General features: G+C 37.6%; 1 protein-coding gene across 1 annotated transcript; it reads right to left on the bottom strand.

Moving 5' to 3' along the window:
* Positions 1 to 59,698: 59,698 nt before the first annotated feature.
* On the bottom strand, positions 59,699 to 135,805 carry si:ch1073-15f19.2 (basal cell adhesion molecule). Its single transcript, XM_028799869.2, has 14 exons — positions 135,692 to 135,805; positions 111,819 to 112,166; positions 106,603 to 106,724; positions 106,152 to 106,365; positions 95,668 to 95,732; positions 92,073 to 92,160; positions 89,493 to 89,663; positions 86,312 to 86,436; positions 85,790 to 85,934; positions 84,462 to 84,577; positions 82,121 to 82,262; positions 65,875 to 66,216; positions 60,780 to 60,882; positions 59,699 to 59,984 (listed from the first exon to the last, which is right to left on the bottom strand). Exons 1-14 carry the CDS (start codon positions 135,747 to 135,749, stop codon positions 59,873 to 59,875), a joined length of 2,151 nt encoding a protein of 716 aa, XP_028655702.2. The 5' UTR covers positions 135,750 to 135,805; the 3' UTR covers positions 59,699 to 59,872.
* Positions 135,806 to 144,179: the final 8,374 nt, after the last annotated feature.

Genomic DNA, 144,179 nt, shown 5'->3' with positions numbered 1-144,179 from the left:
TTTACCTCCGTTTTGATTTTTAATCCTAATGCATCCAGTTTATTTCTAATAGCCTCATTGTATCCATTATTGCCAATCACTAAGATTTCGGTTTTCTCTTTATTTAATTTGAGAAAGTTACTATTCATCCATTCTGAGATACAGGTTAGACATTGTGTTAGTGAATCAAGAGATTCGGGGTCATCGGGTGCTATTGATAAATACAGCTGTGTGTCATCAGCATAGCTGTGGTAGCTCACGTTATGTCCCCAGATAATCTGACCTAATGGAAGCATGTAGATTGAGAAGAGCAGCGGACCCAGGATAGAGCCTTGTGGAACACCATATAGGATATCATGTGTCTTTGAATTATAATTACCACAACTAACAAAGAATTTTGAAGGAAATGAAGGAAGGAAAGCTCAACAAAATGCATCTTATATGAATCTAATTGTGTGCTTTATGCCGTATGTGTATTTCACACATAATCTAAATAATCAATACAGGTTTTTCAGATGCTTCAGTTTAATGTAGGGCCTGGGGGATATTTTGATTATGTAAATTACAATGCATTGATGCATTACCTCACTTCTTTTTTTCCACTTCCAACACTGACCAGCAGCATCCAAATTTTTGGATTGAAAATAAATATTTACTTTGTGTTTAGTTATTATAAGTCTTTTTTTGGAATCAGGACTTTGTGTGTTATTTCAAATAAACATTTGGTCCATATGTTGACATTTGTACTGATATTTTTGATTATCTGGGTTAGAGGGGGTAGGAGCATGCACTGAGACTATTGCTTATTTTTGGCTATGTTCTTTTCTTTCATCTTAATGTCCATTCCTGGAAAATGTTTTGTGGCTTACAGATTTTCCCCACTGACAGTACAAAAGAGACACTAAAGGCCATTGAAGATCACTCTGCCTGGGTGACCCTGTGGCATTAGAATGTTGCCTTAGAACATGGTAGTAGGTGAAGATATGAGAAGATGGGGATGCACCTTATCTTGTTGACATAGACAAAGATGTATGTTTTCATTGGCTGCACATTTGCTTTAGTAGTGTGTTATTCTAATGTAATTTTAGTTTTTTTATATGCTTCTGAAATCATCTCCTTTGTAACAATAAGAGTAAACTTCCTCTTGGCTTCTTTTTTGTCAGCTCATACTGATTTTGCCTAACCAAATACCTTTATTGGGCTTCTGAATTTACTTGGGGTTGAAGGAAGGGTCAGAAATTTGGGATGAGTACCTGGAAGAAACAGAGGCTTTGCTATTTGTGTTGTCATATCAATAAGATCCAGAGCTTTGGCAGGTTAACTAAAACTTTACCTTTGAATCACCTTACACCCTAATTAAAAAGATTTCCAGACAGTGAACAGGGGTGTGGTTTTGGAGTGATCTCTGCAAAATGTTTGTATTATGAAATCTCCATACAGCAACTAGATGTGTGCATATTAATTTCTAATTTTTGTAATGTACACATCTTATTTACAACCTAAGAAAATCATGCATATTGTGTGATATAAAATAGTTAATAGAAATCACAAAATAACATTCCAAAAGAAATGCCATGCTGAACAGTGCAATAGAAATATGAATGCATCATTCTACTGGAATTGTTAATTTCGGTTTTGGATTTGCACAGAGGAGTAGTCTACATGAGATGCATTTACATTGTTCTGGCTTTTGTTTTAGGTAATATGAGAGACTTTTTGAGTATTTGTTTCAGTTTAAATGACAGAAGTTATTAAAGATTTAAAGAAGATCATGGCAAAAACATGGCAGCACTGTATGAAAAATAGTGTATCTTATCTTGTAAAGCAAAGGTAAGGTTTACAAGATTACATCTTATTGATGTAATTAGCCTCAAGTTGACAAAGGTTAAAAGGCCAATGAAATGATTCCTGTCTGAATCCATGGCAATGTTCATGAATAATGAACATAAATAATGAGTTATGATTATTCTAACAAACAGGATGGAACTTTAGTTTGAAACTAAATGTTGAAATAATTATTACATGACTCTGATTAAAATCTTAATTGGTTAGAAAAATACAAATATGTTATCTTTAGCTATATTCCTATATCATTGCTCATTGATATCATATATACCTATAGTCATTGATTTAGTGAACATATATGTGTACCACTATAACAATATTTTAGTTGATAATATTAGATGCCATATGGGTTGCAGAATAAGGTTCTTTTTGAAATTAGAATATCGCAGAGAGAAACCAGAAAGAAATTGCAATAATTTCTAGTTACACTGGGTGGAGGGGTTTATTTAAAATTATTTTGTTTATTGGACAAATATTGTAAGTAATAGTATAATGGTGTTTACAGATTTCACCAGCAGTATTAGCTGGCATGCCATTATTCAAATGAGTGGCTTCAGCACCAGCAGGAAAGTCTATTGTAAAAGGTGCTATATAGCGCCCGACCCGGCACAGACTCAGGCAGAGGCACGTACTTAAATAAATACTTTTTTATTTCTCTTCAGCCGTGGGATACGCCTTCCCCGTGTCCCTCAGGCCCAACACAGTCCCAAATACACTCCCAATTAGCACAACAAACCACACTTCTTCTTCTCTCACCACTCCACCACAAGCTTCGTCCTCCTTCCTCCCAACTCTGGTTCCCTGAGTGGTGGTGGCTGGCCCTTTTTATATCCCACCCGGAAGCGGTCCAGGTGCTTGGCCACCTGGTCCTAATTGCCCTTCCGGGTGGGGCTGAAGGTATGACCAGCCTGGCTGCTGACTCCACGCAGCTCCCCCTGGCGGCCATCCGAGCCCCCAACCAGGCTGTGGAGGACTCCATCTCCCATGGAGCCATGCGCCGGGTTGGGGAATCATTGGCTGCCAGGGAGCCTGCCACCAAGCGTCCCGGGGGAGTTTTTGAACAGTCCATGGCTGCTCCCCCGGAACAGATGTAGCAGAGGCGTCCCTGCCGGGCATGGGACCCGGCTGTCCTTTACAGTGCCCCTCTCTCAGATGAGGCTTCTGGGGCTCATCGGCCTGCCCCGCGAGGGCTGGTCCTCTCCAGGACAGGGAGTCGGCATTCTTAGCTCCGCGGCTGTGTCCTGTAAAAACACAATAAACAGGTCTGGGGGTGTTGCCCCGACGTCCCTGCCACTCGGACGTCCTCTCTGGACAACACCTCCAGAAGTGACCACCGCGGCCGCAGTTAAAGCACACCCGACCCCCTCCAGTCCAACCCCTGCGGGACCGGAAGCAGGCAGGAAACCCTTGCCCCTTCGCCCGCTCTGAGGAGGGCACGTCTCGTCTCCGCCCCTCTACAGCGTAGCCCTCCTGCGCCGTCAAGTCAACGGGCTTACGCTGTGCTCTGTTAGGAGTTCCCATTTCCTTCCGGATCCTCCTTTTCCTCTGGGGTGCACTGACGGTCTGAGTCCCCTTATGGGAAGAAGGGAGACCCCGTGCCGTCTGCACCCCTTTAGACGGCCGTAAGACAGGCGCGGGCAGTCGGGGCAGAGTTGTTTGCAGCTGATATTCACCAGCTGCCTCCCCGCACACTCTTCTGCCACGCCGTCTGTCATCACAGCAACGTCTTGTGTAGTGGGCGGAGCGATCTGGCAAGCAGTACTGAGCACCACTGCAGCCGCTGCGCTCCGCCCCCCCAATTTCTCTGCGGCCCAGGGTCCACTCACCTGCACCGCTGTGTCCTGCAGGCTGGAGGCCGACGCCCCCCGTCTCTCGAGCCATTCCACAACGGCTGCCATCGGGGTGCCGATCCTCTTTTCCAAATCGACCTTCGTCTCCTGCAGGACCTGAAACAGCTTAAGCAGGGACTGCAGGGGAAGAAGCACATGTTGCAACTCCCGTGCAGCCCAAAACACATTAATTTCTTCGGTCGGCGGTGGACTTGGACTCCCCTCATCCCCTTCTGCCAACCGCGAGCCATCACGGCCCTGCGGATTCTCCGCAGGCCCGTTTGGGTAACCAGGAGGCTCGGGGAGAAGGTCCGTCGTCCCCGCCTGCGACCTTTCCTCGGCGGGCAACTGACACACACCCTCCCCCCCCTTCACCTATTTCCGAAAGGAGCTCCTGCTCCTTGAGCGGTGACACCACGCTGGGAAGCATATCCGGGCTCTCCGCCTTCACTGGCTTACTCGGGCCGAAGAGAAGACACACCCCAGCCTCGCTCTCTCCTGAGCTCCCTTCGCCATCACGCCACAGACAAACCTCCTCAGGCCAGCAACGGGTGGTTTGCCCCTCGGCGCTTTGGAGGTAGGCTGACGCGAACGCGGAAAACCCTTCACGCGGCCCATCCCCTTTGGGCTCGTCACCTACCTCCAGCTGCAACCCGTGAAGCTGGGAGGCGTCTGGCTTCTGTGTCCTCCTGGCTTTCTTTCTCCCCATTGCGCGGTGTTTTGCGGCTCCTGCCGCTGGTGGGCTTTTCAGTGCACTGAGCTGCGTGGCTTCCCCAGCTGCAGCAGCTCGTTCCCGGCAGCACCTCTTGTTGCTGTCACGTCCGTGAGCCGCCCCTGAAATACAAAGTCCGACACTGGACCGCTAACGGCCCACGACACTGTATTCCCCTGCGGGGTTCGGGGCACGCCGCCCCTGCGGCACGTGGGTGAGCTCGCCTGCTGTGCCGGGCCTTCCACAGACAATTTCTTGAATGCAGGTCCGCACCTTGTGCCAGGTGCAGCATCCTGCCGACTACGGCAGTTGTAAAAGGCACTATATAGCGCCCAACCCGGCACAGACTCAGGCAGAGGCACGTACTTAAATAAATACTTTTTTATTTCTCTTCAGCCGTGGAGCACGCCTTCCCCGTGTCCCACAGGCCCAACACAGTCCCAAATACACTCCCAATTAGCACAACAAACCACACTTCTTCTTCTCTCACCACTCCACCACAAGCTTCGTCCTCCTTCCTCCCAACTCTGGTTCCCTGAGTGGTGGTGGCTGGCCCTTTTTATATCCCACCCGGAAGCGGTCCAGGTGCTTGGCCACCTGGTCCTAATTGCCCTTCCGGGTGGGGCTGAAGGTATGACCAGCCTGGTTGCTGACTCCACGCAGCTCCCCCTGGCGGCCATCCGAGCCCCCAACCAGGCTGTGGAGGACTCCATCTCCCATGGAGCCATGCGCCGGGTTGGGGAATCATTGGCTGCCAGGGAGCCTGCCACCAAGCGTCCCGGGGGAGGTATTGAACAGTCCATGGCTGCTCCCCCGGAACAGATGTAGCAGAGGCGTCCCTGCCGGGCATGGGACCCGGCTGTCCTTTACACTATACAGTATATAAATGACAAATATACTAAAGCCACAATGAATTCCAAGTAATGAAGTAACAACAAAAAACCTTTCTAAGGACAGCAGGCAACCTAAAGAGTAAGAATTCATTGGCTCAGTGCTGAAAATCAACATTATAGCAGTATAATCTTTCAAAAAGGTGAGAAAAAGAGACAGCTACAACACTCTTACATATTTCTACCTGTCACAATGGTCACCATCTGAGCGCTGTCTTGTTTTTCTGAAACATGCCACTTAAACATAGCTGGACAGCCAAAATCTGAACTAAAGACAAAAAAAATGCCCATAATCCCATTATAACAGAGACTTTTTTTTGATTATTTTAATGTGGCATCTTCACATATCTTGTTAAACCAGCATTAAAAGTCCAGCAAAGTATTTTTTCTCTTATGTTTTATTTTTTTGATTCCCCATCTCCTGTTTTGAATTTTTTTTTTTAGTTTTTTTTGAGCTAGTGTCAATCTGCAGATTAAAGACTTTTTTATTTGGGCGGGGAGGCATATGTTTCTTGCAAAATATAATTGGCATATTGCTGCAGCTAATATACTGAGGCATTTGTTAAGGGAATAAGCATGAGAAAATGATGACAAGAGTTGCTGTAGAATTTCAGGGCAGCCCAGTTCATGCCTGTGGCTTTCTTATAGTCAATTGTTTACCAGTGACATACACTGAATTATGGTTACTCAAGGGAAAATAAAAAATGCTGTGTTGGAGGTGAAGTAGGATTACTATGATAACAAAACCCACAAAAAATCAGATATCTTAGGTTGGGTCATTATGATTATTCTACATGAATATAATCTTTTGTTCTGGAGATGGAAACCAAAGTATTACAAAGTGCATGCATTTATTAAATATGGTTGGATTACAGTCTTATGGAATGGAAGCTTGATAGATTCTAAAAGACATTTAAATGATGATTTGTTGGTGGTAGATGAACTTTGTCCTTGCCTGAACACTCACCAGCCACACTTTCTTAATCAGTTTTTCCCATTGCCAACTCTGAAATTTTTAGTTAATTGCAGAGGAGAACCTCCTCACAAAGTACTTGACATTTGTGTTAGAGGTACAGACACAGGAAGCTACAGGAAAAAGCAGCCTACAGCTGACACATCTGTAAGTGTATGTGTGAGACTGAGAGGTGTCTTCTGGCTATGCTACTGCTGGGGTTTCTGTGAGTGGATAGAGAGACTGCTGTGAGATTGTTCATGTATGACCTGTGGTTCAAAATAAGAAGAAAGCAGAGCTGGTGGGAAGCTACACATGCTGTGTGAGCTTTTCCTCATTCTGAGCTATTAGAATTGGACAAACAGTACAGGCAGAGATACAGTATGTAAGTGTATTAACACAATAGATTCTATGTGTGTATGATGAAAAAAAGATGGCTTGAAGTATCTGAATCTGAAAAAACAGTTTACGTTGTTTAACTTCCCACCTTAAAATGAGATAGAAATTGTATGCTGTTGTGAGCCCTGAAATGCCATTTTTAAGTATGTTATCAGTACATTGAGATATTCTTGGACTTAAATAACTTGCAACGTGCATAAAGTGTGCAGTATCAGGAAAACTGTGGCTGAGTTCATTGTAAAAATACTCCTTATGAATTAAGTATGTAGTCAGGTACTAACAATCCTAACCGGGATAGAGACATTATGGAACTTGATGGTTAATTGTTCACAACAGAAATGATGATTTGGTTGATCAAGAATGCTCTGGGTTATTTGAATAAGCTGTTGCTTCCTATGTTGGGCGGAGCTGCATGACAATTCTAATGCGTGGGAAGGATCTGATATAAGAGCAGTTGTATGAGTTAGAAGTTACTGCTCCAGGGCATGCTGGGTGCAGGGCTGAAGTCAGTGAGAGAAACGCAGAATGAAAATGAAACAATGAAAGTTGATTGATGTTTCTTGATATGATGAAGTGAGAAGTTGCAAATACAAGACTGATGAGCAGCCGATAACTAAGCTTCTTAAAATGGGGGAAGATTTGAAAACGAAACAGAATCATGTTTCATGGGATGATCTAATAGCCCCTCCTGCTCCAGAGGAGGAGTCAAGGACTCAACATCAAAACGTGAAGTGTGACACACCACAGCCTTTAGATGAGAAAGACATGTCTTTTACAAGGATGAATGTTAGTCAGAAGACTGTCTCCTACAGGTAGTTCTCTGTTTTCTTGGAAAAGAGAGGAAACCATGAAAAATTATGGCAGTTATTGACACCCAAGCTTATGTGAGTTTAATTTAAAGGAGTTCAGAAACGTTTGCAGAACCATTTACAAATTTAAACAGATATAGGGGACAGGCATACCTCATAAAGCTACCACACTGCAGTTAGTAATAGGAAGAGGATCTCCTTTTAAATCTACACTGCATTCTGAAATACCAGAAAAGATTTTAAAGTGGGCAGTGACATGGAATTCTTTCAAAATTCTAGCCCTTGGCATAGCTATTAACTTGAACTACAGTTTGCAAGATGCACGCCTTATCAGTTGGAACCTTCAATACCAATTAAATTGGATGCTCATAGATATCAGACACTTCCATTACCTGGCTGATCCTTCGGGATTTGGCAGGTGGGTTGTAAGTAATAGCAGTAATCGCACTGGTAGTAAACCAGTTGTTAAGGTGAACACAGCTAGTGTCAGGATTTCCACTCATCATAGGGGCATCATTGAAAGTTTCAGTCCTGACATCAGACTCTGGCACATTTTGCACTTCTGTTTGTATTCTCTTGTGAAACTTGAAATGTTTTTTTGCCGAGGCATCATTCATGTTTCCCTCCAACAACACTTATTCCAACAGTAATTCTAGTGATGGACAATTCGTGAATGCTTCGTTCTATTTGACTAATTCTACTCTTTTCAGTGAATTATACAAATTGATTCAATGGAGTTCTACAGGAGTACAAACAACTTCAGTAAGTTACTAAATGATAGTCTACTATTAATGTCATCTGTTTTGAATATCTGAGTTTGGCAACATTTTAAGTCACTTTCCTCACACAGCCTCGTAGCTCAAGACAAGGCGGAGGACTTGCAGTAATTGGTGAGTTAAATATCAAAAGAATCCCAATTAATTGTCCATTGTCTTTCGAGTGTCTGGCTCTTAAATTAATAACGGAATCAGGTCCTGTCTTACTCATTGTTCTTTATCGTCCTCCAAAATACAATGCATCCTTCTTATGTGATCTGACTGAACAATTAACCCACTTAAGTTCCTTTTCCCAGAGAGTCATTCTTCTTGGTGATTTCAACATCCATACCGACATCCCCACATCGAAAATGAGAATTGAATTCCTTATCCTTACTGGACTGTTTTGACTTGACACAACATGTTGATTTTCCTACCCACTCCATATTATTATCCATATATTGTATCTGATCTGCACATGTGGACTATCTGTTGCCAACACTCACAGCACTGATTTGGGACTCTCCGACCATAAAGCAGTACTTTTCACTGTGTCATTACCTCTCCCTCCTCTTACCTGTAAATGACAAATTTCTTACAGAAACCTTAAAATATCTGTCCCTGTATCCTTTCTGGATCCATTTCTGATTTTTTACTGTCTTCACCTATTCCATCCACACTAGATAGTCTTGTTGACCACTATAACACAGCCCTTCATTCTGCATTAGATAAAACAGCTCCTTTAAAACATAAGGAGGTTTCCTTTAAGCGTTCAGCTCCTTGGTATAATTCAGAATTGCGATCTATGAAAGCATCTGGCTGACGCTTTGACGGAAGATTCACGTAAGTCTGGCCTCACCGTGCACATCCAGGCTTTCTCTGACTACCAAAGAACTTACAGAGAAGCACTAACTGCTGCCAAGAACACCCATTATGGCAGAATAATAGAAAGTGGCCACGATAACCCAAGGGTTTTGTTCTCTGTAGTTAATAAACTGCTCCAACCCGTATTCGGCCTAACTACCTCTTCTACTGAAGTCTGTGAGAAATTCCTTCACTTTTTCCGTAACAAAATTAAAGATCTAAATAATTCAACTAACATGAATACATCATCTGTTTATATCTTTCCCTGTTTTCCCACTCCATCCAGCTTCTTCTCTAAGTTTTCACCAGTCACATCTGCTTTTGTTAATGACCTGCTTTGTAAAATGAGGCCAACTACTTGTGCACTGGACCCCATCCCCACCACACTAGTTAAATCCTGCCTTAATGCCATAATCCCGACTATTACAACAATAATAAACTCATCCCTTGACACTGGCTTTGTGCCGCTTACTTTTAAAATCGCTTCTGTAACCCCAATGTTAAAAAAGACTGGTCTTGATGCTGATAATCTTAACAATTTTTGGCCTATTTCCCACTTACCTTTTCTGTCAAAAGTTCTTGAGCGTGTTGTAGCTTCCCAACTCACCAACTACTTAACTTCTAATAATCTGATGGAACCCTTTTAGTCTGGTTTCAGAGAACAGCACAGCTGTGAAACTGCTCTGCTATGGGTAACCAATGATTTGCTTATGGCAGCAGACACTGGACAAACCAGTATATTAATTATGTTAGACCTCAGAGCAGCATTTGACACTAAGGTCAGACATGACATTCTACTGTCCAGAAAGGAAAACATGCTGGGTATCTCTGGCACTGCCCTCCAGTGGTTCAAGTCCTATCTGACTGATAGGCAAGAGTTTGTTAGCCTTGGCAACAAAAGGTCTAGCACAGCACCAGTCACACAAGGAGCTCCTCAGGGCTCTGTCCTCGGTCCTCTGCTTTTCTGTATTTATATGCTTCCCCTTGGTCATATTATTCGTAGCTTTGGACTGGGTTATCATTTTTATGCAGATGTGAAAGATAAATTAACTGCTTGTAAGTTACTAAGGGTTAATAGCTGACAAAGCCATTTTGCTATAAGGTTTCCTTCTTTAGGGTCTATCTGATCAGTGAAAAAAATAAGAACAGATGGGCCATTAGTGTACTAAAACAAAATGCTTAAGTAAATGATATTATGTTTATTTTTAAGAAATAAGGGGAAGGGGACGGAAGAAGAAATTATAAAAATCCAATAGAAAAAAAATGTAACTGCTCTTCTGTCTTGCAATGTAGAATCCACGTACTCATCTGTGACTGAATAAAAATGTAACTGAACTTGTCCTGTCTTCCTTGGGAGAGTTTTTTTACTTCCACACAGATGATACTCAACTCTATTTCAATATTAAAAGTGGAACTTCATCAGAGCTTTCTCAGCTCACAACTTGCCTCAGTGAAATTCAAACCTGGATGGAGCAGAACTCTTTAAAATTAAATTGCAACAAAACTGAACTCCTGCAAATTGGTACTAAAGTGCAACTTAATAAAATGAACTCCTTCCCAGTCCATCTTGGCGGTGTTCTCATCAGACCTGCCTCTACTTCAAATAATATTGGTGTCATTTTTGATTCCTCCCTTTCTTATTCTGCCCACATAAATCACATTAAGAAACTTTCTTACTTTCACCTCCATAACATATCCCGTGTTCGCTCCTTCCTCTCCTTTTCTAACGCTGAGAAACTTGTCCCTGCTTTTATCACATCCCGCATCGATTACTGTAATTCCCTACAGGCAGGTGCCCCTTCTAATCTTATATCACAGCTCCAGTTTATTCAAAACTCAGCTGCAAGAGTCCTTACATGGATTACACCCATCCTGCTTGCATTCGCTTGAATATTAAAATTCTACTAATAACCTACAAAGCCTTAAACGACCTTGCGACAAATCAGTGACCTTCTCCATCACTATGTGCCTGTCTATCCACTAAGGTCCTCTGATTCTGGTAATCTTGTTGTACCCCACACTAATCTACACTCCATGGGTGACAGGGCCTTCAGCTATATAACGCCCAGACTCTGGAATGACCTACCGAAATGAATGAGATCAGCTGACTCCATGAATTTTTTTCAAAAACAACTCAAAACTCATCTTTTCAAGAAGGCTTTTACCTGACTTTATTACCCCTCTCTCAGTTTACCTCTATGTCAAGTTGCTCATGTAACCTGTGTGTGTGTGCTAGAACTTCAATTAGGTTGTCTATTAGGCTTTTTTTCTCTGAATTTACTATCTTACTCTATTTATTTATCTGGTTTATTACAATGCTATATACTTTATACCCTGCCGTTCTTTCTTAAACTCTGTGAAGTGCCTTGAGCATGGGAAAAGCACTATATAAATAAAATGTATTATTATTTTTATTAAAATCGCTGTCTTTACATGTGTTTTCAAATACTTTTGAAGAGTTAAATGAACTTTTCTAGTGACAAAGTTAACACTGAAGATTTTGCTGTATAAGTTTATAATCATCTGATATTTTAATCAAGGGAGATGTGTATTAAAATGCATGTATGCTGTATAGGTTAATTTTTGTTTGAAGAAAAAAAAATGTAAAATAACTAAACTATGGGGTGGTCCAGTGAGGAAAGTGGGTGGGCCTAGGTCCACTTGGGCCCAATACTGTTACCACACCTGATTCAAAGACATCATTTAGAATTTTTTAGCAGCTACAGAGCAGCGACTATTTTCAGCTGACTGACAACATGCTTGAAGCATACAAAACCATGAAGGGGGACATTTCACTAAAGATTCATTTTCCACATTCATGCTTGGAGTTCTTCTCTGCTAATCTTTGTACAGTCAGTGATGAACACGGTGAAAGGTTTTACTGGGACATTACAGCAATGGAATACGGTATCAGGGCAAGTGGTATCCATCAATGCTTATGGACTGTTATTGGACACTAAAAAGCAAAAATCAGCAGCAAAATGTTTTTAGCTCACCTGAACTAATGCAATGTGTCAGTATGATTCCATTAGGTCAGATTATCTCAGGGCACAACGTGAGCTACCACAGCTATGCTGATGACACACAGCTGTATTTATCAATAGCTCCTGATGAATCTGATTCTCTTGATTCACTAACACAATGTCTAACTTGTATCTCAGAATGGATGAATAGTAACTTTCTCAAGTTAAATAAAGAGAAAACTGAAATCTTATTGATTGGCAATAATGGATACAATGAGGCTATTAGAAATAAACTGGATACATTAGGATTAAAAGTCAAGACAGAGGTAAAAAGCTTAGGGGTAACTGTTGACTGTAATCTAAATTTTATTAATCAGATCACTAGGACAGCATTTTTTCAATTAAGAAACACAGCAAAAGTTAGACCTCTTATATCACTGAAAGATGCTGAGAAATTAGTTCACGCTTTTGTTTTCAGTCGACTAGATTACTGTAACGCACTCCTCTCAGGACTACCCAAAAAGACATAAATCGTTTGCAACTAGTGCAGAATGCAGCTGCTAGAATCCTAACCAGGGAAAGAAAATCCGAGCACATTTCTCCAGTTTTGATGTCGCTACACTGGTTACCTGTGTCATTCAGGATTGACTTTAAAATTCTGCTTATGGTTTATAAAGCCTTAAATAATCTTGCCCCATCTTATATATCAGAATGTCTGACATCTTATATTCCAAATCGTAACCTCAGATCCTCAAATGAGTGTCTCCTTAGAATTCCAAGAGCAAAACTTAAAAGAAGTGGTGAGGCGGCCTTCTGCTGTTATGCACCTAAAATCTGGAATAGCCTGCCAATAGGAATTTGCCAGGCTAATACAGTGGAGCACTTTAAAAAACTGCTGAAAACACATTATTTTAACATGGCCTTCTCATAACTTCACTGTAATTTAAATCCTGATACTCTGTATATCCAGTTCATTATAATAACTATTCATGGTGGCTCTAAAATCTGTACTTACCCCTACTCTCTTTTCTGTTTCCTTTTCCGGTATCCTTTTGGTGGTGGCTTGTGCCACCACCATCTACTCAAAGCACCGTGATGTTCCAACAATGATGGATGGATTAAAAGCCAGAAGTCAGTATGACCATCAGCATCAAGTGACTCCGTGAGAACCCTAACTCCAAAGAGGACTATTTCATTTATGTTAGGTAGAATGCCCAGAGGGGACTGGGCGGTCTCGTGGCCTGGAACCCCTGCAGATTTTATTTTTTTCTGCAGCCGTCTGGAGTTTTTTTTTGTTTTAACTGTCCACCCTGGCCATCAGACCTTACTCCTTTTCTATGTTAACTAATGTTGTCTTATTTTAATTTCTTATTTTGTCTTTTATTTTTCTTTTCTTCATTATATAAAGCACGTTGAGCTACTTTTTGTATGAAAATGTGCTATATAAATAAATGTTGTTGTTGTTGTGTATGATTATTCAATAAAAGTAAGTTTCATGTTTATCCAAATTCCTAAATTATATTTGTTTTGAGCTTGAAGCTGCCTATCATAATTACCAAAACTATTTCAGTAAGCAAAACCTTTGAAAAAAGTTGTTGTCTTCCAGGCGCAAGAAATAGTCCTGGGCAGGAAAACCAACACAGATGTATGATTGATTGGCAAGAGTCATTCTGAGATACCTGAGTTTGACACCAGAAATGTATCTGAAATAAATAGCTACTGCCCCTATAAACTGGTCAAATGAAATGATCAAATCAATGAGAGAATGAATCCGCTAACAATACATATTAAACATGACATGATGAGTTAACTTATCATATCAATTCTCAAGCAAAAACAACAACCATGTCATTAAAACACAATTCAAACAAAGCTTCAAAAAATCTTACTTGCAGTGCTGCTGAACTCTTTGCATAATCAATACCACTATATTTTTCCTAGCTCATAATTGTTACAGTGCTCTCTATCCTACACTATTTGAAGAATTACATGAACCAAATGTTAAGAATAATTCCAAATGTAAATTACCTCCCTAAAGCTTTACAGAAGAGTGTATTTCGCAATACTATAGGATTGCCTTAACTACCACAAATCATTTTAAATATTTCCATCTGTTTGCATTCTTGCTGCAGGACATAGATAGTTTTAACTCAGTTTGTTAATGAAGTCTTAATATCAGTTGCATAAAATGATACAATTGCTCTGCTTCATGATTTGAATGCCTTGCTGTTTTTGACTAACCACAGTGGTGCGTAAATTCATGACAATCATATTGTGCTGTGAGGCCCTGTTCTAATGTGGTTTGTATACCTTTACACTATTGCATATCATTCTATATCTACCAGTATTTCATGAAATAGGCTACCTAGATTCCTTTGTTTTATGTTATACGTATATGTATACATATACTGTATGTACAGGGCATCTCCAAGCAATGAACACAGTAATTCTAACTCAGAAAGTGTCCAAGTTCGTATTCCTATATTTCAGAAAAATGTCTGTGTGCTCAACGGATGAGGTCAGTATTTGATATCAGGTCCTCCTCATGAAATTACAGTACTCCCAGAGCTTGCATACGTGGCCACATCTGTACAATCTGCCACATAACGGTACTGATCAGGCTTCTTAGAAGAGCACAAGGATGAAAAAGTAGAATACAGCCTTAAATCAGATTGTTTTAAACATAGAAAAATTAACTAAAGTATAAAGAGAATTTCTGCCTGTGGCATTAGTTTTCCATAGTCATTCTGGAAGTTCCTGATAGTCTCTGGATGATAACTTGAGGTCAAATGAACTCAAAACAAAGGATAATGAAAATGAAATAAAAAACCATAGAATTATTTTTTGTATCTTTAAAATTACTTTGTGAAATAAAACCATGCAAAGCAGGTCAACAGCAGAGCATCTTTGTCACAGGACCTTGATGAACATGCATGGGCCTGGCACATTTCAAATATCAAATATACACATGAAACTATTTTAATGCACACTTAATATGAATATCTCATGCTCCCTGTAGAAATTTCAGGAATGACCAGCAGGCTGAAATGAGTAAAACATGTAGTGAAGTATTAAAGGGCAGTGGTAAACCAAATATCCATCCATCCATTATCCAACCCGCTCTATCCTAACTACAGGGTCACAGGGGTCTGCTGGAGCCAATCCCAGCGCACAAGGCAGGGCGCCAGCCCACCGCAGGGTGCACGCACACACACACACACCAAGCACACACTGCATGGCTTTGGACTGTGGGAGGAAACCGGAGTACCCAGAGGAAACCTACACAGACACAGGGAGAACATGCAAACTCCACACAGGGAGGACCCAGGAAGCGAACCCCGGGTCTCCTAACTGCGAGGCAGCAGCACTACTCACTGCGCTACCATGCCGAAACCAAATATTCAAAATGGAAATTATTGAAAAAAAGTGACTAACCTGAGTTTTGTGGATTTGTTATCTTTTCAGATTAGTTACAATATTTTTGTGAATGTAAAAAAAATAAAACCACCAGTGCCTGCATTATTTCAAAGCCAATATCTAGATTTGGATTTACTTGTTTTATACTGTAGTTTTGTACAGCAGGAGAGATTAAATGTTAAAAAGAAACTACAAGGACATCTTTTTTTAATATTAAACACTGCATTTACAGCAGCTTTAGGGGAATCAGCTCATGATTGAAATGTCAAAGATGAAAGTAGTTTTTAAACAATTAGAGCTGCCACCTCACAAATACAGCATTTTGAGTTCCTATTCCTGCCCAGATATTGTCTGTGTGGGTTTTCCATACACATCCCCAAAGGCATGTATGTTAGGATAACTGGTGACTCCAAAGTGATTCTGTAGGTTTGTGTGTCAGTGAGCCAATCGATGGACTGCTTTCCTGCCTCTCACCTAGTACCACCAGGGTAGGCTGTGTCTCTTGTGACCCTGAATTAGATTAAGCTGGTTTAACAATGTTGTTAGAAGAACAAAATATAACTTAAATGAAGACTAGATGAGTGCATTTTTTTGTTTACCAGAAAACAGATGATAGCATTGAAGAATCACTGATCCAGCATCCTGAGTTCAAACTGTGAAACTACAGTATGTGTTGTCCTTTTTGGAGTTTACATAATTTCCCTGTTATGTGGGCTTTCCTCCAACAACCTCAAAGACATACAGGTTAGGCTTGTTAGGATCCTAACCTGCATTAATCAAGTATGAGAATTTAATTTTATTATAAAAGACTCCTATGTTTCTGGTGTACATGAAAAATGGTATATTTCTTAGCACAGTGATAAAAGAAATGCATTTGTAAAATTCACAATGGATTTCTTTAATAATTATCAAATTATACATGTTCTGCATCTGCCTAACAGACCAGCTGATAACAAACAGAATTTTGATGGAACCTTAAATGTACATCATGTTCAGTGAATGCAATAAATAAATTGATGCATGCAGAATTACTACAGAAAAGTGAATTATTATATTGAATGAAGATATATATGACAAATATTTATAAGATAAATGTTTTATATACTTCACTACATTAGACAACTGAAAATAGATCACAGTTTACTTGTGGAAAAAAATCAGACTAACTTTTGCCTTGGTCACATCAAAAGCCCTACCTGTTGCTGCAAATGAGATCCTAAAATAATGTGATTCATGAAAAACTTTCAGTTTAATTTTCAATTTAAGCAGCTTTTGATGATATTGATTAAATAGCAAGGATGGACAAATGTTTGTTATACATGAATATTCAAACAAAATGTTTAACTTCCACGGCATTAACCCCAAGCATCTGTTATGCTCAGAATTCTATGTAGAAATGGTTAAGCCAAAGTGTCTCTCGGGGATAGCTGTTATGATCCGATGTACAGTGTTAAACCCAAATAACTCCTAAGTAAAGTATTCTGCTGCCATCTAGTGGATAAAACACCATCATGCTGCAAAAAAACAAAACATGATTATTTGTATACATTTTGCCACTCAACCAAAATCACAATAATGTAAAAACAAAAAGCTGTCAAGCTACATTTACAACAAACTGAAAATAAACCATTAATTGAATCATGCAACAGTGAGAACAATGTGAATTGGTCATCAGACATTGGAATGTGTAGTGAAACTGATGCATTGTATGACTGAACCGCAATGATATGCCTGGTGATTTCAGATGCATGAAGATTCTCAGTGGAGCAAGTAGGTACATGACAAACCGGCAAAATGATTATGATCAAGTGGAAGGACAAGAAAGGTATCAGCAATCCTAAGCAATGTTCATTATGCAGCAACTGTCAATGTTCTTGTCAGGGAAAATGTGGAAGTCACTAAGCCTTGTGCTGTGGTAGCCTGCAATAACACAGTGGGTTGGATCCATCGTGTGGATTGGGCACTAACATTCTTCCTTCTCATGCACAAGCAACAGAAAAAACATATAAGAAAAGTGTGTAAAAAAACACACTCCTACTCTCCTGACTGAAGCATCAGGCTGTGCATTAGTGACTGTTTCATAATATGTCACACGAACGATGTGTATTAAATCTGTATCAATACAGCAGTATTATTGTATTTAGATAGATAGATAGATAGATAGATACTATGTTGACATTTTAGTGTTCACAAGTTTTTGTTACAAAAAATAGCATTTTCTCTTTTTGAAAAAAATGTAGCATTCTTGGCTTATTTTTGTAGGAATAAAACTAACGCTTAGGAGGTTAATAAAAATATGACAGAATTGAGGATGTGATGCTACCAATCAAAATGTGTTGAAGTATGTTGGAAGAAAGTCCAAAATACAGCTAGGTCAGATTTAATGGTATGTCAGTGTTAAATTCTGAGATAAAGTCAATAAACAGGACTCTGGAATAATTTTTATTAACCAGATGTGCCAGGATGGCAAGAAGTACAAGGGATATACTGTAGCATCCTCTTTCTGTGGTGATATAGTATAGATGATCATGACTGTCTTGAATATTCAGTTGAATTGTTCCAATGCCAGTCTCTCAAAGCACTTCATCACAACTGATGTAAGTGCTATCAGCCTGTAGCCATTCAGACATTCTGTTTTTGCTTTCTTAGGCACATAGATAATTGTTGTCTTTTTGAAGGAGGCTGGCACTAACGATTCTCTTAGCTATTATTAGAAGGAGTTTCAGACATTACAGAATGGGTTTGGGGCTTCATAACTGATAGCTGCAGTCTTCTGGCCTAGCAGGCGCAAAACATAGGGTGCTGACAAAATTGTAAGAAATGTTCCATAATCTAGCAAAAGCCCCAAAAGAGGAAGGATGAATTTTAATCGCCAGTTTTGCACAAAATGGCAAACAAAGAATCTTTATAAATAAAGGAGTTATTCACAAAACTAGAAAAAAAGAAGGAAAAGCTCAAAAGAGCAAAAATAGGTAAAAATAATTACATAAAGGTCAGACATATAGTAAAAAAAGTCCCAATATACAATCCATAGTCCTAATCCTTAAAACAGAAGCAAGAAAAAACAGAGTAAACAAAAAATAATGTAATCCTCACAGAATCCTAACACAATGATTTCCTGATCTCATTTTACTCTGCTTTGGTCCTAAACAGCCAGAGAGAAGATGCAGTAGTGGTGATATAAGGGTGACCTTGCCTTCGCGGGCTTCACCCATAAAACATAAGGGATGCAGGCACATTTGAAAAGACAACACATAATAATAGACATAATTGAAAACACATAAAATATATGACACATAAAAACAAAAATGTCGACAAATAAAAATAATAAAATGCATAAACTTAGACTAACTAATACATAACATCTTGCTGCTAGTTTTTAAATCTTTACATGGGCTTGCTCCTGCCTATTTATCTGAACTGTGTGTTTCACATCAGCCATCTAGAGTGCTTAGATCTTCTGGTCAGCTGTCTCTGGTTGTCCCTTGTACCAAGTGTAAAACCAAGGGGGACAGGGCTGTTGCAGCTTCTGTGCCTCGCCTGTGGAACTCTTTACCTCATCACATAAAGGAGTCGTCTACAATTGAATTGATCAAAACAAGATTAAAGACTCATTTCTATTCACTTGCATTCCATGAACTTCAGTAATACTGATGGTTTCCTCTTTGTGATTATATAACATTACTTCTATTTTTTATGTACTGTATATAACATTCTTCTATTTAATATGTATTTTATTTTATGTTCATATATTTTATTTTTTTGTTTTTCTTTTATTCTATTATTGTAAAGCACTTTGGCCACAGCATTACTATGTTGTTTTAAATGTGCTATATAAATAAATTGACACTGACATTGACATAACATTAATGAATTATATTAAGAATCTCAGTGAAGGTGCCAGGTAATTGGTCACTATAGGTTTTTAAATCATGCCCTAAAATTATGTCCAGACTGGAAGCCGTAATGACTTTAGCTCATTTAAAAATCCTCCTTATGTCATGTACAGAAACAAAAAGCATCAATCATGTGGCCCTGTTGGCATTTGAATGGCAGGCTACTTATTATCACCATCAAAACAAGCTTTGAAAATATTTAGAAAAGAAAATGCAGATGAGAATTGAAATATGTATGAAATTATGTGGGAAGGCAGTGAGATAATAAGTCCCTTTCACACATGTGGTCCAGGAAATTGAGTTAACCATTCCAAAAATTGTACTAAATGATCAATCAACATATTCATTTGTTACCATCCATCACTGTGAACAGCATCAGCACATCAGAAATGAGGACACTGTGGTGCTTGGTGTGCTTCATTCAGCTATATTTTGGCTCTATTCACATATACAAGAAAGTTTTGAAGACTATGACCTGGGAAATTGCTGAGTAAGCTTTGTTGGAGTACATTTCTGGGAATGCTTGCATGGATGAGAGAGGCGGTTATCTCAAAGTAAATAGCTCAACAGCAGTCATTCATCCAAATAATATAATGGAAGGTGACACCGTCATGTCTATGTGACTCTTTGAGGGTGGAAAAACCATTCTTTTCTTCTCCTACCAAAACCGATGACTAGGGCATTAGTGCTATAGCTTTGCCCCTTTACAATTATTAATTGGCACTTTCTTTTTTTCCAGACTGTTGAAGGAAGCCACCAGTCCTACTGCAAAAAAATTCATTAATGCATTATGAAGCCCATTTTCACAAAGACTTGATCACATAGCTTTATCAAATGTTGTGTATTTCTTTATCTTTTAAAGGTTACTTGAATCTTTTAATATAAATAAGTTAGTAAAGCACAATTTAAAGAAACCATAGACAGCGTCTGGTGTGGCCAGCTACCGCATTGCATGCATAAGGAAAGAGACCTGCATACATGTTCATTTTTATATATCAAACATTAAATCGATAAACTTTTTAATCAGATAATTTTAGAGAACCTGTGCTTAATTAATAGTGGCTGTAAACTTAGAATGTTTCCATTTCCTACCAGACTAGAACAGGAAGCAGCACTATCAGGCTTTTCTCAGCGTTTTTTGTTCACCTTCTTACATGCACACTATTATGTTTAATAATGGTACTGAGAATATAATACCTGTTTCATAGAACACTAGTGAAACAATCTACACATGTTGCACTCCATTTTTGTGGTTTATCTCTGATTCTTGCAAAATCTATTTATGCAAAACATTTGGGTTTATTTATAGCTGCTCTTCTTTCTTGAGTACCTTATACTTTTTCCACTCAGTGGAGTTGAGTTTTCTTCAGCCACAAGAACCAGAAAAAGGAAGTGATGTGAAAAGATATGATTAGTGTGAAATGTAAGAAAGTTACTTGGGGTGCAGCCTAGTTTCATCAGACATGGCTGAAAACATCATCTGTATGTGCAAATTAAACACATTGAAGCATGAAAATTCATCTAGCACAGAATATAATACAACACAACTAAAGAAGAATCTTTCACTTACTAGATATTTATACTCTGTAAGACGATCACTGACAGAACATAAGAAGGGACTGGTCAATCAGTGCAATTGCTCCTGGTCAAGAGTTTGTTCTCTCACCAAGCTATAAATTTATTTTTGCACAGTTTGTTTTTGATCAGCCAACCAAGCCATTTTTGGAGTCTTGTTCCAAAATTGGTTGATGGTTTTGCAGTAAAAAATATTTTTACATTTTTTGAAACCAGAATGCAGGTTAGCTCAGTTATTATCAGGAGTTAAAAAAAGACTAAGGTGGCTATGTGGAGTTTGCACATCCTCCCCATGACAATATAGGTTTTCATTCCATGTCTTAAACACATGGATTTTGAAGTAAATGGAGATTCTAAATTAGTCTCAGATGAGTGAGTGTGCCTCTGTGAGTGGGTACATTCTGTGATGGCCTGCCTAACTGTTGTAATTCCCTGGCTTTCCAAAAATGTATAACTAGGTTACATAGATTTGACAGTTGGATGGATGAAAATTCTGATTTTGTCTTTGCCATTACAGGGTCAAAGAGAGAAAAATCTTACCTGAACATTAAAGCAGGAACCAAACCTGGATGGGATACTCGGCCATTATAAGACACATGGACACTCATTCATAGTGGGTGTAACTTAGGGTTGTCTATTAATTTAACAAGCATATCTTTATGATATGGGAGGAAGAGCAGAGTACTTAAGGAATAATCTGCTCAGGCATTTCACAGGTTGGGTTTCAAATTTTGGACTCTGGAGCCGTGAGGCAGCTAATCACTTCACCACTGTGCCACTTTTACACTATTGTTTAATTTATCTTTACATGTATAAGAAGATCCATGCCTTTTTAAATGCTTTATAATGGAGTAAGCTATGAAAATCAATTCACACAGTACTTATGCCACATGTGCTATATGTTAGCCTGTTGTATCCTTTCAAAAAACTACTAAAAATGTGTTTCCTGCTCTATTTGTTGGTCACGTCGAGTCTGAGGTTTTACTTCATGTGAGAATTTCTTTGATCTTCACTTTTTTTTTTGTTAAGGAACTAATCATGTAATGGGATGTCATTAAAGTGTGTAAAGGCAGGCATCCCAAAACGTTTGGCAATATAGTGTATGTTTCCTGTCCCTTTGCTATATGGAAACAAATTATTTCATATGAGCAGCTGAGGTCAGTGCATATTTTGGTGAGGATGAAAAAATCAATTAAGCTCACTGTTCAAGACAGCCATTTCCTCCATAGCACTATGAATTGCATAGCTAAGTTTCCATGTATAGAGACAATATTTCAAGTGTAACCTAAAGTCCATTATCAGTCGTATTGTATACATGACAATAATCACTCTATAAACCCTTAAATAGTCATTGGCAGCCCCACAAGAGCTAAGAAAAGGTAGCCCTTATAATTAATGATGCAACACATGGTCCAACTTATTGCACTGAAATTTGGCCATTTTCAGAGTACGTCAAGTAACTATAATACTTAATTGTGGTGAGAACAGTGTGCAGCTTTCGCATAAACTTATACAGTGCGCTCCATAATGTTTGGAACAGAGACATGTTTTTCCTTGATTTACCCCTCTGCTCCAGAGTTTAAAATTACAAATCAAACAATTCACACATTAAATTAATTTATTTATTTGCATTCATTTTGGTCACACCATGTGGAAATGACAACACTTTTTCTGCATGGACCCCCTCATTAAGTCCCAAAACATTATGGAGGTAGGGGGCACTATAAGTTAACATGGCTTAGGTGATGCTGGTTGTGTTTGGTTGAAGTGGTGGTTATTTTGCCATTTACCCAGGCTACAATGCTTAAACTAAAGCTCCCAAAGTCAACACATCAGAACATAGCATCTCCCATGTGGCTTCCATGTACCATACACAGCACATATGCAAGAAGAGAGGTTGGCAACAGAGTGATGCACAAAACCTCTAACAAGACAGTACAATTATTCTTTTTACCTGTTTCTGACAATGTGTTGGAAAATGTAAAATCAGATATCAAAAAAGAATTTCCCATTATTTTATGTTGGAAAAAAACGATGCATTCCCAGACAAGCAGAAAACCCTCACCAAATTTCCCTAAATATGACTGAAACTCTCTTAGGCACCTATGTAATCATTAACTTGGGATTTCTTTCATGCTGTAAAGCAGTCAAATTATCAGTTATCTAACTAAGAAACTATTAGGAGGTCATCAATGGGAGTGTTTCTCCAAATTAGCCTACGTTCATGATAGGAGAGACAGAAAGAGACGCCGGGTCTTTCATATGGAGAGAAGGCTTACCTCCTAGGCAGACTAGCACAGTGGACTTGTTTCACAGCAAAATGTACTTCTGAAATTTATACTTAAAGAAATGGGACTACCTTTTCAGTTGCTTTAGCTTTTCTTCATTTCTTTTTCCAGAATACACATGATCCCAAAAATACTACTAAGGCACCACAGGAGTTTTTTAAAGCTTAAAAAATGGAATATTCTTGAATTACCAAACCAGTCACTTGATAAATGCAGCCACTGCACACTGCACTTCATATCAGAACAAAACAAATAAAGTGACAAGAATAGAAAGGCAAGGCTCAGAGCATGTGGGCACTATGGTCCGTGGCACATGCAGGAGTCACTTAGAGAAAGAGGGAGAGAAGTAGAGCTGTTGAGCATCATAAGGCTAAGCAGCCATAGTGCAGAACCATTTTCAAACTTATTTTCAGAGGCACTTTTGGTGAAATGTGGCTTGCAACAATAAAAAAAGAAAAACAAAATCCAAAAGCCATTATATACAGAAAGTTGCATAAAAAGTGATAACTGCATTTTTTTTTTACTGAAATATGATTTATGATGATAAAATAACCACACTTGCAAAGCAATGATATACAAGCTCATGATAAATAAATTGTAGAAACTATCTTTTGCCTTTACATACATTTATAAACACTGTCTTGTTTCAGGCAGCTGTCATGGAATCATGGAAGTGTGTTGTTTCATTGTGAGACAGACAAGCCAGTAGTGATTAGAGAGGGTATTAGAGGGTAAATGACACCAATAAATGCATGTTAGTTTAATCTCATTTTCTATTTTGGTCTTCTATTAACACAAGTTTGTCTTTATGCTGAGGTCAGTGCCATGTTTTTAGTGTCTTAAGTGAATGTTCTTCTTTCTAAATGTTTCCTATAATTGCACAATTCTTTCTAAGGAGACCCAGCATGAATATTAACCTTTTAATTAGCACCCATAATTCATACCAGGACTTATTGTTGTAATCCAGGTGTATTTCAGTAAAACAAACAGAGATCTTTACTTGTGATCTCCAAAGTAATGATGTTTAGAGGACAGCTTTAATTCATTTTGCAAGGTTCTTTTAAACAGAGAAGTAGTAAAAATGATTGAGAGGTTCGTTACAAATTCAAAATGCCTTATTAGGCTGGCTTGAATGAAAACATCCAACCAGAACTTTGTGTGTGCATTTCTTATATTTAGTCTTGCTTGTGGTAAGAATTTTTGCTTGGCAGAAATTGCATTAACCTGTGATGAAATTCTTACTTACAACCAGGGTTACGGCCTGAGAAATAGCAAACATGGTCATTTGAATATTGTAGATCAGCCAGTCAGAACACAAGTCGTTAGACTCTGAGGGGAAACCTACACAAGCACAAAATGAACCAGCCAACTAAATACATCCCAAGTCAGATATAAACTCAGAGCATTATGTTGTGACGAAATATCTCAGAAATTAAATTGATATGATTTTTCCATTTTATACATCAGAAAAAGAAAGTGAGCAACAGGCTTTACATGCCAGCCTTTCTTGTGGTTTAGGAATGAGCTCAATTTTTTACGCCATGGTGCACTGAAGCCTATTTAAAAGAAAACACACAATGTATTATATAATGCACAATTAAATTACTTGGGTGAAACCAAAAAATATTTGCCATCATTCTTAAAAATGCCATAAAATGCTGTCTAATTAACTAAATAGTATAAAAAGCAGATACCTTGTGTCTTTTTTATAGTTGCCTTCTTCGTCTTTTCTCCATGAATGAAACCTTTGACCACAGATGTCACAGGATGTATTTGGTCTTTTCATCTCACAGAGTTTCATATGGTCAGCATTTATTTTTAAATATAGCTCTTTTTTTTCCACGTACATGACCACAGGACCACAAAATTAGGTTTGGTTTTAAGAAGTGAATAGTCCAATTGAATTTATGATAAAGGTCCCTGCTAATCAACATGTAACACAACACCACTCTTTCCATGATTAGTGAGTATAACTACCTTACCTTGAAATGTCTGCCTTCCTTACCTGAAAAACAACACATCATTGAAATATATATCTGCCTAGGGCACATTTGATATTAAGCAACTCTGTATATTGTGCTTATCAGAGAAAACCATGAGTTTAGACAGTAAACAAATAAAAAGAAAAAACGCAATATGACAGTCAGGGAATGTAATACTTCTGTGAGATGATTACAGATAATAATAGTAATTATGTATTTTTTTCATAAATGAACTTCATCCAATTAGTTATATAAATTACTTTAAAACAAATATGGAGCTTAAAATGCTTTGTTTGCTCTGAGGTTTTCTGGGATTTTTGCAGTTTGAGTTGTCATCTTCTGCCTCAATTTTAACTAATTAAGATGCACATCCCAGATTTACACTCACATATTTTCTTAAGTAATAACTATGGATTAATCACAATACTTTATTTTAGCCCCCTTTTTAAGAAGACCTCCATTCTTATGTTTTCTGCTTTATCTAGACATCTGCACCCTATGACAGTGGAAACAAATGGATGAAGGCCAATGTTCGCTTTTATTTAACTATATGTGCTGCATAATGTCTGGATGGACAATAATAAACGTCAGTTGCATTGTGTGCCCAGTAAATTTCTCCATTTCTTTACTTCTCGCTAACTGATTTAACATGGAAGCAGGCATCTTTCCCCCATTATGGCATACACTAGAAAGTGTAGAAATTTGTAAACTTTTCTCTGTAGTTTTTTTCCAAGTCTTTTCAATTTGTCTTTACAAACATTATTGTACTGTAGAATGAGAACTAGACAGGTGAGAAAAGCACAAAAGTGTGGCTAGGAAGGAACCATCTATGTGTGGTGTACCAGGCACACTCACACCCACACCCAAACTAGCAAAGGCCTGACAAATTCTGGCCTATTAACCCGGGAACATGGGGATAAAGCATAGACACAGCATAGGCAACAACCATGTATAGGATTCAAACCCAGGATAATGGCAGTTGTAATAACTAATGCATAACAGAACAGAATTATACACCCATACTGTATATTTACAAAGCACTACACTATTGAGGAATCCATGTAGATTTCTAGTTGGAATGAGTGAATGCCACACAGAAAAAAAAATATATATCCAGTTGTGTGAATTAAAATACCCTGAAATATCCAGAGATGAACAACTAGTGACTATGTGTCAGACAGGGTGCAGCAGAGGTCATTGTGTAGGTGTCATTTGAAGCTTTGGTGTATTTAAAAGTGTTGATCTTGGAGATGATTAAATGCATCACATGGGAATCATTCAGGGTAAGGGGGAAATACATCCATCCTCCTATCCATCTACCTATTTTCCTAACGTACATATCCAGTCAAAAGCGTCACAACCTTTCAAAATCTGATCCAGCAGCATCTATGGCACAGCAGGCACCAACACTAAAGGACACACACACATTCAGTCAAAAGGTCCTACAAAGGTTCTATTAAGAGGGATGTGAAAGGAAACTGTGGAAAACACTGAGAGAATGTGTAAATTGCACAGTAAGCTGCAAAACAAAAGAAAAAAATACTGAAGAAAAATTGGTCAGAACCTATTACGGCATCATCTGGTGTAAGGCAGGATGAAACTCTGAATGGCATCAGTCCATAATATCTCACACACATAGTCCTATTTAGAGTCTCCAATCAAGATAAATTGAGAGACTTGGAGGAAAACTGAACCCCTTGGCTACACAAACATAGGGAGAACCAGTTAACTCTACTCCAGATCAGCCTGGGCTGGAATTTGGTCCCAGGAGCCTGGAGCTGTGGTGCAACAGCATTAACCATTGTGCCACTACGCTGTTCAACTTTGAATTAGCTTAATTTTTTCCACAGAGTACTTCTATTTGCTCACTACTATAGTACTGTAGTACTTTGTACATCTACAAATGCAGCATAGTGGAAAAAACAAAACAAGTAATACTGTGGTTAAATTTTGCAAACAATGGCTTTCTCTGCAGTTCAAAAATGGAAAGTCTTAATTGTTTGTTTCTTTCCTCCCCAGATTCAAGATAGTTATTTCAGATAAAGACCTAGAAGACCTCCCCACTTTACATGTAGCAGTCTGATGATCTGGGAGAAGATGGGGAAGACTCCTCGGTGAGTGAAGCAGAAATAAAACCTCAACAAACACCCACACATCTTCAAACTTAGGACTTCTCTCATTTTCATCTGCCATTCAATTTATAAGGTCCCAATTGTTTTTCCATACAGTTTTCCATGTTCTTTTAAGATTTTACTTACCGCGACATATATAATCCTATGCTTATTTTTAAATATATTTTAGCAATTAATTAATTCTTTTACAACATGGTTAAAAGATTATCTCTTTGAAATGCATGCCAAAAGTTTCAGGAAGTAGCATAACAGTGCAGCATCTATGGAAGGGAGGGTTTTACTGCTGTGCTTATACAGTAAACTATAATCAGAGATATGCACAGGATAAAAGAGAAGAAAGCCAGTCAATGACGTTATTTTCCTTATGTAAAACCCCTTCTTTATGTTTGACACGCAACCACAATACTTCAAAGGGAATAAAATGTTTTAATACTATCATGCAGAAGATAGAAGTTTCTTTTCTCTAAGATAAGTTATGAAACAGCATCTCTCCTGAAACATGATTTTTGTAATTTGCATTTGTTTTTGAATATTCATTTAAATGAGCCTTACCATACTGAGCAGACTAAAGACACATGCAGTACATAATGTTCAGGTACCCAGTGTCACATACAGTATGTGTGTCCGTGGATCACCCTCCTGATTGAACTTGGGTAAGCAATCCCATTATTATTTTTAATAAAATAAAATTTTTAATTTTAAAACTGATAATTTTTCATTTGTTATTGATAATTCCTCTATTTCCCCTTCCCCACAGGTTAAGAGTCTGGGTCTCAACCTTGATAGTACTCTATCTTTTCAGACCCACATAAATAATATTTCCCAGTCTGCATATTTCCACCTGCGTAACATTAATCATATTCGCCCCTCCCTCACTCCCCACATCACTGCTATCCTTGTTCATAGCCTTGTCACTTCTCATCTGGATTATTGCAATTTCCTTTTCTTTGGTCTTTCTCTCAAATCTCTTTATAAACTTCAACTGGTCCAGAATTCAGCTGCCCACATCATTACTTGAACCCCCTCTATTCACCATATCACTCCCATCATGCAGGAGCTTCATTTGCTCCCTGTTAAGTACCGCATTGATTTCAACATTCTCCTGTTAACATTTAAGGGTATCCACAACCTTGCCCCTCTATATCTGTCCGACCTCCTCCACATTGCCATTCTCTCCCACACCCTTAGATCCTCTTCTTCCATCCTCTTGCCTGTTCCCTCTTCCATCTTACCACCATGTGGAGCAGAGCATTCAGTTGCTCTACTCCCCAGCTTTGGAACTCATTACCATCTGAGCTTAGAAATATTGAATCATTCTCACTTTTCAAATCTAAACTTAAAACTTATCTGTTTAAGACTGCTTTTTCTCTTTGATTACATTTGCTCTGTCTGATTTTAATTTTTGTATTTTTAGTTTTTTATAATGTGTATTTTATCTATTGTTTGGTGTCTTAGAGTGTTTAGAAAGGCGCCTACGAATAAATAAAATTTATTAATATGATTGTTATTATTATTAAATGAGATGACCCTGCTGGCATCCCTACATTGTTCAATTCCAGCTGTCTTACCTTGCACGACCACACCAGAAAAGAAAAACTAACACAGCAGAAGAAATAAGCAGCCTATGTTGCTTTATGATTTGCATTGCATTTTTTTAAATTGTACTTTTGTTATTATTCCAATTGCTTGAAAATGTTTGTTTGTATTGTACATTGTTCAAATGCCATTATATAAAACATAAGTTGATGGAATAATTAATTATGCAGATTTACCCTTCATGTTGACAGCTGAAATAGTTTAAACAATTAAACAACCGCCTATCTGCATCCCTGAATGGATCCACAAAGTGTAATGCATCAGTTTGTATGCATTAGACAGTAACAGTTTATTTCCAATATTCAACCTTAACATTTTATTTTCATACCCTGTCTGCATATTTGTGAAGTTTGGGTAGTCACTTGAAAGCCATAATAGACTGCAGGAAAACCAGAGGATCCCCCCTCCCCACTCCATAATCAAACCATCTACCCCTTGGCCTCAGGTAGCAGTACTGATTTCTCCTTACTTACCCGCCATCTTATCTTCTGTTTTGTGTAGGTGTTCATCTCTTACATCAGTCTAGTCCACTTAGTATACAAGACAGAAACACGTCGCCTAGCAAGACCTATTTAGACCTGTATTTCTGCTATTCCCCTGTACACCTATCACAACAAAATGAAAAATTGAATTCATGATATTCAAATATTTTCCCCTTTATCATTGCAAGCTGAACTTTTCTTGCATAACATTATAACTTTTTGATGGGCATCACCTGCTTGGGAAATTAATGGAGTGTCTTTTTTAAATTAATTTGTAATTGCAAATCCACTCTATCTCTATTGAGTCACGTTTTATAGAAGAGAGTCTGTGATATCTTCAATAACTCCTATGCTAGCTGGGTCAGGCTCTAGCTGGGTTAGAAAATGACATGACATGACTAAGGGACACATGTGGGCCTTCAGATAAAATGCCTTTAATTTTAAAACAAACCTATCTTCCAACTGCTGCCCTGCATGTAAACGACAAACTAAACAATCTAAAAATAACTAAATACAGAAAATGTCTGTTGTTAGTCTTACACTTGCTTGCCCCCTAGTGATGACCCTTTACCATTGCTCCTTCATGTCACTTCAGACTCTTAAAAAAGAAACTTTCACAAACATTCTAAATCAGACATGTGGTTAAAGAAGAGTAGGAACCTTTGAAATGGGTGCATATCCTTTTAAAAAAATAGTGAACATTAGATAGAGCTCAGTAAAGCCAGTTGTGTAGAAATGGAAATAACTGTATGGTGTATTTATAATATTTAAACATATTCAATGTGTCCAGTGCTGTTGGGACCACCCTCTGGTTTTATATTCTGGTGGAAGAGATGGTCCCAGCAGTGGATTGCTGAGAGCTCTGTAGACAGCATCAAGTGAGTAGTATTCTGATTTACTTGTTAGTAGATTCCATGTTGCAGGAGTGAGATTCAATTGTCTTGTAGTTCATTAGACTGAGGATAAACCAGGGTTGTAGAAGAACACAGATATGAGAAAAAATACAGAAAGTATTTAACAAAAATAGTGCAAAATCACACACTCATTTGTTAATGAGTGCAGTGAATTTTCAACTAAACTACACAATTGATAGATATGTTCTTTATTTATCCCCAAAGGCAATGTAGAACTTTACACAAGCCTAAGAGATAGAAAGCTAAATATATACATAATTATCTTAAATAAAAAGAAACTTGTCCCACAAAAGAAAAGAGAGAGAGCTCCTGTAAAATGACTAAATAAAGATACACTCAAGAAAAGCAAAATAACTTCAAATACTTTTCCCCCTTCTTAAATGCTTCCTAGAAAAATAAATCTAAAAATAAAATTTAATAGTCTCTGACCATTTTTAAAACATTTTCCCAAAGTTGTCTCCAGAAAAGACAACTTTTAGACATCAAACTTAAACTTAAAACAAATCCACTGTCTTGCAGCTCACCAGCTCACCACAACTAACTGTTCCATCTCCATTCTTAGGATAAATCGGGTGTCTCTTCTCTAGCACAGCACCACCTTCTCTCAAAAGAGTTAATCAGGTGGCTGCTTCATCTGGCTAGCTTGCTTTGCCCATTCCATACTCCAACCTCCCCTTCACTGGTCAATTGGAGGTCTCCACAACTCCCAGTGCTGCAGTACCTTTGAAGTTTAATGCAAGTCAGAAGACCACCACGTACAGTCTGATGAACTGCACAGCACTCCACTCACTCAAGCTATTCAGAAGTACACTGCTCCATAGACTGCAAAGCACCTATGGAGGAAGACGATGAAGATACACCCTAATGTTTGTTGCGCTATTATAAACATAAATGGGATTTCTGCCAAATCCCAGTGAATTTCCCATCAGTCCCCATCAATGGGAGTGCGCAACCACAATGCTCGCGACACTGCATACCACGAGGGGGCACACTCCTATATTAGGAGATTCAACCACGTGCACATGCTGCATGCCTACACACTCGTATAGTTCTCACCTCCAGGCACCTTCCTGAACCTCGTACTGGGATCCTTTCCTGTGCTCTGAGCCCACAGCTCACTCAGAGCTTCTCTTTTCCTCTCTCTGCCAACAACTTACAATCTCTTTCTCCCTTCAGCTATGCTTGTTCCTCTGCATGTATTTAGCAACTCTGTGGCAACAGCCTCCACTATAAGTGTGCACAAGAGAAGCTTGGCAGTAGTCTGAACTACCACTCGTCTGTGAGCACAAATTGCCTGTGTAGGTGCTCTGGCATCTCTTGTAGGTGTCCTATCCTGTGCTGCTTTAAATAACAATGTAAGTTAAAAGAAACTGCTTAATCGAACTGCTTTTGAATTATCCCATGGGATAATTAAAGCTTTTCTAATCTAATTTAATCTTAATAGAGGCAAGTAACTTTATAAACTGCTTCTTAAATATCTAAAATGAATGCCTTGTCAAATCGGTAAATTATTGTGTTTGTTTTTTAAACTCAGATTCTTTGGTTAGTTGATTGGTCTTGTTTGCCTTGGGTTGCCTTTTCGGGCATACCTTTATTTTGGGATGTTTACTTTTACCTGTGGTTGACATTTCTTGGCCATTTTCTTTGCTCCTTTTGTGTAAACAAATAAATTCCTCACCTGCAAATATTTTCTATGTGCCTTGTCATTCAAGTGAGAGTTTTTTTCCAGTTAATACACTCCTTTTTGAGTATTTAGAATATTTAAAGTATTTTTAAACTTTTAAAGTCAGTGACCCATTTTGGGCCTGGGGTCTGGCCTATTTTTGGGAGTCAGTTTCAGTGATTTCCTGCTCTGGCCTTTTTGTTTTTGAAGCCTTAATACCCTTTTTGACATTTTGTGTCACTGATTCATAACAGAGGCTATTGTGAGTACTATAGTGATCTGGAACAGGTTCCAGAAGTCCCTAGCCACAATTAAATATGACTCAGTAAGTACATTCAAAAAGAAAATTCATTAAGGTGAGCATCTAGTAAGAGGCATCCTCTAAAATACAAACGTCCCTGGCTTTAATTCCTTTGTCTTATTTTTGTTTGCTGTGTTTTTTTTTTTTCTTCATGTTATTAAATATGTTTTTGCTTCCTTTCTTTTTATAATATTTTAATTAATATTTTCTTGTGGAGTGCACATAAGCATTATTCATTTTGTTAATTATGTTATTTAATGTCCTTGTTTTTATATGTTGGGTCCCCCTGCTGCTGCACATGCTGCTGCCTCAGGCCTAGATACTGTATAGGCCTTGGAAAATTTAGACAAGTGGTAAGACATTTGGTCCTCCTTGTTTTGTTCAGCTCCCCTTTTGGATTTCCTATTTTGGAAGTTTGGAAGTTTTAATTGTATATTTGATTTTTGCATATTCTGCTCTTGTTTTTATATTTTATTATTGGTTTTCAAATTTTAATTTTATTTTCTTTTGCATTGCCTCTTATGATGTAACATTGTGTACTTCAACTTTTACTTTTTTATTAATGTAATTCTTTGTATTATCCTTTTCCTTTTTCCTTTTGATTTTTCAAAAATATGCATTAACAGAGAAGTGTTACAATATAATGCATGTAAACTGAGAGTAAAATTAAAGCTACAAAAAATAATCCAATCAGAAACACTATTAATCCCATAGGTCACAGAATGTAGTAAGACATGCTAATCTTAAACTATACTAAAACCCATTATTAACCAGAGCAGAGGGCTAATTACTAATTAAAAAGACAAAATCTGTTGTATTACACATATTCATATTGAAAAATATGAGTTTAGCTTTGAATTGATCCTTGCAAAGAGAATTTGATATTTTTTTAGATAATGTAGAATACTAGTTATATTACTTGTCGTTAGAATGAATATAAAAATATTTAATATTTTATATCTCTTGCCTTACGTATACCCTCAGCATTTCTCCTACGACATTACAGTATTCTGTATCCTCATTTGTTTCCACATCTGTTGCCCTGTGTATCCCCTCTCAATTATGTCCCTGTAAAGTCTGCTTCTCAAACACTGTCATTTTAAGGTTCCTTGCTGGTCTCCTGTCCACTTTTTGGCCTCCATTACCCACTGAGAAAATGTTACTCATATTCTTGTGAATACTTCCAGTCTTTGAAAGCGACTCTCAGCATTTCTCTTATGACTTACCTTGGTATCATTCGGTGCCTCAACCTGTCTTGCTCTCTCGATCAGGATTGACTGAGCAACCAAAGCAAAACTGATGTAGATTGCCCAGAGGGAACGGACATGCATACATACACACACACATGCATGCACGCACTCACAGTAGTATTTATTATATAGTTGATGATTTCCCATTGAGTTAAAAAGGATGGATTAGAATTGTTCCAATTGGTCAAGATTAGCTGATGACTTTCAGTATAGTATAGAAAATCACAGTAAATTTATTGCTGGACAGTCCAATCCCATAAGACGTAGCTCCAAACACTGCTATAAATGGGACTGGGATGCTATCTGACAAATGCAAAAATATCTTTGTTCAAAAAGATTTTAATTTAGAACATCTGCAGAACATTTGCTCTAAATGGCATGGTTTACAATTAGGGTCTGATCCCAGATATATGATACATATACATAATTTTAATCTGGAGAGGTATGTCTGGTGCACCTTTTCAGACTAAATACATTGTGTTTTACACAAATTGATAGAAAATGCATGTTATGAATTATTGAAGTCGACTCCTTACTTTATATATTCATTGAGAAGTTGTTTTTTCCAGCCTTTCTTAGGGTCACCTAGCAGTGAATGCCGTGACATTAGCTGATATGTCTGGAAATGCTTCCAATATTCTTCTCATTGTTAATCAAAATAATTTTAATTATCAATATTGATGGAGGATTAGGGTGTTACACAAACTTTTTACAAAGTTTCTAACTTGTATAGAAATAGAAAAATATTAATTTTGAAAGACTTCCACATTTACAACATTGTTGATCAAACTGCGCAAACATTATTAATATATAGATCATTGAAGGTCGAGATACCAGATGATTTCCATTAATTGAATAGTGTGTAACTAAGGAAGAGGTCAAATGCAAACTTCTCCCATAATGGAGTAGCAGACATCAGTGTCACTTTTTTAAAGTGTTTCCTAAATTTCTTCCATATCTTGAATGAGTAAAGCACAATCTGATTATGTAAATTGGTAATTATTCTTGACCACAGAGCAGAGTACACAAGCAGGTATTCTTACAAGATTTGTTTTCCAGATCCAACCAGGCAGGTGTGTTTTTAACACTTATTTACACTTCCTTTTTATGTATTTGCTGAGCTAACACCTTATTAACATTTTCTACATGCTCATAATAAAGAGTGATGTGATGTAAAAATCAATTTCTCAGTTTCTCCTTTAGGTAGGTAGAACATTAAATTTGGTATATAGTGACAATCCTTTTATTTAATATCCAATTCGGTAAGTCTGTATATAGTTTATTAACCTTAGAAATCTTGATAATTAATGCCACTGTTTGTCTTTTTTCTAATTTATTATTATGGAACACATATGAAATAATTTGTGTCAAAAAATGTCATTTTTTATCTCCAACCCAGTGTTCGGGCTGACAATGTGTCAGTACAACTAAATGATTTGAGTTCCAAGGTATGAGGAATGTAGTCAAGGATAATAATAACATCATAATAGCTTCACAATCATGATATATATTTGCCACATGAAATTGCATTTTAAAATTAAACATCCATATTTTTATAAATTAAAAAAAAATACTTTTCTGCATTTTATAATGGAGCATATGGATACCAGGGCCCCATTGTGAAAAAAGTCTTAAAACTTACCAAATGCATCAATTTTTCAAGGCAAACATGGTACTGAGTATTGATCCATGTCTTGAAATTACACACAAATTGCAAAACAGTTCATATATGTTATTTTTGAAAGAGAGAAAAAAGCAATAAATGTTTGTGATACCTATCCATTTTAAAAACAGACTTCACTTCGCTGCTCATCTTCCTCTGCAGCACCCTTCAGGACCAGTGTACATGAATTGTCTTCAGTAGGACATTTCAAAGTACTGTTATTGACATTGAATGTTCAGGCCCAGGTGTGAATTGCTGTCTCGTTTGTATAGACAATTACCCAATAACAACTGAAAAAAGTCACATAATCGCTTATATTGTTACACTTTACAAAAGCTAACAAAAGATACTGGCTGCTGATGCTGGAGAGATAATGCACACATGTGCTTAGGTGAGAGGATACTGAGTACGTGTATAGCAGGGGTACTCAAAGTTTTTGAATGCTGGTCCACATTCAGTTCGCCACCAACCATCGGGGTCCGCTATAGCCAGGTTTACCGTGTAGGACTGTAGGTGTAGGGCTGTAGGTGTAGGTCTGTAGGAGGCTAGTAATAGATTCAACGCAAATGATAAAATTTTTACAGAAGACCAAGACATGCACAAAACATGGAAAATAATTCAAAATAGTCACATGACTAGTTGCAATTAACACACCAGTTGGTACGTCAATGATTGTCACCCAGTGTGAAGTGTGAAACTGTTGTTTCGATTTCATAATGGCAGCATAGTTCGGTGAGTAACCAGTCAGTGCAATTCTTATTGCATTCCTGAGGTTCTGGTCGGTAAATGCACTTCGATGTTTCGTCTTGATAGTGTTCATAGTGGAGAACGCACACTCACAAGAATATGTTGAACCAAACATAGTGAGCACGGAAATCGACAGTTTCTTTGCAGCAGGATACTAAGAATCTGGAACAAACTTTGACCAAAAAATTGTTATGCCGACTTCGTTCAATTTAGCTTTCAAAACGTGAGAAGCTTGCAAATCAGCTGCTTCCATTTGCAACAGTGACGGGGTTGAGTCCATTCACCGTCAGGCTGGACAATGAAAGGATCAGCAACAAACAAAAACACAGGCTTCAGTTTTCTGAAATCCTTAAAACGTTCATCAAACTCGACCTTCAAATGATGTAGAAATGTGGAAATCAACTGAAAACATGCCTGTTGATCAGCTGTCATGCAGCTCTTCAGGTTTGGGAAATGCAGAATCTTGCCACCTTCCAAGTCATTGATGAAAATGCTCAGTTTTGTTTCAAAGGCACAACATTTTTCTTGCAGTTCGACAATGGTTTTGTCTGCACCCTGAAGTGACAAATTCAGTGTATTTATATGTCCCATAATATCAACAAGAAATGCCAGCAGTGCGACCTTGTCACTGTCTTGAATAAATGTTAAAAATTCTGCAGCTTCTTTGTATTCAAGGACTGCAGGAAGTCAGCTACATCTTCACGGAGATTCCAGAACCTTTCCAACACACGGCCCTTGCTTAACCATCTGACGTCATTGTGAAGCAGCAAATCTCCAAATTCTGCAGACATCTCTTCAAGAAAAGAACGAAACAGACGATGCTGCAGAGACGAATTACATCGTAAAAAATCACTAATTTCACAAGAGTAGACATCACTTCCGCCAGTTCGTCACAAAGTTTTGAACAGAGGGCAGACTGATGAATGATGCAGTGATAAGCAACAAGGTTGGGCTGAAGTGCCTTCATATGAGTGACAAGTCCTCTATCTTTACCAGTCATTGCTGGTGCCCTGTCTGTTGTAAGGGAAACCATTTTTGTTACATCCAATCCAGCTGCGTGCATAAACTGCGATAATGCTGAAAACACGTCCTCACCGCGGGTCTGTTTTGCTAGCGGTAGTAATGTCAGAAACTCTTCAACAAAATTATGGCCATCAAAAAATCTTGTGAACATACAGAGTTGAGACATGTCAGTTTTATCAGTGGATCCATCGCATGCGAGAGCAAACAATTTAGCCTGTTTAAGATCTGATATTAACTGACCACCGACCACATGTGAATTTCCCATTGGGATTAATGAAGTATCTATCTATCTATCTATCTATCTATCTATCTATCTATCTATCTATCTATCTATCTATCTATCTATCTATCTATCTATCTATCTATCTATCTATCTATCTATCTATCTATCTATCTATCTATCTATCTATCTATCTATCTATCTATCTATCTATCTATCTATCTATCTATCTATCTATCTATCTATCTATCTATCTATTGTCAGAAAGGTCATCTGCACGACGACTAGCAGTACTGTCTGATAATGGTATCTGCTGAATCAGTTCAACACACTTTTTGTCGCTAAACAGAACCGAAGAAGCAGACATCATGCATTCTTTAACAACCTCTACATCAGTAAATGCTTTCTTATGTCTGCCAAGAACCCAAACAATGCGTAGCGAAGCTTCTGTAACATTTGATTGTGTGGTGGTCGCTTTTGTCATCAGCGATGAACTCGCTACCAACGACGACTTAAGAGCGTCGATCTTATGCGAACGGAGCTCTGACTTTGGTGGATAGTTCGCATTGTAAAAAAGACCAAAAAATGCCAGATGACCAAACGCAAATTTTATATGCCAAACAGTTTTCAAAAATGCCAGATTTCAGTTTTTTGGCATAAAAAATACCAGTTGGCAACCCTGCTACAGAGTAAATAATAAAACAACAATAATTTTGGTGCTTTTATATTCGGACTTTTGACTTACGCAGAAGACAGTCGCGGTCCGCCAAAAACGTCTTGGCGGTCCGGATTGTGGACCGCGGTCCGCCGTTTGAGTACCCCTAGTGTATAGCATGAAATCAAGTGACAAGAACTGAACAGATGTTATAAGCATCCATACATCCATCTTTTCCAGAGCAGGACTGCAGGGCAACTGGAGCCTATCCCAGCAAGCATTAGGTCTCAAAGCAAGAACAACCCCTGGATATGGCACCAGTTCATCGCAGGGTAAACACACACATGTACACTAGCACGAATTTAGCAACACCAGTTCACTTACGTTTAATCAGGTTGAAGTTTAGTAAGTTAAATACAAATGTTTTAGTAGAGACAAATGTGGTAATCCAGAGGTTTCATTACTGCCCCAAAGCACTGGGACTACTTGGAGTTTGCATGCTGTCCCTGTGTATTTATGGATTAACTGATATCAGTGAGCGTCAGTGAGTTTATTCACTCAAAAACATTGTCCTCTATTCTTTGATGACCATATACTCAGTAAGAACAACACATCATTCATCAAAAAATTACATACTTGGTGAGACTTCAATCTGCTCTCACACTCTGTCTTTCATTTCCTGAAAATGTTTTATACCATGCACAAGGCACACCACAGAATGTGTGACGTGCAGACAGGTGGCTGTTTCACAAATCCAAGTTTGTTTGTTTTTTGTTAAACACAAAACAGTGTGTAGTGTGATCAATTCCATTCCATTTATTGTTACTTGTACAAAGTACAATGAAACTCATATATGCTGTTTTCATTATGCTCCCACTTGATAGGAATCTTGCTCTTTAGGCGATGTAAAATAACAAGACAGAATGTAATAGGCGAAAAGTAGGCGCCGTTTAGGAAAAATAATTATATGATATAAGTGTGCCTCTGTCTGTTAATATTGATACAAGCCTTGGCAGAACATAACCAATGAAGAAACAGAATCACAGAAACAAAAGTAGGATAATAACTATAATATATAATTGGGGGACTGACATATAGTCTACCCACAGTTCCCCACACTGTGCAGAGAAGTGAGCAAGAAATGCATCTTTACCTCAAGTAAACAGCTCCAAGAATCTGTGATAAAATTATTATTTTGTTTATTTTTGTTTTCACAAGCACACCTAACAAATGTAGAAGACAGATTTTCTTAAACCAAAACCTTTGCTACTTCAATGTGGATGTATTTGGCATATTTTAAGGCTTTTTTTCACAATAGGACCCTGGTATAAATTTCCTATATAAAATGCAAGAGCAATTTTTGGAAGCCTGTTTTTTATTCCTCTTGCTAATAAACTTTGAAATTAATATTAGTTTTGTTCTTTAGGTCAAGGTTTTTCTGTAGCCCACTTGTCCCATTTTGAGATTTACAAACTTTGGGCATTTATGAAAGTGAAAGCCACAAGCCTGATTTTCAGTTTCAGGGCTAGGCCTGTTTTAAGTTTTTAGTTGAAATTACTGCTTTTTTGGGGGATTCTGGTCTTTTTGGGCCCCAAACAATACCCAGCACCTTCAAGCATCCCAAATTGTCTCAAGGACATGTCTAAAAAAGAAATTCTAGTTTGAGTTGGTTTTGAGTTTTTACCCTTTTGACATTTTGTTTTGTGTTACAGCCAGAGTATTTTCACTGGCTTGCACTGATGTGCTGTTTCTGTTAATTCTAAATTATTATTTTTCATGTTTTAATATTATTTTTATGAGTTTTGTATACTATTTGTTTTATGAAACTTCCCAAAGAAAAAGCACAAAAACTCCCAAAATGTCTACTAGAGTGGGGTATTACTGTCATATCCTGTTTAGTAATAAAGGCAAATACTGGATCTTTATAAAAAATATTTATTCTTAACAAAGATGCTCTGTAATAACATGAAGCTCCATGTAGCACAAAAAGTTAAAAAGGAGTTGCCAGCAGAAGCAATCCAAGGCAAACAAAGTCCCAAAATGAAAACCAAAAAGAATACTCAACAAACAGAGATAAGGTTATAAAATCCAGTAAATCACAGATCCAAGAAACCCACCACTCCCAAGCACAATCAAATTACCTGCAAGAGACCGTGAGCTGTCCTAAGGGCAGCCCTTTGCAGTACATTGGAAAGGTGGCCCCACCTCTTGGGAACCAAGGACAAAACACAAGATACATAACAAAGTCATAACACAAACACACAAAACATAAAGAATAATTCAATTCATAAACAAATGCAATAGTAACACACAGAAATAAATTAAAATGTACAACAAAGACATAAAGGAAGAATTTAAACCCTGCCAAAGGAAGAACCCCACCTGAAATAAAACAATTTGTTATTTATGTCCTGTTCCTGTTCCTTTAATTATGCTGACAGCCCCTGTAATTTGTGAGTGGATCCCCTGAAGGCCACCCCGACACGACTGCTGCCAGATCCTCTTGCATTATAGTGCAGTCAGGATGAGAGAACCAGAAGTGGATCATTGCGTTTGTTTTGGAGTTTATTGTGAATTTTTAGCTACTGATTTTTTTTCTGGCCTTCTGCAGTTGTTCTAATAGTCACTTGAAGGTACCCTGACATGCCAGCCTTGGGATTTGCAGAAATATTCTTGACCCTGGAAATAATTTTGGGGATGGCCATGACGTTAACCCTAGAAGAAGAGTCAAGGCTGCTTTCTGTCAGAAGCATCACTTTTAACTGATTTACTTGTCAGTAGCTAAATGAGAGTTTCTATTTAATTTTACAATAATATTATACCTCTAAGAAGTTTTCTTTAACCAGTTAACTAAAATGCGGGAGACAAGCTGCTGGAACTTTTTTCAACATTGTTATTTAGTTGCCAGTTACTTGCTTACTCTGCACTGTCAAGTCAAATAATTAAAGTAATATGAATCATAGCAGCAGCAATTATAAAATTGGTTGCAGCAAAAATTTGAAGCTACTTGAATGAACTGAGCTGAACTAAAAGATAAAATTTTAAAGGCATGTTGAAAAATAGGCCATATGCACCCTCTAGTGGAGAAAAAATATAGTTAGTTTGTAAGAAGTAACACCATTATTATTACTCTGTTGTCAGTATAGTCTTTTCATAGGTTGCTTGTACACCATATAAAATGTGTTGATTAAAGAACATTCAAAAGATAGTTTTCTTGGGAATTTTTTACAACTTTTCTGGCACAAAAAAGTAAAATTCAAAATATTCTTGTATTCAGCCTAACAACTACATGAATTAATCTTATAACATCATTACAACAAAAACAAACAGCAAAAAATAAAAGCCTAGTGGGTTTCCTAACCCACTCAAATCTCTCAAATAAAGGCCAAGATTCCTTTTATTTGCAAACCTATCCATATTCCCTCTTCTCTGCTGGAAAACATTTGATTCTATTGACTTTCTAAATTTAAATATAATCTAAGTCTCAATAATACATATAGATTGCTCAAGTGGCACAAGCCAAAATGTATACTGTCACTGCACTACTTTATTGAAAATATTGTTTAAATTTGATCAGTAAAGATAAATATTAGCTATAAGTTGGCATAGAAGTGCAGTGGTAGTGCTGCTGCCTCACAGCAACTAGACCAGGTTCCAGTTTAAGTTGCATGTTTAAGTTTAAGTTTAAATTCCAGGTCCAGTTTAAGTTGCATGTGCTCCCCATGTCTGCATTGATTGCCTTTCACAGTCTAAAGTCATGCAGGTTAGCTGGGCTGTACATACTAAATTGGCCCCTGATGTGTGTGTGTGTGTGCGTGTGTGTGTGTGCGTGCGTGTGTGCGTGTGTGTGTGTATTCACGCTGTGATGGGTTGGCACTCATTCCAGGGATCCTTCCTGCCTTGCATCCAATGCTTGCTGGAACAGGCTCCAGTTTCTCCATGACCTAGTTTAGGATTAGCAAATTTTGAAAATGGATGGATGGTGAGGAGAAACGTTATAAGTCATTCATGAAGGAATCCAAAAAATTTAACAGAGCCATACATACATGATCAGTAGATGGCACTTAAGAGCTGTCCTCACACTTTGAATGAACACCAAGGGAGCTCAGAAAAATTAAAAATGATGATTAAAAAAAAGAAATACATAAGGATAAGTAAATAGAGAAAGAGTCAAAGTAGTACAAATAAAAACAGAAAAAATAGAGACTCCCTGGACCTACTTACTCATGATAATTGGTCCCTTCCTATAAGGTGGGAAGACTGGTCCACTTGCTCACAAGGAAATCCATATCATCCAGGCCTGTCTTACACCTGCCAGTTGAAACCTTGCCTCTAACAATGCTCTTAGTGTTCAAGCTGATTGGCACTATGACCAGAAGATGGACATCCTGAATCATTTCTAGCATTAGGAATGTCTTGCTGAATTCAAGTGGGCCTCCTGTTTTACCTGTAGTCCTGAACTCCAGCCCTCCTGAAGCTTGATGAACAGGTTTTGGCTTGAGTCTCATCCCTGACTCCACTCTTTTAATGTTTATTTCAATTTTCCTTTCTTTTCCCCATAATTGTTTAACTGATTTTGGTTACTGTGGAGTCTTGAGGGGCTTCAAACTTGTCCTAGATCCCCATGGGCTGCTGCCCCATGAGGACGATTTAAGTGACCTGTGCTTCACTCTTCTTGGCACTGGTTTGTACTTGCAGATTGACATCTTGTCTCTCTTGAAAACAGTAGGTTTTTTTTTTGGCAAATATTTATTATTGTGCTATTTTGAATTTTTGTTTTGGGATTTAGATTTTGGCTCAGTTCTTAGTCAGTTTGCTTGTCTTCATAGTTTTGCTTTTGTTTTGTTTTCATTGTTAATTTAACTTCAATCAAATTAAAATTCAATTATTTCAGTTATTGGTTCCTCAGATTAAAGATTAGATTAAATGTTTTGTTTCTATAACTCAGGAGGTTGTAATTTCAGTTTTTTATTTGTTTACCACGAAATTCATGTGGATTTATGAAAGTTATATGCGTACTTTGAGTTATTTAAATACAAATTAATTATTTTTAGTAATTTATCTAAATTAATTCAGATCTAATAGTTTGTTAAGTGTGTTTTTCCAGTTTTGGCCTTTACACTGGGACATAATCATAACTGTAGCAGTTAGCTACAGGAAACCTAACATACTGTACAAGCTGCTGCCATCTATCTGCATGGTGAACTCCTAATTTTTTTCTTAACGTTCCCCACTGTCCTTCCATTATTCAATCATCCCACAAACAGCTATATCCAGCAATCCTTTCATTATATAAAGACCTCTCCTTAGCTACCAACTCTGACACACTGTAATTAGCGACCATTATACAAAAACTTTTTATAGTCAATATTTGCTGCTGGAAACTACTGCAATTCTGATCCTGACCCTATTTATCTTTGCAAAATATGTAAATCATTTTGGTTTAGAATAAAAAAAAACAAGTCCAGTTAAATATAGTCTGTGATTTTACTTACTAAAAGTACGAAAAAAATATGTACATAATTCTGAAATTAAATAATCAGATTAGAGAAAATCAAAGAAACATCACCTATTTAGTAAAATGTCACAGATGATGAGGAACTTATTATGAAGCAGCCTTTAAAATGAAAACACTTGAATTAAATGTTTCTGTAGTTTCTTTTTCCGGTTTTCTGTGGTGGCGATCTGCGCCACCACCACCTAATCAAAGCACCGTGATGTCCCTACATTGATGGATTAAAGACCAGAAGTCCACGTGACCGTCATCATCAAGTCCTTCCATGAGAACCCTGAATTCACTGAGGACTGATTGAGGTCATTTCTGTTAGTTAGAATGCCTAGAGGGGGCTGGGTGGTCTTGTGGCCTGGAACCCCTGCAGATTTTATTTTTTTCTCCAGCCATCTGGAATTTTTTTTTTTCTTCATCATGTAAAGCACTTTGAGCTACATTATTTGTATGAAAATGTGCTATATAAATAAATGTTGTTGTTGTTGTAGTAGTAATCCATACACCATACACTGCAATTTTTAGCTGAAGTCCATAGCCTAATATGCATTTAATCAGGAATAGCATGTTAGTAATAGCAATGCCTCAAGAAGCACAGATGTGAACATTAAAGGTTAATTCCTAATTAACAGACTGCTTTATTACAGTTGATTAAAGCGTGAACATCTTTAATTAGAATACGCAGACTTATTTTCAAAATCCTTCCAACAATCATAGGAAATTAGTATTTCCTTATCTTCTTATAATTAAATGCAATAAAGTGTGTGTGTAAAATGTAATTAAGCATATTAGGCCCTGTAGGTCATAGTTTAAAAAGATTTTAAAAATGTATTTAATGTTTAAGGGCACAAAACTGACTTTCAGGCTTCTTAGGAGTGAAAGGAATTTTACAGGAAAAGTTTGAAAGCTTTACACCTTCTTTGTCCTTCCTAAGAAAAGAAGGAATATTCACACCCTTCATTCACTAAATGGATGCAATAGAAAAGGGCTCTAGCCACCTTTGCCCTAGCTGGCTATCACATTATGTACCTTAACTCAAAATTTGTTGGTGTGTGGAGAAAGGTATGTTGCCTTAAGATATAATACATGGCAAAAAGCAGAAGTTGCCCCAAGGTTACAGGGTTGCAGAACCCAAAACAGTGCTTGCATGCAAATGTAGATACCTTATTCTGCATGATCAGATTCATGGTTCATTCAAGTCCGGTTAATGGCTTAGAGTTCAACACAGCTTGCCCTCCCACAAGAAAAGAATTTAACAATATGAAGTTTGTCATCCCACAATAAGTAGCATAGTATTGGCAGTTTACTTTTCTCTGAGACAGGTTAAGAGTATTTGTAACTCTTTCTCACTGTTGTAAACATCAATAAATTCAATAAGAACGGTCTTAATGAAAGGGTGACCATTAATATTTCCTCTAAGCAGAGGCTTGATGCACGCAGATCTTTTATATGTAAGCAATAAGTTTTTAAAACCAAGAGTTTTTGAGCGCCAGTATTAGCAATGTCCATTTTAACAAAATATTCTGGCATGCACCATTCCGCTTTAGACCCTAAACACTATTTTTTCAGTGTATTACTTGAAATTTCTTCAGCTTTGCGATTAGACAGAGTTGAAGTGACAATGAAACAACAACACCAGAAGTGACAAAGAAACAACAGCACAGACTTTCATTTTGCAGAATGTTTTTTTAAACTCAATTAAATCAGTTTACTGTTTAAGTTTATTTCAATTTTGTTTAATTTTTGATAGTTTAATTTTGTTTTAAAGTCCTGTCTTTTTGTTCAGCTTAGAGGGAACATTGGTGACCAAGAGGGAAAACACTACAGCGTGACTAAATTTAAAAAACATGATTTGATTGAAATAAAAAAATGTCTTGAACAATTTCCTAAACGTGTCTCATGATGGCATTATTTGTCAGAGGTAAACATCTGCTTGGTGAATAACAACCACTGTCTTTCACTGGAAGACCCTCTGACTCTAGTCAGCCTTCTAGCACTGAGGCAGGGGATGATTTCAACCTAAGTTCCCTTTTCAGGAATTTAAAGGTATTGCTATCATTTTGTCATATATATATTATGATATGCTTACAGTTGATTTTTTTTTCCATTCTTCTGGGTTATTTTAATGAACTTTTTCAGGCGCAGGTTAGATTTTGGAACATCTAGATTTATTTGAGTTTATTTAAATTAAAATTAAAATTTATTTAACCGCCACCTTATCGTGGTGGAGGGGTTTGCGTGTCCCAATGATCCTAGGAGCTCTGTTGTCCGGGGCTTTATGCCCCTGGTAGGGCCACCCAAGGCAAACTGGTCCTAGGTGAGGGATGAGACAAAGAGTGGTTAAACAAACCTTCTATGATGAATGAAAACTTTGGACAGCATTTTCCCTTGCCCGGACGCGGGTCACCGGGGCACCCCTCTGGAGCCAGGCCTGGAGGTGGGGCTCGATGGCAAGCGCCTGGTGGCCGGGCCTGCACCCATGGGGCTCGGCCGGGCACAGCCCGAAGAGGCAACGTGGGTCCCCCTTCCCATGGGCTCACCACCTATGGGAGGGGCCAAGGAGGTCGGTGCAGTGTGAATTGGGTGGTGGCCGAAGGCGGGGACCTTGGCGGTCCGATCCTCGGCTACAGAAGCTGGCTCTTGGGACGTGGAATGTCACCTCTCTGAAGGGGAAGGAACCTGAGCTAGTGCGTAAGGTCGAGAGGTTCTGGCTAGATATAGTCGGACTCACCTCGACTCACAGCTTGGACTCTGGAACCAATCTCCTTGAGAGGGGCTGGACTCTCTACCACTCTTGAGTTGCCCCCGGTGAGAGGCGCCGAGCGGGTGTGGGTATACTTATTGCCCCTCGACTTGGAGCCTGTTCATTGGGGTTTACCCTGGTGGACAAGAGGGTAGCCTCCCTCTGCCTTCGGGTGGGGGGACGGGTCCTAACTGTTGTTTGTGCGTATGCACCGAACAGCAGTTCGGAGTACCCACCCTTTTTGGAGTCCCTGGAGGGGGTGCTAGAGGGCATACCTTCTGGGGACTCCCTCGTACTACTGGGAGACTTCAATGCTCACATGGGCAATGACAGTGAGACCTGGAAGGGCATGATTGGGAGGAATGGCCCCCCCAATCCTGAACCTGAGTGGTGTTTTGTTATTGGACTTCTGTGCTTGTCATGGATTGTCCATAACAAACACCATGTTCAAGCATAGGGGTGTTCATATGTGCACTTGGCACCAGGACACCCTAGGCCTCAGTTTGATGATCGACTTTGTGGTCGTGTCGTCGGACTTGCGGCCACATGTCTTGGACATTCGGATGAAGAGAGGGGCGGAGCTGTCAACTGATCACCACCTGGTGGTGAGTTGGCTTCGATGGTGGGGGAGGATGCCGGTCAGGCCTAATAGGCCCAAACGTGTTGTGAGGGTCTGCTGGGAACGTCTGGCAGAGCCCCCTGTCAGAAGTAGCTTCAACTCCCACCTCCGGCAGAACTTCGACCACATCCCGAGGGAGGTGGGGGACATTGAGTCCAAATGGGCCATGTTCCGTGCCTCTATTGTTGAGGCAGCTGACCGGAGCTGTGGCCGTAAGGTGGTTGGTGCCTGTCGTGGCGGCAATCCCCGAACCCGTTGGTGGACACCGGGGGTGAGGGATGCCATCAAGCTGAAGAAGGAGTCCTACAGGACCCTTTTGTCCTGTGGGACTCTGGAGGCAACTGATAGGTACCGGCAGGCCAAGCGGAATGCGGCTTTGGTGGTTGCTGAGGCAAAAACTCAGGTGTGGGAGGAGTTTGGGGAGGCCATGGAGAACAACTTTCGGACGGCTTCGAGGAGATTCTGGTCCACCATCTGGCGTCTCAGGAGGGGGAAGCGGTGCAGTGTCAACACTGTATATGGTGGGGATGGTGCACTGCTGACCTTGACTCTGGACGTTGTGGGTCGAAGACCTCCTCAATCCCACTAACATGCCTTCCAATGAGGAAGCAGAGCCTGGGGACTCGGAGGTGGGCTCCCCCATCTCTGGGACTGAGGTCACTGAGGTGTTCAAAAAACTCCTTGGTGGCAGGGCCCTGGGGGTGGATGAGATACGCCCGGAGTTCCTCAAGGCTCTGGATGTTGTAGGGCTGTCTTGGTTGACATGTCTCTGCAACATCGCATGGACATCAGGGACAGGGCCTCTGGATTGGCAGACCTGGGTGGTGGTCCCCCTCTTTAAGAAGGGGGACCAGAGGGTGTGTTCCAACTACAGAGGGATCACACTTCTCAGCCTCCCTGGAAAAGTCTATTCGGGGGTTCTGGAGAGGAGGGTCCGTCGGATAGTCGAACCTCGGATTCAGGAGGAACAGTGTGGTTTTCGTCCTGGTCGCGGAACAGTGGACCAGCTCTACACCCTTAGCTGGGTCCTGGAGGGTGCATGGGAGTTTGCCCAACCAGTCTACATGTGTTTTGTGGACTTGGAAAAGGCATTCGACCGTGTCCCTCTGGGAATCCTGTGGGGGGTACTCCAAGAGTATGGAGTACCGGATCCCCTGATAAGGGCTGTTCGGTCCCTGTACGATCGGTGCCAGAGCTTGGTCTACATTGCCGGCAGTAAGTCGAACCTGTTTCCAGTGAGAGTTGGACTCCGTCAGGACTGCCCTTTGTCACCAATTCTGTTCATAACTTTTATGGACAGAATTTCTAGGCGCAGCCAGGGCATTGAGGGGGTCCGGTTTGGTGGACTCAGGATTGGGTCACTGCTTTTTGCAGATGATGTTGTCCTGTTTGCTTCATCAGGCCGTGATCTTCAGCTCTCTTTGGATCGGTTCGCAGCCGAGTGTGAAGCAGCTGGGATGGGAATCAGCACCTCCAAATCCGAGACCATGGTCCTCAGCCGGAAAAGGGTGGAGTGCCCTCTCAGGGTTAGTAACGAGATCCTGCCCCAAGTGGAGGAGTTCAAGTATGTCAGGATCTTGTTCACGAGTGAGTGAAGAATGGAGCGTGTGATCGACAGGCGGATCGGTGCGGCATCCGCAGTAATGTGGGCTCTGTATCGGTCTGTCGTGGTGAAAAAAGACATAAGGCTCTCAATTTACCAGTCTATGTTCCTACCCTCACCTATGATCATGAGCTATGGGTAGTGACCGAAAGAACGAGATCATGAATACAAGTGGCTGAAATGAGTTTCCTCTGTAGGGTGTCTGGGCTTTCCCTTAAAGACTGGGTGAGAAGCTCAGTCATCTGGGAGGGGCTCAGAGTAGAGTCGCTGCTCCTCCACATCGAGAGCAGTCAGATGAGGTGGCTCGGGCATCTGATCAGGATGCCTTCTGGACGCTTCCCTGGTGAGGTGTTCCGGGCACGTCTAACCGGGAAGAGGCCCAGGGGAAGACCCAGGACACGCTGGAGGGACTATGTCTCTCGGCTGGCCTGGGAACGCCTCGGGATTCCCCCGGAAGAGCTAGAAGTAGTGGCCGGGGAGAGGGAAGTTTGGGCATCTCTGCTCAAGCTGCTGCCCCCACGACCCGACCTCGGATAAGCAGAAGAGAATGGATGGATGGATGGATGGATAAATTAGTTGAAATATCTCTTTTCCTTTATGACACCATCTTTGTGTTAATGGGTTCTATCATTTTGAGAAATTTTGGTTGCTACCAGATTGGTAAGGAAATGATTTGGAAGTGATGTCCAGCAGTGAGACTGTACAGTATGAAGGTCACTCTGAGCACTTTATCATCATCTGAGTTTTTGGAGAAAACAGCAAAGAGTTTAAAATGTGCTCACTTAGTATTCCTGGCAAAATGGCATTTGTGCAACAATTGAGGGTTTTGTTTTCTGACTCAACCACGGTGTTCATTTGAATTGAATTGTTGCTTGTCTGCTGGCTCTAGTCTCTTCTTCGGGATGTTTATAAAAATAAGTACTGCCTTCTTTATCTATGGCAGTATACCTTGATTCATCTAAGAAAGAATTTGAATAGAAAAGAATAGAGCATGTTGTTTAAAATTAATTTTGACTTATTGTAAATATTTTAAAAGTTAAACATGAGTAAATGATATCAGCTAAATAATGTCATTAGTGAAAGTAACTGGATTTCACATCTAATACAGTACATACTTAAAATTGTTGTATCAATTTAATTGCCTGCTAGTGTGTTGTAGGACAAAGTGGACATTTTTTGCCAGTTTTGATAGGCAGTTAGTGGCACACAAGGCTGTTAAGAGAACAGACTTAACAATAATACAGAAATTCCTGAGTGAAGAGCTGAACTTGCAGCTTGCATTAATACTTTGGTCAGTCCTGTATATTATCTGATAGCAAAACTGCAAATCAGAGTTGAGCTGACACCTCAGTAGAGACTCCTTCTGACAAAAGGTAACCAAATTCATTTTAGCCTTGAGACCACTAACTAAGTTCTGGCTGGATGGGGTGGACAAAAGAATGTTCCTGTAAGCATGTATTGGATCTGTAACTGGAAGGGGCATTGATCCAGTCACCAGAGGTTAAACCTTCCTTCAAAACTAGCTGCATTCATTCATCTCTTCTCTCTTTGGGTTAGCTGAAAGTTAAGGATCTGTGCTCTTTTCTGAAAACTGATGAGCTACACTCTTTGCGGAGCTGAAAGGTGATGATATCTTCTCATTGGGTTAGTTGAAACTTGATGAGCCAGTCTCCTGGGGGAGCTAAAATTTGACAATTCATTATATTTTGGTTAGCTGAAAGCTGACAATCTCTTCTCATTAGGGAGCTAAAAGCTGACAATCCACTCTCTACTTTGGAGACATGTAAGCTGATAAACTGCTCTTCTTTTGGGTTACCTGAAAGCTGACAATCTATTCTCTTTGGTGGGAGCTTAAAGCAATCAATCCACTTTCTCTCTTTGGAGTGAGAAGCCATCCACTCTCTGTGGAGCAAAGAGCACATAAGCTTTCCTTTGCCAGGAACTTACTCTCCATACAGTCTTGGAGCTGGACATCCTAAACTGCTCTAAGATCCACTTTGCCAAGCCAACCTCTATGCCTGTGTCTAAACCCAGTCCAGGAAGACTGACAAGCAGCATTACTGTCAGAAAGAACTTCAACACCAACATTTTTGTGACAGAAAGAGTAACAGCTTTTTCATATGAAATTGCAGAGGGCACAACAATGAGCCTAACAGCGAGCTGCAGTATCACAACAAACAAAAAGGAGAAAAGACAAAGAAAGCTTTCCAAGACCCTGGAGTGACAACATCCATAACTCCACACAACATTGAACATCATCCTTGAAGACTTGGTATTGTAAAATTGTTTATTATTTAAATAGCCAGTAAATAGCCGGCCTCTTCTGTGTTTCATGTTTGTCTGTCTTGTGTCATGTTTTCTGTGTCAATATATATGTATTTATCATATTATTATAATCTGTGTGTTTATCAATAAATTGTATTATTCTGTTTCTTAATAGGAGGGTACTTCAGTTACGTTGTTTCAAGTCTAAAGGCCAGAGACCACCTATAACAGAGAAAATAAAGTGGGAGCCTTACCAAATTGTTTAATTACTGGAATTTCCAAAGGCAAAATTAACAATTAATCAACTGATTGATTAACAATAATCAGTCAATTCCTTTTCTCACAGCCATACACTATTTCCCTTGGTGGGTAAAACAAAGAAACATCACTTATTTCCTACAATACAAATAGGGCTGGAATACTGTCTTATTACAGAATATTTAAATACTTCCTCCACTTGCTATTTTTCATTTACAACAAAAGGTTTATGGACAGAAGGGTAATATTTTGAGACTGGTCACTAGTTATATGTCACCCACTGGTGATCTGTGGGCATGGAAGACTGTGATTTAATACTGAGTTGGCACCTCTTTCTTTCATCACTTGTGCCTCTTTCTTCCTTCCCTTGTGGATACATTTACCTTTAGAACTGCAAGTACTTAAAGCCTTAAAGCACCGAGGAAGCAGATTCTCTCCCTTTCTTTTTTTTCTTTTTCTTCTCCATTTATCTATATTCACTTATTAATTTATCTATTTGCTTATTTTTACTAGGTTTAAGTTTTATTATGCTGCCCATGCTCTCTTTCTCAGGGGTGGAGTTTGATTTGTTTTCAGTCCTATTTTTGTAAAATTGATCTATTTGAATGGAATGTTGTGTGCTTTCAATAAACTGCAAGTAGACATTTACTCCGAAGGGAACATACAATTAGACCTTGCTGAAGTGCTAAGGAAGTTTAATGAGATGCACATACAAGCAACAGAGTAAGACTAAGAGTAAGTGTTATATAATACAAAATACAGTACAGAGAAGCAAGGAAGGCTCAGTCCCTGTGAATGAGGCGCAAGTTCCACTAAAAAGGGTAATCTGTAAAAGTTTGGAGAACATCAATTATAGTATAAATGCTCACTTTCAATACCAGGAGCCATACTACCTGTACTTCAGAACAGGTGAATCCATCTGAAGCTAAGCATGTTCGGGCCGGGCCAGTACTTAGATGGGAGATCATCTAGGAAAAAGCTTGAGATGCTGCTGGAAGAGATGCTTCCCCTGTGGTCTGTGTGTGGATCCTAATGTCCCAGTGAAGTGACAGGGACACTGCTTTGTAAAAATGGCAGCATCCTTTGAATGAGACATAACAATGTGGTCCTGACTCTCTGTGTCATTAAAGATCCCTAGGGATCTTTCGGAAAGAGCAGGGTGTATCCCAATGTCCAGGCTAAATTACCCTTCATGGTCTAGTCATTCTATCCCCTTAATAATCCCCTGTATCTAATTGGCTATCTGTCTCACCCTTTAAACAACTAACAGCTAATGTGTGGTGTGCGTACCAGTGCAAAATGGCTGTCATCTCATTATCCAGGTGAATGTTGCACACAGGTGGTGGTTGAAGTGGCTCCTCATTCTCTATGTAAAGCATTTTGAATTGTGAGAAAAGTGTTTTATAAATGTAAGAAAATATTATTAATAATAATTTAATTTTTATATCACTATTTAAAAAAATCATACAAACTGATTATGTTTGTCACAAATTTTAATTGTAGGCAATGTTTCTGTTTTAGTTACAGTATATATGAAATCATTGGCAGGCAAGCCAAAATAGCAGTAAACCTACAGTTACAGTGTTTGGCCAAAATAGGTCAGTCTTGGTCAAAGGTTTGTGGTCCAAAGAAAAAGTGTAAATTCACCGGTGACATTCATTCTTTTAAGTTTTTATGTCTGTCAAGCAATGAAAATGCTAAGAAGAAAACACTGAGCCTTGTCTAAAATTTTGCTTTTACACAACATCCCAAACTGAGCAGTAAGTCTGGAGTCATTAATGTTACACCAACAAATATCTCTAGCACCAGTGTGTTAGAGCTTATTTTTGGAAGCATTGACCTGTCAGCTGAGCCTGTCTGGCAAAATATGTTTACTGAATGTGTAGGTGTCCAGAGGTAAAGGATGATGCCAAATGTTAAGGCAGCACAGGAAAAGGAAGAAGGCAAATAACTCATTGCTGTTTATCAAAAATGGATGTTAACAGTTTTGATCTCCCTAAAAAGGGCATGCTTTTAAATGAGAAGTAGATAAATATACAAGTAAACAGTAATGCACAACAAAATACTTCAGAAAACTTAAGAAAATTAAATGATAGGGATGGTATATCACTCTGATCGGGTTATTTTTATATATTCTGTTATGACACAGAAAATAGGATTTTAAGTTAATATATTTTAATTGTTATTCTGGTAATGCCATTTTTTCTAAAAACAATCTTTCTTCATGACAATTAGAGGTAATTAACCTAAGATGGTTTTAAATGTTTTTTAGACTTTCATCTCTTGTTTATTGTCCTTTGTTTCCATGATCTCTCTCTTGTGTGATTTCTCCAGTACTTCTCACCTTTGTCAGTTTTCTCACTTCTGATTTTGCCTGCTCCCATTCTTACCATATCATCTTCTGGGCCTCATTTTAAAAACATTTTGTGATACTGAGTAGGAAAATATGCATACTCCATAATTAGGAGAATGCATACGGCAAAAAAAAAAATCAGATTTATAAAACCTGGCATACACATGTTTCTACTAAATTTATTTGAGATAGAAGTTCTAAATTAGAGGCATGCAAAGAACCTTTATTTGTTGGCCTGGATGCAGGTGTCAGCAACAACAGAAAATATGTTGAATGGCAACATGTTACTGCTGTTAGTGCCACGAAGTCCAGCCATATCATGCCTGAATTAGAATAAGAGAAAAAGGTTTGATCTCTTGCAATGAAGTGGATCGCTAGTCACCAACAGAGTGTGTCTTTAATGAGAGGAATAAAAAGACAATAACACTTATCTGTAATTGAAAATGCCTTTCTGTGCAGCATTATGCCAGAGCAGTTTTGACAATAGGAAGTCTCATCTTGGCATCACAGGTGACTTGTATGTTAATAGAATGTCATTGCTTACAGTTAACAAAAGCAGCTTGCAAATATGTAAAACCGGCCCTCTTAAAATCATATTTAGGAAGTGTAATATGTAATGGCTTGGTGATATGAATTTTTATGCGTATTAGTCATCATTCAGCTGGTCTGGCTGCATTTCCGTGCTTAATCAAGGGTGCTCAAATTTCCCAGTTACTCCAAAATGTGGTATACACATGGGTCAGAGACCATAAATAAACGCATGTTCTTCCATCAGGTTTTCTTTTATAAATCCCAATATATGTAAAGAAAGTTGTGTAAGCATATCTTAAGCCACATTGTGCATACACAAGCTTTATAAATCGCTTTGTGCTCACAACATATAACATATAAATTGCCAATTATATATCACAATCATCTTTTTCAAACTTTTCTGACCTTTTCAATATTCAACCTATTGGAACACCTGAGATTAAGACATTTAGAGATCTCCATATTCATAATGTGTTTGCAAGTTTTGAAAAATTGCACTCCAAATTTAATTGGCCAGCTAAACCCTTTTTTTCTTTTGTACAAATTAAAAACTTTGCTAAAAGCAACCAACTTCCTGCACCTCTCAACCTTGTCTATTATTGCGGCAATATTGGCTATTCAGAGTGAACACTCTTGACAACATCTCTAGAGAATTTACCCTTTCATTATCCTAGGGAACAATGGAAAAGGGATCATTCAATTAATCTTTCTGAAAAGGAGTGCAATTCAACCATTCATAGAATGCATTCTAGTTCAATATGTGCCAAGCACATCATAGTTCAACCAAAATAATCATCAATCACATATATCTCATTTAAAATTGTTTAAAATGTAACCAGGGCACATCCGAATTGTTAGCAATATCATGAGACACCTACATTACTAGGCCTTATGGTCTGAGAATGTCCTACATTTTGGAACCAAATTTTTATATCTCTTGGATAGCCTTGGTTTAGAATCATTTATAATAACATTAGCAGTATTTGGAGTTCCCCAAGATGTTGTTAAAGTTTGGTAATAGAAATCAGTTGTAATACCATGTACTAAGCCCCAATACTACCATAGACATCTTGTTCTCTACTAGAAGAATCCCAATACACCTTCTATAACTCAATGGGAAAATAATGTACTATATCATTAGAAATTGAAAAAAATCTAATTCTTTTCATGATGGATCAGTTGAAAACTGACATGAATTCATTAATATATTTCCAAAATTGGCATGTCGGGATTCTACTCTTTCTTATCCTACCTGCTGTTTAATCATATATATTAAAACTATTTTAGATGAGGCTCTCTATTTGAGTTTCTCTCATTTACTTTTTAGGTTGGATATGAATGCTGACTTTTGTTGATTTTGAATCATTTCGTTGTATTTACTTTGTTAACCTTATTTGTTTGATTGATCTTGTATTCCGTTGTAATGCTTTCTTCTCAGATAAAGGGAAAAAAGATAAAGTGAAAGGTCCCAGTGAAGATAAAGCAATACATACAGCAAATGTGAAGCCAAAAAATGCTGCAATAATTATAAAACTATCAATGCTTCCTTCCTCCTTTAAATGAAGTGACATGAGTTATATTCTGTACCTTTCTCTTTCTTCTGCAGATTTTCTACAAATAATGTTTACGGAAGAGTTTAGGGATTTATATACCTTCATTTATTAATTTAAGGTGAGTGCACGGAGAGGATATAAGAATATAAAATGGAAACTTATACCATCTATGTCTACTTGCATACATTTTTAACTAAATTATATAAAACAAAAGAATAAAAATTAGAAACCTCGCCCCTCCATATCTGTCTGACCTCCTCCATGTTGCCATTCACTCCCGTACCCTTAGATCCTCTTCCTCCATCCACTTGACTGTCCCCTTCGTCCGTCTTACCACCACCTCTGGAACTCATTACCATCTGAGCTTAGAAATATTGAATCATTTTCACTTTTCAAATCTAAACTTAAAACTCATTTGTTTAAGACTGCTTTTTCTCTTTGATTACAATTGCCCTGTCTGATTTTAATTTTTGTATTTTAGTTTTGTTTATAATCTGTGTTTTGTCTATTGTTCAGTGTCCTTGAGTGTTTAGAAAGGCGCCTACAAATAAATAAAATGTATTATTATTATTATTATTATACTGCACACATAAAGAATTGATACTTTTTATGCAGCCAGCTGTAGAGTTAATAAATTAGACTCTTCTAACTTCAGAAAAAATGTAGCGATTTGACATTAAAAATTTTAATCAGCTGGTTAACTGTCATGTTTCCTCATGTTAACCTTTTTCAGAAACATAGAATGCTTTGTTGACATGTAGAGGCATGTAGAAGCAGATTAAAATGTTCCCAAATTACTGAGCGATACAGTAATATAATTTTAAAACATCATGGGGCTTTTGCTGTGGCCTGATTTGGGAATATTATTTGCAAAACTGTGGGAGTGTAAGTTGAGATAACTATGCAATGATATAATCAGAGGTTAATTCCAGGGAGTTAGTGAAATCATTTTACAAATGAGTATGTATGATGCACTGATGAAAAGCAAAAACATCAAGGGGCTCGAGATACCATATTCAGAACAAAATGCCTGTATAATGGGTACTTCCTTGCAGAATACACAATTGCTGAGCAGAAACCCTAAGAAATTATGTTTACATGTGAATTAAAATTGGGAGGGGAATTGCTATTTTCTTCAAAATGACACTAAACAATAACACAGTCTGAATTAACAATATAAGTTCTGAATTGTATTTTTTTCTGAAGAAGAGCAACTTTTTGAAAAGCATTACTCCATGATGTGATTTACTTACCATAAGTCTCCTAAAACCTTGAGGATAAGCAGTCATCTTGAATAATTTGACTCTATGATTCATTTAGTCAATGCTGCTACACATTGCCATTTTATCCATATGTGCATTAGTAATGTGTGCATATCTATGTGTTAAGTTAGAAGGGAAAAAGGCTTAAAAAAGGCTAAAAATGCAGACTATATCTGCAGTGCTGCACTACAAAAAAGACACGGCAGTGTAAAAAGGAAACATGAGCATCCCTGTACTAAAGGGTATGTCCTACTCCAACAGGCTAAGATAATTAAACCTCTTTAGTCTTCAGTACAGGCTGTTTGGAGACCCAATCCATCCATCCATCCATTTTCCAACCCGCTGAATCCAAACACAGGGTCACGGGGGTCTGCTGGAGCCAATCCCAGCTAACACAGGGCACAAGGCAGGAATCAATCCTGGGCAGGGTGCCAACCCACCGCAGGACACACACAAACACACCAAGCACACACTAGGGCCAATTTAGAATCGCCAATCCACCTAACCTGCATGTCTGTGGACGGAAACCGGAGCGCCCGGAGGAAACCCACGCAGACAACATGCAAACTCCACGCAGGGAGGACCCGGGAAGCGAACCCGGGTCCCCAGGTCTCCCAACTGCAAGGCAGCAGCGCTACCCACTGCGCCACTGTGCCGCCCAGACCCAATCCTATTCTTCAAAATTCTCAAAGGCAGTAATAAAGCTGATTACTCAGAAGTCTTTTTACAATGAATCACACATCTGAGGGTACTAGTAAAAATTAAGGGAAATACAGTATATTTAAGATGGAAGCCAAGAAACACTACTTTAAACTAAGGTCACAGAGACCTAAAACAGGCTACTGATTCATGAAGCTGAAGCAGCTTCTATTGGCTTTTTAAAAAAACACTTTATATTTTCTTCACCAGAACGTCTGTTCTGAAATACAGATATTAAAGCTTCATTATTTTAACTACAGGAACAGTGCTGACTCCATGTGTAGTTTTCACATTTTCCCAATGTTTGTGTTTGTTTTATTTTTTTTCTTTTTCTTCCAGGTCCCCCAGTTTTCCTTCCACATCCCAAAAATGTGTGTGTTAGACTAATTAATGAGTCAATATTGGCCTTTTGTGGCAGTATGCATATAAGTGGGCACATATAACGAGCTGGCACTGGGAAATGTCTGGTTCCATTCTTAAAGGCAGGGCTGCAAGTATAGGCTCTACTACCTTTGACCCTTAATTGGATAAAGCAAATTTGAGAATGTTACATTATTTGTTAACCAACTTCAACTTCTGCATTTGGCATTCTACTAGTAAATAACATGCAATATTCATAAATATCTCTATTTTCTCTTTTAAAATTTAACAAAGTGCGTCAAACCCAAAGGGAGCTCTTTTAAAAATAAAACAAGGTTCTCACAAAGTAGCAGGCACAGAAGAAATTACTAAGGACTATTTGAACATCAGCAGTTTTTTTGCTCTCTTGGTAGAAGGAGAATTTTATGATTCAAACATGATAGAGTGCTTTGTTAGGAACCCTCAGCAAGCAGCAGAGTTTCCTTCAGAGCTCTTGGGATCTACAATTTGAAGCTAATTTGCAACAGCAATCTGACTTATGGCACTGCTGACATATGTAGCACATAACTACAGTCTGTAGGCTGCACCACCATCAGCGCTGAAAAAGCCTCTTGCTTATTTACAGAAAGAATATTTTACAGTACTGCTTTAGTTAAATGACATATATGGTTCTCTCATCTCTGAGATATACACTGCTTCTTTGGCTTTGACTAAAGGTTGTGATTTCAGAAGTAGGTTATTATGATCACACTTAGAGCTTTTTCTTTTGCAAAAAAAAAAATGTTCATTGATCTTCTTTCAATGAATTTGTCATGTGGCCCTAACTTCTGTGGCATTGGAATACTGGTTAATCCAGGATCAAAGAGTCTAGGGTCAAGTTTAGGAATTAAGGTTGCAAATAAGGTACAGCTGCCCTAATATCTACACTGCAGGTTAATTAAGAAAAGCTAAGGTATGCTAAGAAACAGATGAATTTTAGCACTGTTCCCGCTTTATACATAGATATTCTAGTAAAATGAACCCATATCTCATTCTTTGGCGCAGCATCCCTTAGTAGTATCTTTCCTGTTTTCAGTTCTATACCTACATCTTTCATTTCTTCAGTCATCTTTATTTCTGTATCATCTCCAGAATAATAATACTTGAATTGGAGACTCTTGTATCAATGCAAATTAGTGCTTTATGACAAGTAGACTACAAAAGCCAGCAGCTAATTTGATCTACCTATGGGTCCAAGGTCCTTAACTATGATGACAAAATTTGTCAAATTAATTTTGCAACATTTGGCTCTAGAAATATAGTTTTTATTTAATATTATTTACAAAAAATTAGCATATAATTCAACATCTTCAGTAGTGAGTAAATTTTAAATGTTTCATTAACTCAGTATATATATATATATATATATATATATATATATATATATATATATATATATATATATGTATATGTATATATATATATATATATATATAGTGACAGTTTAAGGGTCCCCGTGACCTCTTGAACCCTCAGACGAGATGTCAGACACCAGATAAAAGTCCAAAATGAATTTATCATAATAATAAATATGCACAAAGCACCCTCCACTCCACAATACTTAATAAATCAATAATCACAATCCTCCACTCCCAGACGCGTTGCTACCCTTCCACCCAGCTCAGCTGAGCGTCTGGGATTTCCCATCGTCCTTTTATAGTCCTTGACCCGGAAGTGTTTCGCCTTCTCTGTCCACGTGACATGGGGCACTTCCGGGTCAGATAAAAATCTTTTTCTTCACCACCCCAGAAGCATGTCATTACTTGTGTCTCTGTGATTAAGACACACTTCCAGGTTATGGTGCAAATAACAATCCCTGGGCCTCCCTGCAGTGACTTCTGGTGGTCCCCGTGGTATCCAGCAGGGCTGTGCATTAAAAGTCCAATGTCCATAATTCCCTGTTGGCATTCGGGGTACCTCCATGCTGCAAGGAGGGCTCCATCTGGAGGCCTGGGGGTATTGGCTGGGATAAATAGCCGGCAAAATCTCACAATATATATATATATATATATATATATATATATATATATATATATATATATATATATATATACACAATTTAAAAAATACAAATTAAAATAATGTTAATTTACAGAAAAATAAAATTGCCCTTAAGAAATAAAATTCAAGTCACAGGACAAAAAAATGAATTTAAGGTTGCATAAGACTTTCTGAGAATGTTACACAAACAAACTGAATATATTTTTTAATAAAACTCGATACATTTCTGAAGTTACAGTTGTTCAGATACAAATGATGAAAAAAAAATCACAGTATTTTTTACCAGTTTACCACAGGTGATTCTTTAATAATTTCTTTCATATCATATCCATCAACATGTTTATATTTTATAGGTGGAGGTGGTGGTTTAAATGGTGGAGGAGCATCCAGACTACAGCAGAAAGAGATAAAAAAAATTAAAGGAAGAATATTAAAATAAATCATATAACCAAAGTAAAAGATTCCAAAACAAAGTATTAAAATAAAACTTCCCAAAATTAAAATCAGATGTAATATTTGACAATTAATTTATAACCATATGTATACAGTACATCAAAACATGTTTCATCTTGGCTATTTTATTGCTCTTAAAAAATCCTTGTTATTTCAGTGATTCTGGCCATTTGATAATTATAATTGTTATATTTTTTTGTGCTGTCCTGACATTGCTTGTCCTGGTGTCATCGCCTAGAGACTATTTAGTTTGATTGTGTGCTACTCATGGTGTCCAAAATTTTTACTCAAAACTCTCATGGTTCTAGCTAGCTAAAGATTTGTTTTTGGTAGTTAGGGCTTGCTTTGGTTTTCAACTCTAATTTTTGGTTAATGTCTTGGGTTTTGGTGCTTTGATAATATTCTTGCCGGTCTGGATCTAACTTCTGCTCTTTCTTGACAACATTTTTGCTTTTTCATCTGTTAATTATGAATATCAGGCTACCTTTTTATCATGGTGGTAGACTTATCAAATTCATGATAGCTTGCCATATATTCAAAGTGTCTTATTTCAAATTATGACCTTTAACATATTGCCCTATGCAGATAGACTTGTAGAAAAATGAGAAAAATTGATAAGAAATACGTTTAAAAATATTTTTGAACAACCAATTAGTAAACATTTTACAAAACAGCTTAATATTATTGTGTTTTTTGTTAAAATTGTACAGTAGGTGTTTGAAGACCAACTTACCTCTTTAGCCACAGATGTCTTTTGATCATTATAATAACCAAAGTTACACAAATGGTTACAGGAATAATGACAAAAGCCAAAAACTGTCTTACTTCAGAGCGTCCTTGAAAAAATAAAATAGGAATATATTATGATTAGAGACATATCGTTAATGATTATTGATGCTTTAATAAAAGAAAATGTTAGCAGTGCACCATCTATTAGATGTATAATGTAATGCATGAAGTAATAAAATCCATTGCATCTTTCAATCCAACAGGTGGCACATCACAAACATTAGCACTGCTTTGACGAATCCCATACCAAGTGGTATATAACTAAGACATAACAACCACATAGACACACACACACAGACACTTCATTTTCAGTGAAAGGCTTAATAAAAGCTTCTATGTGGTTTAGGCTGACCAAATCTGGTTAAAATAGTACAGGGTGGTGATATTCAGTGTTTAGAAATTGCCTTTATGGATGCCTTAATAGCCAAGTGACATAAGTCAGCTGAGGCCCTCTTCCTGTTCAAATGTTGGCTTCAGAGGATAGAACTAGTATTAAAAAAGGTTGCAGCAAAAATACAGATGATATATACTGAAAAATGTTGATTAGCATTCTCTTTGGACTGTCAGACGTTTATGATGTCAATTAGCACAGACAAGACTGAAGAGTTGCATTGATTACTGATAAAGGAATTTCTTGAATGAGGTGCCATAGTTTACATGGATTAAAAGTAAATTATAAGGTTTTAACATTTTGTATACTATTTTTGCTTTATCCTAAGGGACATTGCCACCCATGATTATAATGTTGTGGTGGGCAATTTATTTAATAATTAGCTGCTTGCCCCATCATTGTCTGAACTTTGCTTCAAACTGAAATTCTTTCATTTGTTTGAGAAAACTAGTTTCTCTCAAAAAATCTTTTCAATGCCATTTTTTGAATTAACTATTTTGAATTTGTGTAGTCAGTTTGATTTGGATGCTTATTTCAAAGATATTTTGTGAATTAAGCTGCAGTTCATGCAGACTTTATTTGCTCTTTAAAGGCCTCTGCCAGACTTTAGTAACTACATTCATCAGCATAACCATTGGCAATACAGATGGTTCACAGGAGTCCCACAACGACTGCATGGTTGTTGTTTCACAAAGCTTTATTTATTATTAACATGCTTGCCTACTTGACTTTAGAATGAAAAGCTAATGTTTACTTTTGGCAAGTAATGCAGCTTATATGCTACATACAGTATAAGGTACATGGTGGTCATTTTTGAATTAGATATAATTTCATTTTCATGTGAGAGGCTAATTTATTTTTTGCACCCATTGAATTCTTGTTAACCACTGACTATATTGTCCTGTTCAGTTCATTTTTACAGAAATATCAATTTAGTTAAAAACAAGGGGCTGTTAACACTCAACCTATAAATCATGCTGTCTGTTGTTTCCTTGTGGGTGAAGGTTGCCCTGGAAATCTCCTACCTTCACTTCTTTGGGCAATTGATTGACTAAAATAGGTTTGAGATACAGGGATGAAGATCTAGGTAGGCCTGGTTAGGCCAGTTGTGCAGGATTATTTGGCATTTCTTTATGTACTTGTTAAATGTTGCTGTTAAATTTCAAAAAAATGTTTAGAGTAAATAAAATGTAAGATGTCAAATTATGTCTCTGTCTCTCTTTAATAGGAAGCATTCCAAACATGTTCTTCTCTCATGGAAAGCAATGACAGAGCTAGAGTTCGATAGAAGCAGTCGAACATGCTTAAGGAAATGCCATACTACTTCTTGTTAGGTTTTTTTTCCATCCATACTCCACCCTTAAATTTGCTTCTGCCTAATGAATCCTCAGTTCATCCCATGATGCCAGCAGAGCTAACTTACTATAATAATAGGACATCCCAGGTCATTGAGATTCTCTGTTTCTATAAATGAATCTGAGCTCCCCAGATTCTTACAGCTGTCTAGCCATCCGTTAGTTTACTGTGGGATTTTTTTTTTAACATAGTGACCACGTAATGTATATGTACAACCAGTGAATTGCAATGACAAAATGATATGCACGTTGGTCAAAATATTTTCGGTTGCTATTTTCTTTGTAATTGTACTTCTTCTGTGTGATTGGGGTCGCTTTGGCGCTCGAATTTGTCCATCACCTCACTATCTTTGTATTCTATAAACACTGAAGTAAGTACATCCAGCAACAGCTTGGTTTTGTTTGTAGGATATCTAAGGTTATTTTTACACAATAAGCACATCAAGTATGTAGATTGGTCATTAGCAAAATATTTTGATCTGTGACATGGTTAGGAATGTAAAATTCAACAAGATGTAACTGTTTCTTTTTTTTTGAGGATTAAAAACACTAACAAGCTAAAACAAGAATTTCCTAGAATGTAAAGTTTCTTTTTGTACAATTTTTAAACACCAGTTTGCTGCAATTGTTGTTGCTTTTGGGCACAGATTGCGTATGTATGTCTTGCTTCATTTGTTGGATAATTCTCTGGAATCTAGTTCCAAAGAACATTAACTTAAACGATAAGTGCTGCAAGGAACCTAAGAAAAAATATTTTTTATGAATGTATTTTTTTAATTCAAAGCATCTTTTTCAAAGGTGCATTCATGTCATTTCCCAGAACATTAATCACCAATTTCAGTGATGATAGACTTGGGTAAGAGGAAACCATGTTATGGTGAACAGTGGTAGCTGACATTAGGTGGGTTGCTACAAGGTTTAAAATGACATTAATTATCCTATTAATTGACACTTGCAAGCAGTACAGCAGCTAACAGTGCTAGCCAGAGTCTGAAAGTGCTCATGAGGACAAGCTGCATTAATTAATTTTAAATCAATTCAGTTCAAATTCATTTTCAAAAAGAGAATTTTGATTTGCCAGGAGGGGTTTTTATAAAGAGAGAAAGACATCACATTAAACACTACAAGCACAAATTCAGACATCAAAACAAACATTGTATAAATAAATAAATAGTAGTAGTGAAAATAATTCAGTACTTTTGACATTTTACCAGATTACATATATTAAATATAAAAATCTTAAAAACATAAAGATTTGACAAATGACCGATAAGAAGGACAGCTGTTCAACCTCCAAGCTAAGCCTGTAGATTTTTGTTCAAGTAAAAGCTGGAATGAAGTTACGATAATGTGTTTTATTTTATCCTTGGAAGCCTGAGCCTGTGATCTGAAGGCAACAGGTGGAAATGTGAATATGGTGGGTGAATTCTGTTTGAGAGAATACACTCTGCTTCCTCCAAGGATTGTCTAGTAAATGGATCTGTCAGATTTGACATTTAGGGCCTTGTTATTTTACTGCTCTTTTCTACAATGTGATTTTTTTGTTGCTAACATTTCCATCCTAGTCAACATAACATGACATAAGATGACATAATGTTAATTGAAAAGATTCAGCTTCTATAGACAGTAGAGGTGCTGGTGCCCCTTTTTGGTGTCTGCTTCTGCATTTTGATTGAAAGTTAGCTTTGAGTCTATGATAGTCCCAAGATATTTATAACTTTCAGCAAGTTTCAGCAACTTTCAGGTGTTTGATGATTGTTTCTTGTGGACAAATGGTGGGTTTTTTTTCTAAAATAAAAGATTAGTTCTTTTGTTTTGACCTATTAACCTGCAGAAATGGTTTATTATACCAATTAACAAAATCGTGAATTATTTAATTCTCAATAAGAGTGAGATGAATGTGGACGGACATGATCATAATGCAGGCTGGATATATAGAGCATAGAGTGGTAAACTGAAAATAATAAGAGCAGAATATAATTAATATATAAGGATAATATGTAGTAAAACGAGGCCTGGCAGAGAAGGTAATTGTGTTGGTGCTGCGAATCAGTGACAAGAATTAGGTAGTTAGGACATTAATGACCACAACAGATAGGGAGACCAGCACTCCAATATTGGGTAAGAAGTCATGGAGCTAATTACTCCGTGAGCACCAGTGTAACCTCAGGATACTGTAGGAAGTATGCCTCAAATCTTCCATGCATTCGGTTTCTGTATGCTACTCTCTTCCCAATTACAATTATATGTTTAGAGGATTCTCGGGCCTTTTAACAGAATGTTGGAATCCATGACCACAGTGATGTCTGAGTCCAATAGGAAGGGATCTTACAGGATGACTCCAGGAGTTTCCTCACCCTCTCCTGAACTCAGAAATAATGGCTTGGCTTTTCATGAAAAAGAGTTCCAGGAGGGGACATAAGAGGTTTCCTTATTCTAGACAAGAAATGAGGAGGTACAGTAGCATCAAAGGTGCAACTGGAAGAAAGAAAATAAACCAGAGAAAAAAGAGATAGTTGGCAGAAGTAAACAAGCAGGAAATAAATGGGGTTACAGACACATGAGCCTGTCACCTTACTTGACAGATGTGGATTAACTTTATTTACTTAGTGCCAGGGGGATAGGGTTTATTGTTTTCCTATCATTTTTATATTTTATCTCTCAAACAGCCTGTGCCTTTCCTTTGTATGACATTTTTATAATTATAAAGCCTTCTTGGCTTTACTTGGGTATGGAGTCTGCTCAAAAACACTTCCTTCAAACCACAATATTCACAACAAGAAATCTAGAATGTAGACCATAAAAACTGAAAAGTTCCCCATTCTTTCTAATCTATTAATGGTAAAAGTCACATGACCCTTCCAGGTGTACCGAAGTCCACAGTCAGCTCCTCCACTTTGCTCATGCTGAGGGACTTATTACTGCATTTACCATAATGCAAAAATGTGGAGAATGTGTAAACTAGACAGAGACAGCAACTTGATGCATGATTTAAACCCAGGTCACAATATTTATGAGACACCAGTGCTAACCATTGTGTCACCTCTCTGCCCTGATATGTATTTGTTCTAGTTTGTTGTTATAATGTGTGTATATAAAAGCTTGTAGCAGAATTGTGTATCACAGACCACATGGCTGTTGATGATTTTCTTGTCATAATATTTCTTTTAATTTGAATATCAAAAGACTAATAAAACTGAATTTCTTTAAACACATAAATTTGTCATTTCAAAATGTGACTGAAGCAATTGGAAGAAAAATAATGCAAACATGTTATACCAATATATACATACCATTTACTGGGTCAGTGGTTTCATTCTTGTATATGGATACAGCATTCACTGATAGAATTAAATTAGCATTGTCACGAGTTGACAATAGAGCAGAGGAGTTTGGATTTTCCTTTAAGAGTGTTACATTAGTGAGAGTGAACTGGGATGATGTTTCAGTAGAAGCTGTTTTTCCTTCTGGGTCTACAGTTGTATAGCGAGTTATAATGTTGGATGGAGATGTCGTAATCCCAGATTTATCTTCTGTTTTCTGAATATAAGATGTTCTTGCTACTTGTGAAGAATTGTATCCATTCAAAGTTGTCCCAGGAGTGTCTGGTATATTCGTCAATGGCATTATGTTACCTGATAAAGTAATAGAGTAATGCAGTATTAGCAATTAGACAAATTAAAAGTAATTTTAGTTTTCATTCACTTTGTATTCTTACAGTAAATAAGTTATGTCCACTTGTTATTTAATAGAAGTGTTCTTGTTTTTGAATTTTTAGTGGTTATAACAGGTACTTGTCAAAAATCTCATTCAGGTTTGATAAACTGAAGTAATCCAGTACTGTACAGAGAAATGTGTATGAATGTGACAATGTGAATGAGGGTTTACGAGAAGTGTAGTAGAATGTCTAACTCTAAGCGGCTGTGTTTGTTCTTCACAATTATCTTCTGCATTTTCATCATACCTCAAAAAACAGTAGCTCCCTTCTGCTGCGTATTTTTTTTTCTAATCACACCATCCTGAGTAGACAAATCCATTCATTTTTTACAGCTGTGATGAATCCCTAGTGTTCATTTCAAACACAAATGCTAACTTTCTGTATAAATTCTACTGTATGTTCTGTAGTCCTCAAAATCAGTAGTATGTAATAGTATTTTTTAAAATTAACTTTAGAAAATGTTAAGCAATATTCTATTCAAAACTTTTCTCTGATGTGTAAATTAAAGACTGTTAGTTTCAAATGGATAACTCAAACAGTGCTCACATTTCAAAATATCACACTGCAAAGTAAATAGCAACTGTAAGCTGTAGCTCAGAGGTAAAGGAAGTTACTGGATGATTTTAAAATATTACTCTGTTTAATTATACAGGTAGAATTCCGTTACAATGAACTGTCAGGGACCTAAAAAATATTTTGTAGTAATGAGATTCTGTATTTGTCACTATAGTGCTTTCTTTAACTTGCATCCAGGCGTTTGCAATCATTTCAATAGCTTCTTTTGTGTTAATTTTAATCTCCTCCTGTCTACAAGTTATGCTGACAAGAATTATTCTCAGCATTTCCTTGTAATAATACATTTTCCGAAATCCAATGGCTGAAATACTGCTGTGCAATTGGGTGGGAGGAATTCAACGCAAACATTATCTAAATGTGGAAGCATGTTGTGGGTAGCACAGTTATCAATCAGGAGCCGAATCATCCTTTTCTTCTTCTTCATATTGTGAGGTTTCTGAACTCTTTTGGGATCCCCCACACTCCCCACCCAACGGGAATTTCACGCTGAAGTGTGTCCCAAAGAGCGATTGCCGCGTCCGTGAAAGATTGTTTGTCCGTTGCCGGGGCAGGGCAACAGCAGGCTCACAGTGGTGCAGTGAAGCACCACAGAAGAAAATCATAAAACATCAGGGTCGTGCTATAAGTCCCTGTCTTGCACCCCAAAACACAAGGCTTAGTCTCCGTACTTTAGCAAAACCAGCTTTATTCAGCTTGGAACAGGAACAGTACGGATATTTATTGTAGTGTGATCTACCACTCTCCTATACACAGACACAGCAGTCAGGCAGGGTTGTGGCCAGGTTAGTGACCAAGTAATACTGTTCCCTGCATTTTCAATGTTCCTTGCATCGCCCATCGAGATCTTTTCTGTTTGCTTCGGTAAAGAGCCGCAGCAGAGCTGTGAGCGAGCAACAGCAAAACAGTCTTCCACAGACGCAGTGATTGCACTTCGGGACGCTCCTTGATGTGTTGTCCAGTTGGGGGAGGTCCCAATAGAGTTTAGAAACCTCGCATTTTCTTGAAGGAGTGCCGCATTAATAGGAATGTTTCTTGATGGAGCATCACTGAACCACATAAAAACAGGTTTATTGACGTTTTCAAATGCAGCAGTTTGCATATGTTTGCAACCCGAGATTTTTCTTCTTGTTTTGCTCAGTCTTTCAAGAAAGTTGACAGTGTCAATGGCGAAATTCTGAATTCACTGGCAACGTCTTTTTTATTTTTGCCGCAATCGAGAGCTGCAAAAATGTAAAGTTTTTTTCTTTTTTCTAATATGAACTGTTATTGTTTTTTCATGTCTGCCGTTTCTATAGGAAGGTGACAATGAGTTAAATTCCAATGGATGTTTTTCAAATGTTGATGAGCAATAAGCAAAATGTATCACTGAAAACCACCAAAAACAAAAACAGCAAAAAAACAATACGAGGAAAGTTCAAATAAAGAAAAAAAAATTACAGTGTTTCTGTTTGGGGATCGTTGTGCACAACTAAGCTGCGACCACAGAACTAACTGCTCTGTGGATGATGCATTCAGGCATTTCCAGGTCTTTTGGGCACTTTCTTGTAATGAAAATTTCGTTGTAAAGATAGTTGTTGTAATAGAATTTTACCTGTATTTTCCATAGCAGCTACAATTTAAGGAAATATGGTAAACTATATTGTTTTTCAAATACGTCTGTATTTCTCAAAATTAGAAAATGTACACATGCACAGTGGCACACTGGTAGAACCCACTACCTCAGAACCCAAGGAAATTGGATTCAAATTTTAACTCAATTCTCCTCATATCCGCATAAGATTTACCTCCAAGGACATGCATGTTAGGTTAAGTGTATCTCTACATTGACTCCCTGTGGGTCTGTGTAGGTATGTGCAATCTAAGGGACTGGTGTTTCCTTCCAGGGTTTGCTCCAGCCTTGCACAGATGCTTCCAAGATGTGCCACAGCTCCTTGTAACACTAAATTGGTTTAAGTGGTTTTGATAATGGTTGTAGTATAGTTTAATACAATCCAACATATGCAAATGAGCACTTAGCAAATTGCTAACAAGAAGGAATGCTATTCTAAATAAGAAAACCTATGAATTTTTAAACATAGTTTTAAATAGAAGGGTCAGGAGCAGTTCATAAACACTACAACTTTTAAATTAGGAAATAGAAGGACAATTCTAAGATAATATGCAACACAAGAAATAGGCCAGAATGATGTACTGTTTGGATGACAGGTTAATTTAGTAAAAAGAATGGAATAGAAGTTCATAGAAAACTCCAAAAATAGAATAAAGAGTGCTGGTGGTATAAAGAATAAACAACAATTGATGACAAGGAACTGACATTGCATCAAAAAAAATAAAAACAACTCCTGACTGAGTATTTAAACACAATTTTCAGATGAAATGTTTGCTGCCTCATTACTTGATAATTTAGTCTTGCATGTTTTTTATAGTGTTTGGTTTTTGATGACTAAACTGGCACTATATCAGTGCCACTTAAGTAATGCTTGATTCAAGGTTGGTTCCTGCCTTGTGACACAAGCAATTTACATAACTATCTGAATAACAGATTTCAAGCTGACAGTACACATCAAGAGAAGTACTTAGGAGTCCTAGTTTTGGCATAACTATCCACATCTAAAACAACGTATGGCTACTAGAATGTTGAGCTACCTGTATATACATTTAGGTCCATTAATATTTGGACAGAGACAACTTTTTTCTAATTTTGGTTCTGTACATTACCACAATGAATTTTAAATGAAACAACTCAGATGCAGTTGAAGTGCAGACTTTCAGCTTTAATTCAGTGGGGTGAACAAAACGATTGCATAAAAATGTGAGGCAACTAAAGCATTTTTTTAACACAATCCCTTCATTTCAGCGGCTCAAAAGTAATTGGACAAATTAAATAACTGGAAATAAAATGTTCATTTCTAATACTTGGTTGAAAACCCTTTGCTGGCAATGACAGCCTGAAGTCTTGAACTCATGGACATCAGTAGATGCTGGGTTTCCTCCTTTTTAATGGTCTGCCAGGTCTTTACTGCAGCGGCTTTCAGTTGCTGTTTGTTTGTGGGCCTTTCTGTCTGAAGTTTAGTCTTCAACAAGTGAAATGCATGCTCAATTGGGTTAAGATCAGGTGACTGACTTGGCAATTCAAGAATTTTCCACTTCTTTGCTTTAATAAACTCCTGGGTTGCTTTGGCTGTATGTTTCGGGTCATTGTTTATCTGTATCATGAAACGCCGCCCAATCAGTTTGACTGCATTTAGCTGGATTTGAACAGACAGTATGTCTCTGAACACCTCAGAATTCATTCGGCTGCTTCTGTCCTGTGTCACATCATCAATAAACACTAGTGTCCCAGTGCCATTGGCAGCCATGCACGCCCAAGCCATCACACTACCTCCACCGTGTTTTACAGATGATGTGGTATGCTTTGGATAACGAGCTGTTCCACGCCTTCTCCATACTTTTTTCTTGCCATCATTCTGGTAGAGGTTGATCTTGGTTTCATCTGTCCAAAGAATGTTTTTCCAGAACTGTGCTGGCTTTTTTAGATGTTCTTTAGCAAAGTCCAATCTAGCCTTTCTATTCTTGAGGCTTATGAGTGGCTTGCACCTTGCAGTGCACCCTCTATATTTACTTTCATGCAGTCTTCTCTTTATGGTAGACTTGGATATCGATACGCCTACCCCCTGGAGAGTGTTGTTCACTTGGTTGGCTGATGTGAAGGGGTTTCTCTTCACCATGGAAATGATTCTGCGATCATCCACCACTGTTGTCTTCTGTGGATGTCCAGGTCTTTTTGCGTTGCTGAGTTCACCAGTGCTTGCTTTCTTTCTCAAGATGTACCAAACTGTAGATTTTGTCACTCGTAATATTGTAGCAATTTCTAGGATGGGTTTTTTCTGTTTTCGCAGCTTAAGGATGGCTTCTTTCACCTGCATGGAGAGCTCCTTTGACCGCATGTTGTCTGTTCACAGCAAAATCTTCCACATGCAAGCACCACACCTCAAATCAATTCCAGGCCTTTTATCTGCTTAATTGATAATGACATAACGACGGACTTGCCCACACCTGCCCATGAAATAACCTTTGAGTCAATTGTCCAATTACTTTTGAGCCCCTGAAATGAAGAGATTGTGTTCAAAAAATGCTTTAGTTGCCTCACATTTTTATGCAATCATTTTGTTCACCCCACTGAATTAAAGCTGAAAGTCTGCACTTCAACTGCATCTGAGTTGTTTCATTTAAAATTCATTGTGGTAATGTACAGAACCAAAATTAGAAAAAAGTTGTCTCTGTCCAAATATTTATGGACCTAACGGTATGCTGGGTTAAGAACAGTTGAAAGAAAAATATTAATACGTGATAATGTAAAGCTAATATTGAAAGAAATATAAACCAAATTCAGTTTACATACTTTTCATACTTGACAGAGTTTCTGTTGTGGTGATTAACTGTGAAAACTATGAATGGGTAGAAGGTCTTTCAAAAAAAGATTTTGGGAATGAGGAGAATACATTTAACATGCCATTTTGCAAAATACACATTCAAATCCTGTGCAAATGGAAAATAAAGTTCAGTATTTTGTTATATACCGAGATTATAGGGGGCTCTTGTTTCTTCATTTAAACCCAGAATATTTACTGTGGAGGGAAAAAAATACAGAAAAATAGCTGAGTACACAAAAGGGAAAATCCCCAAATATAAAAAAATAATCAATGCCAAATCAATAAAACTGCTCTCCTTCTGGGCCTGCATTTACAGGTGTATACCAGGTGGGCTGGTTCACCCACTTGTCTATAATGGTATGACAGCAAAACAGCACTTTCTTCCATCTTTAGCCTCTCAGATCCTGGGCTCATTCCTCCCCACATCAGTTGAGAGTTACCCCTCTCACCTCCTAACTCTGCACTATAAAGACAACTGGCCGTGTGGTACCTTTATACCCCATTGGAGGGTTACTTTTACTATTTCCTACGGCTTCTGGAGCATCAAGCTAGTGTTCATCGTACCAGTTATTAGTGTCCACACATTTGTGATTCTTATGTTGCCCTTAAAGAGTTAGTCCCCAAGGCAGCTCCCCATGTGTGTGCTCTATCAGAGGTGATTCTCGACATTCCCTTTTGGCATGTGGATCTAGCAGCCAGAAGGTATTGCCATCTCTGATGTCTCTTTATTGGTTTCTGTCTCTATATTAGTATTTCTTTTAGTACCCACCAGCAAGTTAAGGGAGATTTGCCTACTTCCCTATGGGTTGAACCTCTATCTCTGATATTGGTGCACCTGTTTAATGTGCTTTGGGTACATGCAGTGCACACTCAGGTTCTTTCCTCATGGCAGTGTGGTGCCCCCCGGCTTTGCTCCTGGAAATCTGTTGTATAACTCAGTCCTAACCTATGCCATCCTAGAGGTTCCCTTACCTCTGACAACTTCTTACCAGCTACGTATGCTTCCCACAACCAACATTAAAAAAGTGTAATTGAAACTCTGTCAAAGTTCTAATCAATAACTTCTCTTAATGACTAAAAAATATACAGCAATTTCCATTTCTGTGTAAATTTTGAAATTTACAAGTGTGAAATTAACATATAAACTTAACTGAAAAAAACACTGCCACTGTAAACTGATGCAAATATTATTCTATACACTAATGCACAATTAAAGAAAATCAAATCAGATACTGCATGAAAGGGATGGCACAAGGCACCACCCAGGGTGTACAGTTAATGGCTCTGTCATTTAAGATACAGTATGTATAAAATTCTGTTTTTTTTATTTTAGTAAAGAAGATGACAAAATAGAAATAAATCATATAAATACAAAAGGAAAAAGGCCCCACAATTCTGGAACCTGTTTCTGATTCTGTTTCTTTATGGCACACAACATACTACTGTATACCTCTATGCAAAGCTCAAACACTACCTCTCTATCACTCTATATTCTGTCCAATCTTATTGCTACCATGTTTTTAAAGTAATCTTAGTCTATACAATTTGCCTTATACTCTTTAAAGGAAAGGTTTATCAGAAATATTCTTGTGCTACATGTTTCATAATGTACATAGGCAAGGCCAATTATGGGCTTCTTTGCGGTAATCCTAAGGGGTTAGCATGTGGAAAGTACTGAGGAATGGTTCCTGAGACCATCTAGGTTTGGCTTTCCTCTGCTAGTAAACCTAAAGATATTCCCAACCTAGTTCAGCCTTTATAGTTTGGGAGCCCCCAAACCTAAATTCAAGAGTCTCTGATATGCAAACTATGCCTTTCATGCATTACTGGCACACAAGTATTGCATTTTGTTTTTAAATATATTATTTATTTTCTTTCTTTAGTTTTCATTGACTAGAATTTTTTTGCATTTTTTTTCCTCTCTCCTCTTGTGAAGATCTTTGAGTTTAAACACTTTGCTCCATTATTGTGCCTGTGCAGGTCATAAGCCTGCAACTTAAGTTTCTGAGTAGGTTACTTGGGAACGGTGAGGCCTACACTTTAATTCTTTATGAACACAAGATTTTAAGGCTCTGTTCTTTGGTCAAGACTTCTTCTCTGAGATTGGATAAAGTCACTCTGAGTCACTGTTAGAAGGACTCATTTTAGAGTTGGTGTTACTTCATCATTTTCAATGGGGTTTCAGGTAATGTGCAAGGACTCTAAGAATAGTTTGATTCCAATCCTCAAGGTAGTAGATGATCATCCTTGACCGGCATATACAGTAGATACATGAACATGTCCCTCAGAGTAAACCAAAGTTCAGGAAGCATTTACAGTATAAGCTTAAGATGAATGTCCCCTCTGGTGCTTCTTGGTCCGGCAGGTTGCTGCAGAGACATCGTTATGTACCAGTTTGAATTTATGTGTATTTTTTTGTTTTATTGTTGTATTTGTTAATTTTAATTTATTATTTTCTATATTGTTATCTTATTTATGTTTTATGTGTAGAGCCAGAGGAGGTGGGGTCACCCTGATGTCATGATTGCTATTTTTTCTAATAAGAAGTGAGACCCAGAGTACTGAAGTTGTTTAGGGTTCTGAAAATATTGTGTTTTTCATTTAGATTTTCAGTTTTTTCAGTCATTTCTGCTTTGCCCTTAGTTTCTTCCTTGTGAATAAATGTTTTGGGACTTGTTTGCCTCAGATTTCATTTTAGGCATATTTTTTTAGGTATTTTGATCATTTTTATTATTTCTTCTATTTTTGTAAATCAATTATGAAGAATACAATTTAAAATTGTCTTTACAAGGTAGTGTTTTTCACAACTTTGACTTCCATATAAGGCATTTCTGCATTTTTTAGGACTTGTAGTCTGTTTGAGCTAAAAAGTAAGTAAATTGTAAGCTTTCAATTTTTGAGGCCTGCTATGCTGGAAGCCAGCAGTTAATTTCAATAGGCTGGATTGGGGTGGACCTCAAATGAGCAGGTTGGTGAAGGCCCTGGGCTGGTTTTTGTGTAGCATTTTGAGGGCCGCTCCCATTTTGTTATGTTTGAGACTACCAATCACAAAAGGTGTGGACTTATCTTTGCTTATCATCTCTTTGTTATGTGGGAGCAGCACAAAAATAGAAAACAGTGTATGGCCTCCTAATAAGCTACAAATACAGGCGAGCATCTCCACTGGCCATTCCAAAATGATATCACCCCAACCAGTATCCCCACGTATACTATCTGACCAGGCACAAAATGGGGAAAATGTCATTTAAAGTTCAAAATGCTTTTAACATTCTAAAATATCCAAAGACACTGAGAAAAAAGTCTACCATTAAGTGACAATCTGAAACAAGAATTTTATATAAATGAGAAAACTCAGAAATAGAAAATACAACTAAAATGCTGAAAAAGATCAAACAGGAGTTGCCTGAAAAAAATCCAAAGCTAACAAGTCCCAAATCACAATCCATAGCCATATGCAATAAAGAGAGAAAAAAAAATCTTACAAATCCAAATGAAAAAACAATACTCACAATTGAGTCCTATAAACTCCAATGAGTTGCTCCTGAGACCTATTTCCTAGCAAGATATATAGCCAGGGTTGTGGGGGTCTCAGACACCATGACATCATAACCACCCAGAAGACACAAGGGACATAAGAGAATATTACACTACACATAGAGCAGTTTCAGAAAGAATTCAGACTCTGAATGGAATTAATTTTAAATGGATAAATTTTCCAATTTTGCACATCAGTCTATACTATTTAACCAATTTGGCAGCAATTACAGTTTGTGTCTCCTTGGGTAAGTTCCTAAAAGCTTCAAACATCTGGACTTGTGCAGTTTTAACTTTTTTTTCTTCAACTTTATTGTACTCAGTGCAATGAAAATCTTATTCTGTGAGTCCTCCAGCAATAAACAAGAATACATAACAACAGACAAGAATACACAACAATAAATAAAAACACTCAAGTGAAAAAGAAATGCAAAAACAAACAGAAGTAAGAGCATATGCACAAATAAATAAATGATTTGATGTAAACTCTGCAGTTATATGGTCTCAAGATGGCCTTCCATCCTCCAGACATGCACTAGCAGTGCTGAGGGGAGGTGCAGTGGATGGTTTCTATTTACAAGCCTGATGGCATAAGAGAAAAAGCTATCTTTTAGTCTTGATGTTCTAGTCGCTATGCTCTTATAGCATCTTCCTGATGGCAGCAATATGAAACGTTCATGTAGTGGGTGGGTTGGGTCTTTAATAATATTATGGGCTCTCCTGAGAACTCTGGTGTTATCAATGTCCTCAAGTGCAGGGAGTGCTGCTCCAATGATATTTTGTGCCAATTTAATCTCTCATTCTATAGCCTTGTGGTCCCGTGTGTACTGATCCCAAACCATACTGTGATGGAGTAGGTAAGGATTCTCTATATTGTACATTTGATTTGTAGAGGTTGCTGATCATAGTGCTTGGAATTCCAAACTTCTTCAGCCTTCTCAGAAAATACAAACGCTGTTGGGCTTTCCCTGTCAGGTCTGTGACATGGTAGATCTAAATGAGATCCTTAGAAATGTTAATGCCAGGAAATTTAAATGTGACCTCTCTCTTCACCTCAGTCTCTTCAATGTACATAAATGGGTGCTGTCCTCTCTTCCAATGTTTGTCAATAATCATCTCTCTCATTTTGCTGGTGTTAAGAAAGAGACCTGACACCACTTCACAAGGCCAGCCACCTCCCTCCTGTATGCTGACTCGTCAACCCCAGAAATTAGTCCAATGATGGTGGTCTGCAAATTTAATAATACTGGTGTAATGCTGGGAAATGACACAGTCATGAGTGAAGAGTGAGTACAGCATGGGACTCAAAACACATCCTTGTGGGGTTCCTCTGTTTATGATTATTATTTTCGAAATGTTGTTTCCCAGCCTGACTGACTGAGGTCTGCCTGTTAAAAAGTCCAGGACCCAGTTACAGAGAGCAGGTGGCGCACTTAGAGTGGAGAGCTTGTTGGTGAGCTTAGCTGGCATCACAGTGTTAAAAACTGAGCAATAATCAATAAACAGCAATCAGGCATAGCCGTCCTTGTTCTCTAGGTGTGTAAGAACTGTATGCAATGCTGCGATAACTGCATTACCTGTCGACCTGTTTGGTCCTTATGCAAACTGTAGTGGGTCCATTGTGTCGGGTATTAATGTCTGAATGTGGCTCATAATAATTCTCTTGAAGTATTTCATCACAATAGGAGTCACTGCAATGAGTCGGTAGTCATTGAGACAGTTAGTTTTGTCCTTCTTTTACAGATGAATAATGGTAGTTGTTTTGTAGCAAGTGGGGATTGTGGCTTGCATAAAGGAGAGGTTAAATATGTCGGCCAGAACATGAGACAGGGTTGAAGCACAAGCTTTGAGTGCACGTCCAGTGATGCTGTCAGGGCTGGCTGCCTTCTGGAGGTTTATCCTCCTCAGAGACTTCCGCATCTGTGGATGATATTGTGAATGGGGGCATTGAACCTTCATGGGCCCCCTTCCTGCCCACTGACTTGGTGGTGTGGGTTTTAAAGAGGGCATAGACTTTGTTGAACTCACCTGGAGAGAAATGGCTGTCAGTGGTCAACCCTGTACTTCTTTCTCTGTAGCCTGTGATGTTTCCCAATCCCTACCACATACTCTGAGTATCAGCAGTAGTTCAATGACCTTCCAGTTTAAGACTGTATTTCTTCTTGGCTTCTCTAATAGCTCTGCGTAGATTTTATGTGGATTTTTTGTACTCGCTGGCATCACCTGAGGCATATGCCTTGGAACAAGCATGAAGCGTGGAGTGGACCTCTAAATTAAATTAAATTAATTGTTTGCTGTTTAGTTCCTGGCAGAACCTCTCAAGCTCCATTTACTTGTACAGGAGGCGTCTGTAAAGTGCCTGTCATGTTTCCACCAGCATTTTCCCCTTGGTTGTTGTTCACAGTTAAGTTTCATGCCTGTCTTGTATAATTTTGTACCATTAAACTGTATTAATGTTTATTTTATTATTATGTATATTTTTCTGTATGTATTTTAGAAAAGGGAAAGGGCATTAGTTATGTCCATTGTGCTTTGTGGGTGGTCCCAAAAGGGCCAGAGTCACCTGCCGATCACTGCTAGGAACAGCCTCCTCATCATTACTTGTGGTTCATTGAACGTGCTAGGAAGTGGAGAGTTTTGGTGAGTTTCTATGTTATTGCAATTGCTTGTGTTTTATGGATTTTCGACCCTGTGCTTTGTTTTTCAACTTCATCTTTGGATTTCAATTTGGGACTGTGATTATTGATTTTTTGAGATTGCCTCTGGATTTCAGATTGGGCCTTTGTTTATTGCTGTTTGTTGAACCTCTGCTCTGTTTTCAAAAACAATTTGTGGATTCTGTGTTGGGACTTTGTTCACTATGTATTGCCTTGCCTTTTCAGGCATCTCTTTTTACTCTTCAGATGTTTGGGGCTTGAACAGCCTTTTGTGAAAATAAATCTTTTATTTCATAAAGATTTGCTTTTGGCTCTTTGGGATTCTGTGACGATGCGGGTCATCTTCTCATATGGGAGCCTCTCCATCCTAACAATGTCGGTAATGTAACCGGATGAGCTGGACAATTAGGACAGCAAACGAAGCAAGGGGAAGGTGAAAAGTACAAAAGTGCTTTTATTTAAAAAATAGTCAAAACTGTGTCCATAGTAAAGTGCAGTGCTCAAAAGTGTTTCAATAAATAATCCATAAAAAGATAAATATTTCAAACAGTTAAAGCAAGACTAAAACAAGACTAAAAATCCTGCAACAGACATTGGGGTCCCACCAGCCAACCACAGCTCCTTTCCAGTCTCTCCAGCTCACCCATGGTTTGCTCAGCTGAAGAGACTTCAGCCGCCGCGGTCCTCACACTACTGACCCCCATCTTGGCTGCCTCCACTGGCGTCTGCCAGACCACTCACGGTCAGTTGTCCTCCTGTCTTCCTTCTCACACACGCAGTCGTCCCTTGGATCCCTAGGGTGGACTGGTGGACTCCTCCATGATCTATACCAGTCTTTCACATCATCAGTAGGCACGATCTGTCCCTTGAGCACCAATCCTTCTCTCCTCATAGGACCCCTGACCACGCTGACCTCTTTCATCAGCCAGCTAGCTGGCTTGTCCACTCACTTTCACTGCCCCCAATGCCACACTCTTGCTCTCCAAGCCTTTCACGTCTCTTCTAAGTCTCTTCTACGTCTCTTGCTTTTTTCTCTGTGCTGGCCCTTTCTTATAAGGCTCTGTGGGCTCAGCTTCTCAATCGCACACCACTGGATTAAGCAATTGAGAATGATCGTACCCTCACATAAAGGTGCAACTCGCCCCAATTACCTCATCAACTCCCTGTGGCTACCCAATCGCTCCCACGGAGACTGAAACGGCGAAATGGATTATTTAAAAAATGGCCTCTCTTTTGAAGCCACATATTCTAGTCTGGGTTTTTGATGGTATTTTCTCCCCCACTAGTGGGCAACTTTTTGGAAGTACTTTGTACCTGTGCTTTCAAGACTCCCTCAGATCATAACAGTGCTGTCTTCAGGTCTCTACACAGATTTTCTATGCAGTTTAAGTCTGGGCTTTGGCTGGAAAACATTAAAGAAAGTCAAAGTCTTGTCTCAAGGCTATTAAGCATTGTGAACAATGCTAAGGGGACTAATGTCTTGCTTGTCCTTTACAATGATCACAGTTATTTTGTATTTTGCCACACAGGAACTATAGCACCATGGTAATGCTCCAAGTGACAGAATTGATTAGGCATATCAATGGCGATTTAGTTATACAGTGCCGTATCATGCATCAATTTCTATGTCAATTTTTAATGACCAATTCACATTGTAATCACTATCACTCAATTAAAGCAATGATTCCGTTCAGTTCATTCTAACACTGCCTTTACAGCTTTTTGTTTGCCAATGTATTCTTCATTGAAGGATCTCCCCACTCATGAATATTGATGAATTACCTTAGAGTTGACATACATTAGCAGAAAGCATAGAAATATATATATATATATATATATATATATATATATATATATATATATATATATATACAGTGCATCCAGAAAGTATTCACAGCGCATCACTTTTTCCACATTTTCTTATGTTACAGCCTTATTCCAAAATGGATTAAATTCATTTTTTTCCTCAGAATTCTACACACAACACCCCATAATGACAATGTGAAAAAAGTTTACTTGAGGTTTTTGCAAATTTATTAAAAATAAAAAAACTGAGAAATCCCATGTACATAAGTATTCACAGCTTTTGCTCAATACTTTGTCGATGCACCTTTGGCAGCAATTACAGCCTCAAGTCTTTTTGAATATGATGCCACAAGCTTGGCACACCTATCCTTGGCCAGTTTCGCCCATTCCTTTTTGCAGCATCTCTCAAGCTCCATCAGGTTGGATGGGAAGCGTCGGTGCACAGCCATTTTAAGATCTCTCCAGAGATGTTCAATCAGATTCAAGTCTGGGCTCTGGCTGGGCCACTCAAGGACATTCACAGAGTTGTCCTGAAGCCATTCCTTTGATATCTTGGCTGTGTGCTTAGGGTCGTTGTCCTGCTGAAAGATGAACCATCGCCCCAGTCTGAGGTCAAGAGCGCTCTGGAGCAGGTTTTCATCCAGGATGTCTCTGTACATTGCTGCAGTCATCTTTCCCTTTATCCTGACTAGTCACCCAGTTGCTGCTGCTGAAAAACATCCCCACAGCATGATGCTGCCACCACCATGCTTCACTGTAGGGATGGTATTGGCCTGGTGATGAGCGGTGCCAGGTTTTCTCCAAACGTGACGTCTGGCATTCACACCAAAGAGTTCAAGCTTTGTCTCATCAGACCAGAGAATTTTCTTTCTCATTGTCTGAGAGTCCTTCAGGTGCCTTTTGGCAAACTCCAGGTGGGCTGCCATGTGCCTTTTACTAAGGAGTGGCTTCCGTCTGGCCACTCTACCATACAGGCCTGATTGGTGGATTGCTGCAGAGATGGTTGTCCTTCTGGAAGGTTCTTGTCTCTCCACAGAGGACCTCTGGAGCTCTGACAGAGTGACCATCTGGTTCTTGGTCACCTCCCTGACTAAGGCCCTTCTCCCCCGATCGCTCAGTTTAAATGGCCGGCCAGCTCTAGGAAGAGTCCTGGTGGTTTCGAACTTCTTCCACTTACGGATGATGGAGGCCACTGTGCTCATTGGGACCTTCAAAGCAGCAGAAATTTTTCTGTAACCTTCCCCAGATTTGCGCCTCGAGACAATCCTGTCTCGGAGGTCTACAGACAATTCCTTTGACTTCATGCTTGGTTTGTGCTCTGACATGAACTGTCAACTGTGGGACCTTATATAGACAGGTGTGTGCCTTTCCAAATCATGTCCAGTCAACTGAATTTACCACAGGTGGACTCCAATTAAGCTGCAGAAACATCTCAAGGATGATCAGGTGAAACAGGATGAACCTGAGCTCAATTTTGAGCTTCACGGCAAAGGCTGTGAATACTTATGTACTTGTGCTTTCTCAATTTTTTTATTCTTAATAAATTTGCAAAAATCTCAAGTAAACTTTTTTCACGTTGTCATTATAGGGTGTTGTGTGTAGAATTCTGAGGAAAAAAATGAATTTAATCCATTTTGGAATAAGGCTGTAACATAACAAAATGTGGAAAAAGTGATGTGCTGTGAATACTTTCCGAATGCACTATATATATATATATATATATATATATATATATATATATATATATATATATATATATATATATATATATTGCAGCTTGTTATTTTATTCACTAGATGGTAGCAGAATACAGTCTTGAGGTTTATTCAGGCTTAGCACTATAAAGTGCATCATTACAGTACACCTGAAGCCTGACTTGGGTTTAACCATACTTGCATAGAATTTTGAATGCGAGTCATGCTCGGGATTAACACTAAAGAAATTAATAAACTTGTAAACCTTTCTTTAAACATGTATTCACTTTGTCATTATAGGTTATTGGGTGTAGATTAATGGGCAGAAATGGCAAATTTATTCATTTAAATTTAAATTTACAGCACAATAAAATGTGCAGAAACTGAAGGGGTATGAATACTTTCTGAATCTACTCTAGAAACTAAACAAAACAGAAACATTACGATATTAACAAATGTTATATTAACACATGACAAATTCTGTAAAATAAAGAAAAAGAATGTAAACCTAAACCAGAGAAAAAAAAAACACTGGTCAAATGTAATTTAACACATTCAGAAAGAAAGCAGAACACATTTTGGCTAACAGCAGATGTAAAGAAAAGCTCCATCACTCAGATATGTTTCTCCTGCAATACAGGTGGAGCAAGGACAGTTGGCTTTCTGAATATTAGAATATTATTTTAACAGAGAAACCATGGAAAACACAGCAAAATGGGCCACTGCCTGCTTTGTCCTACAGGTACAAACATTTTAATTGAAGTAAAAGATGGATCTTTGAAATGTGGGGGAAAGCCCAGGTAATGCAAAAAATAAAAAATATAACACCACAAAAACTTCTCTGAAACTATGTGATAACAAATGTTGTAACTCTTATGCCACTATGCTATACTTCTATGAATCCACAATGCTTAAAAGAAGGTTAATACAAAATATGCTGACTTCATTTTAGATAATTGTACTTGCAGACTACAAAACCAGGTGAATATTTACTTAATGATATGATTGCCTTTTCATGATTTGCACCCAATTAATACATGATAACATGTATGTGCTTGCCTGTTGCCTGAGAAGGCATAGTGTTTTTGTAAAAGGAAACATTTTGTAAGATAGTATCATACCTTCATCTAGGAGAACCATAATCTCCTTTTGACGTTTCAAACTGCTTCCTGGAATTTCAGCTGTTACTGTGTATCTTCCAACTCTCGGTTTTGTTATATTTGTGAGAATTAGACTGCTGCAGTGGGAAATTATAGATGCACCCTTCAAAACAAGGAAGTAAATAAACATTAAAAGGTCAAATCGTCAATAGCATTCCCACAATTTCACTTATGTCTCAAAAATGGTGCCTTTATTGTTTAAGAAAAATCAAAACATGTCAGCTGCCATCCTACTCCATGGGAAAATAAAATGAAAGAAGTACATAAGTCAAATTGGATGGCCTCTGGATTACAATGTTATGATATACAGTATGAATATCAAAAGTTGGTAATTCCCACAATCCTTTGTCACAATTTCGACATTAATTTATAAGTCAATTAGCTCAATAAAATAATGCTGTACCTGTATGTATTTAAAATTGACACACTATAAAAATGTTCAAAGAAAATGAAAGCATGTGTGAAGCCAATCTAACTTTGATCATTATTTTATATTAAAAAAACCAGTTTTTTTATAAAGGCATAGCAAAATATTATTGTGCAGTGTAAATTTAAATGACTAAATGCAGGCCTACTTGTAATTCCTGGAATAATTAAAGTACTGTAAAAGATGGAGGTCTTGAGCTGCAGGGCTCCCAGACTGACTAATATTAGAACCACCACAATGCTGTCAGAATTTAAATTAAGGCAGAAGATTGTTGAGCTTTTTGGATTCAGCTCTCCTTTCTATCGCCATGTTTTCCCAACCACTCATTGTTCCAACCTCTTATTTTTTTATTACAGTTACACACAGAGTAATTTGCTCACAGAATATTTCATCCATCCGTCCATCCATTATCCAACCCGCTATATCCTAACTACAGGGTCATGGGGGTTTGCTGGAGCCAATCCCAGCCAACACAGGGTGCAAGGCAGGAACAAATCCCGGGCAGGGCGCCAGCCCACCGCAGGAAACACATGCTAGGGACAATTTAGAATCACCAGTGCACCTAACCTGCATGTCTTTGGACCACCCGTAGGAAACCCACACAGACACAGGGAGATCATGCAGACTCCACGCAGGGAGGACCCAGGAAGCGAACCCAGGTCTCCTTACTCTGAGGCAGCAGCGCTACCACTGCGCCACCGTGCCACCCCAGAGTATTTCAGTAAATCCATAAACTCTGTTATAGTTTTAAATATGCTATTTGGTGAGTGTTGTGTAGATTTAGTAGACTTGTGTAAGGTTTTCATAATTGTCCTGCCCATAACTATCCTTGATTTGTGAAATCTTTGGAAAGGGGAAAGGAAAATTTGGTAGTCTTTTAACAATAATTGCCTTTGCATTTTATTTTGTTATATGTCTCACTTTCAATGGGATTTGTAGCTACAATTGTAAAATCTTAGTATGTACTAAAATATTTTGAAGAATGCTTTAACAAATGTTTTAAAAAAGGAGGCAAAATAATACTGCAACCAGACTGGATAATAGAAAAAAATGAAGGAAATGCACACAGTGATTACAAATCAACCAAGAAATGCAACATGAAAAGTAAGGGCCACACGAAAGTCAATTAAAATGTTGAAAATGTTACCAAGGAATTTCAAAATACTCTATTCAATAGAACCATTAAAAAGCATTAAAGAAACAGTGCAAGTTTGCAAAATAGAATTTGAACTGAAGGGGGAAAGGAAATAAAAAGATAGTGTGGATGTGTTCTTTTCTTTAAATAAACAAGCACTTTAATCAAAAAGAAAGTTCAAATGAGATGATTTCATAGTTACATTTTTAAGATATGAAATCAAGATTCTTCCATTTATGCAAGTCTGAAAGTATATCCTATTGTAGTTTTATCTCCTGGAATTTAAGAGAAGGGCACCACTTTACAGGAGGTTAACAAATAAATTCAAGCCACAATTACATAATACTGCCAGCAACTGTTCACCTTACTTTATTGCATATGCAGATATAAAAACCTCTTGTACTCAGGGGAGCCATTTCCCTTCCTGTAAAAATGGCTTTTCACTAAAGTTAAACATTCATGTCTTTTTTTTTTTTTTTTGCATATGTAGAATTTCCCATAATATTAAATGCTTATTATGTGTGAAATAATTGATTCCTTAAAACTCAGGGGTTTGCTCTCTATAAATGATGTTATATTATATTATTATTTATGATTCAATGTCTCCAACTAAATTGATTCTTTAGTTTTTTTACATTACTTAACAGGATAAGGTCAGTTAAATGTTTACTGACAGTAGAAAGAAGAAAATCAATGTAATATGACAAATGAGGTATAAACAGTAAAGGAAATTAAATTACCTTAATCCAAGAATAAACTGGGGGTTTTGAAGCATTTGAGAAGCAACTGATATTTAAATCATGAAATTTTTCAACCTCTATGAGATGTGAATGACTACACTCAATGTCATCCAGATCTGTTAATAAAATATGAGAAATATTTAATGATAAATAAACAGTTCAATATTTAACAGAAACCAATCGTTTTAGGTAATCACAATATAGATTATGTCTCACATGCAAGTTCATAGATTAACAAGACTGAAAAAAATCATTCAAACTTATGATACCTTTAAGAATGATGTACATTTTTTAAACAAGATTCTGTAAAATGATTCAGGAGTACTTTAGAATACAGGCTACCGAGTTAAAACATCAATTACAACTTACTTCTATTGTGCATCCTCCCACCACATATTAATTTATTATACTAACATATCATGTTTCAGTTTTAGGCAGCACCCTAAGACACTACTGCCTCATAGATCTAGAGTTTTGGGTTTGAATCCTGGCCTGTCACTCCTGCTGGATCTAAATGAGATTTTCTCTGGATACACTGTTTTTCCTCTCATTTGTCAAAGACATATTAGTTAGGTGGATTGATGAATTTAGTTCAGTCCTGTATGAGAATGTATTTCGTGTGTGAATGTACCTTGAAAGGGTTGTTGCCTTGCCTATATTGTTTACCATCTTACACCCACATAGATTCTGGCCCTGGTGATCTTTAAACAGAGTTAGATAATCTGATGTTGGATGGATATTTCACTTTATGTTATGAAACCTGTTTTAAGGATACTGAACCTGGTGTATATTTTAACAACATCAGGCATAAGGTAGGAGCCATGCTGGGATGGGGCACCAGTCCATTATAAGGCCTACTTACACTCAAACTAACCCTAGACATCAATCAATCTAACATGCACATCTTTCAGATGTGGGAAAGAAAGCGTACTACCCAGAGGTAAACCCAATTATATCCAGGAGAACATGAAGCTCCACACAAAAAGAGACCATCCTGGGATTTAAATCCAGTCACCAGCGATAGTAATATAGCAACAGTGTGACTCCCAATTTTAACTGTTTATTTTTCTTTTATTTATAAAACAATTTCTTTTATACATAGAATATCCAACAAAAAAGTGGAATATTCAAGCTTCACATAAAAAGATGGCCAGCTTGTATTATATCAGGAACAAAAAACCCAAGAAGCAGCAACTCTGTTTTCTTTTCTAGGCTATCCGTATGTATATTGAAATAACATAGATGTATATAATATGAAATATTCTTGCTGTGATAATGATATGTTAATATGATTATGTTTACTTTTAGTATTTCACTATGGTACTTACAGTTCACAAATATTTCAATGTTCTCTTCTTTAAATGAATCAAAATCTGACCATTGAGGCCTGCAGATATAAACTCCACTTTGTGATCTTCTGATTTTTTGTAAAATCACTTCATTGCTGGTACCATTGTGAATAGCTGTTCTTTGCTAAACAGGAAAATAAAAACAATGAATACACCCAGCCATCTATCTCTCTCTCTATCCCCCCCCCCCCCCCCTTTTTCTTACTTGAGTTCAGAGAAAGATAGTGCCAACTGCTCAAAATGGGACACCAGACTTTCACATGGCACCACCCCACTCTTACTCAAAATCAGCAGTCATCTTGGAATGTTTTAGATTAGTGAGGGGGAAACTGGAGACCCCAAAGGAAACCTCAGAGCCAAACAGGCAAATTGCACACAAAAGGCACACCATTAAGGAGTCAAACAGTATCTAAGTACTGATCTCTGCCCCGTGCCTCCTGTAATAAGTATAGGTAGATGGATATAAATCAGAACATTTTCATAATTTCCTTTTTGACTTACTTTACCAGCCAGAAAAATGTATTTGTCTGCTGGAACACTGCTCATGCAAAGAATGATTACATCATCTCCCTCCGCTATGAACTGTTTTTCCTGCATTATATTAATGGAAATATTGTGAGCAGGATCTAAAGAAAAGAAAAAAGAAAAAAAATCACTATATATGTACTTCATATTTGTAAGCTTTAAAACATTTCCACCTTGCTAATTTTTATTACCATATGAATACTGTAATGATTTTGAAGATCTGCAGTGTCTGATTTTTCATTTGTTTTTGAAAGTTTTGAATAATGTGTATAGTACATAGACTCACAAACACTAATGCACAACATACAAAATAAACTTAACATGATGACACTATAAAACTGAGAGTCAGGCAGAGCCCACTAAAGTACCATTAGAGTGCAAATCAGAAACCAATGTAAGTGGAATGTCAGCTTATTACAGAGTTCACTAACATGCAAAAGAAAGCAGAAGAGGTGTCTGAAGTCTTTGTGCACTTACTAAGTGTTTCTCATTTGCTGACATAATAAAATAAATAAAATAAAATATATCATAACTTATGATTAAAAAGTCAATGCATTGCTGGTGTTATTACTGAATCAAGGTGGTGAAATAGAAGCCAATTCCTCATTTGAAGGTTTTCTCATTATTGTTTGAAGTACATTTCCTTCCTCAAGTACAGTAACAAGTACTGGGAAAAAAAACTGTAAGAATGAAACTTCAAACACAAAGAAGAGGTTCCTGCCTACAGCCGGGCTGACTGTCTTTGACGGTGAGTGGAGCTAACCAATATGAAGGACCTAGAAGTGGAACAATTACATTTGAATGATGCACAAGGGTGATACAAACATGCTGAGGCTTCCACATTGCCCTACAAAACAGGGAAGGACCTACCTAGAAAAGGCCTCACCCCAGACAGCCAGATACCCAAACTTGACAGGGAGATCTCATCCTGCACAGGTCTAAAAACATGGCTCTTACTTTTGAAAGTTCTAAAATACTTTAAAATGTCCTTCAAAATGTAAAAAAAAAGCTTTTAAAGGGAGAGGAACACTCTAACCTCTAGCTTGAAAGACCAAAGAATTTTTATAAATAAGGAACATTAAAATAAACAAAAGAAAGGCAAAATATATGTTAAATAGGAAAAAGGACACACAAGATTTACCTTAAAAGACAATCCAAGATGAAAAAAAGCCCAAAATCACAAGAGAATACCAAAAATCCAAAATACAGAAACATAAGAATACAGAACTAGAAAATTGAAACTTACAATAAATGAACATTTCCAGATTAAATAAAAGAAAAAGTGCTCAGTGTAAAGGCTGAAGGTGGTTTCAGCAGCAATAGTGATATCAGTGTGGCCCATAATCTGGCCGTGTAGTTAGAATACTCCCTGTGTGCATTCCGCTGAGAGAAGTGCAGGGTCAGATACAGAGTATTATATTTCTTGGCTTGCCTATAAATTTCTGGGAATTTCCCAGGAGAAACTTCAAACTCTTAATGGGGTTATGAAGCTTTGATGTAACCAACCCAGTCTGTTGTTTTCTTGTCATTTTCCAGGAAAATTAGATTAAGATTTATTGTTTATTATCAAGGGAATGCATTTTTCTGAGGCTTTTCTTTACCTATCTGACATTTATTTCATAATACTGCACCAAGGATTATTCGAGATAAGTAGCACTAGATGTGCAGACATGTGTAGTGACAATATCATTCCATGGTTGAATGACACAGAGAACAGAAATTCCTAAATATAGCAGTGTTGCTTTAAAAAATGTATAAACATTCCAAATTAAAGATAAATACACAAATAATAATTAGATATAAACATATATTAAGTACCAGACCGAAAATGTATCAATGAAACAGTAAAGTTGAAAATGTGTTCCTTTGACGGAGCTGTAAGTTGCTCTGCTATGTCTGTGTGCCATTCATAAAGTTTTGCTGACTTTTCAGTCCTACTCCTTTCCATTTATTTCAGAACCATGCCTTTATTAGACTTTATTAGAAGGTTTTGGAGCTTCTTCAGAAAATTCTGGATGCTCAACAACTTTCGAATTACAATCTGTAGTCTCTGTATATCTGAACTCAATATAACCCTTAAAAAGCTTGATCTTACTGAGGATAAAGTGGCCAACTCAGAAGTTGCCACATAGGCCCTTGAGCAGAAGAAGCAGATCAGAAGAGAAGTACAGTGAAGTGCCATCATGATTCAGAGAAAACATTTTCTGTTATAGAAACAAAACTTTGAGAACATTAAACAGTGGTACATCTATATGCTCCTCTCCTGCTTCTGGATGACATATAACACATGGGTTGGTGGGTAATCTTTATTTTTCTTCTGCCCTGAACTAAATTTTATTTTCTTTAACCATATTGTACACTGCATTCCTTTAAAGCAAAAAGTCATTGATGGACATAATGGCAAATAGGTTCCTTGTGGGGACATCAGAGGAACAAATTCTGGAAGGTGTATAATGAAGTACATTTTTCATTTGTAGAGTTTAAGAGAGAGTGGTGGCATGTTTACAAGGTAGCTCATATTGTTACCTCACAGGTCAAGGGGAAATTTATGTTGATAGTCTTGTGGGTAAGATTCCTCCTACATTAAACTATCCTGTGTCATCTATCTCTAATGTTGGACTGCTCATTTTCTCACTAAAAAGACATTCATTTCTTAACATTGTATCACTTCAGGTATTAAAAATGGAAAATATTCCACTGTAAGTATGGCTGCTAAACAACAGTGCCTCTTGATGTATGTTCTCTGTGTGCAACTTCATTTGAAGTCTTGGATCTGAATTTTACCTTAAATTTATCTTTAATTGGTTTAAAACACCTTATAGTGCACTGTTTTTTTGTTTTTTAAATAGGAACTATGACCATGACAGCATCTTTTAATTAAAAGATTATCAACACTCGTTTGCTGGCTAATTGTTTTTTGAAATCATAGCCTATAAAGGTCAGTCAGAAGCTGGGCCTGGAAGGCAAGCCAGTCCATTATAGGACACACTCATGCAAATACCAATCCATTTAGAGTCACCAGTTAACCTTCCAACATGATGATAACTTCTGTATTCCACACAGCTTTGTAGATCTGTATCATGTACCCAATATCCAAGTACAAAGCTACTTGAACCTTTGCTATTAAAACAGACATTTCTTGTAATTAGATACTTACGTGCAGATACATTAACTGTGTCTGAGCCAATTCTAACTGTTTCATTGCTGGGCTCTGTATAAAGTCCTTCACACTTCAGTGAGTGATCATTGAGTGAGTCATTGATAGAGAGAAATAACAGAGATTTCAATTGATGAAGTCCTTTGTCATATATGGGTGTTACCAAATATCCTTAAAAGGAAAAAAAAGTGTTATCTGAAAAATATCTATTAAATTTCAAAAACATTACTGCTGGAAATTAACAGCTTTAGAGATATACAGTGTTTGACAATAATTTGCTGTGATTTACTATACACAATAATCAACGATTAAAATGTATAGCCCCTCGTTATCCTTTTGGAGACATAAGTTTAACTTTATGTCACACAGCTTTTGCCTTTTATTACATTATTTAAAAAAAAAACATCTGTCATAATATGGTATAAAATGAATATGAAGACATGACACAATAACATTTTGTTTCATAGTTTGTTTTTGAAGCACGCTTTTCAGCCATCAAAAGCCACATATGCTATACACAAAAAACTCCAAAAATATTCTGGTTAGATTTGTCACAATAATATTATTTTACATATCAAACATTTTAAAACCACACTTAAGGCAAAAGAAACTGTTATTAAATAAATTATGTTAGATAGTCAACACAAAACATAATAGGGTGATGTGTAAATTTGTTATATCATGATACGTTTTAAGTGACATTAGGATTATCACTCTACACTCATTTTTGAATTTTGTAAAAAGCTCTGAAGAAGTGTTTCCCCGTGTCTGCGTGAGTTTCCTCTGGGCACTCCGGTTTCCTCCCACAGTCCAAAGACATGCAGGTTAGGTGTATTAGCGATCCTAAATTGTCCCTAGTGTGTGCTTGGTGTGTGTGTGTGTATGTGTGTGCGCCCTGTGGTGGGCTGGCACTCTGCCTGGGGTTTGTTTCCTGCCATGCGCCCTGTGTTGGCTGGGATTGGCTCCAGCAGACCCCCGTGACCCTGTAGTTAGGTTATAGAGGGTTGGATAATGGATGGCTCTGAGGAAGAACCAACGTGTTGATAATACATTTGCTATTCTTGGTCTTGAGCTTGATTGAGAACATGCTCTGTGTTTCTAATGAAAAGTAAAAATGGAAAGAGCTTAGTAAGGATTCACAGCTTGGTTTCTTCTGTATTCCAGTTGAGCAGGCATTCTGGGAACATTCCTCATTTAATTGAGGCTTACATGATCTTGAGAGTCGGCAGCAAAGTGGGGCACAGTTAAGCAGTGGTGGTGCTTCTGCCTCACAAAAAGATGTCAGGGGTTCTAGTAACAAATGATCCCTATGTGGAATTTGCATGTTCTCTCCATGGCAGCGAGGGTGTCCTTCAGTTGCTCTGGTTTCCTTCCACAATCTGAAGACATCCTGGTCAGGTGAGTTGGCAGTGCTAAACTGGTCCTAAAATGTGTTTGGGTGTGTTCATCCTGCGATGGGAAAAAAATGGATGATCTGAGAGCAATGCAAGTATGAACCAGAAAGAGGCAGCATCATTGCCATGAATACACTGCTTAGAGAAATAGGCCTGTAAACAAATTTTCGGAATGCTCAGTTAAATGTTTAGTTTACATTAAATATAAGTGAAATATTTAATATACTTTACAAGAACACAAAAACATAGTGTCTGAACTTGTTTAAATGACTTTGTTTTTGAGTATGCTTGAGGCTAATTAAGTTTTTCTCTTGCCTTGATCTTGAGGACTGGAAGTTGAAAAGAATTCCTGTGAAAAGGGACCAAAAACGAACCTTTGAGGGGGAATCAAAAATTAGCCATAACTATTTAAAACAAGTAAGAAAAAACAATGCAGAAACTCATATGAGTCACGTTTTGAATGAAGATAGTACTGATTATTGCTTTGGATTAATTTAAATCCACCTAACTTAATATAGTACAGGATCAATTCAAGTTATTAAAATATATTTGAACTTGGTGGTTTATAGTTACTGAAAATGGACTTGTATAAGTTAATAACCATTTAACAGTGGAATGCCAGCAGTGTACTCAATGTGGAGTTGAGTCTTGCTTGCTTTTCTTCTGCTCCACATAGCTTTCCTTCATAGAGTTTTTGTCATAGTAGCTTTTTCAGTTTGCTTCCTGATTAAATAAAAAAAAACATTCCAAAGAATGTATTTGCTTTAGCATTTTTTAATAATTATTTATGTTGTGTTATGGTTTGCATACTATATGGTGGCAGCAGTGGATGGTGTTGTTTTCGGAACTGATGCTTTGAGGATGACACTCTGCTTAGAAAATTTGTAGGACGGAAAAGGTATTGTTAAATGAATAAAAGAGAACTGTTTTGCTGAAAAGAATCCACATTACAAATACAACCAGATGGACAACATAACCAATTTACCTATGTTAAAAAAATAAAATGGGATGAACTTGATATGGTCCTTAATTTTTCAGCCCACTCTGCTTTTATAGATCAAAAATCTGAAATAATTTAGTGAACTTCAAAAAGATTTTTTTTCCAGATAATACTATGCATATCTTTATAAGAAGCAATCAATATTTTGCACATTTAATGTAACATATCTATCAATAAAAGCAATACCATTATATGTGGCTTCAAGAAGTTGTCTGTCAAAGTACCACTTGACTTTTGGTTCAGGAGAAGCATTTCTAATGAGACAAGTTGAATTCTAAAAAGAGCAGAAACACAAAAATACAAATTAGTTAATAGTTTTCACAGTTCTAAACTTATTGGCCAATGTTTTTGACTATGAAAAATGGTTGTTTGGGTAGCAAAGTGATCTCAAAGAGGAAAGTGTGGCAGTATGGTTGTTAAAGACAGACAAAACCCAAATGCAAAAAGTGAACCAGGAGGAGACAATGAGTTCTGTAAATGTATATTACCCTAGAAGAAACAGCAACAACAAGAGCTCCAGCACAGAAGCACCAGTGATATGGGAAGAAACATGTTTAGTTCTCTTAAGATGATGCTAAAGGACAGATGACTTCACAGGTCACAATAGTGCCAATCTCTACAAAAGACTGGTGGGAGATCAAGATACCTTCATGCAGATAAAGAGCCATGGACAGGACAAATGGAGTCATGTTGCTCTTTTAAAGGTGAAAACTAGCAGAGCCAATTTATAAATGACCAGTTCTTTAAGTGACAGCAGAGAGTTCTTGTTTTACTAAAAAGGGATTTTAAATGTGGTATATTTGATTGTAGAATTGAAAGGTGAGTTGGGGCAATTGATCAATGGAAGGAAAAAAACTTCATCAAGCAATACAAAGAGACAGAGATAGAAACACTAGGAGATTTGAGGAAGGTGTGATTTTTTTTGTCCTTGGCTGGTAGGCAAGAGGAACCTGAGTTTCTCATTAGATAAATTCAGAATGGCAGTGTGTCTCTTGTTTTGTTGTTTAATATGCACTTTGTGTTCTCCTTTAGTTTATCATTCACTAGTGTTATGGTCAAGCCAGGGTCCTCCTCTGGATCATGTTTAAAGAGGTCTTTTTGTTTTCTTTTCATTATCATCCTTTGTTTTTTATTGTTTTTACAATATTACTCAGTTACTCTATCCTAGTTACCAACTCCTCAAGGTCCTGTCCATTTGCAAAATAATGCTAAACTTATTCAACTAAAGGATCCTCATTCTACTGTTTTCAAGACCACAACATCGCCTGTAATTGCCCTATAATCTTATTTGAAATCTTGGAACATTTTTTGTAGTCTTTATTTCTGCTGGTTTAGTAGTTATCAGTTTCTACTGCAAGTCTAATGAAATTCATTGTATTTACCAGTAGGGTGGTACTGAAGAGTTTATTGTTTTTCACATCTTCTTCAAGCACTAACTATTCAGTTACTCTATCAGACCATACTATAAATGTACAAAATATGTCTCCAGTTCTCTTTTATTAAGTCCCACTCCTTACAAATTTCTTTGTATTGTTCATTTGAAGTATTTTGGTAACACTAGCTACTGCAAAAATGCATCTACAGTATTACTCATTTACTCTTATATAACAAGACCTTAACATACAGTTCTTTGGGTGTTCCTAACACTTTAGTAAATTGTTTATTCATCTCTACAATGTTACCTACTAACAAAACTTAACTTTTGAGTGGTCTGAGGTGGCTTAACTGAGACATTTTTCTCATGATGTTACATATTTAGTATAAAAGACCTGTGAGCACTTCATATTAACAAATAATTTTACCATCATGTCAATATACACTGCACAGAGATGAATAACATATCTACTGATGTTTTGTGTTATGTTGATTAAAAGAAGCCTATGTCTTATTACATAAAGTGTAAATGAGCAATAGATGCAATTTTGCAATGCCTAAACTAAAGTGTTACCAGTGTTTTCATTATGACTTTTAGTATTGTTTTTACAGTGTGTCTTTATTCTGTCAACAGTTGCCTTACAATCTGCATCATGATTATGATGCTTGAGTCCTATGTAATATTTTCCATTGTCAGGTTCACCTCCACAATAATTTGCTAATTTTTTTCCACTACAGATTGCTGATACATACTCAAATCTCAGAAACTTTCAGCACTTGGGATATCCTATGGTTAAGTGTATGTTGTCATGTCCTTAATTATACAATCTAAACACGTTGCAAAACTCACTACTTTGATCATTACTAAACAGCAATTCCTGATGATTTTTATGACAGCCACCAAACTCTCATTTGTTAAACTTCATAATTTGTGACACATTTCTAGTTGTTTCCTACCGTAATTTTAAATCAGTACTGTACTAACTTTTGTCAAGTTTCACCATTCCAAAATACTCAAAAGAAACCTCACCTTTTTATAGTCATTTTTTACAATATCATCATTTTCTCTAGCAGTTTCACTGTTCTCTTCATTTAATCTTTTCTTCATCTTCTGATCAATAGCACTATTTTATTTTTCTCTATTACAATTTATTAAACAATGGTATCATGGAAATAGTATATGTTCAGAATTTCACTAAAATATTATTTAATCTTTTGCAATTTAGTTTCATTTTCATACCAACTGACCTTGGGCTCTTCAGTAAGGGCAAGATAATTGTTTTAAATAAAGACACTTAATTAGGATGTTCACTTTGCTTCTCTCTAAATTGTGTTAAAGAGTTTATAAATGTGATGTTCGCAAATATCCCTGAAATCCATTAAAGGAAAAAGCACTCATGTGCATTAGTAATATCTCTATTTCTTTGTGTTGTGTTTTATTGTAGCATACAGACTAATCAAACATGTGTAGTACTACTATTTCAGATATAAGTGTGTATTTTATTAGGAATGCAATCACAACAGGCAAGTCAATTACCATTCAGTAACCTTGGACTAATCAGTAGTTAATTTCAGGCACATTGATGCGCTCAGTCACTCTGTCATACTCACTCAAATTGTGTCAAATTATAGAGTTTGGGAGGTACAGAGCTTCACTAATCTGTAGTCACTGTCGTCCAATATTGAACAGAGTACTTTGATTACATCTGTTTACAAAATGGTATCAAATCAAGGATTTTTTTTCCATTTGGTGTAATATCTTTAATTATACCTTTAGTCTGACGAAAAAATAACTCATTAAAATATATTGAATAATTCAACCACAATACATAAAATGTTGGAACGTGTAAAAATTCATAGTTTTATCATATTAGCACCCAAGTAGGGGGATAATATCATGTCAAGGAATCCCTAGAAATTCTCACCCCTAACATCCATTGCTTAACCTTGCCTTCACTGGACCTAAAAATATATTTATTAGCCATAGGCATCAACTATTTTTTTTTTAAGAAAACAGTTAACATTCATCCATCCATTTTCCAACCCGCTGAATCCGAACACAGGGTCACGGGGGTCTGCTGGAGCCAATCCCAGCCAACACAGGGCACAAGGCAGGAACCAATCCTGGGCAGGGTGCCAACCCACCGAAGGACACACACAAACACACCCACACACCAAGCACACACTAGGGCCAATTTAGAATCGCCAATCCACCTAACCTGCATGTCTTTGGACTGTGGGAGGAAACCGGAGCGCCCGGAGGAAACCCACGCAGACACGGGGAGAACATGCAAACTCCACGCAGGGAGGACACAGTTAACATTCATAAAAAAAATATTTAGTTTAAACACTGGAGAAGTAACATTCTGTAATTTGTAGAGACAGCATTTTTTCACAGTATACTTACCACTGCAACAGTATGTGGCAAAATGTACTGATAGAAGACTTGCAGTTCTGGCTTTAGTGTTTCACCTAAAGAATAGATTACTAAAGTAAATTACATATGCAGAGAAAACATTGAAAATTGCCATAATTCTAATAAGAACATTAAGTTAATACAAACTACAGTATACAGCATGTGTCACATATTACAAAATTATTTTGTGTTAAATAGATTTTTGTGTACATTATTTAAAATGATAAACTTCCATTTACAAGTGATGCAGAAGAATGAAAAAACCATCAAATGAAATATTTCATGAGATGCTTTTAATCATAGTAACTGACTCCAAATAATCTAACCCTTTGACATAATGTTCCAATAGACAATTTTCATCTGTTGAAATGCTTACTTGATTGAATAATTTATCATTCTGTAAACAAAACCTACGCAGTGGTGTGTTTCAGCCACCTGCTCTCCAAAGTGTTAGCTTCTGTTTCTCTCTCTTCTTTTTCTGTACCACTTCTCTAACTGCGAGACAGAAGTAACAAGCTGATTAGGACAGCCCAGACTGCTTGCTCTTTGTCAATCAACAGCCACCATTTCAGCTAGGCAGTCTCCAGGCCAGCTATCTTAGACACTTTCTCCAGAGCTTCCCAGTCTGTCCCAAGGTTTTCATCCATTGGAATGAATTTTGATATCGCCTTATACAATTTAAATTTCAGTAGTATTGATAGAACGCTATACTTAGATGCCACTTAAACTGCTTTGAGAATCTCTCTAATAGTTACAGATTTACTGTAATTATTGTGTATATGATTTGATTCAAAGAAAATACATTAAAGGCCAAATGGCAGACATATTTTATATGTTAAAAGCATTTTTTAATATACACAAGGAATTAAAGATAATATTTAAAGATATCTTTAAATATAAAGATAAGTTCTAACAGTATAAGTCTTTATGAAGTATTATATTCATATTACTCATATTAATAAAGTTCCAGTCATTACAGTTTGCCTTTACTGTTTGTGTGATAAAATCAGGCTGTTTAGATATTTTAATTCAGCTCAAAAAATAGTGTAAGGTTCATCTAGTGTATGTTGATTCATGTGGCAAAAAAAATAAAATTTTGTTACCCAGTGTAAGAGTCACACTTTCAAAATATTTGGATATACTGTACAATATATATATCATCTTATAAAATTACTTAAATATGTTCTTTATTTCTTTGTTAAGTGACTTTCATTCCATCAACTGTGATGTAAGTATTTGTCGCTCTGCTTCTTTTGTGGTCAGAGAAAAGCCAAGCAAAATGACACCTTTTATTGGCTAACTAGAAAGATTACAATATGCAAGCTTTCGAGGCAACTCAGGCCCCTTCTTCAGGCAAGATGTTTGTGGTCAGAAAGTTTAATCCTGTTTACTATGGTATTTTTTTTTTAATACAACTCATTGGTGAGAAAGCATACATATATTTTAGAGAAAACAGTAATTAATTCAGAATACATTCTGGCTTGTGTATTATTTTTAAGTGAAGTCTAAAAATTATTTGTGCACTTACTATAGTATGCCCTAGATCATGGGTGAGGAATATCAGTCCTGGAGGGCAGCAGTGCCTAATTCAAAGTTAGTTATTGCTAATGAAGCATTTATTACTCAAGCAATGTTTATATGCTTCATTTTAGTTGTCTTGCTTGCAGAGATTTCCCACCTTTAACTGATTATTTTAGTCTTAAACAGTTGGATTCACTCTTTTAATTGATCCTTTTCAGAAATAAGTTGCAAGTACCAGCATGTGCTATCAAACCACTATATATGATCCAGAATGCAGCACCCTGTCTTGTATTTAACCAGCCGAGACAGGCACATGTCACTCCTCTCTTCAGGTCGCTACATTGGCTCACTGTAACAGCCGTCATTAAGTTCAAATCTGTGACGCTTGCCTATAAAGCAGTCAATGGGTCAGCACCTGAGTATATGGAGACACTGGTGATGTGCTATATGCCTGCTAACTCACTCAGGTCTGCCAAGGAACAGTGCCTGGTGATGCCGCCTCTGCGTGGTATCAAATCTCAATCCAGACTCTTTTCCTGTGTGGTTCCAAGTTGGTGGAACAGGCTACACACCTCCATCCAAACTGCTGTCTCCCTCAATGTATTTACGAAGCAAATGAAGACCCATCTGTTCTGTGAATATTTGTTCTAAAACACTAACAAGCCATGAAATTAAATGAGATCTGTTATTGGCAAGGCGGCACGGTGGCGCAGTGGGTAGCGCTGCTGCCTCGCAGTTGGGAGACCTGGGGACCTGGGTTTGCTTCCTGGGTCCTCCCTGCGTGGAGTTTGCATGTTCTCCCCGTGTCTGCGTGGGTTTCCTCCGGGCGCTCCGGTTTCCTCCCACAGTCCAAAGACATGCAGGTTAGGTGGATTGGTGATTCTAAATTTGCCCTAGTGTGTGCTTGGTGTGGGGGTGTGTTTGTGTGTGTCCTGCGGTGGGTTGGCACCCTGCCTGGGATTGGTTCCTGCCCTGTGTTGGCTGGGATTGGCTCCAGCAGACCCCCGTGACCCTGTGTTTGGATTCAGCGGGTTGGAAAATGGATGGATGGATGTTATTGGCAATGACTGGTTTCTAATTAAATAACTGAGTAACAACAAAAACCCAAAGCCACTGTGGCCCTCCAGGACCAATTTTGCTCACTCCTGCTTTAGATATTTCCCAAAGTGTTGTAGATGCATCAGGAGAAGCATCAGCTTCAACAAAGCAAATCAGTCTTTGTGGAAATAAATTTCTTACATTTTTCATCTACTATTAATAAAGACAAGGTATCACACAGCAAACAAAGTCACAACACAGAATCCAGTAGCATGGTCAAAAACAGAGCAGAAGATCAAAAAATCAATAATCACAGACCCATAATGAAGTCCAGAGGTGAAGTAAAAACAAAGCACATGTTCAAAAATCCAGTAAATAAAAAGGCAGAAACTCACAATAACTCTCTACTCCTTAGCACGTTCAATGAACCACCAGGAACTATTGGAGTTCTTCTCTTAAACAGGGTAGAGGGCCATTAAGAAAAAACACTTAGAACTCCAGCCAGGGACAACATGCCGGCTAAAACAGGAAATGGACTGATTTGCAAGTTGAAAGTTGAAACTGAAGTTTGGTTGGTGGTAACAATGGCATTATAACAGCAAGAACTGACCCAAGGAAACAGCTTATCAATAAAAATTAGGTTGATTCATGAAAAGCTGTGATACACTGAAAAAAAAAAAGATTATTGCCTCTCCGACAGATGTGGAAATCTCCATGGATCTTAGAGTTTGTGATGCTTAATAAAATGAAAAATTAGGAATCCTGTCTGGAATATTATGGTTAAAGTGATGTAATACACAATGAAAACATGTTCATTTATGAGTACTTATATTCTGGATTAACAAATTATATGAATTGCTTGTTATCACAATTTTGTGTGTATTAAATTTATTTTCTAAAACATTATAAACTATTGCCCTTACAAAACAAAAATGACCTCAGTAGCTATAAAATAGACGAGTTAATGAATCCAAATTCTAACTCCTCTAGCCTAAAATATCATAGATGAAGTGAAATACATAGAGACATCACTGTTTATTCATCCTAGGTTGTTTTATTATATTGAAGACTAGCAAAATACCCGCTTTTCGCAGCGGAGAAGTAGTGTGTTAAAGAGGTTATGTAAACATATATATACATATACATATATATACAGTACATATCTACATATACACATATCTACATATACATATATATACATACATATACACATCCACATATACATATATATACATATACAAATTTACACATCTACATATATATATACATATGTACATATATATACAAATATATATACATATGCACATATATATATAAATATAGACATACATATATACATACATATATTGACATATATATATATATATATATAGCAAAATACCCACGCTTTGCAGCGGAGAAGTAGTGTGTTAAAGAGGTTATGTAAACTATCTATCTATCTATCTATCTATCTATCTATCTAAACACATATAACATATACATATATACATATATACACATATCTACATATACATATATATACCTATATACATATATATATATATATATATATATATATATATATATATATATATATATATATATATATATATATACAGTATATATGTAGTACTAGGGTGTTGTACCGTGTTAGCCATTATGAATGTAGAGAAAAGCCAAGCAAAATGACACCTTTTATTGGCTAACTAGAAAGATTACAATATGCAAGCTTTCGAGGCAACTCAGGCCCCTTCTTCATGCAAGATGTAATCATATATTATAGATTACATCATAGATTACATCTTGCCTGAAGAAGGGGCCTGAGTTGCCTCGAAAGCTTGCATATTGTAATCTTTCTAGTTATACAGTATATACATAAACACATCCACATATATATATATATATATACACATATCAACATATATATATACACATACATATACACACATACATAAACACACACATATACATCCATCCATCCTCTTCATATATACATATATACATACATACATAGTGCGTTGTAACACGGGCTGTGATTGTTACATGGGAGGGAGACGACAAATCACATCTTCCTGCTTTCTAATCGGGCCTGTGATTGGTGCTTTGACGGATGCCCAGATCCCACAGTATCTCCCCTTAGGAGAGGCGTTAGGCAAGTGTAATTGAATAGCAGTGCTGCAAGTTTAGCTTTACACCTGTTTTTAAGGCTTATTGACTGAAAGAGGCTTTCATGAAAAAACTTACGGCTTTGCTACAGGATACACCGTCCACAAGTTAAGGAAGTAAAAATAAAGGTATATATTTCTGTTTTATTTAAACCTTTTAAGTTTGTATGCGGGCGGCATGGTGGCGCAGTGAAAGGTGCCAGTTAGGAGACCCGGGTTCGCTTCCCTGCGTGGAGTTTGAATGTTCTCCCCGTGTCTGTCTGGGTTTCCTCCGGGTAACTCCAGTTTCCTCCCACAGTCCAAAGACATGCAGGTTAGGTGCATTGGCGATTCTAAATTGTCCGTGGTGTGTGGGTGTGTGTGGGTGTGTGCGCCCTGCAGTGGGCTGGCACCTTGCCCGGGGTTTGTTTCCTGCCTTGTGCCCTGTGTTGGCAGGGATTGGCTCCTGTATTTAGGATATAGCGGGTTGGATAATGGATGGATGGACATTTGTATGCATAGCCCTATTTGCCTGTTTTCGTTTTTTTTCTTTCTTCAGTAATATTTCTGCAAACCCGGAGCTTGTCAGTTCAAATCCTGGTACTGACACCACTGTGTGACCCAGAGGAAGTCACTTCACCTGCCTGTGCTGCAAAAAACAAAAGTAATGTAACAAATTGTACTTCAGATGTTGCAAGTTGCTGGAATAAAGGCATAAGTAAAATAGATAAATATGTATTATACACATTGGAACTATTCATTTATTTTCAGTTACGTCATCTGCAGCAAACCTTTATAAATGAGGGTTTCTCCTTTTTAGATAGTGCAAACTGTTTCTTCTTCATTGAGGTTTTCTCTTGGAGAGCTTTTTTCATTTCATTGAAAATTAAAGCAGCAGCTGCCAAAATATGTAGCTTTCTTATTAATTTTTCAACATTGTGTAAAATAACTTTATAAAGTACCATAAAAGGTTTAAATACTGGTTATCCTTTTACACTAAAATATTACTAAAGAGATACCAAAAAAGTAAAATGCATATGTTCTTTTTCTTTAAGGAGATTAAATATTACTGAAGAAAGAAAAAATAAAACTAAAACATCCAAATGGGGCTATGCATACGAACTTAAAAGGTTTAAATAAAACAGAAATATATACTTTTATTTTTACTTCCTTAACTTGTGGAGGGTGTATCCTGTAGCAAAGCCCTAACTTTTTTCGTGAAAGCCCGTTTCAGTCAATAAGTCTTAAAAACAGGTGTAAAGATATTGACAATAAGCTACACAAACCCACCAAGACATGGAATCATTTAAATCAAGTATCATTACATCTTCCTTTCTTAAAGAGAAGTAAGGCAGTACTTATAAGCTTACATATATATATATATATATATATATATATATATATATATATATATATATATATATATATATATATATAGACATACATACATATATATATATATCTATATCTATATATTTCTATATCTATATTAAGGATCTGTTTTTTTGTGAAGCAGCCTTAACACAGCTTTTCCGCTGTTTTATAAACGAACGCCAAGGAAGGAGCCTTTTTATTAAATGCAAGGGTTCTTCGCTTTTTTTTTTTCTTTTTTTACGGTTGTTATAGTTCTGTTTGTATACCACGTTGTCAGTTCAGCACTCCGGTTGTAATATGACCAAGCCGTGCAAGCACACTCTTGAGAATGCAACGTATAGTTGTACAGGAGAAAAGCAATCTTGCCTGAAATCAATGGCAACCTTTTGTAGGTCTATGAACTTAATTTAAACTTTAGGTTTACACGGTGCTTTCTTTCCGAAGTACCTGCACTCATGAATATGTCTGTATGCGCCAGTCGCTCAAATCCCCGCGCTTCGCACCGGCGAAGTACTGCTTTTAAATTTTTATTAAGAAGAAAAGAAAACCTTTTTAAATTGAGAGAAAATACACCAATAACAATTTGTTAAGGATCTGTTTTTTTGTGAAGCTGCCTTTACTCGAGTGATCACTTCGAGCTGACTTGCTGGCTAACCATAAGCGTTACCTGGTAGGTAACCACCCATACAATCAGATTGTGAATCAGACTACGAATGCCGTGAATATAATTACCCCGTGAGCGCTTTGCACCGGGGTAATTTTTTAAATTTTTATTAAGAAGAAAAGAAAACCTTTTTAAATTAAGTCTTAAAAAGAGCTGTAAAGATATTGACAATAAGCTACGCAAACCCACCAAGACATGCAATCGTTTAAATCAAGGCTTGAGTCGAAAAACACCATCCCATAATATTAGTTAACGATTAACACATTTCTATATGTATTGTAAGCATACAATACAACTGATAATATGTTGCGCTTATTTATCTGGTGTACCAACATTTTTGCGCGTTTCACGGCTGAAATCTAACGTGGTTTGTGCCCTTCAGAATGAAAACAGTTTGCATTTACCTTTTTAATAAAAGGCGAGTTTTTAAGCCTGAGAAATCACCCCATAAATGCACACGTTTAATTGCGCATGTGTTAATATGTATGCTTACACAGTATTAAAAGACACTCAAAAATTAACTTCATTTACCTTCGTTCCCGCGTTTGACTCGTGCTGTAAATCTCTTCCTTGTTTTTAGTTCATATGATTACGTAGGAGGCGTGATGACGCGATATGTGACTCCGCCTCCTCCATTAGAGTATATGGACAAAAAACAGGTTCCAGTTATGACCATTATGCGTAGAATTTCGAAATGAAACCTGCCTATCTTTTGTAAGTAAGCTGTAAGGAATGAGCCTGCCAAATTTCAGCCTTCTACCTACACAGGAAGTTGGAGAATTAGTGATGAGTGAGTGAGTGAGTCAGTCAGTCAGTCAGTGAGTCAGTCAGTGAGGGCTTTGCCTTTTATTAGTATAGATTGGAATTCTTGTAAGAAGGTTGTTTTTGACTTCAGTGTTATGTGGGACCACATTTTTCCTTTTGATTCCCTTCCTGCCACAACAGTTCACTGTAGTCATCAACTAAAGCTTCCCAAAAGCTTTGTAACACTAAATGCTTTGTTTTCTCGCATTTAAGATCATTTCTTAATTAGCAAGTGTTTCTCAAAACCCTTCATAACTAAAGTAGTAAACCAACCCACTCATTAACTTAAGACCTTTTTTTGGACTTTTGCCTGTGGTTCTGTCTGAGAAAACCAGACGTTGCCTTAATTTAAGAAAAGCACCAAAAAACATATAACAAGAACAACAGCAACAACAATAATAATAATAATAATTATAGTGTGATGTTGCAATATAAATACTGTATCAAATTGTAATGTTTAGAAAATGGAAGGATGGAAAATGTAGGCTATAGGTTAGTGCAAAAGAGTTTCTTTGTGGCTTTATCACCTGTAGGCAATTTGAGTATAATGAATTAACTAATTAAACTCATTAAGTAATCAGACTCATTCTTTAAAGATCATCTTGAACTTTTTACAAAAGATGTAGCCAAGTGGTCTGGGAGTACACAGGATGATAAATCTTGTCCAACCCTGGAGTTTGTCAGATGGCAAACAATGGTGTGTTTGCTGGTGGCTGGTTACTGGGAGACAGACAGATATATATTTGACAACTAAAATATGTTGGATTGATATCACTGCTATCAACAGTGTGCTTTTCCGATATGGATGCTGTGGTGGAGCCCAAAAAAGAAGTACATTAAACTTGCTTGTTATATGTCAAATAACAAAGGGCTTTGGGAAAAACTTGCAAAACTCATTCATTCTTTACCTATGTTGTTCATTCTCTTGTTTGTTATTCACTAAGACTAATCATGTTTGGTAAATGCACCACTAAATGTTAATTTTTCTGTTCTTTATCTCATTGATTACCTGATTTAGTGAAGTGAAACAGTGAATGTTTGAAAATTAATTTCAGAAAATGGCACAATTATTATAGTGGGTGATTACGTTAGAAAGTACAATGCAACAATTTTGATTGCTAATTCAGAGAGTATGAGCTGAATTCACAAGTTGTCTTCACTACTGGTTTAACCATTAGTCTGGACTTTGTCACACATTCTGTAATCTGTTTCCTCCATGTTAGAAATACTGCTAAATTTCTGAATTTGTGCAGTCTTGAAAAGCTAAAATCATAAAAATAGCTGAAATTTGTTTGAGCAGAATTGACTTTTTATATACTTTTATATAAGCTATTTACTTAATAAAACACAGATAAAATGATAATTAATTACTGTGTAGTGCACTGAACACTTACAATAAACATAAATGTGCTCAATGAGAATAAAATGAACTTAATAATAATTAGAACTAAGAAGTATTGTAGTTGTGCAACAAGGTTTATGTCATTTACTTGATCTGTTAATTGTTAACATTCATTACATATACATATCTACGTATGTGTACAGTAAATAGTTCTATGTATAAAATTAACCTCTAATTGAAATATAGTGGAAGGACATGATTTACAACTACTGTGCCAATAAGGTGGGGGACTTCCTGTTTTAGTAATGCACTTCCAGGTCATTTCTATATTTATGTGATATCAGAGTTCTGTGATTTCTGTACTTCTTCATACTACACCATCTTTGACATTAAGGTCAAAGTAAAGATCAAGGTCAAGGAAAAACAACAGCCACCACTCCCACTACTTGTGTGTCCATTCCATCAATTAAAACTTCAAACAAATTAAACAAATGTCTGTTTTACCACCTTTTACTGGGAAAACGCATCACATCTGTTTGGATTCTGTTTATACCACTGAGATCATTTTGGTTTATTCATTTCAGATTGGCACAATTAGCTCAGTCATTTTTATCCTTCAATATTCTTCAAGGGTCTATGCTGGAATTCATCATCATCTAATAACTTCTTTCAGTGATGTTGTTTGCTATTTCATGTTTCTCATTTATTTTTATTTTTGTATGTATTACTTTTCTGCAATGTAAAAACACCTTTTTTATAAAAGAAATACATAAATATGTTTCTATGTATATTCACTGTATGACTAATGGAATTATATATTTTTCTGTTTATATATTGTTTATATATTGTTTATATATTCTGTACTAAATTATTGATTTATGCTTTACATTTTCCATTTGTTCAGTATACTTAATTGTGCTAACTTTCCTGATTTTGTATATTATATATTGACTAGCAGTTTAATCAGATCAGATAAGAGTAATTTGCATTTTGCGTGAATTTCACGGTGGTATTGTTCCACTTTGAATTATCCATTTGCAAACCTACATATCTGGATAAGGAAATCCAATCCCATCCCAGCAAGCATCTGTCACAAAGCAAGGACTGTCCTTGGACAGTGTGCCAGCGCTTCCCAGGATGAACCCACACACTCAAACACATACAAACACATGAGAGGCCATTAAATGAATAAACAACAAAAGAGCCATAAGCTCAGCTGAGCTTGGAGACCACTGATTATAATCATTTCAATCAAAGACATGCTACAATAACAATCAAAGTCTGATTTGAAAACCAGGGGATAGCATAGAGTATGTTGCCTTACAGCATTTTATAGTACTGAATAAACACAAGTTAAATGATCTATCCATTACCATGAATCCATGAATACACACTATTTTATCAAAATAGAATCAGGCACAACCATGCATAAGACATGGTTGAATGTTAGCACATTGTAGGGTATACCCATATTCAATCACACAACACTAAATTAGGTATAATACATAAAACAATTTCATCCATATAAAAAACAGTTCACATGAGTCAGTGATAAAACGTGATACACTGCACAATGATGCCAAACTGCATTATGCACAGAAGGACTTACCCAACACTTTAATGGTAAAATGTCTGCTTATTTGACTTCCAGGTAACCCTATCTTGCAAATATATTCTTTTTCTTCATCTGTGAATTTTAATGAAGTAATAGAAAGAGATAAGTTGCTGTGGAACTGAAACTGATTTCCATAAGGCAGAGAATTATTCTCTGCAGTTCTGGGCCATTTAGCTGAAATGATAGATTCTTCAGTTTCATTATGTTTCTAAAATTGCAAACAGAAAAAAGGAAAAGTTCAGTACACAGATAGCATAGTGCACATTTACAAACTGTGTGTAAACATTTTAACACCTTGCCTGTTGCTATCAAATGTTCAATTTGAAATCAAATAGACAATATTATCCAAAAATAGCCATCATTTATCTGAGTTTTGATTTGATTCACTCTTTACTTTTCTGCTTTTGTTTTTTTTTTTTTTGCTAAATCACATATTAAAACATACCACTGTCCATTCAAATGTGAAATGATTTTCTGTTACATAAGGTATGTCCTCCAGGCATTGCAGTAGCAGTGATTTGTTAACCTGTCCTTTGACAGTCCGTGAAATTTTTTCTTTTTGAGTATCTAGAGAGAAATGAAAATAATTGGTAAAACTGTCAGTCATTCTCTAACCCGCTACATCCTAACACAGGGGTCTGCTGGAGCCAATCCCAGCTAACATGGGGTGCAAGGCAGGAACCAATCCCGGTCAGAGTGCCAACCCACCGCAGGACACACACACACATACCCACATGCTAGGGACAATTAAGAATCGCCAATATACCTAACCTGCACGTCTTTGGACTGTGGAAGGAAACCAACACAGACACGGGGAGAACATGCAATCTCCACACAAGGGGGACCCGGGAAGCAAACCCAGGTCTCCTAACTGCAAGGCAGAAGCGCTACTACTGCGCCACTGTGCCGCCCCTTGGTAAAATTGTTCAACAATAAAATGTGTTCTCCAACCACTGCCTAAAATTAAAACTTGTGATATTGAACAAAGTTATAGGGTTTCAGTTTGCATAAATAGATTAAAGCTATTAGTTATATCAAAAAATTGTATTGCAGCAAAACACATAAATCAAATAATAAGGATTGTAATACCATTGACTGGCATTGGTGGCAAAGTTTCTATATCACAATGTACTATCTGAGTTAAAATTAGGAAAAATTAAGTTCAATTTCAAAGTTTATTGTCATGTGCACAGTAAGGAAACATGTTTCCCTGTAAAATGAAATTCTTTCTTTGCTGTCCACAGCAAATGACAAAACCAACATATAAAGATAAACATAAATAATAAGTAGCAGATAGATAAGTAACAGAGGCAGCATAAAGTATATAAACAGAATAGAAGTATAAAGTGTAATGTGCAGGTAGGTGTGTGATGGACAAGTGTGTGAGGTAGATAGAATGAGGTGAACCACGGTTATAAACACCACTCAGTTATTTAGGAGTCTAATGGCCTTGGGAAAGAAAGAGTTTACTAGCCTGGAAGTCCTGCATTTCATACTTCTATACTTCCTGCCTGAGGGTAGAAGTGTGAACAGTTCGTGTTGGGGGGTGGGTGAGGTCCCTGAGGATCGAGGCAGTTCTCCTGCGGACTCTGCAGTTGTAGATGCTCTGCAGAGAGGGCAGTGGGGTCCTGGTGATCTTCTCAGCAGTCTTTACCACTCTTTGCAGGCGTTTGCGGTCCATAGCAGTAGTGTTGCCGTACCATACGGTAATGCAGCTGGTCAAGATACTCTCAAAAAATGCAGCTGTTAAAGTTCTCAAGGGTCTTAGTTGACATATCAAACTTCCTCAGCCTCCTCAGAAAGTACAGCCACTGTTGAGCCCTCTTGACCAGCTGTGTGGTGTTAAGTGTCCAAGTGAGGTCCTCACTGATGTAGACGCCCATGTATTTAATGCTGCCCATCCTCTCCACTTCAAGCCCTCGGATGAACAGTGGCCGGTGAGGTCTCCTCTCCTTCCTCATGTCCACTATCATCTCGTTCATCTTGTCTGTGTTGAGGGTGAGGTTGTTGTCCTCACACCATGACGCCTGGCTGTCCACCTCCCTTCTGTAGGCCGCCTCATCCCCACCAGTGATGCATCCTATCACTGTGGTGTCGTCTGCGAACTTTAGGATGATGTTACTTTGTGGGAGACGACACAGTCGTGGGTGAACAGGGTGTAGAGGATGGGGCTAATGACGCATCCCTGTGGTGTGCCTGTGTTTGTGATAATGGTGGCTGAAATCCTATTACCAATCCTGACAGACTGGGGCCTGCCAGTCAGAAAGTCTAGGAGCCAATCACAGAGCGTGGGGTGCAGGCCAAGTGCGGACAGTTTATGGGTGAGTTTATGGGGGATAACCGTGTTAAAGGCAGAGCTGTAGTCAACAAAGAGCATCCTGATGTAGGAGTCTTTGTTCTCCAGACGGGAGAGGGAATGATGTAGTATGGCCGTGAATGACATCTGAGGTGGACTTGTTGGGCCGGTAGGCATACAGCAGGGGTCCAGAGTGTCCGGTATGCTGTTCTGAATGTGAGCCAGCACCATTCTCTCAAAACACTTCATGATGATTGGAGTGAGTGCTACCGGCCTGTAATCATTCAGGCAGGTGGGTGGGCTTTTTTAGCAAGGGGGACGATGATTGCAGTCTTAAAGCAGGACGGAATGATGTGCTGACTGAGGGAAAGGTTGAAGATGGAGCAGAGAACATCAGCCAGCTCATTGGCACATGCTTTGAGAGCCTGCCCAGGGATGTTGTCTGGTCCAGCTGCCTTATGGGGGTTGATCTTCCTTAGTGCTTTGTGTACCTGACCTGAAGAAACCATTGGGGGAGGGGAGGGGGGTTGTGTGGTCCAGGGTGTGTGTGTGTGCCTCCACTCTGTGCTGTTGCTGTATGTCTCAAAGAGGGTGTAGAAAGTGTTGAGATCATTTGGCAGACTGTCAGTGGAGCTGATTGTGCTGGTGATGGTCCTGTAGTCTGTGATGTGCTGTAGGCCCTGCCACATACGTCCAGAGTCAGCAGTAGAATAGAAGCCCTCCAGCTTCTCTCTGTAGTGCCTCTTGGCTGCTGTTCTGCCTTTTCTTAGTCCGTACTTCACAGCTTTGTACTCCGTCTCAGTGCCTGATCTAAATGCAAGAGAGTGGGCACGTAGCATGTGGCATACCTGACTGTTTATCCAAGGCTTCTGGTTGGGGAACCTCCTGACTGTTATTGTGGGATTGATGTTGTCAATACAGGTGCTAATGTACCCAGTCACATACTCAGCATAGTCCTGTATGCTGATAGAAGAGTCCTCTAGAGCGGCTGCAACCCTAAACACACCCCAGTCTATCTGAGCAAAACAGTCCTGCAGGGTGCTCTCAGTCTCTGGGGTCCAAAGTTTAACTTGCTTATTGATAGGGTTTGTTTGTTTTAGCCTTTGTCTGTAGGCTGGGTACAGGTACAGAGTGACATGGTCTGATTGTCCCAAGTGGGGGCGAGGTGCAGCCCTGTTCACTTTCTAAAGAACAATTTAGAAGTGTTTTAGGATATGGCTGACATCAATCAGTGTACCCCTGAATAGGCTGTTCATACTGAACCGCTGTTAATCTTTTAGGTGTTTCTTTGTCTTTGACTAATTACTTAAATATTTATATGTCTCTGCTCTATAGGTGAGTAGGAAAGGAGTAATCTGATCTTATTATTATGGGGCTTACTGATATCGGATTTACACATTGTAAATAAATCTTGAAATCAATAAAATTCTTAAAAAGCATAAAATAAACATAATTTTTACTTTATCAAAGAACAGTTCAGATAAAGTAATTCTACCCTGCCTATGTAGTACATGTCCTTGTTGTAGCTCCAGAATTTGACAGCTCTGGTCTTTCGCTGATGTTGGGACTACTCAAACTATTGTGAAGTTGAAATATTTTTTATGGTCTTATTAGGTGATCATACACTGAAAAAGCTTAAATACTTCAGTCCTTATGTTTTTATTTTTAAAATCATCCACCCCAGACAGTAGGCTTATTGGACTGTGTTTTTCTTAAAACTAACAAGCAAAAAATTTGTATGAAGTCAAAAAGCTCAGATGCCACCCGGCTGCTTATTCTCCCAACTTGTTTTCTCCAGGAATTGGTTTTAGGCAGCCGGATCATATACCAGAAGGATTAGACATAAGGTAGGCAAACCACATTGGGCAGTTTATCAATCCATCACAGAGAAAACACATATAAACACACGCACCCACAACAGGCCCAGTGTAGTAATATTTGATGAAGAAATCCACACAACCACTAATATAAACTAAGTCTACACAGTTTCTGTTGTATTACAATTTACAAAAATGGCTCTTTTTTAAGAGGAAGATTTTAATCATTGCATATTCTTTTTGGTATCTTTTTACAATACATTAAAATTACTGGATTATGATGTGTGGTTTTCTTGTGTGTTCTGCTACTCGAGGTGTTAAGGGAGTAGTCATATTGACCCATCTTTCTTGTATATCATTTGCTTCACTACCAATATTCATTAAGTTACTGAACTGATATTAATGCTGCAATTTTTATTTCCATCATCTCATAAGCTTATTTTCAAATGAAAATAACTTTACTTGGCAAAAATTGATTTCCACTTATAATCAAACATTTTCGTGTTTACATTTAGCACTTAAAACGCTATTGTCTGAAGGATGTTCTGTTGTGTAACACTGACAGAATTGAAATTATTTGGGTCCAAGTGGTGTGAAATGAAGCATTAAAATTATATGGAAAACTTAAATTTAAATTGTCCTAAAATGAAAAACTGCAATATGCAATATTTGTGTGATAAAAATGTAATAAAAATAAAATACACAATTGCTTAAAATAACTCCATAATACATAGTTGTTTTGGGCATGCCCAACTTTACATGGATATTTGTAAAGATTTGCCATTTCACTTGGGCAGCAACTGGGGAGGCTCTGCAACTTCAAATTGTGGTGGACAGTGCATATAGACACCCGGTGACATGTGACAGACCCCAAATGTTAGGCTAGGGTCTGTGATGTGGCTGCACCATTCCCATGCACACAAACAGCCTGTTCAGTGGACCTAACCCTTCTCTACCTACTAAAACTATACTCTTGTCATTGTGATCACATTCCATCAGAACTGCCAATGTCTAGGAAGGGTATTCTGCCTTCCGGCACTTCCACAGTTCTCCCTTGATCAAAGTCTATGAGCTTAATGTCCTGTATAGCTACCGTCCTCTTTGCCATGGTGTGTTTTGTCCATATGAGTACACTAACTGCCTCATTTGACAGCACGATTAGTACACACTGCGGAAAAGTCCAGGGGGTGTGACTTGCACACATCATTTGCATATGTGCTACGCTTGTAATCAATTTCAGACTCTACCATTACCTGCACATCCTGGATGTTTATAACCAATGTGGCACATTTTTTCCAGTGTTTAAATTTAAATGTCCAGCAGCATATTGGTCAAAAGTAACTTTTGGAAAAAGTATTTAATATGGTGTAGAATCTGAAGGCGATCCAATATGAACTTATTTAAAAACTACTGTAAATTAATAAAACACAAATATCATAAAAGACAATTGTATTTCACTTGTAAAGAGTATATCATATGCATAGGATAAACAAGATAATTGTTAAAAAAATGGTTAATTGCTATAAATAACTAGTAAGAAATCCTTACCCACTACTGTCAGTCTAATGACTCCATGAAATGATCCTGTGGGGTATGTAACAAATATACAGGAATACTGACCACTGTCAGAAGTGTCCACCATGTGCAAAAATAGTTCTGTGGCATGCATTGTTTCATTAACCTTTTTGTAGAACACCTGAGATTCATTTCTGTAATGCAATTTTCCCAGTGTTGGATTATAAACAGCCACTTTTTTATTTTCTTTATTAGAACTCTTCCATTCAACCTGAACAATGAATGCCTCTGCATCTGTTACCAAGGTGCAGTTAAGAGAGATATCTTGTCCAGGAACTGTAACAACTTCCTTATCTTTTTCAATGATGTTTTGACAAATACCTTTGAAAGAATTGGAAAAAATACAGTTAGTAACAACAATGATGCAGTACCTCTGATGCAGAGAAGATGAAAATGTATGTATTTAAATATATAAATACATGAAGGCCCTCTGTAGAATTTTGACTTTGAAGCTAAAAAAACAACAACAAAACTGCAATATACAGTGAATTCTGTTTTTTTACAGTTGCAGACAATATAATGCTGTGATTATGTCACTTTTATCCAGTGGTATATAAATAAAGTATGCATTTACTGTATCTTTTAACAAAAGCAGTGCCCTGGAGTGCCATATTTTCAATTTTTGAAATAACAGATGATGTGGCCTGCAGGGGGTGCTCCAGCTCTCCGAACCCAACACAAACAGATACAGACACAAGTCCAGCACAACACATAGCTTTTAGTTTGCTTCCCAAATGGTTTCCCACAAACCAGCTCAGTACAAAGCACAGTGCAACACAAACAGCACACAGCAAAGTCTTTTTTTTTCTTTCTTTGCCTTTCTCTCTTTCTTTCTGCCTCCACACCTCTGCCAGAAAGCTTCATCTTCTCCCTCTTGACTCTTGACCCCGGTGGAGTGGCAGCTGGGTCCTTTTATGCTGCACCTGTAAGTACTTCTGGTGGTCTGTTAGCATGGTCCAGAAGAACTTCCAGGTGAGGTGGAAGCCCAAGAAAGTAGGACTCCGCAATCCCTTCAGCACCCCCTGGGAGTGCCCACAGAGCCCAACAGGGCTACATTGCAGAACTCCATGTCCCATGGTGTACTGTGGGAATCTGAGGCACAGCTGCAGCCTAGGGGTACTGCCATCTAGTGATCCAGGGGAGATAGTGACCTGTGCTCACTCTCTCCCCCGGTCCTTCCACTACAAAGGCATCATGGCCAGGTAAGGGTGTTGGCTATCCACCACACTGCTTATATTTTTATTATATTTTTTGATCAAATAAACAAGATGAGCATAATTGACAGAACACTTAAGGGCGCAATTAACATCAAAGTATCTTCTCTTCTTGTATTGTACCAGTAATATATCACCTTAATACCCCTGTTTTGATGGTTTGACTCAGGCCGTGTTGATTACTTTATCATTTGGGAAGAGAGATGTGTAAAAAGATCAGAAACTTTGAACAAATTCATCCATCAGAAGGACAGCCAGCTTATCACTTGGAAACAGAGATGCGCAAAAAGGTCAGAAACTTGTTTGTAATATCACATGTCACATGTCACAGAACCCCATATCACATGTTATGGAGCCCCACATGGAATTTTAACATAAATATGGCTTGTCCAAGAGAGCGAATGCGACGTCAGAAGAGACAGTCAGAGACATGAGTGACCATTTCATTTGAATGTCAGTGAAAGCGTCTTATGAATAACACATATCACTAAATCAAAAGCTGTCTAGGACAACATCCAATCCTTGACTTTTTCTGTAAGCTTTTTCTAGAGACTACATCCAGACTCTCTCAAGCTTATTTTCTATCATATCTTGTTCTTTTTGGTATTCATTTTACATTTGCTATACTTTGTTCTTGTTTCTAGTGTGACTGAAACAATAAATTGAAAATTAAGACACCAGTGTGAGGAGTTTGCTGCATTCCTTGCTCATAATGTTATTAAGGCTAAAGGTCACTCCTCAAACGAAAGACAACTGCGGTAAAAGCAGGGCATATTGTTTGATTAGGTAAGTGGCATATAATCAAATGAGCTGTGCTTTTCATTGTGTTGTGATAACACCTGCATGTTTGTCAGTATTGGTGATAATAAGTTCTTAAGTAGAGACTTCTATAGTATATTGTGTTATGCATTTAGTCATGACCATTGTCTAAAGTAGGATATCTACAGTGCATCCGGAAAGTATTCACAGCGCATCACTTTTTCCACATTTTGTTATTTTACAGCCTTATCCCAAAATGGATTAAATTCATTTTTTTCCTCAGAATTCTACACACAACACCCCATAATGACAACAAGAAAAAAGTTTACTTGAGATTTTTGCAAATTTATTAAAATTTAAAAAATTGAGAAAGCACCTATACTATAGGGCAAAGCTTTTGCATGCACAGTTTGAGTGTCTGTTTATGATTTTTGTCAGTCAGTATTCATATGTAACTGTATTGATCAGCAGGGTGGTGCAGCATTTAGATCTGTTCTTTTAATTTTCTAGTTAGCTGGGTTTGATTTTCACATATTCATATGTCTTTTCACTGGCTATTTTACAATGGATATACAGTATGTTGTAAGGCATTTTAATGATACTCTTGTTAATGGATAATTTCCTACATTATATAAATTTACAAATGACTGTATTAAGTTCTATATTACAAATGACTGTATTAAGTTGTGGACTTTATGACTCGTGAGACAGGAAGCATGTTTATTTTTAGTGATGTTTCTTTTACTGATCACTTTTCTATAATGATGGATTTGAATATTACTGTTGATGTTCCTACTACTCGTTGTGCTCCACGCTGTTCTCGCTTTTTAAATTCTTCTATTATATCCAATTTTAAAACCATATTCTCTAGTCTTGATGTACATGTCCAACATGATGGTATCGATGATTCTGTTTTAGAATTTTATTCTCCTTGTAAAATAGTTTTAGGCTCAATTGCTCTGCTCAATATACGCTGTAATAAGGGAAGACCTGCTCCCTAGCTAAATGAAACTACTGCGGTACGACGTTGGAAAAAAGATGGACTGATTGTTTCTAAACAGATTTTTAGGACTTCTTTATTCAACTTCCAGGTTGTTGTTAAGAAAGCTAAACATGATTTCTTCCCTGATTTAGTATCCAGTCATTCTAAGAATTCTAGGGTTTTATTTAATTCAATTAATGTGGCCATTCACCCTCATTCTGTGACGGGATTAAATAGTACTGTTCTTTCCTGTGAGCAGTTTCTTTCATTCTTTGTCAGTAAAATTGATACAATCCGCTGTGGTATTGTTCCAACTGGCTATGAACTTCCTACTTTTAATCAAGGCATTGTCTTGGAATCTTTTGATCTTGTCTCACTTTCACAGTTAAAAAGTACTATTGACACCCTTAAACCTACTCTCAGTTCTCTTGATATTGTACCGCCATACCTCTTAGTGGAAGCCTTTGATGTTTTGGGTCCACCTTTACTAGCGATTATCAATTACTCTATTAGTTGTGGGTGTTGTGCCCTCATTTTTTAAACATGCGGTGCGTTCCTGTCTAAAAAAGGCAGAATTAGATCCTGGAGTTTTGGCCAATTTTCCCAATTTCTATTTCTGGCTAAAACATTAGAAAGAATTATTTATAATCAATTGGTTGATCACCTTAACTCCAATAATTTATTTGAGATATACCAATCTGGCTTTAGGCGTTACCATGGTGTTGAGATGGCCCATCTTGAAAGTATTCAATGACATCTCTATTATTACTGACTCAGGTGGCGCTGCAGTCCTTATCCTCCTCTTGTTTCTAGTTTTTACATCTTTACATGGGCTTGCTCCTGCCTATTTATCTGAACTGTGTGTTTTACACCAGCCATCTAGAATGCTTAGATCTTCTGGTCAGTTGTCTCTTGTTGTCCCTTGTACCATGTGTAAAACTAAGGGAGACAAGGCTTTTGCAGCTGATGCTCCTCATCTGTGGAACTCTTTACCTCATTACATAAAGGAGTCCATCTACAATTGAACTGATCAGAACAAGATTAAAGACTCATTTCTATTCACTTGCTTTAATACTGATGGTTTCCTCATTGTGATTATGTAATCTTACTTCTATTTATTATTTATTTTATTTATGTTCATTCATTTTATTTCTATTTATGTTTTTTATGTTAATTGTATGTTTTTTCTTCTTTTATTGTAAAGCACTTTGTCACAGCATTTCTATGTTGTTTTAAATGTGCTATATAAATAAATTGACATTGATATGTTTCACTGTCACAGGGCCTTTCCATAGGAGAGGAAATATATACAATATAGTTCACAAAATATATAAATAATGGCAAAAAGCAGGAGCATTTTGGTGCATTATGAAGAAAAAGAAGGTGAAAGGTGCAATCTAAATGAATATATTGTATTTTAATAAGGATATTTTAGATTGATTTTTTTATTATTTATTTCTGTACTATTTTCACCTGACATATCATTTTCAGGTTAGTTTCAGTCTAAGTTTTGCCTTTTATATCATGATCATTCTGGAGCTGGCTGTATCTCAAATTAAATGAGCATTCAGTGATTCCTTTCACGACTAGGATTCCGCTGCTTTCATAGTTAAATCTTTTTATGTGCAATGGGTTGTGACGCAGTTACACCTTAAGGCGAGTGTGGTGGTGTGATTGCTTGGTTCTGCTACAGTTTCTGGTGGTGTGGTATGGCATGAGGCACCGGACAGAGATTATTAAAAGATGCAAAACTAATGAAACTCTGCTTGTTTGGTTAGGCTTGTAAAGAAATTCCTCCTTAAACTCTCCTTTGTATACTTTGCTCTGTTATCCTACTGTTACTAGTTATTGCCAGTTAACCAGTAATCCAGTGGTTAATCACTTTCTCAAAATATGGATACACTGTGAGGTTTAGATATTACTGTCAATTTGCTCATGTTCACGATAGTGAAATATTGCAGCAGCCATCCTATACAGACCTAAACAAACACTTCTTTGCACCCTAACACTTAAAAGCATCAACAAAGTGTTTATTATCTCTGCAATGTGACCTTCTAACACAACTTCACTTTATGAAGTAGTCTGAGGCGGCTTAACTGAGACACATTTCTCTTGATATTACATATTTAGTACTAGACCTGTGGATCCTTCATACAGTATTAACAAGTAATTTTACCATCATGTCAATTTGCCGCACTGCACAAAGATAAATAATCTGTCTAGTGATGTTTTGTAAGTGTTATGAAAACCCAAAGAAACCTTGTTAAGCTCTTGCTACATAAGGGTAAATGAGTAATAGATGCGTTTTGGAGTATCTAAACTAAAGTGTACCATAATATCATATGATAAAAATTAGCTGTCACCAAGATGTCCTATTTATTAATGCGTGCAAAGGATGTCATAATTCGCATGAAAATTGTAAACTAAACACGCCATTACCATTTCTGAAATTCACAAATATACATCTTCCCACTTAGTGGGAAGACTGTTTAACTGCACCCCATGATTCAGTGAAAAAATAGTGGCTCATTTTATTTAAAATCCATCCATCCATCCATCCATTATCCAACCCGCTATATCCTAACTACAGGGTCACGGGGGTCTGCTGGAGTCAATCCCAGCCAACACAGGCAGCAAGGCAGGAAGCAAACCCTGGGTAGGGCTCACCGCAGTTTATTTAAAATTTGGCAAATTTTTTTTTTTAGAATTTGGCAAGTATTTACCATTGTTGTTGAAAAGTAACAATACTGGGCATCTGTTAACCTTATTGTGTCTCAGAATATATAAGGGACTACTTAGTATTGGGTTAAAATTTTATAACTTTAAGCTTTACCTATAGTAAACATTTCAGATGCAAATGAAAAATAAATTTGTTAGTGTTTCTAAAAGATTTTTAATACATCAAAGTGCCAAAAGAGAAACAATACAATTAAAAACTTAGATTTTGTTGTTTCCATTCCCTAAACTTAAACAAAAATTGATTATCTGTTCATATTTAACATGGAACCACCAGAGGGAGAATAGAGCCAAGGATGTTTAGCCAGCACAACAACATGCCATGGCCAATATGCGTTTTGAGAATGCAAACCATATTAATATTTTATTGGTGAGGCATGGGTGGGCTGTGGCCTAACATGACTCCTGCCTGTTAGATGGTCGCACTTGGTCTCTGACTTTATTACCTTTTAAGGCAAGCAACCCAGAAGCTGCCTGACCCATCAAGTGCTTTATAAACCTAAGGGATGCAGGTACATTCGTAACTGCTATGTGCAGCCTGGAGTCACTTTGACCAAAGTTGGGCTTTCCTGGAACCAGGATCCTAAGAGAGTAACTGAAACTGCTTCATGCCAGAAGATTCATTAATTGAAAGTCTGTTAAGAGAATTTGAATGAAGGATCCATGGACAGAGGAAGAGACAAGAGAAATAGAAAATTGTTTTTCAAGGCAGGTAAAGGGTGAATCATCCTCTAGTCAAACAGCTTGTTAGCCTATGCAATGATGTCTGGAAATGTTCTCCCTTTGTTAATCTCTCAATTTGTTCATAACATCACCCTTTGATATATGTAAATTCTACTGGAATGTTCATGTAAAAAGTAAAAAAATATCCCGTATGCTTGAATCTGTAGTTTGAGAATGTTCAAAATATGATTTTAAGTTACTTGTCAATCCATTCTTGATACTAGTTGTTCAAAATAATTGAACATTGATTAGATCACAATTGCTGAAATGACCACTGTGAATTACAGCAGTCTCCTCTGAATTTGTACAGAACAGAATTGTGTGAAAATGGAATATAATCTGGTATTATAAAGATTGGCAGCAATACAATGTAGAGAGCAATGGAAAATCAATTCAGAAACCCCAGGGACAGAGAAACAAATGTTCTATGGATTTTTTCCTTAACCTTCTTTCCTCCATCTGCACACCTTATTATTTATGAAGTGCAATGACTTACTATGCAGGGAGATGTATGGGTGACAAACTTAATTACCATGTGTACTAAGGTAGTGACATTTGCAGACTTGCATTATTGAATAGAATTCAGAGTCCTGGTTAATGTTTGAAATGTTAAAACATGGTTTACTAATGTGTTATTGTTTTCTAAGAGACAGCCCAGGTCCCCTAGAAATTAATTAATGGTAAGAATGACTTCAAGAACAGTCTGACAAGTTAAAAAATACTCCTTATGTATACAATCATCTTGTGTTTGTGATATTCTTGATATCTAGCAGATCCCTATCATATTGTAACAGACATTTTTTCAACAGTCAATATGTGTACATTTAATATAAGTAAATGCCCAACAGTGGAGTGTTTCATGTGAAGAGATCCTGGCCAATTTATTCATATATATGATTTTTAAAAATGAAAAATTCTATAATAATGACATAAGCAAAAAAGGAAAGATATGATCCCAAAATAATGAGATAATAGCTTAATTGACTCATTGAGTTTTTACTGGAACAAAACAATTAATTTAAGTTCATTTATAAGTCAAACTGCAAAATTAAATTCCAACAAAGACCACACAATACCATTAGCTAAAACAAAAAATACAGTGGCCAAAATATCAAAGCTACTGTAATCAGGAAAGGGCCGAGCAATATAAAGGCCAAAATACTCAAAATACAATAGCAAAGTAAAAGCTTAATTATACAAAAGGCCAAGTAATATTTGAAGGTAAAGCAATACAAAACGACAAAATAAAAATGCAAAAGAACAATTAATTCTAAAGGCTAAGCGATATGAAAAAGCCAAGAACTTCAAAAACTCTAAACCATAACACACTAGTTTGCACATTTGAGAAAGTTTACAACTAAAACAATTAATACTGGAAGAATTAAAGATATTAAAAAGAAAATTGCATTTAAGTAATAAAACAAAGAAACCCAAACTAACCTTCAACTAAATAATCCAAATATTCTTTTGAGAAGAAAGGAAAAGAGGAGCTGTAGACAAGAAGCAAATCTCAATACTAAACCTAGAGCTCAAGGCAAAAATCATGACACTTATAAAACAGGGAAGCAGTGTACAATTCCTATTTAGAACGTGGCTTGAAAATCATGCAAAATAGCTCATAGTAGCTGTCACACAATTCCACCCTCAGTGACAGTTTTGCTTTGCCACATACTGCCTCTCCTTCCCTTCTGCCCTCAGACCAGAAGAAACTTGGTGTGAGGGACAATGTGACTTCCAGTTTCGTTGACCACCCCTTCCTCTGAAGCCACCTTAAATTGCATGCCACCTCCATATATCTTTAGTCAAAGGGCCTGTGTCTGTAAAATCTTTACATCTCAGTGAGAGCTGTTATTTTTTCATCCAATTAGAGTTTACCAAACAGTGTCCCAACACTTTATCATTGCATTTTTTCATTGCATTATACATGGCTCATAGTAGCAATGTACTTGAATGCTTTACTTATTCACTGTTAAAATGACAAGAAGCTTACTGAGCTCTGTAGAAATTCTGATGATCTTGTAGTTTTGATCTTTATGAGATACCAAAATGCACAAATAAAATTTCTGGAGTTATTTGTGGCCTAAAAGAATCTAAACTGCAATGTTGCTGCCTTTTGAACAAAGTTGACCATGTCATCTGCCTTACATGCTTTCTCATCTACTACACCGCAGACATTTGCTAGAGAGATCTACTCTCTCTACGCTACAGAGAACTATTAATTAATTAAATACAGCTGGGAAAATTGTCATACAATGAATGCAAAATGACACAGCAGTTTGGAAATTCAATTGCAGTTTAGATTAATAGTTATCAGTGAGTGGAAAATCTTCCATTTTTAAACTGTAGAATAATTATGTAAAGTTTTAGTTATTTTGCTCAAAGGAACCAGGGTAAACTGAATTTACAGGCATTGTAAGCCTCCTTTCTTGTACATTCTTCCTGTATTGTACCAGCAATTTATGCCTCTGTTGCAATCGATTTCTTTTTCAATTAGTTTATGACCCAGAAATGGGAAATAAGTACAGATGCCACAGGACCTGTTTTAATTAATTTATAACCTGGTAATGGATGGATGCCGTTGGACTAGGAATTACAGATTTAGTGAACAGCTTGAGAAAGGAAGAAATAAGGAGGTACTTAAAATATCAAACGTTTTGATCAGAGTCATTCATCATCTGGACAAGGTAGTCAATCTAAAGTGTGCAATGTCATTTGTCCCAAAATCCTACATGTGCATTTTAACATAAATATAGCTCTTCTGAGGGTCCAAAGAAGACAACGGCAGAAGGGAAATGATATCAGACATCAATAGACTTGAGACCATCTGCTTTGGACATTGGAAAAAGTAACCTATGAATAACACCAAGCACCAAATCAAAAAATATTCAAGGACAACATCCAACCCTTGGCATTTCTGATTTTCAGTAACCTTATATCCAGACTTCCTATCTATTTCATTTTCGATTCTATTTCCTTCTATTTGGTATTGTTATACATTAACAAATGCCATGTTGCTTTTATATTTTCTATACTTTGTCTTATATGTAGAGTGATTGAAGTAATAAGATGGTGCCAAGCATGGATAAAATTGCTATTTTCTAATTCAAAGGTTTTATTAAGGCTGTTGAGGTCATTTCTCAAAAATTAAAACAACTGTGGTACATGTAATAAGACATTGTTTGGTTGGTAAGGGACATATAATCAAAAGAGTGTTGCAATGACACTTGCATGGTTTGTTAGTGCTGCTTATAGTGAGTCCCTATGTAGAGAATTCTAGGCAGAATATCGCTCAGTGATTGGCAAATGGCACCACTCGATATTTTGTCTGGATAGGATTGCTATGTGTATGTATGTTTGTGTTAATCTTCAAAAGAGGAAGCAGATGAACCCAGTAAACTTTCCTGGTGTGTCTCACAAACCTGATGCTTCCACTTTGATTTATTTGACTCCTGGTAGTTCTTTTCCAAGGTTGTCATTGTAAAACTTCCTTAATCACAATGTTTTGTTTTATATTAAATGCGAAAGAGAACTGGATGTGTCATGGACTGATCAGAGAATTCTGGAAGTCACTACTGACCTGTTTAAATTTTTTACACTATTGTAAGTGAGCTGTAGTTTTTCAGCCACTCATTGTGATAAGTGTTTTAAATTAGAACATTAGTTTATTAATTCATCTTAAACAACATAATACATGGGGAGTGTTGTGATGTGAGATTTTGCATATAACTTGATAAATATTGTGTATGTCTTTATTTGTAATGTAGGCAAAGCAATGTAATTTAGTGTTACTTTGGTGAGAGGCATTCGTGTTTGCCCCTCCTTTACGACCGAGTCTCTTTAAATTTTACGACAGAGTTGGGGGAAGGGGGTGCTTGACACGGTGTTTCTCTGCTAGAGTCTTCAACCGTAAATGCAAGGAAGCCAGGTTGCCTAACTGGCAAACTTTAGCTCAACAAATGGGTTTGGGGAATGGCAGGTATTAAGACGTTGTATTTCCCCATTGGTCTGAGGTATGCTTGTTTGGAATTGGCTTGTCTCAGAGGCCTTTAAGTACTATGATGCCCTATTGGCTGTAGGGATTGGACAGAGAATCTATAAATCTGCTTGTTCAACCACATTCTGTCTCTCTTACTAACATCTGAAAGAAGCATCTCTTACTAACCTCTGATGATGAAGACAACACAATGAAGAGCACAGCTTAGCAGCCATATTGGAACAGGCATACGGCCTATTCTGAAGAAAGCTGAGCACCAATAATGCCTTAACTAGAGACATTTTAAATAACTACAAGTCTGTGTGCCACCTGAAACTACACATCACCATTTAAATCAGGTTGTATGGTTGCCAATATTCAAATGTACTTTGCATATTGTTATTATTTATGATTATCAATAATACATTATTTTATGTGTAACTTAACTCCTGCTTGTCTTTTTATTGCATCTAATTGCCTGAGTTTATAGATATAGAAGGGAAGGTGGGGATAAGTTATATACTATAATATCTTATAAACAGTGGTAAATCTGTGAGATTAGGCATTCTGACAAAGGCTATATATTAATAATACAATAGGGGAAAGCAGAGCAATATATTACTCTACCAAGATAAAACAGGGAGTTATGGTGATTTATAACTCACCACAACTCACTGGTTATTAATACAGTTAAGGAACTGTGCCCAGGTCAATATCTGTGAAGAATGTGAGTGGCTTACACATGTCTTACACTTCTTGCATCTCAAAGGCATACATATTTGGTCATTCTGTGACTTTAAATTAGCTGTGTGTGTTTATGTCTCCAGTGCAGTGTTACACCATCTAGTGTTGGTTCATGCCTGATGAAATAAGCTGTGGATGCCTATTGCCTTATAGTTGGTTGGAAGGATGAAAATTTGTGTGTATTTAGTAGAATCTGGTGCACTCAACAATTTGTCAAGACATTCGAATTGTTCACTCACTACTGTAAACTACAACTGATTTTAAATTCTGCCACAAGGATTATAACTGTTACTTAGAAGTGTGATCATATAACTCCACTTTTTTTACTGTTTCCTTCACTGACTTTCAGTTAAGTTTAGAACAGTATTTTAAAGTGGTCCTTCTCACATTCTAAGTTCTGAACTGCCTTACCTTCATTTACAGAATGAATTAACACTACAAAGAGTACACTGAATCACAAGAGACTTACTTTCTTAAAATTACCAGGATAAATAAAAATGGGGCACAAAACTATTATGGTCAAAAACCTGTAGAAACCTCTGCCTGCTGATATATATTTTTGAATATATGATATATTTCTCATATGTGTCCTACAGAGGAATTTTCCACCTCTGCAACATTGAACACGTTATTCTTTCTGGCTTTGAAGCTGGATATTGGAGTGTATAGGAGACAGTTTCTCCGATGGCAATATCACTGATACCCATTGTCTTATGATATTTAATGATGAACCCAGGTAACACAGCTCAAATATTACAGCTAGAGTTTGTTGTGACAATGATGGTAAATGTTATCTCTATGACTGCTTGTGTGTTTGAAGTAAAATTATCATTAAAAGAGATGTTAAGAGGCTTTTTTTATGTCTGAATATTTTGTCCTCTGCACCTTGTGATGTGCATGTTAGGTGAGATGAAAGAATGTGTTTTACAGTGGCCAGTGCCCACTACAAATATAATTAGAATTAAAAAAAAAATTTTTTTTTGCATGTTTTCTTTTTTAGAGTTCAGCATTAAAGTTATTTTTGTTGCTTGAATGATGACTTGTCCAACCATATCTCTTTTTCCATTACTGAATAGACCACTGTCTGTGTTCTTAATACCACTTTATCCACAATAATGGTCATATATGAAAAGAGGTTTATACACTGCAAACCTTTAATTTTAGACTGGCATGTACATATAACTAAGAGTTGTGTGTTTTTCTTTGGGTCCATAATTACACTTAGCTGGTAACGTTTTCCCCTCCAACCTTCATGCCAAAATTAACTTACTTACTCTTCATCGTAAAATATTGTCAAGTTGAGCCGTGTGTATTACTGAAGCTGCTGAAAAATGTGTCCCAGTAATTAGCTCTCTCTTAGAAACTGAGATCCCATCTTTCAGCACTGATATATAAAAAATAAGTAACTGCCATGTGTTTTTATATGACCTCAAGGCTGATGGAATTTTAATTTTGATGAAAATCACATCTATGTAGGATCACCTTCTTTCTATACTATTTATATCCCTTATTACAGTTTGCTATGTCTCCCCATGCAAAAAAAATCTGACAGTGCAGGGATTCCCACTTGGAGTGGGGATTGAGAATTCTATATGCTTCAGAGTTTGCTCTGATATGTTTTTTGGAAGGGCTTAGAAATGCACTTGACATTATACAACCCAGAAGGATCGCCAGAAGTCCCAAGAATGATGACTAAAAGAGATATAAACCCTCTGCTCATATGGTCCTAAAAAGGTGATGAGAAAGTGATAATGGGACTTCATCTGTGGTTAGTTACCAAGCAGACCCAAAGTCACTGTATCAGGCTACTCCAGACACATCCAACAAGAGATCCCCAGTTTTTTAACTAGTGTAGTGTAGACAGTATTCTCTTAAAAGTGTGGCACAGTGAGTAAGTCTTTGGAACACTGAGGATGCAGGTTTAAATCTGCAGATACTGCATGATCTTCAGCAAGTTACCTCAACTGCCGGTGCTCCAAATGGAAAAACAAAAGAAATGAAAATAATTGTATCTCAAGTTTTGTAAGTTGTCTTGGATAAAAGTGTCAGCCTGTAAGAAAACAAAATTATAAATGTGTCTTTTCAGTCTAATTTTTTTGCTGACTGTGGCTGAGAAGTCCTGAACCTATTACAAAAGAAATTTATCAAATATAAAATATCCAGGACCTCTGGAATGAAAAGAACTCTTATTGGTTTTATCTCTGGGTTTATTGTGGAGCTCCTTATTTATTTTGACAATTATCTGGCATATTTGGTTTTTTTTTTTGGAAAATTCAGCAAAGATGTTTTTGTTTTGTAGATTCTACTGCTATATTAAAGCAAAAAAAGGCTAGTATATAAATATAAATGTTGAAATCTACTATTACAAAATATATGTAAAGTGCTACGGCCAATTATAGACACAAAACCAAGAACCAATATAAAGCCAGTAAAAGAAGCTTCTCTAAAATAAGTAGAACAGCAGGTTTCTCATGAAATTAAAAAAAAAACCCCTAACTTATGCTGACTCCAGCATGTTTCAGAAACATCCGGTAAACTGTTCCAGAAATAGGCCTGCTGTTATATGAGCAAAGACAATAATAAAAGAAAAAAACTCCCAGCACAGTCATTTACTTCTGAAAAAAAAAACAAGAAAGAAACAACTGAATAAAGATGGCCATGAATTTCAGGATACTAAATACTTTGACAGGGTCTCTACAAGTCTCACAGTCAGCCCATTACAGCTATACAGTATATTACAGTATTTGAAGTACTCTATACGGTGACTGAAACATTCAGATAAAACAAAAACAAAACTGAAAATCTATATATGAAATACACTATTTTTTTTTATAAAACATGACAGCATTCTAGGCAGTAATTCTTAAACTGTGGTATGTATACACACACACATATACAAATTCAGGAGTGGCAAGTTCAAGCAAAGGCAGAGAGAAAGAAACTGTCACCATTACAGTTAGACCTCAAGTAGCATAAAATCCAGTTGCATTTCCTAGTAAAAAAAGCTTTATTATCAATACTAGGGGGCTCCGCCCCCTGCTCGCTTCGCTCGCCAACCCCCGGTGTTGGGAAACCCGAAATACATTGATGTATGTATGAGACATATTGGAGTGTAAAGGTGCAGAGGACGTACAAAGGAAGTAAAGAATCCATATCATGGCACATTCAAAATATTTATTGGAATATTTCTTTATACACCACATTTGTAGTAAAGATTGTGTGTTGTCCTTGAATGAGTTTTCCTTGGTGTGGAGTATCTGTAACTTTAACTTTAATGTCAGATGAACGCCGAACTCTTGAGAAGGCTACATAAAGTTGTCCATGACCAAATACAGGCTCAGAGAGGTATATGCCAACTCTGTCCATGGTTTGTCCTTGGGATTTGTTGATTGTCATGGCAAATGCAGGTTTTAATTGGAAATTGGCGTCGTTTAAGTGTAAAAGGTAATTCCAGGTCAGAACTTGTAAGGTCAAGTCTAGGAATCAAAACAGTATTGTTAGAATGTGATCCTGTGAGTACTTTTGCTTCAATAACATTGTCTGTCATGGTGGTGATGACTAAACGTGTACTGTTGCATAAACCTCGTTTAGTATTAAGGTTTCTTAATAGCATGACTATTGTCCCGATTTTAAGGTTAAGATTGTGTTGTGGTAATCCGGCTGGGTTAATAGTGTTTAAATATTCTAAAGGGAAATGAAGATGCTCATTCTCGTCTTCAGAATCAACCTTGTCAGTACTTAGAAAGAGGCGGCCTTCTCCAGGAAGTAACGCAATGACCTGGTCATTCATGCGATCAATGTGAATATTCTTTGGACATAATATACAGTAATCCCTCCTCCATCGCGGGGGTTGCGTTCCAGAGCCACCCGCGAAATAAGAAAATACGCGAAGTAGAAACCATATGTTTATATAGTTATTTTTATATTGTCATGCTTGGGCCACAGATTTGCGCAGAAACACAGGAGGTTGTAGAGAGACAGGAACGTTATTCAAACACTGCAAACAAACATTTGTCTCTTTTTCAAAAGTTTAAACTGTGCTCTATGACAAGACAGAGATGACAGTTCCGTCTCACAATTAAAAGAATGCAAACATATCTTCCTCTTCAAAGTAGTGCGTGTCAGCAGCACAGAATGTCACAGAGATAGAGAAAACAATCTCTAGCAAACAAATCAATAGGGCTGCTTTTAAGTATGCGAAGCACCGCGGCACAAAGCTGTTGAAGTCGGCAGCTCACACCCCCTCCGTCAGGAGCAGACAAAGAGAGAGAGACAGACAGAGTTTGTTTTTCAATCAAAAATCAATACGTGCCCTTCGAGCTTTTAAGTATGCGAAGCACCGGGCAGCATGTCGTTTCAGGAAGCAGCTGCACAAAAGATAGCAACGTGAAGATAATCTTTCAGCATTTTTACACGAGCGTCCGTATCGTCTAGGTGTGCGAACAGCCCCCCTGCTCACACCCCCTACGTCAGGATCAGAGAAAGTCAGTACAAGAGAGACAGAGAAAAGTAAGCCGGGTAGCTTCTCAGCCATCTGCCAATAGCGTCCCTTGTATGAAATCAACTGGGCAAACCAACTGAGGAAGCATGTACCAGAAATTAAAAGACCCATTGTCCGCAGAAACCCGCGAAGCAGCGAAAAATCCGCGATATATATTTAAATATGCTTACATATAAAATCCGCGATGGAGTGAAGCCGCGAAAGGCGAAGCGCGATATAGCGAGGGATTACTGTAGCCCGTTGTGTTAATAGTGGTATCTGGTCTAACGAGATTGCTGTTCCAAATACCTCCGTGACCAAGTCGTCGCAGATAAAGGGTTCTTCGTCCTTTATTAAGACCAAAGCAATTTTAGTTGGCGCTACACCTTCTGTTTCTGCTTTTGTATTTGCCTCTCTTTCAACCTCATTTAGCATTTTTATAGACTTAGCTAATGGGTGATTGTTTATGACTTCAGCGACGTTTCTCATTATCAGCTCCATGCATTGCTTGTTTTCAGGCAGGTTCATTCGTTGATAGATTGCGTCATATGGATCTAACACGTAGATCTGTGCACATTTGCGTTCGCGATTTGGTTCAGGGTGCACTGTTCAAATCCAATGTAATATTTGTCCACATACGCGAAAGCAGTATGGGCCATTGCCAGCTGGTGGCCTGATATTTACCCCGGTAGATGCAAAAGCAAATGAACTATTGTAGGATCTAATGCAGTCCATAAAATTTTTACTTTTGGGCACATTGTTAGTTAGAAGCTTCCGTAGATATTCAGGATATTCATCTAAAGGAGGCAGTCTAACCTGACCCTTTTGACAACAACGTGTAAACTCATTAGTTGTATTGCCAGTTGTTTCTTCAGGGAAGTTAAGTGAATGACAATGACAGCAAATGATATTCATTAATCCTAATGAATGTTCATTAATAGTGGATTCATTACAGAATGCGTTGTCAGCTAATTGGCGGAATTGTTTAGCGGTTGTTTGTCGTTCCTTTCTTTGCCGTTTATCTATTGCCTCTGTCGTTTGAGAGGCGCGTTGTAGGCGCCTGCATGCATTAATTGTATCCCGGTGGGCTCGTTTCTGTATGTCCGTTAGTTGAGATGTTTCGTTTGGGAGCCGTGACTCCTTTGGTTGCGTTGTTTGAGAAGCGCGTTGTAGTTGCCTGCATTCATTGTTTTTATCAAGGCGGGCTCGTTTTTGTAGCCCCGTCAGTCGAGATGTTTCATTTTGGACCCGTGCCTGCTTTGCTTGCGGCATTTCAGACGCACGTTGTAGGCGCCTGCGTTCATTGATTTTGTCCAGGCGGGCTCGTTTTTGTATCTCTGTCAGTCGCGGTGTTTCGTTTTGAACCCGTGCCTGCTTTGCTTCCGCAGTTTCAGATGCGCGTTGTAGGTGTCTATGTTCATTGTATTTGTCTATGCGGGCTTGTTTTTGTAGCTTCGTTAGTTGAGCTTTTTGGGTTTGGAGCCGAGACAGTTTTGCTTCCGCGGTTTCAGCCGCGCATTGTAGGCGCCTCCATTTATTTTTTCTATCCACGCGGGCTCGTTTTGGAGCCATGACCGTGACTCCATTAGTTATCCATTGTCTAACGTTAGTAATATGGATAATTCCACTTACTGTTAACACGGAGCGTTTTCTGTGGTTGTACTGTCAATACTGCAGGACTGTAATGTGATTCACATATGCTATATGGTTTGGACGTGTGAGGATGCCGTACGTTTATACAGTTGTCCATGTGTAAAGTCTGTGTTATTTGAGAAATGCATTGAAGGCGCCCGCGTGCATTGTTTTCACACAGGCGGGCTCGTGTTTGTATCTCCGTGAGTCGAGCTGTCTCTTTCTGGAGCCGTGCCTACTTTGCTTCACCATGCTGTGTAGTGTGTACGTTTGCGGCATCCGTACTCTCTCCGGTTTGACTTTGGGCGGGGCGCCAAATCCTGTTGTGTTTGTTTGTTCTGTGGCCGCTCGTTGTGGCCGTGTCGTTAGGTATGGGCTTGTTGTTTTATTTGTTATTTCCGTTAGTTGAGCTGTATTGTGTTTGTATTTGGTGTAAAGCGTTCAGCGTTTTGTACAATTCCAAGCAGCACATTATTCCTAACTTCACTCCGCAGTAGTGCCACTCACAATATGGCGGTCCCTTGTGGACCTGTGGGGCTTCCGTAGCCACTTCCATTTGAATCTGGGCTGCAGTGCAGAATCCTCTTTTTTGTGTGGCCGTGTCAGTAGTCGTTAGCTATGGGCACGTTGTTGCTTCATTTCTCATTCACGTCAGTTGAGCTCTTTCGTTTTTGGGCCGTGACTCCATCGTGCGCGGTGGATACGACTTCACTTGCGGTGTATGATACGTGCGCTGTACACGCCTGCGCAGTACGTCTCATGGTCCCATCGCCGTGTACCTGCGTCCATGCCATCCGGTTTACCATTCTCGGTTAGTAATATGGATATTTGTCTGATTATGGAATTATTTTATGTATAAAAAATACCCAATTCATGCTTGCTTTGAAAGTGTGATGATGTGAGCAATCAGCCATCACTTGCAGTTCTTTTAACTTGTAGGGCTGTGCATTTGAAAGAGGGACTTGAAATGACAGCCAGATTAAAGTACATTTTAATAAAGCACCATACATAGCCCCAAAAAATGAATTGAAGCTTTGCAGTCATCCTCTGATTGTAATGAACATGGCTAGAGCTGTGCATTCAACCAACCACCCATTCTATAATCAACTTATCCAGTTCATGATCATTGGGAGTTTGTGCCTGTCTTGGCTGCACAAGGTGTCATGTCACCCTCGCTCGAGGCCATTTACAATGGTAACAAAATGAGCTGCTCGATGTTTTGTCCTTAAATAGAGAAAACTGTAGTTAATTGCTGAAATCAAATTGCCTTTTCTTGTAATTTTGAAATCAAACTAATGTATGTTATGTAAATGCCACAGGGGTTGGATGAGCATCCCGACCAGAGAAGGGGATGGGTCCTTACTCTGAGCAGACAGATGGGCATCCCAACCAAGAGAAAGGAAGGAGCCAGACCTGGAAGTGATGGCCAGAGGGAATAGACAGACAGCCCACCCTAAGATGTCGTTGGGGACTCTTTATTCCCCGGGACGCTAGATGGCAGCAGCCCTCCGTATTGGCGCCCAATTTGGGAACCAGCAGGAAATGTTGGGAGATGTAGTCCGGCAACAGAGCCCTGCTGGGGACCCAATTTATAGGACCCAGTGGCAGTGGCCCTGGCACCGGAAGTATTCTCGGGTCCTCAATAAAAGGGACCACACTCCCTTGTCCAGGCAAATCAGAGCTGGGAGGATGTGGAGCAACACTTAACTGGAGGAGGTGGTGAAAGAAGAGGTGATCGTAGAGAGAGAAATTATACTTGTGCTTGTGCTTTTTGTTACTTTGTGAAAATGTGTTAAATAAACACTGCTTTATTTGAACCCGGGACTCTGTGTAATCGTGTTTGGGGGCTTGGGGCTCGCTGATTCCATCACAGTTACTATAACAACTAAAATGTGACAAATGTGAAGAAAGCACAAACAACATAAATATTGATAGTACTAAAGCAAATAGATTCAGTTATGAGTAATTATTGCTGTGCAATTCAGTGCCAAATTCTAGATAAGTATATGAGCATAGGTAATAGTAAATTGTAATCAGTTACGTGAGTCAGCTTGAAAATGACACAACAAAGGCTGTTTTACACAAATTCTGAAATAATAATCTTAAGCTGACAAGTTGGATTTAACATATTTTTTTCAGAAACGTTGACTTAAAATTGCATTAAATCAAAAAAAGGAGGAAAGATTTGAAAAATTAAAGCATCAGGAGATTGTGAAATATGAGTAAATTTGACCCATCCATCAAATATTGCTCATCAGTTAAGTGTTCTTAATAAATAATAAATTACATTTATATAGCACCTTTCTCACTACTCAGAATGCTTTACATAGACAGTGGAGAGCTACTTCAACAGGTCAGGTCAGGTTGGGGAGCATGCACTGGTACAACGCGTTGTTGCACCCACCACATGACGAAACATCTCGGGATCCTGGATGGCAAGCCCCCCAGGCAGTCACATGGTCCAGTCCCACTCTCCAGAAATGACCCTCTATATGCTGCAGCCAGGTGTTACGTGGGCATCCCCTTGGCCTGGTCCAGCCACTCAGATCCTCAACAATGAGGATCCTGCGAGCCGGATCACCCTCTGGGAATCGCACCACATGGCTGTAGTGCCGTAACTGACGCTCCCTCACAATGCAGGTAATGTGCCTCATTCGGGACTCCATGAGCACCCGCATATTCGACACAAAGTCAAACCAGTAGTGCTCAAGGATTTTCCGAAAAGACACAGTACCAAAGGAGTCCAGTCTTCATCTTGGGTCACTAGATATCATCCATGTCTCGCAACTATATAGCAAAACAGGAAGCACCAGAACTCTAAAGACTTGGACCTTTGTCCTTTTTCATAGATATCGGGAGCGCCACACACCCTTTTCTAGTGACCTCATGACCCCCCTACACTCTCCCAATCCGTCTACTGACTTCAATCACTACCAATATACAGTAAGTCATCAAGTAAGTTTTACGTCTCATCCTTAAGAACAGCACCATTATTACAGCACAGTGTCCCTGTCACTGCTCTAGGGCATTGGGATCCACACACAGACCACAGAGTAAGTAGCCTTGCTGGCCTTACCAACTCCTGTTCCAGCAGCAATCCAAGCTTTCGCTAGTTGGTCTCCCATTCGAGTACTGGGCGTATCTCACAGTACCAGTTAATATCTCAGCTATAAAGAGTTGCAATCTTAACACAGCAAATATCACAAACCTGACAAAGTGATTGTCTGACAAACCTGAAAGGTTTTCTGTTATAAAAGCATCTTTAAAGTGTAGGTGTAAATAAAAATATCCTGAATTATTTTGGTGTGCACTAATGCACTTGAAAATGACATAACATTTGACTTTTAAGTATTAGTTTTAAACAGTGATTCTTTTTCTGTTAATAGACAGAAACAATAACTGAATAAATGTAGTACACGCACATGGTCATACATATAGGGAGGCCTGTGATCATATCTTTGGTTTTAAACCCCAAGTCAAAATCCTCCAAAACCAGTTAAATCTTCCCATTTATTGCTCTCCCACGCCTGAAATTCAATTTCTAGGCTGCATATCTCTTATAAATTAAAAGAATGTAAATTATAAGCTTTCTAAAGTATTTTTCATATATTAAAAAATGTAAATTAAAAAACATTAGTGTAATATCATGTTAAACACCCCTCTAACACCCCCTCTCAATATGATGTGATATAGTAGTAAAAAAACAAAAAAATAACCTTGAATTTTACCTAATGAAAATTCAGTACTTAACACTTTAAGACAAAAAATATGGTACTTCAACTTTTTTCAATTCTGAAGGATGTTATGTCAAGAAAAAGGGTTAAGTCTGTGTAGATGCTTATTTGGTTTCATTATATTGCTCTCCGAAAGGGTTGGAGATGGTATTAAGGATGAATTTGAATTTGATATGAAATAGTGTTGTATCACTTATTGTGTTCTCAATTTTTTAGTAACATACTTAGTGTTATGTTATGCAATTAATAAAAGTATGAAAAAAATATAATGAATTGACACAGTAAGATCAGAACTCTCATATGTTCAATATTTATTATGTAATGGAAGAATTAACTATAATGTTACCTAAAACTCATAATCTTGTTTTCAAAGGGTTTGTAAAATTGTTTGTAGATTTTTCATTTACTAAAGCTAAAAGTAAAAAAAATATATATATATATATATATATCAATCTGTGGTGGGTTGGCACCCTGCCCGGGATTGGTTCCTGCCTTGTGCCCTGTGTTGGCTGGGATTGGCTCCAGCAGACCCCCGTGACCCTGTGTTCGGATTCAGCGGGTTGGAAAATGGATGGATGGATATATATCAATTGTTATGCTATTAGAAATAAATTGAATTGTTTAGAAGAAAAAATCAATATTCAGACAAATTAAACTTCCATTCTCACAGTACTATTAAACTAATAAAAGAATGCTGTGTTACTAAAAATATTAACTTAGAGAGGAAAAAACATGTATCTTCAAAAGAAAACAATGGTAAAAAAAAAAGAGAAAATTAGAATTGTAGGATGCTTAAAAATTGTGATTGTTGAGTTTGATTTTTACTTTTCAGATTTTATGTTATGAAAAGGACTACAGTATTACATTAATATGTATATAAAACATTGCTACATTAATTCTGTTTGTAACTAAAAAAGGAAATGCATGGTAACCTAACCTAGGTCAAGTCACTTTTGTGAATATTTTTTAAGAAAATGTCTTTTATATTTTATATAAATTCCTTACTTTCATGTTAATATATTAACAATAAATTAGGGAATTTGACAATATGCCTTCATGCCTTTTTTGGCAATCAGTCAAGTGTAAAACTGATTTTAAAATTCGTTTTAGAATCTATACAAATCTGTGAATTTTTGGAGCCTCTTTACCTTGCTAAAAGTAAAGCATTAATGTGATACCACAAGATGCAGGCTATTTTATCATTTTGAGCATAAACATGACTTTTACAGATAGTGCAGCTTTTAGTTACAAGGGTCTCAAACCTTAAAATCATCAGACAGGAACTTTGAGATTTGGCATCTTGGATTATGGTAGCTTACTCCTGCTAGAACTTCAGGGGGAGAATGCATGATGTATTATTAATTGGTGGTAAATGCTTGCATCATTAGTTTATGCTTCAATGTGAACAGTAGATCACCATTAAAACAATGCAGAGTTTATCATTATAGTTACATCTTTATTATATATGGAAAATGGATGGATGGATGGATAGGCCACTTTTGCTTTCTGCTTTGAACAAGTAACTTTTCCTGGATGTGATGGGAGTACTACTGATTGTCACTCTAGCCTGGATTAAAACCTGTCAAAGTTCAAATATATAAGAACAACTTAGGTTTATTGAAAAACCCCATACACAAGTGGACATTTGGCTCATTCCTCACGTCTGTTTCTCAAGAGTCATTACATTTTGCATACCTTTTAAATAAATTTGGCATCCTCCCCAGTCGCTGTTTACCCACACTCATACTTGGAGGGGCTCGACAGTCATCAATCTTGAGAAGCAGACCTTATCTGGCCTATCTCTTTTCACATGTCAGCCTTATACTCATCCTGTTCCTGACAACCTTTTGCACTAGAGAGAGATAAGATATAATCTTGTAGCTGTTGAGACAGTTCTACAAACTGTTCTCCAGAAGTTAATAACTTCTTGTCTTAGCATTATATTATGTGCTATATAGTTGTAACTTGTGTGCTATATTTTCTTCTATTTAGTTTTGCATTTGGTGGTTCCTTTACAGTGTTAAACCACATAATAATGTGAAGAGTCCTATAAAAATAAATCACTAATGTATAACTTGCATATTATAAACAGATCTTGGTGTTCAATTTTTTTGCAGCTGTATTATGGCATAATGATTTGTAAGCTGTTTGTAATAAAATTGCAGACTAAATAAATGCACATTAATTCATCATTTTCTGCCTCTGCTTTCTCTGGTAGAGTATTATAATAAGAACAAATTCTGCCACCGTAATCACAATGCAGGATCGAACCAAGAACCAATATCAGTCTAATGTTTGGCACACAAACACACACTCAGCTTGGCTTGATTTATTGATGTCAGTTATGTTAATAAGCACATCTTTGCAATGTGGATGGGAACAGAAATAAATTCATCTGGAAATGGAGGAAGCATGCAAATTCTACAAAAATAGTCATCTAGCAAGAATTGCACCCAGGTCTCTGGGGCAGTGAGTCAGTGCTGCCCAAGTAGATCAATAAAAAGTGAAACTGGATTAAGACTTGACACTTGGTGACTGTGTTCTTATTTGTAATGGAAAACACTTACCAGCAACAAAAAACTATGCTAATAATATTAAACTACTTAAAACAAGAGATTTGTTTTATTTTTTTCACTGTAAAAAAACATAATTGTAACTCAATCCTAGTGATATTTATATGTGCAAAAATGAAACATTTGCAAGACAAATCTGTTTTGCAACACTATAAGTCATTTAGCAAAATTGTTAACATTGATGTTAGTAAAAGACTCTCAAAGTGCTCCCATAATTTATCATTACTAATCCAAGTCTATAGCAGCAGATATCAAATATAAAAAGAGAAAATTTCACTATTGCAGAATAAACTTACCTTCACTAAAATGCAAGAACCAAGCAATGAAATAGATAATTCTCTTCTCAAATGCCATCTTCAGTTAAAACAGTAGTAGCATTCTGGCCACCATGAAATGTTAGTTATCTGTCTACACAGGAAATGTTTTAGTCATCTTTGTTTTAACATAAAGCCACAAGTGCATCAGGATCTAGAAAGCCTGACAATTTTTTTTTTTTTAAATTGTGGTTATGATTGTATTCGCTTTACAAGACACTCAGAAGCCTCCGTGTACTTTTAATCATAGTAATTATTCACTTCATATCCTCAAAAACTCAAATTGGAGGTTAAATTACAAAGATTCATAAATGTAGCTGGGCACATATGGTCAATGGAAAAAAGATAACCTCATTTATGTTCATCTGGCTTTGATCAGTGGAAAAAGTGAACAGTAAAGATGCACAGCGTTTTACTATTAGTGGTGACAAACAATTTTCCAAGTGTCAAAAGGCAAACATAATGTCAGGCTACATATTTTTGTCATGCATATAACTCAGTCTGCTGTGAACTGAAAATTTCAATTTCATTGAAGGTAGAATGTACTGCTGGTTGTGTCGCTGCCTTTTTTGTTTTAGTACAGAATCTGTCTGATCTCCTTCCCGTCTGTTTGGTTTAGTAGACGTTTATTTAATATTGAGCACTGTGAATGTTAGTTTGTTTGTTTAGCTTGCTGGAAACTAGTAACATTTATATTAATTTAATAATTCCAAATAAAGATATCACTAAGATACCCAATATTAAAAGTATGCATATTTAATTTGTTTAAATCATGTTAATCTCTGTCTATGACTAACAATAAAATAAAAATAAACTAATGTTTTCTCCAGTTATTTGGTTAAAGCTGTTTACTGATTACAGGATATGTTTTTGACCCCATTCTTCTTTAAGAGATAACCTGGTCTGTGTGGAGCTGTAGGAAGTAGGTTAAAAAGTTACAGCCTGAAAAACTGTGTTACCTTGTTTTGACATTTGCTTATGTTGCCATTACTCATTTGTTCCTGTCTAAATTATGGCAAAAAACTTATCAATCAAAAGTACTTGAATGTGACTGTCAATCACATGGATTAGATGATTAGAAGCTAGAATGACTGGTTAAGATTGGGAAGCTTGATTTACATTTTCGATGCCCACTCAGCTATAAAATAGTTATAGCATATTAGGGCAACTGTTAATTAAGCCGTTATTGAATATCATGACTTGTTGCTGTTCTCATTCTGCCACAGTAGACTGTTTATTTTTAGTTTTTTCTAAGATCACCGTCAAGATGTTTTGGTGACCCAAGCAGACCAACATGCCCGAGAACTTTACCATACTTTATTTTCAGGTTAGCTGGTCATGTGGTGGCTTGTTTTGTGTCTCATTATTGTTAGGCAGCTCATTAAGGAAAAAGAAACAACTAAGGGGTCTGAGTTACGTCAATTAGAATGAATGCAAAACAAGTTAATCAGCAGCAAAAACAGCTCACTAATTAAGAAGATGGTCAGAATGAAAACCTGCTGCCACTGCGGCCCACCAGGACCAGGGTTGGTGTATAGCTACAACCAACTATAGAATGCCTCATTTTCTACTTTCCTTTGGATGGAAAGATGCACCCTTATTTTTTATAATTTCTATATACCCACGGAGGATGCCATCATCTACATGTTACACCGATCCCTCTCCCACTTGGACAGAGGCAGTGGTGCTATAAGAATTATGTTTCTGGACTTCTCTAGCTCCTTCAACACCATCCAACCTCTGCTCCCTAGGGACAAGCTGACAGAGATGGGAGTAGATTCATACCTGGTGGCATGGATTGTGAACTATCTTACAGACAAACCTCAGTATGTGCATCTCGGGAACTGCAGGTCTGACATGGTGGTCAGCAACACAGGAGTGCCGCAGGGGACTGTACTTGCTCCGGTCCTGTTCAGCCTATATACATTGGACTTCCAATACAACTCGGAGTCCTGCCACGTGCAAAAGTTCGCTGACAACACTACTATCGTGGGCTGCATCAGGGGTGGGCAGGAGGAGGAGTATAGGGACCTAATCAAGGACTTTGTTAAATGGTGCAACTCAAACCACCTACACCTGAACACCAGCAAAACCAAGGAGCTGGTGGTGGATTTTAGGAGGCCCAGACCCCTCCTGGACCCCATGATCATCAGAGGTGACTGTGTGCAGAGGGTGCAGACCTATAAATACCTGGGAGTGCAGCTGGATGATAAATTGGACTGGACTGCCAATACTGATGCTCTTTGCAAAAGAGGACAGAGCTGACTATACTTTCTTAGAAGGCTGGCGTCCTTCAACATCTGCAATAAGATGCTGCAGATGTTCTATCAGATGGTTGTAGCGAGCGCCCTCTTCTACGCAGTGGTGTGTTGGGGAGGCAGCATAAAGAAGAAGGACACCTCACGCCTGGACAAACTGGTGAGGAAAGCAGGCTCTATTGTAGGCATGGAGCTGGACAGTTTGACATCCGTGACAGAGAAACGGGCGCTTAGCAGGCTCCTGTCAATCGTGGAGAATCCACTGCATCCACTAAACAGTGTCATCTCCAGACAGAGGAGCAGCTTCAGCAACAGACTGCTGTCAATGTCCTGCTCCATTGACAGACTGAGGAGATCGTTCCTCCCCCACGCTATGCGACTCTTCAATTCCACCCGGGGGGTAAACGTTAACATTATACAAAGTTATTGTCTGTTATACCTGAATTTTTATTACTCTTTAATTTAATATTGTTTTTTTTATCAGTATGCTGCTGCTGGACTATGTGAATTTCCTCTTGGGATTAATAAAGTATCTATCTATCTATCTATCTATCTATCTATCTATCTATCTATCTATCTATCTATCTATCTATCTATCTATCTATCTATCTATCTATCTATCTATCTATCTATCTATCTATCTATCTATCTATCTATCTATCTATACTTTGCAGAACAAATAAATAATACAACTTATTGTCGATGTTCACTGTATATGTAATCATATACATTTTTTATGACTGAATTACATCATTGCCTGTTTGTCATGACATACAGGATTCTATGCAGCTTTATGGATTTACAGGTAGTCCCCAGGTTACAGACATCCGACCTACGACTTACGAATGATGATACAGCTGTGATGCATGTGCCTCAGTAACTGCATCTCTGTCATCTTCGGCCTGGGGATGCTGCAAGCGATGGCTGGAGGTGGGAGATTTCGCTGCTCGCGCAGTGTAGCGTCCCTTGGGCGGCTCCCAGCAGCAAGCGGTGACCTGTGGTCCATAGTCACCGGGGCCACAGCTATCGCTCATGTGCAGGACGATGGTTCGCTGCCCGCCCGCTACGCCGCCGCAGCTACTGCTTCTGACTGGACACAGGCTGGATGGAGTGGAGGGGGGCGTTTCACTGCCCGCCCAGCACACATGGCTGGTAATGCTGCAAGCTGTGACCTGGTTATGGCTGAACGGGGTGGCGGGGGTAGCATTGTAGTGTGCCTCGGATGGCTGCCTGTTGAATTGGGGTTGGGCGATTCACTACCCGCCTTTGACCGCACTGTGTTCGTTCTCGGTGGGCGGACGCTGTAGGTAGCATACTGTAGTGGAGGTGACTGTGAGGTGGGCTGGTGATGAACCCCCCTTGCCACTCCCAGTCATTCTCAATAGCAAGCCTGCTTGTACTGTTACGCACATAGCAGGAAGTTGTCTCTTGTCAGTACATCAGATGTGTTGACGGTTGCCTTCCTGCTGTGATAGCGTGTACTGTATAGCGCTGTGCAGAAGAGCTCATCTTAACCTTTTGTCTTCACCCTTCAAGAATGTCGGAAACACAAATCTGATGCAAGTGCTGGTGATACAGTAAAGAAGAGAAAAACCATCACCATTGAAAATAAAGTAGAAATAATAAAAAGGTCAGAGAGAGGTAAAACTCCATCATTCATTGGCAGAGCACTTGGTTACAGTCGGTCAACAATAGCATTTATTAAAATAATGTACCTGTTCCGACTTACATACAAATTCAACTTAAGTACAAACCTATAGTCCCTATCTTGTACATAACCCGGGGACTGCCTGTATTCAGGTGATTATGTTCTAAGGATAAATATAAAAACTCAGTTCACAGACACTTGAACCAGCTGCATTGTTAAGAAAAACTTGTTTGAGGGTATTACATGGATCCAGTGCCCAGTTCTGTTGCCATACAGCTTAAGAGTTATTTGTTCCATATCATATCCAAGTTGTTGTTAATGGAGAAACTGCATATTCTTCTGGGTCCATGTTGGTTTTACAGGATTTCAGGCTTTCTGCTACATTCCCACTATCTGTGGATTAAAAGCAAACAACAGTAAATTAACTGTGTATGGGTGAGAATAAATGAGCAAGTTAGCCCAGGGACACACTAATCATACATGCAGGGCTCGGTCCTGCCTTACACCTGTTGACAAACTGTTCTAGACTACCATGATTCAGTATTTGAAGGTGTGGATCAGGATAATAAATTGATATTTATGGAAAAGCAAAGTGGAGTGTTTTGATTTTTTAAATATGTTAATTGAATGTATTTTATAGCACGTGGCGCAGTGGTAGCGCTGCTGCCTCACAGTTAGGAGACTCAGGTTCACTTCCTGGGTCCTCCATGCGTGGAGTTTGCATGTTCTCCCTGTGTCTGCATGGGTTTCCTCCCAGTCCAAAGACATGCAGGTTAGGTGGATTGGCGATTCTAAATTGGCCCTAGTGTGTGTCCTGTGGTGGGTTGGCACCCTGCCTGGGATTGGTTCCTGTGATGGCTGGGATTCGCTCCAGCAGACCTCCGTGACCCTGTGTTCAGATTCAGCGGGTTGGAAAATGGATGGATGGATGGATATTTTATGGTTTAACATAAAATAATTAAAAATACATACACATATGTTTTTCAGCTCTGTGGTTTTTTCACTTTTTCATTCAATAGTTTTGTTTATATCTCAAATACATCCTTGTGATTCTGGTATTCTTTATACAAAATAATTAAATAATACAACCAAATTAGTTTTTTCCATTGCTACTAGATTATTTATTTACATACTGTACATACACAAAAACATATGCCACCTTCCTATAGGGTCTCTGCCTCCTTTCCTGCAAATTATCTGGTTTACCTCATGTGTGTAAATAAGTGAATTGCAGCAACTTTCTGGAATATTAGTTGCTTGCCTGAAATGGATTTAGAAGTTGCATACGTGTGCCTCTTTCCCTGTTTCACATAATATTGATGGGATATGACGCTGCTGGAGTCTATGTTCCATTTGTTCTTTTTCCTTAGAGTTGCAAAGTGCCTTCTAGGTTGTGCTTTGCAATGATGTGGCTATGGTCACTGGGGCAATCTAGATCTTTGTAGTATACAATCCTGACACTGTATTTTAAAGTCAATCATTTTGTCTTTCTTTTTGAGATAGCTATTGTCACACACATGTGCATGGAAGGCAGCCAAAGGGTCTAAATGAGAGCAATTCCACGCCACAGCAGGGGGTGGCAGAGTGTGCTGACCTTTTTTCTCACTTTCCTGCAGACTGTTCATGGGAAATCCCGCCTGGCCTTGATGATGTCACTTCTGGTTCTGGCCCTTCTGATGATTTTGCTTCCAGTTCCGGCCCTTTTGATGATGTCATGTCCGGGTCCGAGCCTATTGAAGAGGATCCTTCCACTTCTGCCCTGAATTACCTCACTTCCCTTGCAGGCCTTTAAAGCCGCCATATTTACCCTAATTCATTAGTTCTGTTTTGGACTCTGTACTGAGCGCATCAGTGTGAACTATTTATCCTTTTGCAGCCAGGAAATATTATACGGGTGGCTGCCCCACACCTTTTTATGACTCGTGCGTCTGTTTTTTGTGACACTATAGTCATGGAACCCGGAATTTTACAACTCACTTGCCAGACACTACCACCAGCTTTTGTTTGCCATGTTTATGCTTTCATTTGGTTGTGCTTCCAGGTGTGAGGAGGTAGGGTGTGGAATTATACTGCTAAATTATAACAGGAATGGATTTTTCACAATTGAGGCCAGACAGTGCTGTCCTAGTGCTATTGATTGTGTAGACAGCACTTCTTTTGGGGTAGGGTGCAAAGTACCCATGCTCCAAATCACTCTCTTCTAATCTCTGGCTTGAGGAATCTTTCATGGTAGCTGTCTCAAATATTCTATCTTGCTCTTTTGACAGTGCCAGTGTCTCATCTATTCATCATATTTGAAAACTTGACTGAGCCAGATGTGTATAGAATTTAGTTGTCTGTTTTTTCCCCTTGAGCAGTGACTGATGTTTGGATCTCTACTTACTTTATGTAGCCATTGACTTAGAAAAAAGATAATACTGTATATACCAAACTTTATTTTAGAATGCCATGCTTAACTTTGTATGTAATGAGTACTGAAAAATATAATATGCAAAATACTGAAATGTTTTCAAAGACTCCTACATAATTCCTAATTTCTTTAATTACATTATAGAGTAGCAGGTTTTGTCGGTCATTAAAACTTTTTTTTTCTACTGTAGTCAGAACGCATTATATGCACTTGAAACAAATTTCTATATTCCAGCTTATATACTGTATTTCCTAAATAATCTAAATTCCAGCTGAATTTAGTGCTGCATCAACATGTATCTGTAAAAGGCAAAACTGGAAAAGGTTATTCCCACACTGAAAACAAACAAATAAAAAATGTAAGTGCCATTTTGGCCACTTATCCTTTATTAGATACTGTACATCACTCAATTTCATATTGGGAATCAGTACCAGACAAGACTGTATTGAACCTGTAGCTGTCTCTCTTTGTAAACAGTCAGAGATATAGGGGATGGTAAGGGAAGCAACTGAACAAAAAACTATGTCTCTGTTGAAGATATAGCACTCTTGATTATGGATCTAAACTCCTCATTAGCAATTATATTAAAAGTGTTGGATACATTTAAAATTTTGATAAATTCTGCAGAGTTTCTTGAATCAAAATTAACTAGAATGAGAGTATCCTTTTGCCAGCTAACTCTCTTGCATGACATATAAATTAGATTTCTGCAACATTATGGAAAAAATGAATCTAGATGTCAGTAAGTTGTCATCTTTGCTTATCTAAGAGAATTAAAATTAAAATGAATATTATTTAAATGAATTTTATTCAATAGAATTTTGTTTCTTTTTCTGAACACTCCTACATACTGTATATCAGCAAATATTTATCAGATGTAAGTTTGCTCATCTGGAATATGAAATAATACTCTGCAAAGGTTTAATACAGAGGATGGAATGATGTTGCCTGACCTCCAGTTTTATTACTGGGTTTTGGATTTTATGTACTGAAAAACTTTTGAATTATATAGAAGTCAATGGAAATATGCACTGACCTGATTAGCTTGGGAAAAGAACTCTTGTCCAAATTTCTGTCTGCTTGCTTTGCACTTCAGTCATCAATAACTATCTAAAATTTACTTCCAATCCAGTTGTGCAACACTTGCTTAAGATATGGAGGAAATATTTACAGTAAAGGCACAGATGCTCTTTCCTGCTACAATAGTGCATAGTTACCGTATACTGTAAATATACACTTGAGATATAGAATTCGAGTAGTGCTCTAATTTAGAAACTTTGACAAAAAAAACCTTTCCCAATCTTCCTTCACTAGCTACTGTATGCTTGACACCATGTGAACAAGTAATGACAAAGATACAAGTAGCATTTCTGGAGTTTATCAGCTAATGTCATGGTGTGCATCCATAAATCATCTTAGGCAACAATGGAAATGGGGACCTCTATTCTTATTTCAGACAAGGAATGCAGTTTCATTGTTCCTAACATGCATTCTTATTCAATATGTACACATGCAGAAAAATCCATCTTAAAATTGTACATCACAGATATTGTTCAAGATTACGATGATTTAAAATCTGTGAAGAGATAGGGCCCTTGTTATATTACTTTCTTATCTGTCAGGATTTGAAATCACTTACCTTAATTGCATAAATGCATAGCTATGTTTTGATCTGTAATACATTTACCTAACATAGATATCAAGATATGCCAAATTTTTATATGCAAATAAATTAAATCTGCAAGCCTGAATTGGATTAGGTATGTTGGACAATAATATGTTACAATTCACTCACCTCAGCCTCTAAAAGTTATTTTAAACATGTTTGTCACCTCTGTTTCCAAAAATAAGGAAGCTAAGAAAGCACATCCAGATTATAGAAATAGGAGAAAAGAAATTGTATTATTTGTAATTATTTTTAATTCTGTATCTATTAATTTTGTATGATGTCCTTTAAAGATAAAGCAACTGAAAAAAACATTTTTCCTGAAGTTCAATGCCCCCCATTTAAAGCTACTTTCATCTTTACAATAGTTTTTGTAAAAGATGCCCTAGTCCTGCTGTCTCCTTTTATTAGAAGAATTTCCTCTTCGGAAAAAAGCGTAAGTATTTCAAAACTGTTAAATCTTGGCCTTCATTTGGATTGGCCAAGAT

This window comes from Erpetoichthys calabaricus, chromosome 4 (assembly GCF_900747795.2).
Source record: "Erpetoichthys calabaricus chromosome 4, fErpCal1.3, whole genome shotgun sequence".
NCBI classification, from domain to species: Eukaryota; Metazoa; Chordata; class Cladistia; order Polypteriformes; family Polypteridae; genus Erpetoichthys; species Erpetoichthys calabaricus.
This window is presented reverse-complemented; position numbering and strand designations above follow the sequence as displayed.

Excerpts from the sequence above, each read along its gene's own strand:
- si:ch1073-15f19.2 (XM_028799869.2), bottom strand. The coding sequence starts at position 135,749 with ATGGCATTTGAGAAGAGAATTATCTATTTCATTGCTTGGTTCTTGCAT. Across the intron at positions 89,664-92,072 it reads TCTTGAAGCCACATATAATG|GATATTTGGTAACACCCATA; the intron begins GTATTGCTTTTA and ends TTTCCTTTTAAG. Across the intron at positions 66,217-82,120 it reads TATGGTTCTCCTAGATGAAG|GTAACATAATGCCATTGACG; the intron begins GTATGATACTAT and ends TTACTTTATCAG.